The sequence below is a fragment of the Chanos chanos genome, chromosome 5 (assembly GCF_902362185.1).
Source record: "Chanos chanos chromosome 5, fChaCha1.1, whole genome shotgun sequence".
Lineage (NCBI taxonomy): Eukaryota > Metazoa > Chordata > Actinopteri > Gonorynchiformes > Chanidae > Chanos > Chanos chanos.
This window is the reverse complement of record NC_044499.1, coordinates 21975025-22117863: the sequence shown is the minus strand read 5'-3', so window position 1 is coordinate 22117863 and position 142839 is coordinate 21975025. Positions and strand designations below refer to the sequence as shown.

Here is a 142839-nt window from a genome sequence, read left to right as displayed (position 1 = left end):
GCTTGATGAGAGCCAATGACCATGCATGCTCTGGCTGGGGATTTGAGCTAGAGGTCCTTGTACTCCTCTTTTGTTTTGCGAGTGCCACCTTCTACAGAGTTGTCTTCCATGCTTTTGGCATCCCACAGACCTCTTTACATGACATCATTCACTGGATGTCTGGGAAAATCCTGAGGCTGAAGAAAAAAATAACTTCACTCCCTTAAGCTGCAGAGATGGAAACAGTAGGCAATGGATTCTCTCAGCTGGCAGGCTCACCAGCCTTCTCCAAAGTTGTGGGGGAGCATTGTCCACATAAAACCACCCTTACAAGATGCAGCCTGTTATTTAAAAAGGAAGCTGTTCTTTTTTTTCAGTTCAGCTCCAAGGTGTGTGTGACAACAAGGGGTGGTTCCTCGACATCTTTATTGGGCTCCCCAGATCTCTACATGATGCACAGTCGTTCAGGAATATGCAGGCTGTTATTTAAACAGGAAGCTGTTTTTTTTTTTTTCAGTTCAGCTCCAGGCTGGTTGTGACTACAAGGGGTGGCTCCTCAACATCCTTATTTGGCTCCCCAGACGTGATGCCTGGGTGTTTAGGCTGTGTTCAACAACTTTACTCGCCACAAGGATACATTCTCCTTGGTGACGGTGGGTACCCCTGCACTCCCGCCGTCATAACACCGTACCGGAAACCTGTGGTGAGGGCAGTGGAGAGAAGGTTCAACTACGACCATGCCAAAGCCTTTGGAATGATGAACACAAAGGGGAGGACAGAGATGGGGGCTCAAGTTTGTGACTTGGACCTGAGTTGCGCTTAAGTCACGCACACACAGTGACTTGACACTTGACTTGAGACTCGTTCTTGAGACTTGACTCCAACTCATCCCTAAAGACATGGGACTTATGAGCAATCTTTATTTTATCTTTTATTTTTTGACATTAAGAAAATATCTAACGAGCTGGATGTCATTCCCTCTCTTATTATCATGCATAATGTTACACATGCACGCAGCCACAGATGACTGTAAGCTGCAGCAACAACACCATGACCATGGCGAGCACACCTGTGGGTGCTGTGCCATTTGTGATAACCTTTGGCTATAATGCCTTCACACAAGGCCCAAACAAAAGAATGGTTAAATGCGAGGTATGCGGTATCAAAATAACTAATGCTGGATCGACCGCATCAAATTTTATCAGGCAGCTTAAAATGCACCCGGATAGGTCAGTCAGTCACTTGGTTATGTGCGAGATAAGTTAACATTAGCACCCATGGACAGTTAGCAAACATGTTAGCTCAGTGGCAGCTAGCCAATATTACCTTATTACTAGCTTTATAGCTAAGGGAGGTTAACTTGATCAGATTGGCATTCGCTGAATATTTTGAAAACTTGCGTGAGTGTTTGTTTGCTTGTCACACTCTTTCATGACTATAAAAATAGTTGGCTACTGGTGCAACTTCTTTAGTGCAAACACTATTGCCAAGAGTTCCTTTTCTATCTGGACATAGTTCTCAGCGGTGCAGTGAGTGTAGCTTCACGTGGGATGTATTGGGCTAAGAATCGTGTCATGCCCAACAGCCGCTCTAGGCCCTTTTAGTCTCCTGGAGGGGACATCAGTGTGATTGCAGTCACCTTGTAGTCATCTGCTCTGACTCAATCTGCGCTGATGATGTGCACTATGTATGTCACCTCACTCACCATGTACTGTATTTTGTCAGCATTGAACTTCACATTCAGCCTGGTTGCTCTGTCTATCACCTGCTGTAGAATGTGGTCATGTTCCTCCTTTGTGGCTTTTAGCTATAATACAACTGAAAATAAAGTGCGATGCAAACAATGTAGGTGCAAAATTGGTGGGAAAAATACCCCAAACTTCAACAGGCATTTGAAGAGGCACCATTAAGAAACTTTGTTAGCTCGAAGCAGATGGCTATGTTTTCTGGTCCACTTGACTTGGTAACGTTAATTGTGCAATCCGATAGCAAGTCCGAGAACACCTGGGTGCTGGATGAAATCATTGTTATGATTTAATTTTAAAAAATGCAAATTGACGAAAATGTGACAAATGCATTTGACTAAAATTTGACTAAAACTTGTCTAGTTTTCATTGACTAAAACTAGACTAAAACTAATAATGATCAAATGACTAAAATATAGCAAAAACGAATATGTATTTTAGTCAAAAGACTAAAACTAAGACTAAATCAAAATCACCTGCCAAAACTAAGACAGCCCAGCAACCAGAAAGAACCTCTCCTTCCTCAAGCGGTGCCAGATACACCGTGGCAGAAAATAGCTGCTGACATCTTCGAGTTCCAAGGACGCTCATTCCTGCTGATAGTGGATTACTTCTCCAAATATCCAGAGGTGCTGAGGCTGTCCAACAAGACATCAGGTACTGTCATAGCAAAGCTTAAGGCTGTCTTTGCGAGACATGGTATACCTACTGAGTTAACTGCAGATTACGTACCCTTTGCTGGAGCTGAAATGTCCCAGTTTGCAAAGGAGTGGGGCTTTAAGATAACATATTCCAGCCCAGCCTATCCCCAGTGAAATGGATTGGCTGAGAGAATCATTCAGTAAGTAAAGAACATGCTCAAGTGTACAGCACAGACAGGTGTTGACCCTCACATGGCTCTCCTGCACCTGAGAAAAACGCCAATCACAAGGCTGTGCACCTGCACAACTCACCTGTATAACTACTCATGGGACGTGTCCTACCCTTTGACCTACCTGCAAGTAAAGCGGTCCTTAAACCAGCAACACCATAGAATGTCCAGCAGGGTCTGAGACGAAGACAGCTTCAGCAAAAGAGGGGCTACGACAAGTCTGCGTCACCGCCTCCTTCATTTAGGGAGGGTGAGAGAGTGTGCATGGAAACAGCAGACGGAGGGCAGCCAGCAACAGTGGAAAGAGTCAGGGATGAGCTAAGATCACATGAAGTTATCACACCTGCAGGAGCTCAGTACAGGAGGAACAGGAAGCATCTCAGACCTGAGGAGGGGTTCGCCCAGGGCACCATACAACCTAGAATTGCCACTGCACAGTGGTGACACCGGTGGAACCCATGTTGACAGTGGACATATTACGGCATCTATAACTTGTTTTGCTCCATGGCTTGCTCCATCGTCTCTGTACTTTCCGCGCTGTTCGCAAGCTTAGATCTTAGTTTTAAAGGAAATGTTTGCTCCAAGCTGATACTAAGCCGGTATTAACACACCTAACACGTAGGTTCGGCTGTTTATTAAATTACACATTTTTATTCACCTGCACTGATTCACTGATTACATTCTCTCCGCAATTTTTTCTAAAATTATGCATGTGACCAAAAGGTCGCCGGTGCGGTTCCCAGGACCGGCAGGAAAACATCCACAGCTAAAGTGCCCTTGGGCAAGGCACTCAGCCCCCAACTGCCCCTGTGGGCGCAGGGTGTGCTTTCCACTGTTCCTGTGCTTGGTGGTTGTGTGTGCTCACTGCTGGTGTGTAAGGGTCAAATTCACTGCTCACGGTGTGTGTGTGTGATCACAGAGATTTAACCTTAATCTTAATCATAAATTAAGATTTATGATTAAGCCTAAGCTCACCTTCTAACACTGAGTATAGGAGGACTGTCACAATTCTTATGCTCATTTAAAATAAAGTGTATTCCAGAAAGCAGGTTAGGTAAAAACTCAGAGTTAGTTAATAAATTGTAAACCTCCTAATAGAAGAGCCCTATGGCTTCATTCTCCTAGCAAAACAAAGCCATAGGGCTCTTCTATTAGGAGGTTTACTACTTGGTCTGAGTTAACTAATGCAGAGTTTTAACTAAACCCGCTTCTGGAGTACCCCCCAGGCCAGCTGACTTGCAATCCCATCTTTATTTTAAATGAGCATAAGAATTGTAACAGTCCTCCTATACTCAGTGTTAGAAGGTGAGCAAGAGACAGGGGTAGTAGCATTTTTATGATTGTCCAAGGTTGTACTCTAAGTGTGATAAAATAAACTGTTCCACAGAGGCTTTATGTTTATGTTTGTATTTTAATGTGTTTAATACGAATTGCGCTTCAATGCATTATTAATAACAGTCCACAAGAGAGCAGCAAGGTACCAGGTAAGTCAATCCCTTTCCAAAGGGAACTGCTGAAGGATAGTGACAATGTCAAAATAAAGTTCTCTGTACATGTTCACTTATTTCTAAAATGAACTGTAGAGTTCTCATCAAAAATATTCAAAACCATGACAACAAACCTATACTATTAAACCATTCATGCCCAGAGTCTCAAATGTAAATGTGCTATAGACTTTTTTTTCTCTGTTTAATGTAGATTGCCAAATATATATCTACTACAGACAGTCCTTGGGTTCCTTTTAAGAATGGAAAACATTACAGATGACATTAAAGGAAACGTCATCCTCATATGTGTTAATAGGGTTGTGACTGTATTTACATGTACATAATAACCCTTTAGTAGTAGACTTTGTTAAAGATGCTGCACTTGTTAGATGATACTCCATGTATGCTGCTTCATCTTGAAAACTATCATAGCCATGGAGTGGTAAAGGTACAAAACAATTTAATTACAATAGTTTTACAGAGTCAAAGCATGACTTTTGCTCCCTCTATGGTTCGAGAATTCTTACATAAATAATGGAAACAACACCAAGAGACACTGTTTGGGTTAGTATTGTCATATTGCTTGAAGTATATAGATTTTGATTGTTCTTAGTATGAAATGCTTACATTCAAGGCTGTTACCTGTGATTTTAGAAGACATCCTCTGATTTTTTTTAATAAAGTATTGGCTTGACACGATGATCATTCAGTATTTTAAAACTCAGAGACCAAACATAAGAAACATATTAAATCACTTATGGTTTAACTCTCCTTCCCAAAAATACACGCTTCCGTCTGTTAAGGTAACTAAATACAGTGTGTAAACTGTGTCTGATGGTTTCATGTATGCTGCCTTTAAATTCCTGAGACAACTGTCTCTGATTCATTTCAGCATTGTCTAATGTGTGGCTCTTGTTCTTGTCTGGTGTTCCATTTGTTAAAGGCTTGTGGTATAACCAGGCTGCTTCAGAAAATAAAATTCTCAAAAGAATGCACTAAATTCTTGAATGTTTAAAGATGATGTTTATATGGACTATCCTATGCACTATTAAACTCCCTTATGACATAATGTTGCTGCTGATATAAGTTTTATTTGTGATTATTCCTGCAGCATAACACATTAGGCCTGCTACAATACTATGTGTAGACCATGGGATGGAGTTCTTTGAGATGTTTTAGAATTTTGATTCTGAATCAAGTGCCGCACCAGTGGGGCATGTAGCCATAAGCCAACTCTCCATTCCATCCTCGACAATCATGTGAGTGATTACACCTGTGTTTGACATCACCCGCATGAATAAATTAGGCTTAGTAGTAAGGCTATTTTTGATAATGAAATTTGTTTAATGATGTCAACGACTTTATAAAGATGCATATTCACTGTTAAAATGAACAATATTGAGCTTAGCCTTGTAGTAGGTCACAAGACATTGATCTATTAGTCTAGTTTACCTGTCCTTAATAAAAGTGCTAATGTGTTGCTATCATGAGTTTACTTATCTTCCATTCTACCTAATAGACTTATGTATGTATATATGTATTCACACACACACATATATATATATGTGTGTGTGTGTGTGTGTATCCCATATTTATATCTATATCTCGTGGTCATTATACACTTTTTCTGTCCTCAGGCGCTTTTCCACTGCATGGTACCGGCTCGACTCGACTCTACTCGCTTTCGTCGTTTTCCATTAGGCAAATCTAGTACCCGGTACCTGGTATCCGATACTACTTTTGTTATCACTTCCGTCACGGTTCTAAGCCAAACGTACCAAAACGTGACGTGAAACACTGCAGACTATTGACTGATCAGAGAGTCCTAAGATTTTGTTGTTGGCGTTTTTGTTATTTCAGTCGCTTGCAAGTCTAGCCTGTTAGCTACCGTTAACTCACAGTTAGTTATAAGTTATGGTAACAAAGGACGCTCCCAGCTGCTTTTTGGAACTGTGTTTTTTTTTAATACTAAAAAAACGCTTTAACCAGCGGTTTTCATCAGAAACGTGCGTTACGTGTGGACACAGCCTAAACAAACAACGGCCCTATCGTTTCTCACTCATCACTTCTAAAAAGTCTCTGGCAACATCGCTTACAGCAGCTTAACGCTGTCCATTGTTAACCCTCCATGGGAGTTCTTCATTTATAAATGACACTTAGGAAAACTGCTAAAAAAAAAACCCACAAACTCTTGACCAATGCAATTATCCCAAAAACGTGTCCCATGACATTCCCTCTAACCAATAAAATCAAAGTTTATTTAATATGTTTGTAACATTTGTTGCTACAAGGAAGTGAAGGAGACAAGAGCACATGTTGAGTCACATGCATAAGCAGCACGATGGTAAGTTCATTTTAAATAATAAAAGATCATTTACCAAAAAAATATTACTAGATAGCCCAAACACTTTTAGTCATTTCATATGAAGATTTCTAAAAATTAGCCGTTAAAAACTCCACGTCATATATAACTGACAAAGTCCTATTAAGGGATAGAAATTTCCAAAATGACTCCATCTATTCTTCTATTGTTATGATATAGAGGCTCGGATAATTTACACATACATCTCTCTTAGGTTGATGTTTGTAAGTTTTATGGCAAGGTGAAAGGCAAAGCTATGTCTATTCCTGAGGGCAGTGAGGACAGTGAAAGCAGTAGCGATGAGGACAAGGTAGTTGTAAGAGTGAAAGACAGGAATAATGAGCATCAGGTAGACAGTGCCAGTGAGAGTGATGGCAGTGAGGAAGGGAATGAGGAGAATGAGGAACCAGGCAGTGAGGAGAATCTTCAGCCAGGGACAGGTCGTAGGTTGTTGTGGAAGTCAGGACTCCGTGCCCACTACCCGATCCCTGTCTGGAAGATGCGTCTGGCTACAGCAGAAAGGGTGCATTCCCCAACCTTTAGGCAGATGTTCTCCTCTGAGTATCTCAAACACATCTTACATCAGACCAACATTTATTCTGTGCAAAAAGATGTTAATCTAACCCCTGAACTGTACAGAGAAGGAAATGGAGCAGTTCATTGTCTCTTCCTTCCATATGTCAATATATGGTGTACCAGCAACACGCTCACATATTGATAAAATAGCTGATGTGATGCCAATGAGAAGATAGGAGCAAATCAAAGCAAACCTGCATTTCAATGACAACACCTTGAACTGCAGTACTGCGGATTCAGGCCGTGACCCACTCTTTAAGCTCAGACCTTTTCTCAACTATATGGTTGAGAAAATGAGAAGCATCCCAATGAATGAGCACCTGAGCATTGATAAGCAAATCATCCCATATAAAGGGGAGAGTCACTTGAAAAAGTACAACCCTAGCAAGCCCCATAAATGGAGATACAAAGTGTATTTGCTTTGTGACTCAAAGGGCATTGCATACAATTTTGAGTTCCATGTCGGCTCGGCAAAATTGAGCCAGTCAGAGGGATGCCTGACCTGGGTGCAAGCAGTAGTCCTGCGTGTCGCATCCATAGTACCTCCATTCCAGAATTTCAAGTTATATCATGACAACTGGTGTATTAGCATAGGCCTTGAAATTGAAATGGAAAAGAGAGGCATCCACTGCCTTGGCTGAGTCAGAACCAACAGGTTAAAGGGATGTTCCTTGAAATCAGACATGGAAGTGAAAAAATTTGGAAGGGGCTCATTTGATGAGAAGATTGCTACAAGTGAAGGTGTGCAGATAATTGCCAGCAAATGGCAAGACAACCGCAGTGTCACACTTCTCAGCACTTACACTGATGCTTACCCAGTTTCCTTGGCTCAAAGATGGGACAAAAAGAAAAATGAAACAATCAATGTGACATGCCCCGCTTCTGTCTCAATCTACAATAAGTAAATGGGAGGTGTTCATCTGATGGACTCACTAATTGCACTCTATCGTACAATGATCAGGTCACGCAAGTGGTATATTCGGATCTTCTTCATGTTATGGACATGATTTGTGTAAATGCATGGCTACTGTACCGCAGAGATAGTGAGACATGTGGTAAATCACACAAAGAGGAACTCAGCCTCAGAGAGTTCAAGGCAGCCATTGCAGATGTTCTCTGCTCAGAAGGCATAGGCAAAGTCAAACGTGGGCGGCCAAGCCATGAAGAATCTCTCCTAAAGCAGCAAAAAAGGAAGAGAGAGCCACTCCCACATCCAGAGATCAGGAAGGACGGCATTGCCCACTGGCCTTACTACACTGTAAAGCAAGGCCGGTGTAAAAATGACAACTGCACTGGCCAAACACGAGTGAAGTGCAGGAAATGTGATGTACAACTGTGCTTCACACCAAAAAAGAACTCCCTGGTTCAGTTTCATGAGTGACAGATGGATGCATATCAGCAGGGGACATTTCTAACATATCCAGTGAGGAGATTCAGCCTATGTTTCGTTACATGAATTATTGTTGTATATACACAAAATTAATAATTCACAGACTTTTATCTTTATCATTTGTTTTGTCAGAAAGATCCTGAAATAAAATGAATGAATTGATTTCTTAATAAAATATGTTCATGGATAATTATGCCATTGCTCATTAATGAATTGCTTTTTACATTGGGAAAACATGAAAAAATATATACCCTAATGGGACGTAGTCATTTATAAATGACGGCACCCCCCAAAAAAAGTCAAAGGTCATTTTGAGAAAGTGAGCACAGGAAATGTATTTTATGCCTAAATACATTTAAAATTAAAGGTCTTTGATTTTTTTCAATTAATATCCTTTATAAGTCCCATAGAGGATTAAACTGGGTTACCCACAAAGCTAGCTAGTCTTGTTTATCAGTGGAAGACTAATGTTAATGCGCGTTAGCTAGCTAGTCTTGTTTATCAGTGGAGGACTAACGTTAATGCGCGGTCAAACTACGGTGTTTAACTTATTTTGCCCAAATGAAGTAATGGGAAATATATCTGCGACTCGCATGTCTGTAGTTACAGTTGGTGCACTGGTAATTGGAAACTGGAAATCGTTGCAGGCTGTCATGTAGTATGACACGCCACGACAGTTTCTTGGGGCGTCGCCAGCTACATCGACGGGGTACCAAGTACCAAAAGACGAGTAGAGTCGAGTCGGGCTGGTACCATGCAGTGGACAAACGCCTTTTGAACCTGCATTGATTGATTGCGTAGCACAACGTCATGGTGAATGGTAATGTGCCATTGTAGATTCCACAAAGATTCATTAGTTGTCGTTACTGACTCGTCATAGTCTTCACGAGGTCCCACTCAGTACTTTACTTTTCATTTGGAATGTGCATTTGTAAGAGCGGTCTAGTGTTTTGCGTACAGGTTTACGGATTTGAATTTAAAACTGTAATTAGCCCAAATTACATAGGTTAATACAACGAAGGGCATTCGAGCGGCGACGCATAACAATCTCACGAAATTAGAGACACAGGGACGTTTTATTTTAAGTTATTAAGTTAATTATCTCTACTGCGTAGCAAAGCTTCCATGCAATTGACTGATAATTGCTGTTGTGTTATAAAAACTAAATCAGAATGTTTAGATGTCATGCATCTAAACATTCTGATTTTGTTTTAATAAACTTCCTCGCAGTAAAATGTTCTGTATTAATGTGATATTTACTTTGTAAAATTCTAATAGTTATTTTACTGTTTTCTGGGAGCGTTTACCGACAATGGAAATGAGTAAACATCGTGCACTTCAAAGTCACACCACTTGATGGCGATAAAACAAAAGTAATTGCAAGGATGAGAAACGTAGGTCGTCGAACATTACTGTCTTTTGTCGTAATCTAACGCCTATTCTACGAGTGCATTGATGACATCTATAGTAGGAAAATGTGGTAGGAAAGAGTACAGTGCAAACTTCGTTGCAATGTTTCTGCGTCTATTGCCTTAGTACCCTAATACGTAGCACCTTAAGCAGCCGCTGAGACTGAAGCAGCAACATGTTTTGTATGGTTACAACCCAATAGAGATATTGGATGGCTCAATGAGCTGAGCCCATCAGTTAAAGCGCTGTTCTTAATTATTTTTGTTGTGTTTTGTCATAAAGTCATAACAATGTCACCAAGTCATAACAATGTCCGTTTGACTTGTGTGTCAGCGTGGGAGTCAGGTTCAGTTCTAGTGCAGACATGGAGCTTGAATTTGAGTTTAAAGCCAAAACGGACTAGAACTGGATTTGCAGGAATTGGGGGGAATAACATTAAAATTCATTGTAATTCCACCTTCTGAGGACTTAACCTAGATCCCACACTTCTGCTTTTCATCTGTGTAGCTCATATTTTGTGTTAGTGTGTGCATGTGTTCAGAAATGAAAACCAGAACATTGGTCACTTGTTTAAATGACTTTAACTAAAAAAAAGAGAGAAGTCAGACTTACAGTGTTTACCTCCATCCCAAATGCAAGGAGAGAGTGTTAACAAGCTGTCTTCAGCTGCCTTTAGTTGAGTTCTACAGTTCAGATGTGCCCAGTCCGCCTTTGATTTTCCCAGATCAAGTCATGGACAACACTGACATGCTGGAATCATTTACAGTGACCAAAAGTGCTTCAGCAGCTCATTTACAGATCCTACCTCAGCATTCAAAACCATTAAGTATCATTCAACTTACACATCTGGCTGAACTTGAACCAAATGGGTGGCTTATGGAATAGACTGAAATATTGCAATTATATCAATCTTAACTGTTTCATCGCCTTGTCTGAAACGCACCAGTGCAGTTCATAGATCTACTTTGAGTGAAATCCATCCATATGTATCTAAAAAAGGAAAGAAAATCTACAACCTCTTGTTGTGAGCTTCAAGAAATGTTACATCGTTGATAAAACCATAACTTAGAATGAAAAGATAAGAATGGAGATTATTCACATTAGGTTAGTACAACTTGTTGAATTTGTAATAATTTACATAATTTGACTGCTAGCATGTGAGAAAGAGATTATGTCCTAGACCTACTGTTAACTAAATAATCAGTTCATCATCACTGTCTTCCTGTGCTGGCAAAGAATTTTCTATGTCTCCGTCAGCCCTCTCCTTATCACTGGCCTGGATATAATTATCCTCTATGAAGCCATCATTATCATCATCATCCTCCTCCTCCTCGTCATCATCTTCATAACGTTGTTCCACTCTGTTTGGGAAGTCTGCCTCAAGGCATCTGGAGTCACACCGGCTTGCGTCATCCCTCTCTTCTAGTAAGACGTGTCTGTAGGTAGCCCTGAGGCGTCGGCAGAGCTGGAATTTCATCACCACCATGGTAAAGAGTGAGATGGATAACACAGTGACCAGAACTCCCACTAGGAATGGCCAATTGGACATTTCTCCACTGCTGTGACTGACCGCTGAGGAAGTAGACATCAGTCATGAAACAACATTGTCTAAACTCTTCAACTAAATGTTGAATTAATACATACCTTCTGTATTGAGCACTCAACATCGCTTAAATTAGCTAAGTCTTGTTCTAACTTTATATCTGTAGCTGTTTTAACCGCAGATGTTTTTAAGGTGGGCAAATGCAGAAAAGCTTTTGTATATCTTTGTCACCAGTTGATATCTCTTACTTGTGTTGCTCTCTGGTGTGGGAGATTCATCATTTTTGACCAGAAGTTTCCTCTGGAATCTTCTGAGGTGACTTTTGTCATGTGTAAGTCCTAGGAGGAGGAGGAGACATAAAAGCCATGTGTACATAACATGTTCATCCTGAATGGATCTTAAAACTGTGACTTTGGGTTTAAGAGTTAGACACAAAACACAAAAATTACGCTAAAAGGTTCAAACCACCAGCTCATCTGTCAGCATGACTTTTTAGGCTCTAGAAGAGTTTTACTGTGATACTGCCCTTGACTGTGAAGCTACTCCACACTCCTCACTCAGATCTCAATGACTATGCACCAAATAAGTTAATGAAATACACGATACACATTATTCCTTAAACTATTCCTCAACTTTATTACCATCTGAAGGCCACATTATAGCAGCCCCATCCCTTATTGTTTTGGCTGAAGTACCTGCCGAAGGCCCAAGGCCATCTGAAGAGAGTAAAGCTTCTGCTTCTGGAAGGACAGCTTCACATCCACCTTCCATGGTCACTAACCAGAGGCACAGAACAACAGTGGCCTCACGGCCCACATTTCCCATGATTCTCTGCATTCTGTTCAAAAGAGACATTTCAGAGGTGTTTCAGTTTCACTGTCTAGGGTACACGTCACAGTTCACACCCTGACCATGTGTGCATAACCAAAAAAAAAACCACCGTAAAAGCCGCAGCAAGAATTTTGTGTTTCTTTGAAAAGCAACTGATTTACACCTCTGAGCATGTTCTGAAAGAACTACACTTATCAATGAGCCCCATGCAAACGCAGCTTAATCAAACTTTTTGCCAGTCAGGCAGTGCAACATATCGCCTATTTTCTTCTGACGTCCTTAAGCTTTGCTGAACATGGCTAAAAACCCAGATGTAGTCATGGGACAGTTAGTCAATAAATGACTTGTATGTCACTTTATCCAATGCTTATGTGATAGCACTGTGAAGAGATATGACTGGTGAATCTCATAACTAATTCTCCTACCGTGTTTGTCTCCATCTCAGAAGTGTTTCTTCATCACTAGCAAATATGTCTATATTGGATCAGGATTTCAAAGTGATTCATGACACACAATCACACACTATCTTCACAGAGGATTTTGTTTACAACGAATTGTATTCACACAGGATTTGCAGTTATGTACTTCTTGCTTCTGTGCACTTCCTTCTTCAACTGTTTACACAACAGAGCACTTGAAAAACACAAAGGCATTGAAACTATTGAAAGTCGCATACAACATACATACAATTTGTCACATACACCAACTTGCTTTGCAAACTGTAAGTTGGTGTATGAGACAAATTGCAAGTTGTTGTATGTGAATTGCAAAGAAAGTAATCATGAAAAGCACAGTTATTTTGACACGAGTTATAATTTTATTGCAAAACATAAGTAGTTCTAGAAAGTTCCAGTTTTTTGCTTTGGTGTTACCCTGGGCTTTGTTTTGATATATATATTACTACATAACAAACTCTCAATGGACTTTCACTGAGAAACTAATAGTCACATTTACATATAACCTTATGAGAGTAACCTTCAGACATGACAGTCATGTGTCTACTATATGTGATCAGAGGCAAACGGAACTAAACACTCACACAAACTTTCAGACATACATTCAAACGTCAATAATTACAAGGCAATTATATACTAACCAAATAATCAGCGCTGATAATCTCCCAGTGTTGACCCAATGTAAGGAATAGATTATGCTGGTGATATTTGGTATCCGTTTAGCTTGTAAATCATTACTGTGGAAGCATCTTGAGCAAAGGTTGAAGAAGCAACAGCTCAGTCCATACACAGCAGAACTCAGTTAATTGATAACTTTTATTACAGAGCAACTCATGTCTTACTCCACAAACCACTAGCTTACATACCTTCCATTTGGCTTTGTGTGATAGTTGTAACCTAAACTGGATCAGACGACCATTGTAAGCAAAAAAAAAAAAAAAAAAAAAAAAAAAAACAGTTCACTGCTTTAAATCCAAAAACCAAGCTTCCCTGTCATCATTATCCTTAATATGTTTGAAACTATCTTGTTACCTGCTGTACCTTGAGTGTTTAGTTCATTAACTTTCTGACCTGATTCCCTTGGCCTATCAAGCAACGTGAATGGCCTACTGGGTTTTAAGAGCTGTCATAAAGAAATGTGTCATAAAGAAATGCTATTGGATCAACTGAGAGATTATTCTTATTGTACATGTCTTTGCTCTTGAGTTTCTTGTTGAGTATTTTGATTTTATAAACTCACTGATTAGTAGGCAGCCCCATGTTCTACTGAAGACTTGCCATCTTCAAGTTGAATGAATATTTTACACCATTGAAAACGAACTTTTAAACTTGTGCTGCTGTTACAACGACTTTTTAAAATGCGTTGATGAGAAGAAACAGCGTTTCCTGAGGAATTTCATTTGGATCAGTTCCAGGTGATCTACTGTCTTGATTCATGCTTCCCAAACCTTTTTTCCTTGCTTCCCAGAATATTTTACACTGCCTTCACCTGATCCAGTTTGACAGACATCAACAGTATTGAACCAGGCGTTCTGTAATTGTGTGCCAAAATAAAAATGTACAGTCAGGGGAGATTGTAATCCATGGTAGTGTAATTCATGGTATTTTCTTATAGGCTGTCACAGCCCTACTAGATTAATCTTATTTGAGGGTTAGGATCAGTTGCACTAATTGTTAAATCATTTTCGATATTTGGTATTTATCCATTCAGCATGAGGAAATTATCTTATATAGCCATCTCAAATTCCTGTGGCTGCACCCCCCAGAAAAGTTTATATCCTCAAAATATGCAGGTCATCCACAATTTTCAGCTGTTGATTATTGAGATGCGAATACAGTCCAGCACATTTTGACTGATACTCAGTATATATTAGTAGCTCTTTTAATGAAACTTCATTTTGTTAGGCAGTGTGTACAATTGCTGAATGTAGATTTCAGTGATTTCGCAGCCAAAGCAGTGGTAACAATCCAGTCTACTTTTATCACATTACATCACTTTCTCTTTTGCCTTGCGTTGCATTAATTACCCCTTTCTGGTCTAAGAGGAGGGTTTTCACATTCCATTAGTCTGCCTGGTGGGTAATATGTACATTCAGTCTAAGCTTCTTAGTGCTTTTTGGCCCACTTAATAAAAGGTGAAACAGGTGAAACATGTGATCTGTAAACTGATCATTCATATCTGCTGCCTAGAGAAGTCATTAAAAGGCCACAGATTGTATAGTAAAGATTTGACACATACAAAACTTTTAACGAGCCTTTTTTTTCTTTCACACCTCATTTAAATTTAAAATGGAATCTCTGCTTTAATCTGCATGACCTGAAATGGATGAGAATGAAAAGTAAAAGCCCCTGGTGTGTTTGGGCCCTAACAGAATGAGGGGTATGTTTGACTGCTTGCTGTGTCTTTGGTGAACCATTGTTTCTGTAGGCTTTGTGTCTCGACCAATAACAGGTGCCACAGACGATAACATAGAGCTCAGGGATGAAAAACAGAACTTCGAAGCTGATTTCAATGAATGAGTTGAAATAAAGGACTCCTACATTATAACCAGTGATATTTAAGGTGGACTGAGAGAGTGCTATCATGCATGTTTGGGAATTATTGAAACTTCTGGAGGTAAATGATCACAAACCTCTTAATTTGCTAGGTATGCATGATTAGTTGTATTTTACCACTCTTTCTGCTGGAGACCAGTGTTTTGTTTAATTCGTTTTATTCTGCCATTCATTTTCATTATAGCAAAGCCAGTTTGGTTTTAGCTTCTGGTCTTCTGCTGATTTTACCTTTGCTTGCTCTGTAACTTTATGGATGTATCAACCTTTTGTTTATGATCAGCCTGAAATGTGAGCAGTTGTGTGCAGTTTTGTGCAGTTTGGCACCCTTATCCTGGATAAGGATGTATGCTTTTCTTATGCAAGTCTGAGAAGAAAAATCCACCTTATAGTGAATACAGATGGTCCATGTTAAGGTACTTTCTGAAGAGAATAACCCAAGACAGGACAAAGAACTCAGATAGGAAGCACATTTGCTTTGTCCTTTAAACGTTCTATGTATTTTTACATTGTACCAAAGGCATAATTGACACTTTTCCACTTTTCTACTCTTTTAGAAAGCAATGATTACATGTGTTTCAAGGACTGTTGTTTGGATGTGAGACATCTGCCAAGAATAGATTCATGATTTGAATGTAAAGGTGAACATTTCAAAGAAGGCCATTATATTGATCCCAGATCCAGAGCCTTTAACAGAAATGTGAAGTGGTGCATATAGAATACTCTTCATTTCAAACCAAGGCTTTGACAAGATGCTGAAACAGGGTCATCTGAAGAGAAGTAAAACAGGGATTACATAAGAACGCCATAGAGGTGAAGGCGTATGATGCCGATGACTTTAGCTATTAATTAACAAACATTCCTTTGACTGCTTAATCTCAATGCAAATTCTGTCCACACTTGAAGCACTACCAACTATATTAAATGAGTGTGAAATGAAGAAGGTTGTTTAGTACAGTTTCATGGAGACGGATTGAAGAAAACTTGAACAGCATTAGACAGGCAATGTTCATTAGATGACATGTGCCCATATGTTGCAGCTGTATCTGGATTTATTTTACATTAGTCTATGTTGAAAGTCCCCATGAATTGAAGGTAATCAAATGACTGAGTGAACAAGGTTAATGTAAAGAAGTTTTCCTTGCATCCCTTCACTAACTTGAATACTGGATTTGTTTGCTTTTGGGTCGTAACTTTACCTCCACTGTTTTCACACAGTCTTAAGCAGCTCAACCTATCGTGTTAGCTACAGCTGTAGTTAGGCACAGCGGTTCTAGCTTTCCATTTAGCTGTCCTGAACAGACTATAATGAGTATTTTCACTTTTAGACTCAGTAGTAACTTTTATCTGACTTCCCTGAAACTTGTGCCTTGTACGAATTCAATCACACAAATTCAATCTTACATTTCACTTGCTTACATGACTTCAGTGGCCCAAAAAATGCTAACAGACCTTTATAATCATCAGTATAGCTCTTTAAAATATTTAAAGAGTTTGGGAACCTCTGAATCATATTTTAGAAGGATCATAAGTGTACCTGAATCTCTGAAGTGCATGGGGCATTATACACTACTAAACATGGTCAATGAAGTGTAAAGTTTATTCTGCAGTTTTGGTCACTGGTCATTTTGTGATTGGTCTTCCGTGCAATATTTATCACAACACAAGCATACATATTAGTAAGCCAATGGATTTCAGTGGCAGAGATTTCAATTTTCCATTAGTCTCCCAGACTGAATTACTAGCCACAAAACAAACATATCAGCTTGAAAAATAAGTACATATCTCCTTCTTTACCATCAAAAGACAGGCAAGTGCTGCTGATCATTGTTACAGGTGCCACAAGATATCATTCTCATGTTATAGTTTATCCTTGAATGTCTCTCCAAAAATTTCCTCACATATTTCTGTGGTCACCAGTACACTTGAGATCCAAGAGAAATGGCACTAGGTGAAGCACAAGTGCAATTATCTCACTTGTATTCATCCAGTTTAGTTCTTTCAACTGGTTTTGGTGGTCACGCAGTTCTGAAGAAGAACATAGTCCCTAATGCTACTGAGTGCAATGTGATTCACCCTCCTGCTTGCCAAATGACGTCATTGATCGTCCTATAGCCACTTGATCGTCATATTGCGTGATGCAAGTAAAGGATGTAAGACTCTGATGCTGAAAAATGTCCAAAGCGGTTTAAAAAAACACACACATTATAAAATTAAGCTTTACGGCCATCTATATTCAACTGTTGCTGAAGAGGGTGTTCAGGGTCCAGCTTGCTAGTTGGTACAATCCAGTTGGGAACTCTTTGTATGGTTGTGGGGGTCTTACGGTAGACTACCAGTCAGACTACTGGAGTAAACGGGTCCATCGCTGGACTGGTGTCCTGGACCTATGGATTCAAGAGGGTTTTTAGCCACTGTAAAGGAGAAAGAAACCTTTTATGAACTTCCAAAATATTTAGTCTATACACTTATAGAAAATGTATGTTTTTTATAACCTGATCATTGTGAATGTAAGTGAATAATTTGTGAATCATTCAAAGGTCTAAATGTTATTTAAAAGTTCTGTATTAGGAAGTCACTCCTACTGTGTGAACAGTAGAAACAGTTGCATAATTCCAATTCAGATTAGTTCAGTTAAATCCATTTGTTCCTGAGGGTTTCAGTCTAATCCAGTTTACCTCTGCTGCCCATTAAATCAGCAAATTCTTTTCAGCTGTTCAATAAAATGTACACAATTACATCTTGTGTGTGAAATTCAAAACACAGAAACAAAAATCGAAGGGAAATAGTCTTTCTCTGCACGTTGGACTGTCTTTTTAAGATACTTGTGGATAGGGACAGTGTGACTGCAATAAAAACTGGATCATAACACATACTGTGTGTCACACCCTAGAAACACTGTTCAACAAAAGCAATGTTTTTTTTTAAACTTGTCTTGCTGTTTTTAAAACTAACTGAGTGACTGTACTGTATTAAGGGGTGTGTGTGTGTGTAAACCAAATACAGTACAGTCCAAACACACATGTGGTCAGCAACAGATTGTGTGTCTGAAGTTTTAAAATTAACATCACATTAAAAACAAAGGGGGGAGGGGGGCTTAATAATAGCAAAATATGGAAAGTACTCATATTACATTTTTAAGGTTGAGGATGACAGGATTATAAAACACTTTAGCATCTGCAGTTTCTTTTTTTTCTTTTTTTTCCCCCATCATTCTTTACATTTGTTCAGAACGACCACTGGTACAGTATAACAGTGTAATACAGTACAATACAGTTACAATCCCATGTTTCACCTGATGCTCTCAGGGGAAGGCCATTGTCAAAGCGGCTGGGCTTAGTGGCAATGAAGAGGTAGCAGAGAACGCATACGGTGATAAGGAAGGCGAGTAGGACCACGGCAGCAATAGACAAGCCAATGAGAGCTCCAAAACTGTAAGAGACAAAGAGGTGTAGCGGTGATTACAGGAATTTTTTCTCTTACTGACGTGGGTTCTATTTTGCTTTTTACCAGCGTTGAAAAGAAACCACGAAACTCCCACTGAATGTGCTACTACGGTGCGCATAGGCTACCCTCTGCGCAAGACAAAACATAAAGCTCAAAACAATATAGAGCAAACGATGTGCGAAAGCCATATTTTAATATACAACAAACCATTGTTAACCATCTACCATTTACATCATGAGTAAATTAAGTATGCTACGAATTGTTGGAAAGAGTGTGTTGTGCAGCCTACAGTATATTGAATATACCTCACCTCAGCCACCACATGTATCCATACTCGTATGGGAAAAAACTGTTGGGGTCATCACAGCAGTATTTGATGTCGTTAAATCCACAACAAAAAACCGCACGGTCATCATTTTCCGGTTTGGGACACGAAAACCCATTCACAAAAACATTCTCTGCGTTGTAGTAACTTAAGCACTCCGTACTCATTTTGAATATACGCCAGCATTCCTCAGAGTTTCCGAGCTCTCATCCTGATAGTTTTGCAAAAAAGAAAAACATGTTTTGTTTCCGCCAATGATAATTTGCTATACTCTATATATTTAAATCCGATATAGAATTGCCAGTCTTTTTATGAACTCTAATGAAATTTGCGCCTGATTAATCTCCTCAAACTTCACAGCATGTATTTATCTTTTACCGGGATTTTCTCAGCTCTCTCCATGCCCATGCTTGGTCCAGCCACAACGATGTGATGCAGCGCGTAATAATAATGTGTGGAGACGGTACTCTCCGTCTTTCTTGGCACTTCAAATAAGTGTGTGCTCCGCAGGCGCAGAGATGCTTTACCAAATAATTCGAGCTATCTGCACAGCAAAAAGAACACCTGTCCAACGGTAATTTGTATTTGAGGACTGATTGATTGAATTGGTTCAGAAACACGAGCTGAAAACAGATTACTTTGCTCAATTTCTCTTTAGGTGAACACATACATTGAAAGGCTGGGGATGAGGAAAAACGTTTACTGTCTACTCCACAGTACGTGTGCTACAGCCTTTGGACACTTTTGATTTTTATGTCACTTCACTATTCTAACGAGTCAATATACTCCCTAATTAAGGAGGGGTGAATGAATTAGCGTGTTATATCAGTCATTTAAAATCATCGGTTTTTCGTTGTTCAGAAACACATCTTCTAATGAACTGTAATGCAGTCATGTTTTTCATTTGAAATCATTAGACACGAGCCTGTAAATGGTCTATGACTGAACTTAACGGTTGTACTTATGCAACAGGCAACTCTTAATGGTTATATATAAGGCTTCTTTTGTATCCTGCCTGTCTTGGAAGTCGCTTTTGGATATTTTGTTTTGTTTTGTTTTTGTTTTTATGAAGTGAGGGTGATTTGTGGTAGTTTGTAATAATGTGGGTAAAATCTCCATTAGCTACTGTGAAATATTCAGAAATCATTTGAAAGGACAATGTCCTGAAGAACCAGCAACAAGAGGCTATTACCTGATACACTGCCTTTGGTCTTGACCTACAGAATGTCACTGTAGTTTAAAAAAAAAAAGTCTATATACATATCTCCTGTTTGTGGACTTTAATATTTGTCCACAGCACATGGACAAGGACAGCAAAACACAAGCTTGGAGTTGGACAAGAGTTTGACTTGTGATAGAGTTTGACTTGTGATAGAAGATAAGTTGTGATAAGGATACAGTATGTTAATGGGACTCTGTTAATGGCTCTGCTCTGTATGATGCAGGACACAGAGTTTCAGAGTTGCAGCCATGCGTTACACACGGTCTTGTTTAAAATAAACAAATAACAAATGAACACAACAAACATGAAGTCATTCACATTTACTGTGCACTCTATTGTGCCGTCAAGTTAAAGTCCTCGCCATCATTCCGTGAAAAAATGACACTGAGTTTAAGGTTGACAGTATACAGCAATGAGCACAGCATTTGCAGAAGCTGCTGCTGCTGCTGCTGTGTGTGTGTGTGTGTGTGTGTATATGTGTGTTGAGGATGAGTGTTTTGTTAACAAAAAAAATTGCAGAAGCTGCTGTGTGTGTGTGTGTGTGTGTGGTGTGTGTGTGTTGAGGATGAGTGTTTTGTTAACAAAAAAAAAAAAAAAAATTGCAGAAGCTGCTGTGTGTGTGTGTGTGTGTGTGTGTGTGTGTGTGTGTGTGTGTGTGCTGAGGATGAGTGTTTTGTTTACAAGATAAAAATAATTAAGTATCATGTGTTTGTTAGCCAATGCTGCTCAGCCCCAATACAAGCTCTCTGTTTTCCTTGAGCTCGCTGAGACCGGGGCTGCATGTGGAGCGTGTGTGTCCTATTCAATACAAAGAGCCCCAGTGTGTGAATATACTTTGAGGCTGGAGGACATTCTTCATCCTTATCTATAATCCAGCATTTCTCTGGTTAAAACAGGACAGCAAACACAAAATAGAGATGAGTTCCTGACCTTGGCCGCTTTGATGGCACACAGTCATCTTCATCTTGTCACAGCTTTGGCAGTCTAGTCAAGATTGGAACTTGATAGGCACAGGAATTGGCATTAAGGCCAGGAGCTGGCACTACACGATGTCATCAGTTTCCGAGAGGATCACTGGAAGGAGAAGGGTTTTTTTTTTAATGATAATTTTGCCTTATGTGGAAGCACTGTCTCACATTTCTGCACAGGCAATATTCTTCATGCTGAGAAACTTAAAGATGAAAAAATGTTTAATCTAAACCTAATCCCTCTCTTTTCCATATCTAGGTGTGCTCATTAAACCAGCTGTGTAGACTCTATGTGTAGCGAGTCGTGTTTTTAGGTTAAAGTGATCAAATCTTATACTGGATCATCAGTAATGTTTTTCAAGGACCAGCTAAGGATCAACTGAATTAGTTAACTAATTTCCATTTATCTGGCTCATGTCACATATATACCAAAAATATCAGTTTTCATGCACACTGGACTAACTCTAAGTTGGTGGTGCTTGTGTGCAAAGGTGAAAGTTGTTTGACTGCACACAACTCCAAACAAGTAACAGCAAGTAAAATATCAGTGTTGAAACCAAGAAAACAAGGTGGATGTTTTAATGGCAATGTTAGCATTATAATATTGCTGTGCAATGATCTCTGGCTAATCCACACAGCTGAATGCACCTACCATGTAAAGAAACTCTATCATGGGAACTACTTTCTCAAACAATTAAGAAAAACAGAACAAAATAGAACTACAAAATAGAACCTGGTGTCACAATGGAAAATTGCACTATACTAGACTGTCATTGGAGTCAAGAGTCCAAATGTGAGTCATACAACTGGTTTGGTTAACTATGGTCAATTTTGTATGTATTTCCTTCAACTGTAGTTGTGTTACCATACCAGAGTTCTCAGGGGTGGCATCTGGTCTGCGCCCTTCATTTTAAATTTGAGAGAACCAAGGTCATGTTCCTGTCATTTATCCTGCTGCTAAATTCTCATCATTTGTTTTGTTTGACCTTGCTCTTGTATGACAGACTTTCAGAAAAGTTGATCAGGGGCAGTCTTTCAGTACTGCAAATTTTTTTTGAAATATTTATATAATTCCTAAGATCAAACCGTATCCCCTGTGATCTGACCTCCAAGACTTTGCTTCAGTGCAAATCATCCATAAATAAACCACCATACCAGCCAAACACAAGTCTTTGAACTCAATGTCCTGGAGGGGAGAGAGAAATGTTTAGAATAGGGTTAACCTTTCATCTCACAAAGTCTATTTTAACTTAGACATACCACTTGAAAAGGACTGTTATACTTTCATGTCTGTTATGTGAGTGAAAGTACTGATGTGCCAGGTTCTTGTCTCTCTGTGAAGGGAAATTACCTAAATACTACTTGTCATTATAGTGCCACTTCTTGCAGTGAGTTTGCAGTGGTGGCAAAGCCAAGTGCAGGGAGAGAAACACAGAGAGCACAGTGTGCTTTGAGGGACACTTAATTAGAATTAAACTGCGCACGAACACACAACACACACACACACACACACACACACGCACACACACTGTGAGCAGTAAGTAGTGCATTTAACCCATACACACTGGTAGTGAGCACAAACACACACCAGGAGCACTGGGCAGCACACCTGCACCCAGGGGGCAGTTTGTTGAGTTCCTTGCCTAAGGGCACTTCAGCCTTGGACCCTCCAGTCGCAAGCCCACTTCTCTAACCATTAGGCCATGGCTGCCCCATGGGGACTTAACATGGGGACTTCCTCTGTTGTCCATAATGTGAGGTGGAGTCATGGTCAGTGCACGAGTGTGGCATCAAAGTACACAAAACATCAAAGTCCTTACATATCAAAGTACATAATACATCAAAGTACATAAAAAAGGGTGATAATGCAGATAGTACATATCTCTTTTTTTTATCTGTTTTAATTGAGGCCTGTGAAAACCCAGAAGATAATGATTTAAGCAGTCATGTTTAAATGAATTAAAATAAAAATAATTTTCATTAAATTTTGCTTTCTCTGGTGGACTAGTACGCACAGATCTCACGTTTTTGCACACTTGCCTTGCTGTTTGTTGGAATGTTGGACTTATTTATTTTCGGTCCATTTCCAACATTGAAGCAAAACTCTTGTGAGATGTTAGCAGCACTACAAAGTAATGAAGTACTACCACGGTGTTTCCCAAGTGTTCCCAGAAGAGAGCGAGGGAGAGAGAGAGAGAGAAATAAAGAAAGAGAGAGAGAGAGAGAGAGAGAGAGAGAGAGAGAGAGAGAGAAAAGAAGTTGAGTGACTATATCTGAAAATTTCTGATTCTAGTCATGATTTCTGTCCTCATGACTGAGTCAAAGTGAATGTTTGTGACTTTTCAATAAAAAAATTTCTCGCTGAATTAATAACCATTCTCAAGAGTTTGTATTGAGCCGTGCATAGTTCAGCCTTGAACATAAGCCCATGTCATCATTCTGTGGTAGTAATCTTTTGTGAAGTGTCATTTTAATTGTAAATATTCTTCACACGAGATCCCTGAGAAATTGAAAGACGTTCAATAGTTTCAAGCTCCACAACCTTATGTGATTGTATAAATGCGTTAGGAAAAATGTTATTCAAATCTGTCAAATTAATCTTATGTAAATTTCATGTCAAGCAGTTAAAAGTTAAATATTATCTCACAAACTCATTAGTTTCAGAGGTTTATTATTAGAAGTTTGGCACCACATGGCAGTCCTAATTCAGTACAATCCATTTAATGTCTAGAGGAAGAGGACAATTTGTCTGTGAGGATTCTGAGGTTGGTGATGGATGAAATGAGTGTTTACAGAGCCACTATGTGTCATTCTCAGATGTGTTCTCAAAACTGGATTATGAAAAATGAGTCTCAAGATGGCATCCTAATAAATAGCATAGGATACTCATGCCAAGAGAGGATGTAAAATGACGCAATGTGTTAAATCAATGCAGACCGTAAAAAACAGTGTCTATGTGTACTCTGGAGACAAGACTAAAACTCTTCACTCCACTCTCTGCCTTTTTATTTGCTCTCCTGGCTACATCCACCCAAAGATCTAGCCTAATGGTCTTTTAAGTAAATTATGCTGCCATTGTATGTGTGTGTGTGTTTGTGTGTGTGTGTGCGTGTGTGACAAGACTAAAACTCTTCACTCCACTCTCTGCCCCTTTCCTTGTTCTCGTGGCTACATCCACCCAAAGATCTAGTCTAATGGTCCTTTAAGTGAATTATGCTGCCATTTTATGTGTGTGTGTGTGTGTGTGTGTGCAGTGTGTGGGCATTGCACCAAATTTCCCAATGAGGATATACATCATAAATATGTCAAAAGTAGGATGTTGATTTCATGTTGCTACTTTTGTTGGATCTCTGTTGGAAAAAAAATCTTTTTCAGAAAATTATTGCTGTTATTGTTAGAATGTGCCAAAACATTTCTTTTGTCATGGTTTTTGTCATTATTGTTAGGGTAAGAGTCAGGTTACTAATCCTTTGTTACAGTAAAATGTGAGATGACGGGAGGACCCATAAAGACAAGATATAAAAGCAAACGTTAGTGCATGCAGACGCACGTGTGTGTGTCTGTGTCTGTGTGCCTGTGTATGTATGTCAGTTCACATTTGCATTTTAAATACAGAACCTTTTCCTATAGGCACAGTTTCAAACACTCCCAAAAGCTTGCTTACAGGTTTTTGTTCGGCACATGTTTGGTGATGTGTATGAATCAAACTTCGTTGCACACTGACTGCTTATTCCTCCAGCTCAGGTTCAGTGAGATGAGGATTTGAAAGTATCTCAGCGTGTCACGGTTGGCTCTGCTTTGCACTAAGACTGCACAAATCACAAGTCTGTTTACAGGGTCATTGGACAGAGTTGTATTACATTTCTGACTGACTGCCCTGTTGTTGCCCAGCAGGTGCCCAAAAGGCCACGATATCCTGCTGATAAACTATCCGAGGACTCTTTTACACAACACATGCTTGGCTCTGGACTCAGCACACAGCACAGACGCCTGGCTTGGCTAAGACCGGAGAGGACAAGATTGACTGCAGCGTCACTGAATTTTGTTTTGACTATGTCTGTCCGTTTTTGTTGTCTGCAATTTTTTTTTCTTGCACAGTTTTGAACAATCCCCTTTCCAATTGTTCAGAGATCCTTAATCCAGCTTCGGATCCCCTTAATGCAGTGAAGCCCTAATAGGATCGGTGGTATTAACCCAAGGGACAATACCGCCAGCTGTCGAAGAGCCCCCTGTTGGCTGAACCGGAGTACTACTGGATGGAGACGCATATGTGGGTGTGGTGACGAGAGAGAGGAGGGTGGGGACAGAGAGAGAGAGGGTGGGGACAGAGAGAGAGAGGGAGAGAGAGAGAGAGAGAGAGAGAGAGAGAGAGAGTGCCTGGAAAGTGTAATGGGCTTTAGTCTTCTGTGGGATGACCGTGAGTGGAAAAGAGGCACAACGTGCTTTTACTCAGCAGAAGGAGACCTGATAAACCCCCTACCTTTTCTTGAACTTTCTCTCTTTCTCTGTTCTTTGCTTTCGTCTCTCTTTCTCTCTCTCCCTTTCTCCCTTAACCTCTATCTTTTTGTGTGCGTCCTCTTTTTCACCTTTGTCCCCACACGTTTTTGTGTTGGCTTGCTGGTTCGGGTCGCGTGTATGGCTGATTGATTGGGGTTAGGAGGACTTGGAAGTGTCGCCATGGCGATAGGTGAGGTGTGGACCCGGGTGAAGAACGTGTGCCAGCAGAATGGCCTCCTCATCCTGTCGGTACTGGCCGTGGTCATCGGCTGCCTGCTGGGCTTTTTCCTGCGCTCCAAGCACCTCTCCGAACAGGTCAGTCCCCCAGTCACCTGATCCAAAACCCCTGTCACTGTCTCTCCCTGACACCCTTAAAGAAAATGTCCCATCTTCCTTCCTCTTTATTCACCTTCTTTCTAGAATTCCCCCAAACGTGACCAGTTTGTATCACATTTTGACAATGACCTACGTTGATGAAAGTGCGTAAAAGTGGTCAGGTATTTGACATATCAGAATACCTGAAAACATATTGCACTTTTCCATGCAGTTCAATTGTTCTGTGAGTTACACTTAGAATACTATGTTGACTACTTTTAAAAACGGAGCATTCAGTGGACTGTGATACTCGATTTTGACACTGTCATCATCGCACCACTTCCACACTGTGTGGGTAAATAAGATTTCAGGGATCATCATAGGATCTAGAAATCCACTTTGATCAGTCTACTGATTCTCAGTTAAGAGATCTAATCTGTGAGTTTGACTGGTGTACTCATCCATTCATCCGAACAAAGCAAGAAACCTTTGGACAAGATTCCATTGCCTTCACAAGAGCCTTGATAACCTGTCAGGTTCCCCAGTCTGTGTTTTGATCCTGATAACCAATCGGAGAAGACGATAGACTCCATCATAGCTCAGTGTGATTATGAAATAGAGGGGTTGTGTCCGTCCAGCTGGCCAGGGAGGATTAGTCGTCAATCACGCAGATATGCCGAGACGCTTGCATTAAGGATCCGCATCTGAAAATCCTATTGACAGCATCTTCTGTTTAGTCCCGGGGGAAACTCAAAGAACTCCACATAGATGTCCCTCTGCTTCCTCTGTCGAAATGATAGTCTAACAAAATTATATTTTTTCCCTTTTAAATCGGAGGGCCTTGAACATGAACTGCAAACATACTGTCAATATTTGCTGTAAGATTAGCCAGATTACAGTGTTTGCTCAATGATCAAAACAGTATACAAGGATTATGTAGAACTGCTTCCCACACATGAAATGTAGAGTGAACTAGAGGATTTTGTTTCTTTTTTTATTAGTTTTACACATTGAAATTACTGGAATAGATCCAAAGACACCTTCAAGATCCATAGAAATCATTTGATTTCCAAAGCGCCAGAAAAATATACTCACCCCCTGAAGCATACAGCAGCCCCTCATATTCATATTCATATTGGACTCATATTCATCAAAGGTGAATCCCACTATCCAGTGCATGTGACAAACCTAGCAGTCACCAGCAAATTAATAAAAGCCATTATTGTCTCATTTTTAAACCCATTTTTGTCTTATGTTTTCCAGAAGAAATAGTGGAATGTTGATCCTGGTGCTGTTGCTTCAGTGATAGCAAAGCTTGCTACAAGAAAAACAATTCTAGATTTTTCTGTGAGCTGGCCTCATGCAGCAGTTGTCTTCCCAAATGGTTCTTGTATTTCAAGGACCTGAGAGATGAAACATAATGCACCAAATATCTGTGCCTTCTACATGGAGAAATAATTTCCACTTAAAATTTCATTTCCACCAATTAGCCTTCTGCAGAGCAAAATCCCAAATCCCATCATCTTGTATGCAATGCTGGTCTGTGGAGAGGTCTATCAATAGTAATGGAAACTTTCACATAGTGACCTCGCTCCCCATCTATTGACAGGAAGTATTCATTAGCTTCCATTCATGCAGAATTGGATTTTGCTTGGTGTCAAATTAGTTCAAATCTAATATGTGTGTGTATATGACTGGGCTCTTTATGAGTCTGGGTATTCTACTTGTCATTAACTATTCTGACTAGGTAACAAAAAAAACCTTACACATAAGAAATCAGTTTTTACTGGTCTTTTATGTTTTGGGGTTTTTTTGGTCTTTTATTATGTTCCCATTAATGACTGTGTACTTTAATTATTAACCTCCTTTTTACATTTTGACATCTAGACAGATACATAAAGTTGTATAACTTTTGTAAGTTTACAAATTTAGCCATTATGGAAGTGCTATGTAACATCTACACAAGAGTTACACCACACTTTTAGCAGTAAATATTACATAAACACACCATCCTAGAAACCTTTCACATTAAGTGAGTCTTCAGGATTCACACCAAGCTTAATGAACTTTTGGTGTGTCCTTATTAGGCCTAACCCAGTCATTTTGTTGTGTAAACCCAGAATTCTCCACTGAGTGTTTACCAGTCAGGCAGGGTCCCTGGCAGCCACCTGCTCTGTGACAGCATTCCACACTGCAGTCTAAAAATTGGCATCTGTGCCCAGGCAGATGCCAGGGCCACATGCCAGTTGTATTGGGGTCAGCCCTGTGAAATCTGTGCCACCAACACAGACTTGATTTCTTGCCATTTGTCTGCATTGATCCTGATCTAAGGCAGCAGCAGTAAGCCCTGTGTGTCCCTTCCTGCCCTTAATGCTGTCTTTAAAGCGCTTTAGCACTGGCATCATCTCCGCCCAATTACTCTTAAACACAATATGGCTCTGAAGCACTGTATGTGTGTGTGTGTGTGTGTGTAGATGTGTGTCTGACTCCCTCACCTCCACAGTGCCCTACTTGTTTCGTTACCTGGCGAAGGAAGTGTGTTTGTGTTTAACAAAGTGATATATCTGTTTCATTCTTCCTTTCTTTCTCTTCTCCATCTCTTTTCATTTGTTGAATGCAGGAGTTTCTGAACCTCAGAATGGGCCACAATACAGTACATTTTTATAAAAGTGATTGAACATTCACTAGAGGTTTTAAACAGTTCTATACAGAAATATATATTAATATATTTATTCTGTTATTAATCACTGAAGATTAAGTGACTGCCCACATTCCATTAACAATAGATAACAATAGATAACAATATTTTTGATAAATGTTAAGTCAAGTAAAATGGCGACAAGGACCCTGGAGCAACATCTATGATTATTTTATTGATATAAACCACGTTACAGAGACCAACATACTCTGCTCCCTGGATTTAACAAAGACACTTTCCTTACCTAGTCTTTGATTTTTACTCTGCTAATTTCCCTTCATTCACCTTGCCTTCTTTTTCTCTCCTCTTTCATTGAGTTTGCCTGATTCACATCCTCTATAAAGCAATATAAGAGACAACCTTACAAATCATACACATTCACCAATTTTATTATTCCAGACACAAAATACTCTGCACAGCTCTCAAATGTGTCACCACTGGTGGTAATTCTATGTCAGGGCAACATGGTTTTACTTGTGAAAAATAATTAATGGTCATTTTACAGCATAAATGAATGCTCTGTGCAGCACATGCAGTGCGCTACGTGAACTGACAACCTTGAAAAAGTGCAAATTTGTGATTCAAATGAGTAAGATGAAAAGCTGAAACATAATGGCATGCCATGATGGCATGTTCTTAATGGTGGCGTGGGTCATTAGGGGCTAATTACATATGTCATCAGAACAATTTCCTAAGAGCCATTTGCTAAAATCACCGCTGTGGAGATATTCACATACTTTGTAAACTAGTATAATATCGGAGAGAATAAATCATTTGACAATAATCACATAAAAAATGATTTATATAATGGTGTGAGTGGGTAGGACGGACTCTGGGTTTTTTTTGTTTTGTTTTGTTTTGTTTTTGACACCCCAGGATGCATGACAGTTTCATAACAGTTTTTCATGTTTATTGTAGTCTTTGGAAGCTGCATTATAACTCTCTGTCTATTCATTCAAGTCTCACCACATCCTCATCCCAGCGAAAATTCTCCACTGATCTCCACTGTACCATCACCTCCATGGTGTCTGGTACACCTTACTGTAGTTAAATGATGTTTCAGCGTAGGCCCCTTTCTTTCTTGTCATATTGCTTTTCAGCTCATCTGCCTGCAAGCAGAAGTCACAGTTTAAACCTCAGATGATGAAAGAAAAATAGAACTAAAAATAAAATGACACATTTTACAATAAAGATGAAAGAGATTTAGAAATACTAAAGTGTTTAAATTAGAGCAACACAGAAAAAAGAATGAAAAGAAAATGAAAAAAAAAACCATATCAAAATGTTCATCATATATAGGGGATTTGAAATGAAAAATCTCGATCTCAGATTTATACGCATGTGATCATTTTGTAACTCTCTGCTTTTCTTTACAAAGGAGGTGAAGTATTTCCAGTTCCCTGGAGAGTTACTGATGAGGATGCTGAAGATGCTCATCCTGCCTCTGGTTGTCTCCAGGTAAGAACACCCGTGCACCTGGACGACTCCCTCACTCCCTCAGCAGGAGATCATATTCACTGACAAGGATCTAATCACTCTTAATTCTTTATTCACCCACCGTGACAGCAAGAGCACGATAGAGTGAGAGAGAGAGAGAGAGAGAGAGAGAGAGAGAGAGAGTTATCAGTGTTCACCTGAATTGCTTTTGATAGCATTTTCACTCAAGTGATGGCTCGTGAAGAAATTATGAGAAATCAGAAAGTGCAATCGCCTTCAGTGATGGGTTCTAGTGAGTTGAGAGAATTGCACATATTTAGGCAAGTGTATGGTGGTTTCTTCTTATTTGTTAGAATACTGTGGTGTAGTCTGGTTTGATATAAACTTCTGGTTGGTTTCATAACAGTTACGGAAAGCCTGATTCTGGACTCTTGACCAAAGAGCTGATCTAGCCTCAGTTTGTGCCAGCAAAGCAGCCATGTCACATGATTACTAACCCAAAAATGGCATAAAATCATACATAACCCAGTGATTACATGCAGGATGCTTTGCTGAAATAAGCTACTTACTAAAACCAAGGTCTGGATGAGTGAGAGCACGATTCTACATCCCACACCAGCTGCACTGCTAAACACAAGGCCAAGTTCAGCGTTCCAGTCGGCTGGCCACAAATAAATATACGTAAACCACACGCACACACAGACACACAGACACACACACACATAGTGTAGGAGGAAGGTTCACACAGGTCAATGAACACCAGAACTGGTGTGTGTCTCACACACACACACGCACACACACACACACACACACACACACACACACACACACACATAGTGTAGGTGGAAGGTTTACACAGGTCGATGAACACCAGAGCTGTTAGCTAAAAAAGCCTTCTGCACGTGATGTGCAGCTCGATTAATTAGCGCTAATCTGAAAAACCCAGGACCAACTGCACAGCTTCCCTGGTAACTCCAGTTTGTTGGCCTGTGGAGTCGGCCCTGGTGCCAAGGGTACCATTTCAGGGACAGACACCTTGGCAAAATGCCAGTAAACTTTTCAACAGAAGATAGCGACACCTAGTCTAACTACACGCAAATGTGCAACTTTTCTCTTTCATTTGTGCTAGTTTATCACATGAACAGCAAAATCATGATATTAAAAAAAAGTAAAGACATTGAGCATTGTGTAGTGATATGACACCAGTATTTTTGTCCACAACAGTAAAAACAGCTGGTTCAAATAAACAAGAAAAAGACATCATACTATAGCCAGGGGTCTCTTCCCTAATCTAGCCCAGTCTCACCATGTACAGAATGACCATATTAATCAAGATGCACACGCTTAAACGGGGCCGGAGTGTATGCTGGAGCTTAGGGCCCTGGTGATGTAGGAACTGTACTCTGTCCTCATTTCTTCACCATCTGCCCACCGGCAAGAGCGGCAAACCAGATTATCAGATGAGTGAGCAGTGGTCGTGGCTTTTCTTATTCCTCCGTTTAGGAGTTTATCGATTTTTTTTTGTTTTTTCTATCTGCATTCTGTGATACTGCTGGAAGTAAGGTGTGAGTGGGCGGTAATTGGATGTCAGGATGAGTTTGTGAGGTTAGAGACTGCAATGTTAAATGAGACCAGAATATTAAATGCAGTTGCTATGATCATATTGCTTTGGGACTTCATTATCTTCCGTGTACTTTGTACTCTTGACCCGGAGCGGAGATGAGGGAATCCTGGTCATTTTTGTTCATCTGGTTTCACTGCATGTCTTGTGTCTGGTACACTAAGTACTGTCCAGTTGTAACAGTTAATATTGGGGTTGTTTTGAACATTTACATGAGCACCAGGTCATACTGCACAGTGATATCAAAGATCTATTTCATGTTCCAGGGATTTTAAACAGAATTTTTACTAATTTTTTATTGTTGGTCCTTTTTGGAGATAAGACATTTTAAGTGCCTCGGCGTTATGCTAAATTCTTAGCAAGCTACTAAATTTTTGCATTTTCTTTGTCTTTTTTAACAATCTGTGATAGTTTGTAGTTCTGGTGGGTAGGACAATAGACAGGTTTCATTGGCCAGTGAATCAACTTGATTATCTCCTGATAAAGAGTTTAGTTAGGCTCCACCCTCCTTACACTGGCCCTGATTTTGAATGATGGATCATTCACATTAGATATGACGATAAATACAAAAGTTAAAGAGTGTTTTATTTTTCTGAGGTTGTACGACAAAGGTTCTTACTATTCTATGAGTTCTAAACATAACAAGCTGTCACAGCCTGCACCTCGTTTTGTACTTTTAGTTTGACATGTCTTTGTGCTCCTGTTCTGTGTCTGTCTCCGCCCCTCACTTGTTCCTGTTTGTCTCATTTATTAACCTCGTTAGTTTGTACCAATCATGTTTTGCCCTGTTTAGTTCGCCCTCTGTATTTAAGCCCTTGTGTTTGCCTTGTCCTTTGTCTATCGTTGTTTGTGTTTTGAATGCACTGTGTCGCTGCACATTTTTGTTATCGGTTTGGTTCCTGTTTGTATGTGTATTTTGATCTTCAGTTTGTAAGTAAAGTCCTTCTTTTGTCACCTTCATCATCGTGTCTTGCACCTGCACCACTCCACCGGCGTGACACAAGCACAGCAAGTGACAGCTTTTTTTAGGGTCATTTTCAGAGCGTTTTTTTTTTTTTTTTTAGCAATAGTTAAGTACTACAAACCAAAGAAAAACATGTTCTTTGCTCTGTTCAAATTCATTTGAAATTTGATTAAAACAGCTTTGACATGAAAATATCCCAAAGTAAAAGGAAATATCAGGAAGAGGAAGGAGTGCTTCTTTGAAGAGCTTAATATGATTTGTGTCTGATTATCCAAAGGGATTTCAGTCTATTTTCCTGCCTAATGATGAAATAGTATGATAATTCACATAGTCCTTACATCATGTACACTCAACCATTTGTCCTGACCATCCATTGTACTGACAAAACACTAAAATGTTTCATCAGTGTAGTAACACTTTAATATTGCTCTCTCAGATTTGGGTTTGTCTAATATATGCTAGAGGGTTGATGAATGAGCCATCTGGCCTTCTTATTGATTAAAAGACTTTTCTGTCTCTCTCTGGTTAACGGAGTTTGACAGGGTTCTAGAACTAGTGACAAAGAAACTATGCAAATTTAACAGGTTTGGCTTTTGCCTTCAGCTGTGGCATGGGAAGCCTTGAGCTTCACTCTCTGCCAAAAAGATGTAAGAGTCAGGGCAAAGACATGGTACTCACTAGAATGTGTTCCTCGCTTTGTTACTGCTATAACAGTGGAGAGGATCAAACAGTATCACATCTGTCACTCTAGTGTCTGACAGCAAGAAAAAAAAAAGATTTTTTATTGTGACATCCTGGAATTGGGTGCAGAGCTGATACTGCTTGGCTTGGGATGTTCTTTTCTTTATTACATCTGTGCAGTCCACTTCAACACCTCTGCTTGGAGAACCATAACATGTGTGTCCAGCTTGAACACTATGTACAGACAAGTTTTAGACAAGAACCGCTGGATGACACATGTGCTCTAGCATTTAACTGTCCATGTCTGCTCCAATTCACTGTTTTTAATATGGGATGGAATTTTGGCCATCACATGATTGAAATTCTACTGTGATGTGTAATCCATGAGTCTAGTGGACTCTATAATCTATGGGTCCAGTGTAATCTGTAATCTATGGTTCCACTTGTAATTCAAGACTTCAGACTTTTTTAGATGAAAGCATATGTCGTTTGCCAAGATCATTGCTGAGGGGTGACAAAGCTTAGATGTCACATTTTAAGTGTGAATCTGAGGCTTGATGTTTAAAGTGAGATTCATAGCATAGTCTTAATATGTTTAAAACTCTAATCACGTGGACCTTGCTAATGCTAAGGTCATGCTTCCTGAGCTCACAGTTCAAATGTGAGGAAGACTTAACTAAGCTCTATAGTTCAGCAGTACAAAATGATTGGACCAGTAGGTACAATACTGAAGCTTTAAACTAAAAGACCTTTGGCTCTATGTGCAAATCCATACTTGGACTGATGACGTTCCAGAAATACATTTGGATTAATCACAGCAAAACTGGTTGACAACTGACATCCGTCTGGATTTGCAATTTTAATATAGAGGATTCATGTATAGCTGTTTTGAAGAAATCATCCAAAAAAGGGGAAACCACAAGGCCATGACAAAATTCATTCCTGTACAGTATGATCTTATGACACAATAACTCTCTTTCAATAGAAATACATCAAGGATTCCCCTTACAAATAATTTAGAACCTCAGCAAAGGTTTCAGTCCGTAGCTTGTCAGTGTTCTCTGAAGATTAAAAACAGCACATTTTTATTCTTACACATTTTCCCAGTGCATTATGGCACCTGTGCTTTTTAAAATTTTTCACAGAGTCAGGCTCTGGTTATAGTGGTCAAATTCGAGTACAGTTGCATCCAGGGCCAAGTTTAATTCTATTTCTAATTAGAATTGTAGTTCTAATTATAGTTATATAATTACTCACACGCAGATCATGGGTATGTAAATAAATCATTGGTACAGATATGGTACATCAAAGGTGTCATACAACTTACTGTCGACTTGCTGAGAAGAAGTAAACATACCATATACCAAAGCAAACCCATCATCTGTAGTCATGCACAGAACCACGTTGTTGTTTGGAAATACTTTTTTTGATTATTAAAGATTAAAAACTACAGTACATTGAATGAAAATCCCAGCATTTTATTGAGTTCAGCAATGTTGGACAAACACAGTGTGGCAGCCTGTCTGAACCAGTAGATTTTTCCCTCTCTGTTAATCTGGACTGTTTACTATTGGGCGACAGATTACACTGTCAGCTTTCACCGAAGGATAACTCTGTTTTTTTTTTTACAGATTGTGCTCTTCGAATAGTGATGTGATGTGAGGAATTTTTTTTTTTACTAGGTTTTTGGTAATATGCAATGAAGGTAGAATTGGGCAGGCCGTGGCCTAATGGTTAGCGAAGCAGGTTTGTGATCAAAAGGTCACTGGTTCAGTTCCTGGGACCAGCAGGCAACATCAACAGTTGAAGTGCACTTGGGCAAGGCACTTAACTCCCAACTGCCCCCTGGCACAGGTGTGCTGCCCACTGCTCCTGCGCCCAGTGGTTGTGTGTTCTCATCACTACTGGTGTGTATGGATGGGTTAAATGCAGAGGTCAAATTCTCTGTTTACAGTGTGTTTGTGTGCAATCATGGAGATTTAATCTTAATGCGAGAAGAAAAGTTTGGGAAGTGACGGTTCAAATAATTTTGGACATGGGCACAGTGAGTTACTAATTGATATGTTACTACAGTTTGACTTGGAATCTGACAAACCTCCAACATTGAAACTGATTTACATACTGTATTGGGGGTTATTTATGTGGTTTATCATCTGAGATTGTTCATACAAAAGCAACCATCCCAGAGAGCACAAGAGCTTACATCTTTCCAACCCTACACATGCTCACTTTGTTGAACTAATCATAGTTCCACAGAGCTTCCAAGTAGGTGAATCAGGTGTCCTAGATTAGGGTTGGATCCAAAGCTGCAGTACAGGATGTTTGGTGCCCGTCTGTCGTCTTCTTTAGGACGTTTAAAAGAAAGAATGTAACAAAGCTGAGCACTATTGAAGGTGACATTAAGAATGTCATTAAACTGAGGACTGTTGAAGTTGAGTGATTTTGAAGGTGACAAAACTCTCTCTCTTTTTCTGTCTTTCCCTCTCTCTCTTATGCTCACACTCTCACTGTCTCACAGTACAGATGTACCACATTAATTCCTCATTCATTTCCTCTTTTCAAGTCTCATTCATTCTTTCTTTTCAAGTTAAGGCAAAGCTCTATCAAGCAGTTTCAATCCAGTTTTGAGATATGACATACGGATTTGAATATTATGTTAATGTTCAGTGTAATTTTCACATTCACCAGTGATACAGGGTGATGTTGAGAACAAACAGTGGCCAGTCAGATTGTATAGAACTGACCTGGGATGAACATCCCACACCCTGGCATCTTTCCAGCAATCTCATCTGTGATACCTGAGAAATATTACACCTTGCTGACCCTTCCAGGGTCTCTGGCCAAGCCAAGATCTCTGAGCCGCACTGTCTCATCTCCTGAAGGATTACCTTAATGCTCATGTCAAACAGAGGTGCAGCACTAGTAAGCCCCAAACACAGATGGTCCCAAACCCATGATGTCACGCCAGGTCAGACAGCATGAGGCCTAATCCCACCTTTGACACGACTACAGCCTTTAGACATCAGATTAATGGGCCAAAGGCACACGTATGATACATGAAAAGGGTCTACCCAGCCTCCAGTAGCATCTGGGGGCTGCTATGTCCTATAGTCTGTCCTGCTACGCTCTTCCCCCTCCTCGCTTTGACACATAATGACCGTGTGATTGTGAAATATGATGGCAGAACTGTGATTGCTCAATCTGTAGTACAAGAGTGAATTTAGTGTTGAAAACCAACTATAGGTGGGATACCATGTTGATGTCAGCCTTGTCTATGGAAAATACCTACAGTTTAAAAAAAATACAGGGTTTCTTAGATTCAGTGCTTTTGTGAAAGTCACCAAAACCTTCATGTATTATAAATGTTGTAATTAACTGTTGAACTGTTAAAGTCTGATGGTGTAATTGTTATATTTAACTCTTCACGAGATTGGCACAGGTATAAACATTCGTCCCAAAAATTACGCAGAGGGAAACAGAATCTCAATCCCGGATCACAGAATCTGAGCATTCAATAACAATATGGCCCTTTGGGCAGATGTTCTTCAACTTGAATGCTTTCGTAGTATTAGAAACCAAAAATTTTATACCTGGTCCTTTAGGTTCTGAAATATAGCTTTGAGTTTCAGTGCATTTCCTCTGCACATCTGCCTGTTGCCATATGGAGGAGACTGAACAGTCATGTAGTTTTTATTTGACCAGGAGAGTCATTTAGACTAACCATGTGACACTCTGAAAAATGTCAGCATCTTAAAATAACGAGTCAGTCTATTCATATCTCAAAGTGCAAGTAGCAATTATAGTTTTGATCGAAAGAACATGACCCAAATAATGTGTTTGGATGAATCCAGTGAAGTGCTTTCGTGCTCTGTAGAAATCAAAAGTGATAACTGCATGAATGGTCCATTTAATGGTCCACTGAATTCGTCAATTTCCTGACACTGCTAAAAGCACAGGTAAAAAAAACAACCTGTAACTCACCTAACACTACAACAGGTATGCAGTATCTTTTGCCCACATCTAAAAAAAAACCCAAAACATAAATTTATTTTTAATTCACGTTAAACTGGCAGAATATGCTATACTGTTTACTATTTCATTCATCCTTTTATCTAGAGGATCTCTTTACAGGCACTCTTACAAATGAATGGGAATATGATGAAACTGCTTTTGACAAGCAGGGTAATTTTTACACTGTGAATCTTGACATGCATTGGGTAATACTGCTTGCATTTCAAAAAGGTCAGGGTGAATTTGATGCTTAAATCTCTCTGTGTGTTTTTCCTCAGTCACTCAAATTACAAATGAGTGGCAGTGAATGCATTTTATCCATCCTGTTATGAGGGCAGCTCACAGGATCCAGGGCATTTTAAAATATTGTTAGCGCTTATATTCATTATTCTGTTATCCATGAAACATTAGTGTTTTAGAAATGCCTTAATGGGCCTTGTGTGTATTTCTCACAATTCATAAATATCTGCTGACAATCACACATTCTTTCTATTGTGTGGTAATTGACATATGAGTAAAAAAAAAGAATCTTTGAGGTGAATACAATGGTTGGTTGGGTTGTAGTTCTGAAAAAATGCCCACTAAATGCAGTTCACTTATACATTACAGCCGTATTACCACCTGTCACTGTAACAATCATAATTTCAGCCCAAGCCTTAAAATAGACACATTTTGGGCTCTATCTTAAGAGAGGACGTGGGCAATGGAATTTTTTTTTTTAAGTAGGAGATTGATGTTGTTTTTTCCTTTGTTTGAAATTGCTCTTGAAACCAGAGTTTCTGTGCTTATTTCTATACATTATTTCATCCTATCCTCCCCTACCCTCATCTTCATTAAAAAAGCACTAATAATCACTGGATCTCTGTCCCCTGCCCCTGATCTGTAGGAAACAGTCAGGTTTTAGTGCCAGTATTCTCCACAAGGGAAAGTTGAAGCTTACACACTCCTGCCAGGAGATACTACTGCCTGCATGTGGTGCTCTGTTGTCTACTGCTTATTATTATTACTATTGATACATTATAATCCTCACTACACGTGCTCAATCTGAATAGTGGATGGTGGCCTACATATATTATGTTTTCTCTCTTCAGTTAATTTGTTGTGATTAATCATGATTGTAGTATGCAGAGCTCAAGTGCATCATTTGCAAGTAATATCTAAGGGTAACACTCTTGGCATATCTAGCAAGGAAATAAAAACTTCATAATAGGTTTAAGAGGGAAAATTCTAATCAAATGTGTACATATATATACATATATATGTGCATACACACACACACACACATATATATACTGTATATCATGTCTGAAAAGGGGGGAAAAAGGAAAGCAGCTGAGTTTTGATCTACTGAATTGTATTTCTTCAGACCTGTAATGATGTGTGTGCCAGTCATCTTCTGTGATGAGAAACTGGAGCTTAGTGTTCTTTCTCACTGATCAGGCCATCCTATTAAATATCTGGAGACATCCCAAACTGAGATGACTGGGTAAGAGATTAGCTTAAGGTGGTCAGCAGCATCAAGAGACTGTTGTTATTTCACAATGTACGGGTTCCACACGTTGCCATGGAGATTTTAGTTGTAAGACAAAAACCACATATTTGCTGGACACGTGCTCCCTTGTGTTTCTGGGAACAGTGTAAGGTAAAGATGATACTTATGTGTGCAAGGATTTCTACTAAAGCATGCCATATGCTGCTATCAATGTTGTAACTGAGTTGCACAGCTGACATGTTCTTGCGTGAAAAATGATTTGTGAAATGCCAAGCTGTTTACGGGAGAGGTATCATGACTATGGGTGTATAAATATTTCAGTTTTGCTTTCATAGAACTTTCATGAGAAAATGTAACATAGTCAGCATTAGAACTAACCTATGTTCATTTTCAGTCTGTCCTCCTCAACTCCTTATATCCTGACCCTCTAATCTTACCAAGTGTCGTTCATTCATCCTGTTCTATATTCTGTTTTGGACTGAAGAGTCTTGACAACCAAGAAACAGTCTAGAAACTCCTTCAGCAAACATCCACAACTACTATTTTGGAACTGCTCTGCATTTGGACACAGATGTAGTTAGAAAATGTACAATTTTCCATGAATACTAAACCCAAAACCATTAATTCAACAATAAAACAAAGCTAGCAAATAATGAGCGCTGACTAATATCAAGCGTATCTAACTTTGTTTTAAATTGCTTTGGTTTGCCTGTGTGTGCATGGATTTGCAGGTTGGATTGTGAATATGTAGTTTAAAGACAATCAATCAGCATTCAGCACCCCTTTTAGAAAATGTTCAATTGATTGAGTCACAGAATAACGATAAAGCTGCAGCTGGACTTTTGAGTATTAGTATTGTTAATGGTTTAAGAGGTCCAGAGCAAAATCATCCTATTACCCAGTGAGTTCCGTAGTCATTAAGGCTGAATGTATGGCTGTGGATTGTTATTTTGAACAGACAAAATGTCACTTGCCCATTAAGATTTTTGTCTCAGTCATTACATGGTTCCTTCTGAAAGACTTGACAGCAACAAGACTTCCATTAACATGCTTCAAGATCAAAGCTTTTTTTTAAAAAAAGAAAAACAATAGATAGGCAAATACAATTGATCTGAACTAAATTTTGTTCCTCTTCATGAGGGACATCTTTCTGTTTCAGCCTGATTTTTTTTAAATTAAATCTTTGGATATGTCAGGTCATTGACCAGCAAAGACATGCCAGAACTGGTTCATTAATACCATCTGAGTTACCACATACTATTATGTAAATGTTTAATCAAACATCAGCCAATCACAATACTCATCTGACATGGTTCCTTCTCTTAACTATGTAAACTCTTAATCGAGTGAAGCATTTCCGACCAGCATTGTTGCTGACCTTTGTTCTCTCTGCATTCACATTATGCACGGTATGGGAGATTAGAGCTAATCTTATTTTAGTAAAAGTAAAGACTGACGCACACGTGTTAGAGGGTTTTGTTACTGTCTTAAAGACGTTGTGTGCGTGACTAGTTCTTCACTGCATTCTGTTCCCTCATTCTCCTGCTTAGTGTATAAAACACTATCAGAATCAATGTTTGATAAAACAACTGATATTTCATTAAGATCCATTACTTAGGTTTAGGCAGTGAATCCAGCCACACTAATGCTCCTTCCTCTCATGGAGGATGTGTCAGAATTCTTTCAAGCAATATTACTGCAGGACTAAGTTTTACAAAAGTGATGCTTAAAAAAAAAAAACCCCACAAAAACAAAAAACATTGAGTGACGCGTAACACAGACAGACAGAGCTGCACCTGAAGGCACATTCATTCCTGAAAGCTCTGTGTCTTTCTACAATTGATCAGTGCTAATGCACATAAAACCCTGAATAAGAAACAGCTAATTACAGAGCTGTTAGCATACTCTGATGAAGCAATTAGCACATCCAGGCTCCAGAGTGCAAATTATACAATGACAACGGGGGGGGGGGCAACTTTTTCTCCAGGGCTATATAGCATAGGATATCTAAATGTTTCGAACCCCCCCCCCCCCCCCCCCCGAACTGTTGTTTTTATCTCTTTTGGGGGTGTCCAAGTCTTAATTAGGGGAGTCAGACCCCCCCCCCCCAGTTACCCCTAATGGCTTATTAAAGAACAGTTATAAGTAGCACAGTTTCAGATACTGATAACCTCATGAGCTGAATTTAGCTTTAGTTGTCAGAGGGTCAAAGAGATACTCCGAATCATGCCTATGCTAAGTTAATTTGCACTGAAAGTAAGTGGGACGGAGAGGAAGGGGGTCATGTACTTGAAATGGTTATGGCTTTGTGTGGTTATGTCATTGTTGTCTGGATTGTCATGTTTGTTGACCTCCGTTGCACCACACCTGCCTCTCTTAGAGCGTACTTAGCGGCATTAGCAGATGGGAATATTCTCCACTGTTTTAGCCAGTGTGAACTGTTTTACTTTGCAATGTCAACATGGCATACTAATGATGTGAGCAGCCTTTTAGAATTAGGCAAGTGTCTAAACCCAGAGGGAAAGTCTGTTGACTGATTATGGCTCATGCAAATTTTGTTTATCTGGCTCTTAGCACAATATGTTGCTGTTAGGCTTTCCTCCTGAAGACAAGGGGCTCAATTGAAACTCGCTGAATTTTTTTCCTCGGATAATTTGACATGTAAAATGTATTTGACATTGGAAAATGTTGGTACAGAGAGACAAGAAACACACTGCTGAGGTTTGAGACCTATCCTTGATGAGTCAGGATGAAAAACTGTGTGGAGAACTGAGAAAAAAATAACTCATCCAAAGCTTATTTAGATTCTTTGTTCAAAACAGACACACACACACACACAAACACACACACATACAGAGAGAGAGAGAGCGAGAGAGAACACAGCACATGACAGAAAATCCAATTATTTAGTAAAAAATGAACAGACTTTAGTTGACCATGAGGTCCAAGGTGAGGCTTAGTATGAAAGCAAACAAAAAAAACTGTGATATGACAACCTTTAATGGATAAACCAACAAACACAAACATAAATAAATATGAACCTATCACAGTTCCATGCTTTATGGTTTCTTGTTTGCAAGTCAACAATTTGAATGTAAATCTTTAAACACTGGAAAAGACATTACAGGATATTATCCAACTGACACTTAAGGGCAATTTAGTGTGTCCAATTCACCTAACCTGCATGTCTTTGGACTGTGGGAGGAAACTGGAGCTCCCAGAGGAAACCCACACAGACAACATGCAAGCTCCACACAGAAAGGACCCTGGCCACCCGACCGGAAACCGAACCCGAAACCTTCTTGCTGTGAGGCGACAGCGCTACCCACTGTGCCACCCTAGATGCTCACTGGTCAAATAAAAACCACAAAATGATCACACCACAAACAGTTTGTTCATGACTGGTGAATGATGGCCAGTCAGTGAGGCTGAATGAGTTTTACATTCATACATTTGTCCTGAGTGACTTGCAGTCATTACTTTACTGTGCCACATTACTTTACTGTGCTTCACTGAGGTCACACAGCTGTGGAGAAACTTTAGGGACGTGTCAACACTAACCCACCATGACCGGTATAAAAGACCACAGTATTCCAGTTACCAGTCAGCTTCCCTCATTACTATAGCATTAACATCTGAACTGACAGTCTAGGGTGCTGCTGTGAGGCCTGACACTGATACCTCACCTTTTGAAGTGAATACAGAATGATACACACAAACATAAATAAAGAAATCTCCTTTCAGTTTTCTTATCAATGCAGTGTGACAACAGTTTCTGAACTGATGAATTTACCTGATGAACATAGATTCCCTGCTATTGTTCCTCGCCACTTCCCTAAACCTGACTTTTCCTTTTCTTCTTCTTTCTTTCTTTAGTTATTTATTTTACCTCCTAACCGCAGTGTTTTTTATTGTTATTATTACAGTTTTTTTTACAGTTGCTAACATCCTTTTGTCCAATCCGTAGTCAAATTTTCAAAACTCTAAACACAATTAGCACAACATCTGTCTGTTGCGGTCCATACCATTAACACAATCCTGCTGTTTTAAGAGAATATGCAGTCAATTTACACTAAAATGCTTAAATTTTCTTTACATGCTTACCCAATACCAAAATTATGAATCTTTCTTGTCTTATTTACAAATGCTTGCACACAGCATGCCAGAAATGAAAACCTGATGTTCAAAACCTTAAATATAGTATAAAGCTTCTACTTCTACAACAACAGCAGCTCAAAAGCTATACTGAAACATCTGATGAGCATTTTTGAATGAACAGATCATTGAGAAATAGCTGATTTACTATAAGTTGTGTAAAACAGACCAACCACAGCTGATTCCAATCTCAATCGGAGACATAGCCAAGTGTTGAAGTTCTTTCAATTACATGTACATACACAGCAAAAAGGGGACTTTTTGGATTAAATTTCAATGTGGATACAGAACAACACAGAGGAGCAGAGGGAGAAAAAATAATGTCTGGACAAGGGAGAGGAACAGTTGAACGAGGGAGAGGAAGAGGACCAGGGAGAGGAGTAGCTGTGGCTTTTTTACTGTATTTGTGTATTTGATGTTTGCACGTTTGGAACCAAAGGCCATGTATGTTGGATATTTTGTTGATCACTGGCAGCAATTCCGTGTTGCTAATAAAGCTTTTACTGCAGCAATTCTGTCACTTACTATTTTTTTCCACTGTACATTCCATAAAATGAAGATGACTCATTCACTTTTAGATAGTATGTTGCCAAAAATACGCACATTTGACACTCAACCAAAAAATGTAGAGTGCTTTACAGTAAAAGGAGACTGAATTATAAAAATCAGTGGATTTCATATTGCCTATTGTATGCAGGTACTTGTGGATCTGAAACATGAAAAGTAATGCAGTTTCTGTAATGCCATCAACTGTATTTTGAAAGTCATTGTGCTATGATTGACTGTGTTCCTCTTGGCTAGAAAACATGTGCTAGTGTTTTGAAAGAATGATTTGATATTGAGTCAGGTTTGCCGTGTTTTGATAGAGTCAGTCTGTGCAGGGAAAGTTTTTTTGCATTTTGAAATGTAGAGTTGGTATTTAATGTAGAAAATGTGGTTTTGAGCAAAAAACTATTTGTCTGGTTGTATGATTTAGGTGTGTTGCTGTGTTAAGAGTTCGGAAAAAGTGTAGGTAAACGATAGTAATAAACTATTCTTATAATTTTGTCTCTTTCAGTCTGATGTCAGGTCTGGCAGCGCTGGATGCTAAGTGCTCCAGTCGTCTTGGAATCATGACCATCTCCTATTACCTGTGGACCACCTTCGTGGCGGTGGTGGTAGGAATCATTATGGTGATCATTATTCACCCGGGCGGAGCGGCGCAGAAGGAGGACTCCGAGGACAGTGGGAAGCCCATCATGAGCTCTGCCGATGCCCTGCTGGATCTCATCCGGTAAGGGAAGGCTTGCCTTTCTGGCAGTGGGGAAAAGCTGGAACTGGGGGGCAGTGTTTGGTACATGTGTGGTGCAAGAAGGGCAATGATGTGTGATGTGGCCTAAGTGCAGCTGTCTCGTTCCCGATTCTTGTCTCTCTGCTCCATGCACATAAACACGCACACATATACAAACACCATGCATACATGCGCGCACACGCACACACACACACACGCACACACACATGCATACACACACTGGACTGAATGCAGCACTTTTAAAGGTTTGCTGACACAATTGTCAGAGAAGCTACAATGTCAGTTTTGTAGCATTGTACTGTGAGTGGTTTAGTGTTATAGAGTTGTGCTGTCAGTGGTCTAGTGTTGTAGCATTGTACAGTGAGTGGTTTAGTGTTGTAGCGTTGTACTGTGACTGGTTAAGTGTTGTAGTATTGTACTTTTCGTGGGCTAGTGTTGTAGAGTTGTACTGTGAGTGGTTTAGTGTTGTAGCATTGTACTGTGAGTGGTTTAGTGTTGTAGTGTTGTACTGTGACTGGTTTAGTGTTGTAGCATTGTACTGGGACTGGTTTAGTGTTGTAGCGTTGTACTGTGAGTGGTTTAGTGTTGTAGCATTGAACTGTTAGTGGTTTAGTGTTGTAGCATTGTACTGGGACTGGTTTAGTGTTGTAGCATTGTACTGTGAGTGGTTTAGTGTTGTAGCATTGAACTGTTAGTGGTTTAGTGTTGTAGCATTGTACAGTGAGTGGTTTAGTGTTGTAGCATTGTACAGTGAGTGGTTTAGTGTTGTAGCGTTGTACTGTGAGTGGTTTAGTGTTGTAGCATTGTACAGTGAGTGGTTTAGTGTTGTAGCATTGTGCTGTTAGTGGTTTAGTGTTGTAGCATTATACTGTGAGTGGTCTAGTGTTGTAGCGTTGTAAAGTGACTTGTTTAGTGTTGTAGTGTTGTACTGTGACTGGTTTACTGTTGTAGCATTGTACTGTTAGTGGTTTAGTGTTGTAGCGTTGCACTGTTAGTGGTTTAGTGTTGTAGAGTTGCACTGTTAGTGGTTTAGTGTTGTAGTGTTGTACTGTGAGTGGTTTAGTGTTGTAGCATTGTGCTGTTAGTGGTTTAGTGTTGTAGCGTTGCACTGTTAGTGGTTTAGTGTTGTAGAGTTGCACTGTTAGTGGTTTAGTGTTGTAGTGTTGTACTGTGAGTGGTTTAGTGTTGTAGCATTGAACTGTTAGTGGTTTAGTGTTGTAGTGTTGTACTGTGAGTGGTTTAGTGTTGTAGAGTTGCACTGTTAGTGGTTTAGTGTTGTAGTGTTGTACAGTGAGTGGTTTAGTGTTGTAGCATTGTGCTGTTAGTGGTTTAGTGTTGTAGCGTTGCACTGTTAGTGGTTTAGTGTTGTAGAGTTGTACTGTGACTGGGTTAGTGTTGTAGCATTGTACTGTGAGTCGCTTAGTGGGCCTACAGTCTGAGTAAGTGCAGTTTCAAGGGCAATACGTGAAACTTTAGTATATATCATATATTTGACTGTGTATTTATCTAAATGTCATGTGTTCTGTCCTTCTGCCACTGTTTTTACATGTCTTTACAAATGTTCATACACTGTATGAGAGCTTAAAGCTTATCTGACTTTATTAAAAGCAAATACCAAAGCACACATGTTAGTGGGTTTTCCTACCATCTTAAAGACTGAGTGTGCGTGACGAGTTCACTGCACACACTTTCTATTCCCTCATCCTCCTGGTCAGTAAGAAAAAAAAAAAAAAAAATTTAAGATGTTGCATTGTTTTGTTTTTTTTAAATATCAGCTGATATTTCAGTAATGTGCGTTGCGTAAGTTTAGGCAGTGAATTTAGCAGCGTTAATGCTATTTCCCACCACGGAGGATGTTTCAGGAAACACTGACACTCTATTACTGCCATACTTGTTTGTGATGCTCAAAAACCATTTGTCACTTGCCCAAAAACCACTTACAGGTTGCACAGGCAGCCTCTGTACGGACAGACAACATCGTTTATTTGGTTTAATCATACCAATTTCATATTGATTTAAAGCTCCCAGGAGTCATTTTGCTCTGCAAGCACAGTTCTCACTGTGCACAGCCTGTCTGTGAAACACGCAGGTCTGGTTTGTTTGACCAAGTCAGCCATAAAAAATGGGCAGTAGCACAGGTTCTTGATACAGATTCTTCATGGCAGGATGTTTGTTCAGACTTACATTTATACAACAAACACCAAAGTCTTTCGGTACATACATAATCATACTGTTGGCTTTTCCGAGAGCGGTTAAGGTCTCAGAGACCGATCACCTCACAATCTGATTTCAGCGTTGGTTGTCAGAGAGCCAAAGTGGCGTTCTGGCAATAATGCCTATGCTAAGTTAATTAGCACGAGGATGTGGGGGAGGAGTGATGGTGGTGCTGAGTTGTCCTTGAACTGGTTCTGGCTTTATGTCTCTGTGTCAGTGTACCAGTCGGTCAGTGGGACACAGCCCTTCACATACATACATTTACCACACTGCTACTGGTGCTAAGAAGCACTGATATTATCAACAGGTTTTGTTTACCTAGTCAGGCTTTCCTAACTCTCCACACAACCAGTGCTGGTTTTAATTTAATTATTATCATTATCATTATTATTGTTGTTGTTGTTGTTGTTATTATTATTAAAAAAATCGACATTACAATATAGAAGAATACTTATACTTAACATGCACCTGAAAGCCTTAGATGTTTCTGTTGGCAGAGGGGAGGGCAGAGAACCAAAAGTAAAAACAGAGAGCACACAATGGACTGATCACAGATTCAGACAATACATGAATTTAAACATTTGTACTGTCACTCACAGCCAAATTCAGAGTCAAGTAAAGCAATGGTATGGTGTGTGGGATCACATTTTAATGCAATGTGTGTGTGTGTGTGTGTGTGTGTGTGTGTGTGTGTGTGTGTGTGTAGGTGCGTGTCTGTGTGTGTGTGTGCGTGTGTGTGTGTCTAAAGCACAGCTGTAGTTAGGATTTAAAGCAAATCTCCTTTGAAGCTAGTACTCAGCGTGCACACAGGTGTGTGTTTGTGTGTGTGTCTGTGTGTGTGTGTGCTTACCTGCAAGAGGGAGAGAGAGAGAGAGAGAGAGAGAGAGAGAATGTTAGATGTCCTCAGATGGGATGGGGCATTGAGATTTCAGAAGAGAGGTTTGTTGACCAAGAGAATAGTTATATATTCCAGCACCATCTTGCTTGTAGGATGTCTACCTTTTGTCTATTTTATTACGTTTTTTTCTAATCTGATGAAATCTGTTAATCTGATTTGTTTTCATTCATTTCTTTTTCTTTCTTTTCTTAAAAAATTGAAACATGAAAGTGAAAACAAGAAGAAAAGAAAAAACTCACAGTAGCACACACTCAAAATCATAAAGACGATGTCAGTCAGATGCAGAAATTACAATTTCACATTTAACACTTTTATAAAAATACACAATTTTTACCACGTTCCTTTTGGAACGTGCTAATCATCAACAGATATGAAGGAGGTTAGAAGAACATTGAGGTATTTTGAGGTTTTTGTCCTCACTGAAGTTCATGGATTTAAGTCAGGTCATTCCCAGGGGGTTTAGAGGTAAGCATTGAGAGCTCTAAGACTTCCATGTCATAGACCCCTTTAGATGCAGCAGCTTAAACCTGTCTTGACACGGGGGTAACCAAGGTAAAAGGTGGACGCCCAACCCCCCTCCCCCCATACACCCCCCCCATACCCCCCCCCCCCCCGCTTCACCTGTCAGTGGAGGTGCGTGGCAGATCCCCGCCCCATGTCAGCGTATGGGCTGTGGAGAGCCAGAACGGGGCCGATTATAGCTCCAGAGATCCGTAGATCCTGGGGATGCCATATGGCGACTGTGTACACATGCATGGTGCCTAAGAACTCAGCAGTAACACAGGATTTTACCTCATAGAATGGGTGAGAGGAAAAGGTTCTAAAGGGGGAAAAAATTTCCCTGCAAAATATTCAGAGGCTCCTGTATCAGGCAACTTCACCATTGCTTTAAATAATTTGTGTTCAAAAGTGTCCAAAATCTCAGAGAATGTTGAAGGAAGCAATAATAAACAGCAGTTTCTCAGTGGTTTGCAGCTCCCAGATCAATCAGGGTGGTGGAATTAATGAGTTGACTGAGGCTAGACTGAAAAAATGTGTAAGGTAAGACTGTAAAAGCGTAAAATATAAATGAATTTAGAAATAAAGCCAGAAATTTACACTTTTGTTGTTCACAAGATGGGTCATTAACCTCAGTACTCTGACACATAGCTCGTGAGGAAATCCATCCATACTGTGCTTTGTTTCCTTCTAATTTAAGGGAAACAAATAGACTCTCGATAAAGCTAAGAATAGTAATACCCAATGTTGTGACTATAATTTGTCTGCTCCGTTCAACTCTATGTCCAACTCACAACTAGAAATACTGCCACTAATACAGTAATGCAACAGTCCTTACACACTGTAAATTATTTCTAGAGAGTTATTCTGTTGGCCTTTCTTTACAACTCTACCACACAGCCCTTCATTCATTTCTCAGTCTATTATCCATCCATCCATCCATCCATCCATCCATCCTTTCATCCATCCATCCATCCATCAATCTATCCATCCTTCCATTCACACTGTTTCCCTTATTGAACTTGAAACACCTTTTCACCCGCTGTTTGCTCAGCGTACATCTGTTACTTGTTAACTCCATACTGTCTTGTTGGTAATCACTTCCTACCTCTATTCCTTCCCCAATTTCATCCACATGACTACCCCTTTTAAACCACTCCACACTGTCACAGAAACACACTTAGCTTTTAAAGCTCCTGTTACGCCATCCTTTCTACATGCTTTTTTAGTTAAAACGGAGCTATCCCTGTCCCTACCAGTCATCCATCCATTCATCCATCCAGAACTACTGTTTGTAACCTCAGTATTCATTCTGCTCCTTTTTCTTACAAAAACACAGAGATCTCACAAAAATGATCTTTATTACCATGAAAGCTTGAAAAATTGCTGTAGCTTTTAAAGGCCCTGTTTGTAAACAAAACTTTCTCTTCTGGTTGCCCTTTTAACTTCTCCAAAATGTTAATACATTTTGAGTTCTAATTCAGAGACAAAAATGAAAAAAAGAAAATAACCTCTTCACATTCCTTTCCCCCCAGCAACATGTTCCCAGCCAACTTGGTTCAAGCTACTTTTCAACAGGTGAGTCACGTCCAGCTGTCATGCATTGTGAAAATGCCGTTTCACTCCATTAGGCACATTTACTCTGCATGAGTTTCAATGAGGTGACAGAAATGCTCAGAACAAGCCATTTTACATTTAAATTGATGAGTTGTCACTGAACTCATGATTCAGAGACTAAAAAAAAAGTTCAGTTCTCACTAGTTGAAGAAACAGTCGAGTCTGTTAGAGTTCTGAGAACATTCCTCTTTTGTTTTGTTTTTTTGTTTGTTTGTTCTTTCTATTTCTTTTCTTTTTTTTTCTTTTTTTTTACATAGATCAAATAAAGTGATTCTCTGCTGTGTTTAAAGAGATACAGCAAACTTCCACAACCTAAGAGAAACAGTGTTTAGATTGTCAGTAACAACTTTATAAGTAGCCTTTGCTGTTTACCAAGTTTGACAGAGCTACCTGTGTGGCTTTTAGTATCGCACTAGGAGTGTTCCTATCATGAAGCCCAAGCCAACAGTCAGCCAGGACCTGATGGAGACCACCACAAGGCGGGTCTTCATCTATGGCATCCAGGATGACAATGGCACAGACATCCAGAACTTCTCATTGGACCTGACACCGCCACCTGACGTGGTTTTCAGAACACTCCCAGGCACCAGTGAGGGCATGAATGTCCTGGGTATTGTCATCTTCTCTGCAACAATGGGTGAGTTTAGAGCGCCTCTCTGAGATCTCAAAATCTGGCTCCAACAGAGGGCTTTGTTTCATCCATTCGTCAGCTGTGTATGCTACATCAGATTGTACCAGACTAGACATTTTACATTATTGTACAAATATGTCATGTCATTTGTTTGTCACTCATCAATCCATAAAATATTTTTTTTTCTTTTTAATAAATATATATTGATAAATTGTGCCATCTCATGTCTTTTCCTTCCCTCAGTCAATGTTTCACGTCTTAGCATTTTGTCAAAAATCACCTAGAGAAGTTGGAAAAGTTTTGATAAATGTTATGAATTGGAAATTTAATTTTTGTAAAACTAATGTGTATGTCCTCAGAGTTCATGAATTCCACAAAAAAATGGCCTGGTTTACCTGCCCTGTGAATGTCTTGGAAGGAGTAGATAACAGTGCTTAATCAAAGCTGCCCTTAACAGTTGTTGCTGTTGCTGTCCCTGTGATATGTGTTCCATCGCAAGCAATGAAACTAATGTCAGATTCATTGCATGCATTTAGAAACTGTATTCCATTGATGTGACATACACTGATCATCAACACAGTCATATGTCTGTTCTGATCTATTGGCTAGTGTCACTGTAACCACTGTGGTAATGTCTGGTGTCAATGCTGTTTAGGAATCATGCTGGGTAGAATGGGCCCAAATGGCAGTGCTCTGGTCAACTTCTGTCAGAGTCTCAATGAAGCTGTGCTGAAGATCGTCGCCATCGTGATCTGGTAAGGAACTGCGTTCAGAGACAACACATACTCATTGCCATAACATTCTGTTGTGCGCTAAGGATATGAATGTACAGCGCAGTGTAAAGTAATACACATAAAGTTTAGTAACAAAAAGATTCAATTCTGGGTTTAATTCTGTCATTTGAATTTTGAATTTTGAATCGAATTCTATAACTCACACACTGTAGTTTTATACAAAAAAATCCATGGTTGACAAGTACAGCTACATCTATAAAAGTACACGTAAAAACGGTTGATTTTTTTCTGGAACATGTTCTGTGTTACACAAATCGTCAAGACATATCTCGAAGAGACTGGACGGTGAACACAAATGGACTATTAGTTGTTATAAAGGCCTTTACCCCCATACGTTAATGGTATGCCCCATTTATCGTTTGGTACAAGCCATTTGCATACCCCTAATAGGTCATGGTGACGTCAGACGGTAATAGACTTGTTGTGTTAGGATGAGTTTGCAGTTTCCTAGTCGTCCTGTTCATACCAGTGTTCCCCTATGGTGTGCGTACATTTGAAGTAAGTCATCCAACGATGTAATAAGGTTACATATTATGTATGCTGTTCTGAAGTACCCCTTGTATTATTTGTTCGCTATGCAAACGTTTGAAGTTAAGTCTTTCGTTCTCTTGTGGTTGTTCTCGCTAATCACCCCATGCCCGAGCCGTATCGGCTAAATGATAAGAACGGCGATGTAAGCCGCTAGTGCATTCATTATGACTATCGTAACATGCTGGCGAACCTCATTCTCTTTCATACCACGAATTATCTACTTTTGGTTCTCGGGAAACCACACCTTTTATCGCTATATTTTTGCATTGGGGTAGATATTCCCCAATTTGAGTATTGTGTGGTAGTGAAACCCTCACAATAAAGGAATCAACCCTCACTTGGATGCAGTGATTCTGACCGATCACCTGTGGTGGGCTAGTTCTTGCGAACCCGGCACAAGTTTAATTGGAGTAGCTCCCGACAGCCATTCCTTCAGTTCATGGTCCTTCGAGCCGGATCGAGAGCTCACTACAGATTTGTATGTCCAAGTCATCAGAAGAGGTACCCAGTGTGCGTGTCAGGAGGCCAGCATTCCTCCCCTCACACTTAAAGGACTACGACCTTACTGGTTTTAGAAAAATGGACAGTTTGCCACTACCCACATCTCAACACGCTCCATCTCGCCCACGGAGTGAGGTGGAGGAGGAGGAAGACAGGACAGCTCGTGAGCGCTCAGTATCCCCAATCAGTCAGGAGGGCGACCACTCTACACAGTGGCTTGTAAGGGATTCAAGGTCACCCAGGGGGGACGATCTACATAGGGAGAATAGGAAACTAAAAGCGGATCAAGAGGCCTTGCTCATCGCTATGGAGGAGTTGAAACTACAGAACGAGTCACTTCGCCTGCAGAGTAGGCAAAATGAGGTCAAGTTAGCGCAGCTCAATCGCCAGAGCGTTAATCAGACAGAGCAGTTACGGAAGCAGGTGGAGCACCTGGGAGCTGTTGTACAGCAACTACAGCAACCTAGCTCACATCCCCCTCCTGGACTATCTAACCAAGCCCAACGACAGCGGCAGCGGGCAGTACTGGTGGGAGAGGACCAGCAGGTTGCTCCACCAGAACACGACTATCCTCAGAGCAGGGAACGCCATGACCTTCGCTCATCATTCCGCAGGTATGAATACACAACTGACAGAGACTATCCAGCAGAGCGCTACTCTGTGCCACCGCAGTCATTCCAGCAGCACCATTCCCGGGCACACGAGGCTGACTACGCATCAGAGAGGCGTCACTCTGCAGAGGAGGACCGTTCACCAGAAGGGCGTTACCCAGCAGAACGTGGCTATCCATTTGAGAGGCGTGATTTCGCCCCTGAGCACCGTCACTCCCAGCACCGAACGCCAAGCCCAGCAGGTGGGCAGGAGCGGACCTATAGGGGACCCACGCCTACCATTCCGGATATGATCCACCCTAACCCAAGAGAGTTCTCTCGCCTGCGAATTGCCCTGGAGAATCTCCTCCCCCATGATGCATCAGAGAGATTTAAATATCAGATTCTTGTCGATCACCTTAAGTCTGAAGAAGCCCTGCTGATTGCGGACTCGTACAGCCATTCCAGACATCCCTTCACTGACACAATGGCCGCACTCAATCAGCAATACGGACAGCCACACCAGTTGGCTTTACAGCGTATAGCCGAGCTGATGGATGGCCCCAGCATTGTTAGCGGTGATGGGAAAGCCTTCAGAATGTTTGCCCTGCGTGTTCGTTCCTTGGTGAGCATGTTGGAGCAACTGGGAAGGAAAGGCAGAGTCGAGCTAGAATGTGGCTCACATGTGTCCAGGCTGCTTAGCAAGCTACCTCATGATCTGCGCTCTAGCTTTCGAAGATTCATACACCCACACAGAGTGCCCATACCTACTCTCCTTGACTTGGCTGACTGGCTAGAATATGAGATCCAGGTCCAAGAGGACAACTCTCGGTTCGACACCAAGGCACGGAGAGAGCCTAAACCAAAGGAGCAGCGGAAGGGCTGGAAACCTCCAGCTAAGCCCTCCACAATCCTTCTAAATACAGAGACCTCATCCCCTAGTGACCAGGCTCATGCTCCAAGTTCCATACAGATTGTAAAGAAATACTGCCCCTACTGTGACAATAACAAACATTCACTGAACAACTGCTCTAACTTCAAACTGCTCAGTCCCACACAGAAACAGACCTGGATCAAGACGAACAACAGGTGCTGGCGCTGTGGGAGAGGTCACAGAGCGGCTGAATGCAACCTCAAAATGGGCTGTAAAACATGTAACAGTAGACACCTGCTTGCTCTACACGACATAAATGAGAGGACCCAAGAGAGAACAGAGAAGGGAGAGGTGCAACAACAGTCATTAAAGACAGAACCCTCAAAGGCCTTCTTACTCAATGCCACAGAGGAAGTCTTATATATTGACAGGCCTCCGGAAGGGCGCCATGTATTGCTGAAAGTGTGCAAAGTGATACTGAGGAACGGAGATAGAGCTATGGAGACATTCGCTATCCTAGATGATGGCTCCGAACGCACCATCCTTCTCCATCCTGCAGCCCAACAACTAGGCCTACAAGGTGAGCCTGAGCAACTGCCCATAAGAACCGTTAGACAAGAGCCTCAGGTTCTACATGGGGCTGTAGTCTCCTTCACCGTCTCCTCAGCAGCTGAACCACGGAGAGTATTCCACATTAGGAGAGCTTTTACGGCCAAGCACCTGGGCCTAGCTGATCACACCCACCCAGTGGAGGTCCTCCAACGGAGATACAGGCACCTGCGAGACCTGCCTCTGCTGCCCTTTAACGGGGCGCGCCCAGTCCTACTCATTGGCTCAGATCATCCCCACCTAATCACACCAGTGGAACCGGTGCGCCTAGGACCACCAGGGGGCCCTGCAGCCATTAGGACCCGCCTCGGCTGGACACTGCAAGGCCCAGCACATGGATTGAGGCAGTACCTTCGTGAACAGCAGTGCTACTTCATAGCCACTTTGCCCCCACCGGTGGATCTCTACAGTCAGGTAGAGAGGCTATGGCAAATGGATGTACTGCCCTGGCGCAGCGAGAAAGCCAGCACCCGTTCACAGCAGGATAAAGAGGCCATACATCTCCTTGAGACCCAGACCAAGAGAGTTGAAGTGGACGGAGTCCATCGCTACGCCACACCCCTCCTGCGGGCACAGAACATGCCACAGCTACAGGCCCCAAAGGAAGCCGTGCTCCCTCAGCTGCGCAGTACAGAGAAGAGGTTAGCCAAGGACCCCGAGCAAGCAGCAGCCTACAAGGCAGAAATTCAAAGACTGGAGAGAGCAGGCTATGTGGTTAAATTAGAGCCGGGCACTGAGGATACACCTATAAGCTGGTACATTCCCCACCACATGGTCCAGCATAATGGTAAAAATCGTGTAGTCTTTAACTGTTCCTTCCAATTTAAAGGTGAGAACCTGAACCAACGCCTGCTCCCTGGGCCAACACTGGGACCTCCCCTCCTTGCCGTGCTGCTGAGATTTAGAGAACATCCTGTGGCCATCAGCAGTGATATCCGCGGCATGTTTCACCAGGTGAGACTGCTCCCACAGGACAGGCCACTCCTCCGCTTCCTGTGGAGGGACTTGAAACGAGAGGAACCGCCCAGTGTATATGAATGGAGAGTACTTCCGTTTGGTACGACCAGCAGCCCCTGCTGTGCTACGTACGCTCTCCAAAGGCACATCATAGACCACAGCCAGCTGGGTGATGCCATCAGGGAGGCAGTGCTAAAAGGATTTTATGTAGACAACTGTCTACTTAGTCTGACCTCAGAGGATGATGCGAAGGTGTTCGTTGACCACTTGCGGAATATCTTAGCACAAGGGGGCTTCGAGCTGCGGCAGTGGGCGAGTAATCGGCCCACAGTCATCTCTCATCTACCATCAGAGGCTCGGTCGGACAGCGCAGAACTGTGGATTGTGCAGGGCCAGCCCAACACGCAAGAATCTGCCCTTGGTCTGCACTGGCATTGCCCGTCAGACATGCTGTCTTACAAGCATCGTGCCCTTGAACCTACAGAGACCACCATGCGCACAATATACAGAGTACTCGCCAGTCAGTACGATCCCCTTGGATTCTTGGTGCCCTACACTACCAGAGCCAAGGTAATAGTGCAACAATTGTGGGATAAAAGGAGAGACTGGGATGACCCATCCCTGCCAGAAGACCTGTTGCACTTGTGGCAGGCGTGGAGGAGCGAGCTCCCCGCCTTAAAGAAGATCACCCTACCCAGGTGCTACACCAGCCCTGAAATGGACATCCCAAGCAGTCAGAGGGAAGTCCATGTATTTTGCGACGCCTCAGAGCGTGCGTATGGCTCGGTGGCATACCTCAGAACTGAGAGTCCCAGTGGCAAAGTGGAGGTTTCATTTCTCACAGCCCGCTCTCGTGTAGCCCCAAAGAAACAGCAGTCCATCCCTCGCCTGGAGCTGTGCGCAGCACTGACAGGGGCACAGTTGGCCAGAGTGCTGAGGGAGGAGCTAACCCTTCCCGTTCGCCACTTCGCATTCTGGACAGACTCCACCACTGTGCTCAGTTGGCTACAGTCCGACTCCTGTAGATTCAAGGTGTTCGTGGGCACACGAGTTGCTGAGATACAGGACCTCACAGACAGAGAATCATGGCGCTATGTGGACTCAGCCCGTAACCCCGCCGATGATATCACACGTGGGAAGCCACTCTCAGAACTAACAGCACAGAGTCGCTGGTGTCAAGGTCCGCCTTTCCTCCATATGAGTCAAGACCGGTGGCCAGAATCACCACACATACAGCCTACCCCTACAGCCGGTGAAGAATTGAAAAGGGCAGCCCTTTGTGGTCTCACAACAGTTCTCTCAAGCCCACCAGTGCCCGATGTAAGTCAGTTTAAAGCCTACGGAGACCTGATGGAAGCCACTGCTAAGTCCCTACATGGGGCGGCAAGCACATCACCCACCGCAGACGATTACAGAGAGGCAGAGAGCGTCCTTCTACAGCGAGCGCAGCAGGACTGCTTTCCAGCCGACCTCCAACATCTAAGGGAGGGTAAGCCATTGCCAAGCAGTAGTCGTCTCCACACCCTGTCCCCAGTACTGGACAGCACGGCACAGCTGATACGTGTGGGTGGCCGCCTACGTCACAGCCCCTCCCTTGAAGCAGAAACCATTCACCCAGTTGTACTTGACCCCAAGCACAAAATCACCCAGCTAATCATTCAGGCGTTTGATGAGCAGCTACACCATCCAGGTGCAGAGCGCGTGTTTGCTGAAATACGGCGAAAATACTGGATTCTCCGGGGACGAGAGGCTGTCAGACGCCACCAACGACAGTGCCCTGACTGTAGGAAATGGCGGGCTAAACCTGGGGTCCCAGCAATGGCCGACCTGCCCCCTGCCAGACTACGCCTGCACAAGCCGGCCTTCTACTCCACAGGGGTAGATTGTTTTGGTCCTTACACGATCAAAGTAGGTCGGAGAAATGAGAAGAGATGGGGCATAATCTTTAAATGCCTGACGACAAGAGCGGTGCACCTCGACCTTCTCACCAGTATTGACACTGACTCTTTCCTTATGGCACTACGGAGATTTGTGGCACGCAGGGGTAAGCCATTTGAACTCCTCTCAGACCAAGGCACTAACTTTCGGGGAGGGGAACGAGAACTAAAAGAAGCCTTTGCGTCCCTCCAGCCAGAGCTCCAAACCCAGCTCGCCCCCCAACAAATCAGATTCTCCTTCAACCCACCAAACGCACCGCACTTTGGTGGCTGCTGGGAGAGAGAGGTCAGGTCCCTAAAACAAGCTCTCCAAGTCACACTCGGAGCCCAAACTGTCACCGAAGAGGTCCTGAGGACTGTATTGTCTGAAGTCGAGGAGATCCTCAACTCAAAGCCCTTAGGATATGTGTCGTCAGACGTTGCTGATCCTGACCCTGTTACACCAAACACCTTGCTTATGGGGCGGCCCGATGCTTCCCTGCCGCAAGTAGTGTATCCACAGTCGGAGCTTCTCAGCAGAAGAAGATGGAGACATAGTCAGCTGCTTGCAGACCACTTCTGGAAGCACTTCATAAGATCCTATCTTCCCAGTCTGCAAGCACGACAGAAGTGGTACTCAGACACACCAAACATCCAGGTTGGCACCATAGTGATGGTAGTCGATCCTCAACTACCACGGGCATTGTGGCCAGTGGGGAGAGTTACTCAGACACTCCTAGGAACTGATGGCAAAGTAAGAACTGTTCAAGTCAAGGTGGGGGATCGCTCCTTCACCCGCCCTGTGGCTCGCCTTGTCCGTCTTCCTGCCCTGCCGGACTAAACTGTACTGGACTGAACACAAGTTATATAACGTTGCCTTTATGATTGTTCAGATTTCCTTCAGAAATCTGGGGGCGGCTGTTATAAAGGCCTTTACCCCCATACGTTAATGGTATGCCCCATTTATCGTTTGGTACAAGCCATTTGCATACCCCTAATAGGTCATGGTGACGTCAGACGGTAATAGACTTGTTGTGTTAGGATGAGTTTGCAGTTTCCTAGTCGTCCTGTTCATACCAGTGTTCCCCTATGGTGTGCGTACATTTGAAGTAAGTCATCCAACGATGTAATAAGGTTACATATTATGTATGCTGTTCTGAAGTACCCCTTGTATTATTTGTTCGCTATGCAAACGTTTGAAGTTAAGTCTTTCGTTCTCTTGTGGTTGTTCTCGCTAATCACCCCATGCCCGAGCCGTATCGGCTAAATGATAAGAACGGCGATGTAAGCCGCTAGTGCATTCATTATGACTATCGTAACATGCTGGCGAACCTCATTCTCTTTCATACCACGAATTATCTACTTTTGGTTCTCGGGAAACCACACCTTTTATCGCTATATTTTTGCATTGGGGTAGATATTCCCCAATTTGAGTATTGTGTGGTAGTGAAACCCTCACAATAAAGGAATCAACCCTCACTTGGATGCAGTGATTCTGACCGATCACCTGTGGTGGGCTAGTTCTTGCGAACCCGGCACAAGTTTAATTGGAGTAGCTCCCGACAGCCATTCCTTCAGTTCAATTAGTAGTTGCTAATCTGTCATATCTTTCCTTATTAAATTCATAAATTCATCTTGTAAACATATTACGTAACTTTCAAAGATTAAAGCTAGTTTTTTTGGGGGGGGGGGGGGGGGGGGTTTGCTGCATTAACGGCCCGCCCTGACACCCTCACAGGTACTTTCCATTCGGAATTGTGTTCCTGGTTGCTGGGAAGATCTTGGAGATGGATGATCCCTCTGCCATGGGGAAGAAACTGGGCTTTTACGCCATCACTGTGGTGATGGGACTGGTGCTCCATGGCCTCTTCATCCTGCCTGCCATGTACTTCTTCATCACCAAGAAAAGCCCAATCGTCTACATCAGAGGCATTCTCCAGGCCCTGCTCATCTCCCTAGCCACCTCATCGAGGTACAGGGTTCCTAACCTATGACCCACAGACATTGTGACATTGTGAGGTTTTTAAGATGACTAAGGGGAAGGATGAGTGAGTAAATAAACAGAAACTGGGGAAAAGGTCCTCAGTGGAGTAATACAGATATAATGCAGCCAGATATAGGCTATATAGAGAATACAAAGCGTAACTCAGGGAAATGATTAAACAATCAAAATAAACCACATTGATCCACCATATACCCTTTAAGACACATATAGTCCTTTTTTTGATCAATTTTTGGACTTTGGACATTATTCTGTTTTCCTCCACAGTTCTGCCACGCTGCCTATCACCTTCAAGTGCCTCCTGGAAAACAACCATATCGACAGACGCATCATTCGCTTTGTGCTGCCTGTAGGCGCTACCATCAACATGGACGGCACGGCGCTCTACGAGGCTGTGGCAGCCATCTTCATCGCTCAGGTCAACAACTATGAGCTGGACTTTGGTCAGATAATCACCATCAGGTACGTGTCTGGACACGTATAGTCTAGAGGTCCAGAACAAATCAATGCACCCACAGAATTTCGCTCATGAATTCTGACTGTGAAGTGTTGAGTCATATCTGATTTTGCAACTCCTAAGAGAATTGATCTGGTTTGACAAGTCATGTTTTGTTTGTGTTGAATGGCCTGGTGCAGCTGATTAAATAGTTGTGTTAGACTCACTAATGTGATGTGCGTTTATTTCATTTATTAGCAAGTTTGTGATCAGCTCATAAGCTTTGGTTCTGCTTAGTTCAGAAAATATGTATGTACATAAGGGCCACATGAGAGAAGCTTCATACATTTCCCAAACATCTTTAATGTTTTACAACTTTTTACAACTTTCTTGGTTTTCAACAAGTACACACATTTCGGAGATCACTCTCACAGGACTGCGCACCCAATTATTTGTCTCCAAATTTTATGCCAGCATTTCAGTGTAGATGAGTTATTGGGAACAGTTTCTCTGTGGATAACATGCATAAGCAGAGAGAATTAGCATAGCAGAAGCCACAGGTGCAGCACATATTAGCAGAGCGACAGAATGACGTACAGTATGGCCTTTGTGCCAGATTAAATCTTATCCAGGACCAACAAAACCTCTACTCCTGGCTGGCTGGGCAGATCAGCGCAGCTCTGTTTTGATTTAATGACATATTACATGATAATAATGTTAAACAGACAGATGTGCACACACAGTCCTGTAATCCCTTCTCTTTAAAACCATATGACCTGCAGTGGTACCCTGTCCTCTCACAGTAGAATTACTGTGCTGCATTTAGCTATTTTTTCCTGTGCTGTCTGCAGAGAGTCTGATGAATGTTCACTTTGCCAGCCAGTCGCTTCTACATTATTTTCAGGCTGTCAGGGGCTTAAGCTCTGCTGCAAATGACATGTCCACCAAAGTGAATTACTACTGTAAAATAAAAACAGAAAAGGGGGGGTGGCATTTTTTTTCATTTGGGGACACTGTGTCAAATGTATAACTGTCACAAACCTTCATAAATATCACAGTTTAGTAGGAGGTTGAATGACCTTTGTGACCCTTAATAAGGAAGGACCTTGGCCATAGAAATGTACATGTACCATTTATCGTCATATTTTAACATGGGTGATAAGGACACAGGAATGTCACTGTTTCCCTTCCAGTATAACGGCTACGGCAGCAAGCATTGGTGCAGCTGGGATCCCCCAGGCTGGTCTGGTCACCATGGTGATTGTGCTAACCTCAGTGGGCCTGCCCACTGATGACATCACGCTCATCATTGCTGTGGATTGGGCATTGTAAGTCCATAAACACCAATATGTCCCTCATAACTCTATCATCTGTAATGTTCATCAGGACTAACTAAATACCTAGGTTTGTGGAGTCTCTTCAGCTTTTAATTCAGCTTTTAATTCCTGTGTGGGCAGTGGTCCAAAAATGTGCTATTTAACTAAATACCTAGGTTAGTGGAGTCTCTTCAGCTTTTAATTCTGTAGTCCAACATCCAGAACAAGTTTATATTCATGTTCTGCATTGGTATGTGTTTTTGTTATGAAATTATCATGTTATTATTATATGAAAACCACAGATGTTTAAAACTGTATCACACTCTTCAGTCATGCCCAGTGTAAAGCCTCTGAGGTGTGATATAGGGAAAAGGATACACTCAGGTCTTGAGCTTGGCAGAGAACTAATGTGTGTGTGTGTGTGTGGTGTGTGTGTGTGTGTGGTGTGTGTGTATGCGTGCGTGTCTGTGTGTGTGTGTGCGTGTCTGTGTGTGTGTGTGTGCGTGTCTGTGTGTGTGTGCGTCTGTTTGTGCTGCAGGGACAGGTTCAGGACCATGGTGAATGTGATGGGTGACGCCCTTGCCACAGGAATCATGGCACACATCTGCAGGAAAGATTTCGTTAAGGAGGGAGAGGAAGTAAGATTCACTCACAAGAGAAGCGCAGACAAACATAAGAAGACTTGGGAACTGGTTTTAAGGTTTCACTGAAAACATCCACTGTAGAGTCTCTGAAAGCTAGGGGGGTCAAAAAAAACATTAAACCGGTAAACAAATGGAATCACACTATTGCTATTTGAGCATCTCAGCACTCTGAACTAAAATGGTCTCTCATTCATCTTCTTTATCTATCGATATATGAGGTACTTACAGAAAGCCTACTCCCACTTTAACACCATTTTTTTTTAATTGTTTGTGTTCACTGCAGTATGACTGATATTACAAGGCAGGCAAATCCTAAATTTCACTCTGCTGGGTCTTGAAGGGAGTTATTCATCTGATACCGCAACAGTGATTGGATCCCAACACTTTTTTAGTTTTCTTTTCACTTTTTCACATAGCACAAATTTCAGTTTGAGGCTAAACTGACTACATCAGGCAACCTTGCTGAAAATACTCAAAAATTTGTTGACCCCCCCCCCCCCCCCCCCCCCCCCTCCAATAGGTCCCCCTGATCTGTGAGACGAGACCTATGATCAGCATCCAGCAAATGATGAACTATCAGAAGAACGGCTGTTTCCAGCCCCCGCCTGCTGGTCCAGTGAGGAAACAGGAGCACCTCTCCCCAGACGTGGCCCGCCTCATGCAGCTGGAAGAGGGTATACGGCCCCCCGAGAAAAAGAAGCCCTCGCACCTTTCGCCACACCACCACAAGAGAGACCCCAAGGACAAGGACCACTGCGCTATCGACATGAACGGACTGGAAACCAATGTATAGACTCCCCCCTCAGGTCAGGAAACAACCAGCAGTCACGGCCTGGGAAGAGACAGTCTGGCTCCACTCCTTTCTGAAAGAAAAAGAAAGGCAGGACAATTCAGGGGCTGACCGTCCTCTTTATTTGTTCTCGGCGTCTGTTTTCTAATCTCTTTGGATTGTGACCCGTTTGAACAAGTGAGAGTGTTTTTGTGAGTTTTTTTTTTTCTTGTGACTGAACATGTGTGAACTTTGTGTAGGTTTAAAGAGAGTCTTATAATGGACTATGAAAGGATTAAGGACTATAAAGCTATGGACCTTCCTATAGGAGACATTTGGTTCTGTCTGACACCATTACCCAGAATTCGCAGAACAATAATATTGGATTCAATTGAAAGAGTGCTGTGTATGTCTCCTGCGTGGGCAGTGGTCCAAAAATGTGCTATTTATCTTCTATTTGTTGCCTGCACTCATCAAATGACATAAAGTCATGGAGGCTTCAAATGCTCTTTTTTCAAATGATTTTGTTTTTGGCACTGTCCGCTCAATCTGAATCATACACAGCAAGAATATATTTTACGTCTGTGTTTACATTTTCTGATATGTAACATTAAATATTTCATATATTGAAGGGTATTTTTCATTTTTTAATTTTTATAAGTTTCATCATTTGTTTTTTTCAATGCCAGGAAGACCTATCCCAGAGTCCTTTTTGCAAATTTACGTGCCCTGCCAGAACTTGATTTTCTGATATATGGACAGAGTCTACAATGTCCATAAAAGCACTATTTTCTGTGTCATAAACCACTGATTCAGATCTCTGATCTCATTTTTCTTCTGTGGAATTGTGAGAATATATAATACATCCACTGGGCTTTTCATCACCAAAAAAACCCATACTAATTCAAATGTTCTTAGAACATGAGATTCGAGTCAATACACTTCTGCTATATGTGTTTAGAACATTAGTTGGAGTGTCTTTCTTTTTACATCATGGATTCATAACATGATGTTACACTGCATGACATAGGTTTGTGTCACCACATGACAGAAGCCTATGTCAATCCAGACTCCTCAGCCTTGCAAATGCATACAGAAAACAGCTTTGTCTTCTCACACTGAATGAAACTGCAAATCCACCTGTTTGTCATAAAGATTAACAAAACCCTTTTAAATATACTGCCTTGTAGGTTCAGAACTCTGTAATATACAGTTTAAATCTATTTAATCTATTCTGGTCTCTCATTATGACAGACTACCAGATTCATATTTAATGTGTAACTGAAAAGTATGGCAGCTCAAGGATTTCCTTCATTTCGGATACTTCTTAGAAAAGGTTGAGCTTAACATGAAATGTTGGATTCATTTTGACGGAGAGGATCATTTTCATTACATTATGTTACTTTCATCACAATCTCTCAATCAACCCCCGTGCCTCACTTTTCGACAATGAGTAAACAAAGCCGCTATGTACATCAACAGCTGCTCTGTCATCAAATGTGAAAAAAAAAACAAAGAAAGGCTTTGAAACACAGGGACATTGGTCGATTCTCCGTTGCTAGCAAATCCTGTTTGATAAAGGGAATTTCTGACATGCATTTCCCCTGTGGGCTTTGTTTCACTGACTAAGCATCCGTTAGAAAAGGCTTTTTAGAGAACAGAAGATCAAAGGCCTGTGTGTCTCTAGCCCATGGTGCAGTTCTCAGGGGTCTTGTGATTGTGACTGCTGTTAAGAGGCTTCTTGGATCTTAAGGGGATCGAACACAGGTCTGAATGAAGACATGTTTTTAAGTCCCACAGCACTGCCTCTCACCCGCACTGCATTTTATGAGCTTAAAATCTTTCGACATCAGTGACAGAAACTCCCCATCTTTGTGGACAGATCTGTGTCTCCTGTGTGAGATGTGTCTGAAATCCACCCAACAGAAAGACTTAATAAAACAGATGGCGACAGTGCTAAGACGCAATCCCTTTCAAACTATCAGACAGATAAAAGGGAGAGAGACACACACAGACACTCACTCATAAACAGATGCACACAAATAAGGAGGTACTACAACAACAGACAGAAACAAAAGCAAACCTGACATGCAGACCGAATCACTAGTACAAAGACAAACAAACGGAGATATGTAAACAAAACAAAAGGTAGACAGAAAGCACAGGCCGGAAGGACATTTCTTTCTTTCTTTCTTTCTTTAACTTACCCATGATTCCTCTGATATTTCTCCTCCCCTGTCTGAAAACACAAACAGGTCACGAGGGACTGGAAGGAAGCAAAGGATCTGTCAAATAAATAAATAAATAAAGCCGCTCAAAGGACAAGACATGATAATGATAATAATAATAAAGAAAAACAGAAACAGTGCCACAAAGTTTCAACAGCACTGGCCTTTCAAATAAGAATGTGTGGAGGAGCACTGGCAGCAGGACTGAGCAAAGACACAACCAACCAATGCACCATTTTTAAATTGTTAATATGAACTAAATTTCACTGATATTGAAGGATAAGCGTAATAAAGTCCATAAATCTTCTTACTGAAATTTATACATGGACCAGAATACCCTTCTCTGAGCCTTCTAGACTTCTGCTTTTGGTGGCAATGTTGAACTTAAAAAACAAACGACAATATAGTCTAACCAGTAAAAGTCACAATGAAGGAAAAGCTTTGTGCCTCTGGGTTGGTCACAGTTTATTTCTGATTCATGATTCATTCCATTAAGGGCTTTTAGTGTGGTTATTCTGGCTTCTGACTGTGCTGACACCCGGCCGCCCAGCTGCCCTGAAAATGCCACCAGTTGGCTGACGGAAGCTCAGGCAGGACTAGGAAATGGACTTTCTGAAATTAAAAACGCTGACTGCATCTGGCAGCAGAAGGTGCGGGGGTTGGGGGTTACAGGAGGTTAAAGGTCAACTTGGATCGCTGGTCACAAATATTGCTACAATACAGCTGGTCCAAAACAAATAAACATTCTCAAAACCAACAAAACAACAACTAATGACACTGGAGATGCTGCAAAGAGATTATATATACACATACACACACAAGGGAAATAAGATGTACAGGTGTGTATTTTGTGCATATTGTATCTTATACAAACGTGTTTCAACGTTACAGAGTCATTCTGGCTTTCCGCTGAAAAACAGTTAGCTGTTACTGCTGTACAAACATTGCACAAATATAGCAACAGAGGAGTTAAATTCGTATCAATTCCATTCAACGTCGTTCCAGAACCTTCTTACTATGGGAGAAAATCAAAGCCCAACAAGCGAGTATCCCATTTGTGGCAGTTGAAGTACGTGCAAAAACATTTAATGGGTTTCAAGAGCTCTCCATCAGACAGCATGATGTTCTTCTTTCTCAGATTTTCCATTGTCGTTTATCGTTTCAGCCGGTAAAGAGTGAATGTTTTTGGTGCTAGCGTGAGTGTACTCGAAGTAAAACGCTAATGTGCATGTCAGTTCTCAAGAGTTTAGAGTACAGAGACATAAATATAAAAGAAAAAAACATTCTGAAAGTAAAAAATAATCTCTAGTGATTCCGGGAGTGAAAATTTCCATCTGAAATTCTAGTCCTTCTAAGTACATGAATAAATAAATAATAAATAAATAAATATAGATGAATAAACAAGAGGATCAAGCTTTCGGTGTAAAATGATGAATCTGTCAATATTACTGCCGATGATCTCCGTTTTGTAGTTTGTGAGTTCATTTTAAATGTGCATACGTTTACCACTAGATCTTGGGATAATATAATTTATTAAGGCAGCACATCGGCGTTAAGAAATGCTCTGCCTGCTTATAAGTACCTGTCCAAGGCTAGATGTACCATTAGGTTCATGTAGACATTACAACTTACAATATAGCCTTCGGTGGTCGAGAATGACTATTTCTGTATAACATGAAATGCTTTTAGCCAGCAATTAAGGTGCCACTTCACACTGAGTATCCCCAATAACACAGTACAGTACGTACAAACCACAGTACTCAAGTTTGCACATACACCTCGTTACACGGGACATTAAATTATGTACTGTATCCATGCGTACACAGTGCGCGTCTCCCTGTACATACAAAATGAGATTTCATTTAAATATAGATATAGTTATGTAATTATTACAACATCAAACGTGGTTTATATCATGTGTGTACGAGTGGTAAGGTTTTGCAGAAGCTCTGGCTTTTAAATGCACAGTTTTTGTTGACTACCATATTTTTGTGTTAATAAAATTGATATTTTTTGAACGTCAGAGAGCAGGCCAGTCAACAAACGCCTGCACTGTTCCATGAGTTCGATAAGTATGGAAAGACAATACCGTGTAGTCTTTTCGTCAATATTAGGTAAGTTTATTAGAAATCATCTTTTCTCATAATTTGTGCAAACATTTCTGTGTCACAGTTGGCAAGGGCACACAATTCCCGACAGACACAATCGCCCCATATGTTGTATAACAACTATTAATTAACCCTTGAAATCAGCTGCTGCATAAAATGGACCGGAAGTCAGGCATAACCGTTTTGCAAGAATGTACAGGGCCGAAGGGGGGAGGGAAAAATATTCTCAGTATCAGATGTATGATGGTATTTCACTGAGGTATTACATTCTGAACTCTGAGTTTACATAAAAAAGCAGTTTCCAGACATTTTAATACACATACATATTTGTTTGTTTCTTTACAGTGCTTAACAGTTGTGAGATACAGATGACAGATTAGTCTCTCGTTTAGACGTCATAGGCACACAGTGTGATAGTAAAGACAGAGGGGATGAATCAGCTGTGCCTTCACATGAAGCCCAGACATTTGATCCCAGATGTGACTGGACATGAGAAGGCTTCAGCCTTATGAACCTTAACTTGTAGAAATGATCCACAGGGCACTTATGTTTCTGTTTTTTTAAACAAATATGTTTTTAAAGAATGACATTGTTATAAATGCCTCGGAATTTTGTGCGCTTTCAACTCGATAAAGATCATCGATGGGAGAATAATAATTTATTCTCAACTATTTCAAATTTCATTGGTTGTGTATTAAGATATAATCCCCCTTGCCCACATTAAAAAAAGTTCTTGAAAAGAGCTTAAATGTTGAGGAGGTAAAACTACGTTCTATGACAATCAGAATTTTTCTGAATCTCTGAGTTTGGCCATTCCCAGCCTAGCTCTGTCAACCTTCGTCAGACTTTTACTAGCAGGGCCAGCACTGGCTCACAGTCTCACAGTTTGGCTTTGCCTGGAGTCAGCTGAAGGTTCTGGAGCTTCATTGCCATTCCCATATTGCCAGTGATCTTAAGCTTTCCCTGGAAAAAAGCCTGTGGAGAGGATAGCAGAGGGAAAGAGAAAAGAGTCGAAAGAGAATGAAGGAATGCAGAGAGAGAGAGAGAGAAAGAAATCATTTCCGAGAAGGCAAAAAAAAACAACAAGCACTTTTCAACTTAAAAGTCTAATTAACATAGAAACAAAACCCATTTTGGCTTGTCATAACAAAAAATATCTCAAAAGCAAAATGATAAAATTTTGACAGTGGAACATCTCATCCAGTCTTGATATCTGACCTTGTGTGTGTATTCACAGAGACTTTGTCAGACTGACGCAATAGTCATACGCTGCCAATATTAAAACAAGCTGCACTCAAACCCCTAAAATTCACCATCTATAAACAATACAGTTCTTAAAATGTTAGAGCCATACTGCTGACATAACACATTCTCTTGGCAGTTACTCCACTTACTAACTCTACTGGTTCTGGGGGAAAAAAAAAAAAAATATATATATATATATATATATATATATATATATATATATTACACAATATATACATACACACACACACACACACAGTAGCTTTGAGGGGTATTGGCAGTTGTTCGAAATCAGCTGAAATGGATTGTTCTAAAAAGAGGGATTACCCAAAAAAAAAAATGACAATAACACTTCCGGATTAAGAGTCAGCCACGCAAAAAAACAAAAAAGAGGTAAAAAGACTAATGCTACCCCGGTGTGTTATGCATGAAGCCACTCATATGATGGAAATGCTAATTCACAATGAAATATGGTCAGAAAGATATTTTTTATTAATGAAAAAAAAAAAACATACACCACTTGAATCACTGACAATATAATCTTTATATTGGACAATGAGCCTGGGGAGAAAGGGGAATGTCTTTTTTTTTTTTCATTCCTTGTTAATCTCCCTTTTCTTTTCTGGACAAAACAGATGACTGTGGACCGCTGAGTTGAAGAGGGGAGGGTTACCTGGGTTGCCTGATTAAACAAAGCACTGAGGGGAACATCAGACATGCTGCCTGTAGTTTGTAAGCTTAATTGTTATCCGTCCCATAGATTCAGCTTTAGAGATTTACAATGTCCCCCAGCCCAAACGCACTGAAGAGTACAATTTAGCCCGCGAAGGATGAGGGCACTCTAGGACATGCATCATGGAAGACAATGTTATCTTCTTTAATCCTTAACCCAAACTGAACAGACGAGAAATGGTATTACCATCGAACCACTAGATGTCTGACAGATCTGTGTGTACCATGTGTCATGACTAAATGACAGTTATACGGACTTCATGTTGTCTATGTGAATCACATGGACACCACAGCCAGATAACATATACATGCAGATAAAAAGACTGTTAGACAGACAGACAGACAGACAGACAATGTGCGTGCGTGCGTGTGTGCGTATTAAATCACAGTAATGTGGGGGTTGGGATAATGGTTGGTAAGGTGCAACTTCATGTGTGGCTGTTTGTGTGTGTGTTTTTTTCTTGTGAGTATATGGGCATTTGACCATTAGCAGTGAGATGAAAAACGTGGGTGAGAAAACAGACTCACGGTCTGTGGGTTCATCGTGCCCGTCATTAAGGCCAACAGGTCAGCATCTGACATGGAGATGGTGCAGTCTGCTTTTTTACCTGTGCATGTAGAAAAAAAAATCACACACAAAAACAGGAGATATGTTATCTTCTGTACAACCATCAGATATTCCAGGACCTAAACCATTCATTTTTTATTAACTTGAAATACTTGAGTTTGCCACCTACTAATATGTCTAGACAATGAATTATTCTTCACGGGATATGTTTCCACTTCTCAGACAGTCATGCAGAGTCCACTCATTGATGTAATAAAATGACCTGCACTTTACTTTTCTGTAACAGACTATACTGTCTGGAGAAATGAGCTTCCCTTTATTCACAAAAAGCTGTCTGTGTATGTGTGTGCATGTGCGTATGCGTATCATATTTATGTGCATATTTGTATCATTATGTGCGTATGATATTTGAGCAAGATTAGTCACTTAGATTCCCAATATCTAAGTAAGCATTTCTGTAAACATATTTGTTTTGTCATCATGTCTTTGTCTGACTGGGAAAGACAGGGCAATTGTGTGTGTGTGTATGTGTGTGTGTGTGTGTGTGAGAGAGAGAGACATTCATTATATCATCTCATTTGAATTCTGCTGTTATCCCTGGCGACCTCACTCTTTAAGTCTGACTGCTGTGTGTGGGCTGACCTGGGTCGTTGTCAACAGAGCCTTTCCCATTTTTCACATCCACGTTCCACACCGCCTCCTTCCCCCCAGGACCATCCTTAACCTTAAAGGCAAAAACGCCACCAATCTTCTTCACAAACTGCTCCCCACCCTGCCCCAGACAACACACAGACAGTGATGAAATGCTTTCCATCCTTCTCAAAGGGTTAGCTGCAACACACGGGTAGTCTATTAAATATTCTAAGCGTTCGAAAATTAAGCACATGAAAAAAATAAAAACATAAATGGATGATGACACCCTTAAAAAAATTGCAGTTAATCTAAATGTTCCTTGTTTGGTAATTCACTTTAGTTTCGTTAACTGTTTTCCGTAAACCAATTACAGATCCATTCATCACAGTTTTTTTTTAATTGTCCATTGAATTATTTTATCTAACATCAAATACATGCAAATAACATAATAGCAAATGAGCCAGTGCAGTCATTTATATATAACCAACCAATCAGTCCTAGTGTTCCTATGATATATCAGTTAGTTGTCCCTCTGTGAAAACCTTACATATCCGATTGTTTTACTTAAGACAGGTACCTCCTTTAGCTGATTCTCAATCTCCTTGAAGACAGCATAGGATTTGAAACCTTCCAGCTCACTGGTTGCTGCGCTGGTAAGCACTGCTGAAATCTGAGACCTGAACAAAAAAAAGCCCAGAAAGGCCAAACTTCAGGTTTGTGTGTGTGTGTGTGTGTGTGTGTGTGTGTGTGTGTGTGTGATAATATAGTACTGTGTAAAAGGTAGAGTTTACTGTAAAAGTGCAAGGTCCCAGCAGTTACTCTGAGTGCTATGAACCAAACAGAACAGATAGCAAAATGCCCCCAATGAGATTCGAATACAATCAACTGGAAAACCATTAATATATAATTAGTTAACACAACACAGACAATCCAAAGTCAAAATGATATCTTAAGGGTCTTTTTGCTTCACCCTTGATGTATTTCTTCTCACTCTGCTGTATGTAAGAGTCTAATCATAGATAAAAATCTAGTCTTGACTTTTGTTCCTTTTGCAAACATGTGACAGATAATCACTTTGAGAATCTGTTTGGTGACACACTGTTGAGCTTCAGCAGATGAACGACAAATGATTTCTCTGAAGGTTACAAAAATCGTCACTGGAACATTATTTTGTGGCCTTGTCCAAGCAATAATAATAATAAAAAAAATAGAGAAAAATCCATTGTGAATAATAAAAAAGAGATATTTGTTCTAGATGTTTGCAACATATGAAGGGAAGTTTGCAGTTTGGAACATTAGATAAAAACAGCAATTCATTGTGAAAAAGCTTAAGGTCATCCACTTCAGTGGGTGAAAGACAAACTTGCAAAGCAAACATTGTGTTTCTATGCATCTCTGTATGGACTGGTACAATAGCGGAGCCTACAAACAATAGCGGAGCCTCAAATCAAGTTTACGGTCAACACTCACCGTCCAGATTCCTGTGGGAAACCCATTTTGTAGAGTGTCACCACCACTGCTCCTCCAAGACCAATGTTGTGTTGCAGGGCGACCTTTGCCCCTGCGACCTGCCTCTGTTCTGCCTCCCCACGCAGCTGCCAACAAAGCTCCGCGCACTGAGCCAGACCTGAGCAATCAAACACAGAACAAAGTTCAATGACCTCAGCCACGTTTGAGACAAAAAAAAAAAAACCCATGTGTCAGGCCTGAGTGAACACACACAGCAAAGGCAGGGGTCATGTCTCAAACTAGGCCCAACCCACTAACATATATACGAGCATATGCTTTTGGAATATACCACATACTAAAGTCTACACTGCACAGCATCTGGGCTTTTTCTTGTGTACTCCATTTAGCAAAAAATTTAAATGCTCTATAATAAAATCAACACTCAGACCTGATAACATTTCAAAGAAGTTCATCCCAGAGCAAAGTCACTGCAGTTGAGCAGGAGTATCACCAGTATCAGTATCACCAGTATCAGTCCTGACACACAAGGGGAAACTCTTTGAGACCTCTAAGCAAAACCATATTTCACGCTGCCATTAAAGACAACAATAGCATGCGAAGAAGCAAACAAATAACTAAAATCATAAATATGAATTACTCTTCAAATATTTCAGCAAGCAAACAAGATATGTTCACTGCAGTAAAATAATTGACAAACCAAACAAAAGGGCTTTGTTTAATGAACCAATCATGATGCTCTTAAACCAGGACAGTGAACATTCTAGAAGTACCATGTCTGATTCATTTTACCCCACACTACTCACAAGCACCCAGCAAACCTGACACTGTACTGCTGAATACACTTAACCTAACACCTGCTGGCATTCAGCGTTGCTCATTAGTTTCATTTCAATTTATCTCTTCCTCCAACTGTTATTCCATAGTAGGGAGAGCGACAATTTAGCGATATCTTAACACCCTGTCCTAATCTGAAGAGGGCTGGCTCCAGCGTTAGCTGGACTCTAAGCATTTCATCCCGTTGGGCTAATGTGCTTGCTGTTTTTGGCCATTATCTCAATAAGATCAGAGACTTAGAATAAGACTTTTTCCCCATGCTGCCAATTCCAACCGCTCACGATAGAGGCATTCCATATACAAGGCGCTGAGTGACAATCAATCAGAGCCAATGAACGACAGCATCAGGAAAAATAAAACAAAGATCATTGGTCATTTCTTTACCTAAAGCACTCTACCTGTAAAATCATACAGTTGACTCAATTGATCAAGCACTTGACAAACAAGTGGCGTTTGACAGTGTGGTATGTCAAGCGACTGCTAATTACTAACAGTGTGAAGTCAGTGGTACGGGCGTGGTATTATCAGTAGGACAGCAGCTGGACTGTGTGTGACAGTGACTGTGTTTGTGTGTCATCGACCGCAGGAAGTCACACGAACTGTTCCGGGATGGTTTTTCACACCACGAATGGGTCTTAGGTTTAAGTGTCACAGTGAGGATTAAGAGCAATACAGGGAATAAGCAGAGAGCCAGTGAAAAAGGGGGGGGGGGGGGGGGGGGTGAGGGCACTGAGAAAAAGAAAAAAAAAAGAGAGAGAACGAAAGTATGACCTAAAATGAGTTGATAGAGCGGACGAAGCGGAAAGAGAGGGAACTAAATGTACACTTGGAGAAGTTGTGAACTAAATAGAATTGTACACTTGGAGAACTTGTGAACTAAATAGAATTGTACACTTGGAGAAGTTGTGAACTAAATAGAATTGTACACTTGGAGAAGTTGTGAACTAAATAGAATTGTGCACTTGGAGAAGTTGTGAACTAAATAGAATTGTACACTTGGAGAAGTTGTGAATTGATTGATATCAGAAGAGGTAAGAGTTTAGTTCTATATGTTATCTCTCACAGTAAAAGACCCATCAGAGTGCAAACAGATGCAGAGAATTACGATACTGGCGTATGATTACAGATTAACAGGGTGCAGAGAAAGCCGCTCCTGAGAAAAACACAGCTTTAATGTAGAGGAGTGAACTTTCACCCCCTCGTTCAAGGCCTCCAGTCGCTCGTCTGCTCAAAGGCCCGAGGGGAGGGAACGAGGGAGCAGCTAAGCGGAGGAAAGGATGAGGAGAACAAGAGGAGGGGCATTGTTATTCCACAGATGGGAAGATTTCTCCCTAGCCCTTGGTGCATCCAATACTCTCCAGGGCACTGCCTGTGTGGAGTTGGGGTGGCGATCACTGAACAATGGCTCCACCTAGTGGTAGCACTGTTCAAATACAGATTTCTGTCTGTGCTACTGAAGGAATAACTCCTTCAGAAAAAAAAATGCCTGGAAGAGGTTAATTGAAAATCACAGTTAATTGTGACTCTGTGTGTCTGTGAGTCTATTAACTTTGATGGCTTTTGTCTTCATATGACCTCAATGTTTGTGCCTTTCCCTCTACTCCTCTATCAAGAGGTAACATACACAAAAATGCATGGCGCTATGCTATTGATAGTGAACGAAAACATATGTCAGGCATGTAATACTAAACATTTGACTAGAACAAGAGATAAAACAGTCACTGACTGATGGTGTATGTCTGCCCAAAGAGGAGTTCTCAGTCTGCACAGTGAGAGAGGTGATAGAGAACGAAATGTGTGTGTATGTGTGTGTGTGTGTTTTGAGTATAAACATCAAGGATCCTTACCTGTGGCACCCAGAGGGTGTCCTTTAGAGATAAGTCCTCCACTGGGGTTGACCACCCATTTGCCTCCATAAGTGTTATCTCCTCGGTCAATCAGCTCTCCTGCTTTACCTGACAAGACAAAGGCAAATGCTTATTCCAGTCACATGTGCTATTTTCACAGTAACATAATGATAGGTGATGATTGATGTTAGTGTGAGGACAATTCAAGTCCATTTTTGTCTGATGGTGTCACTTCAGTACATTATATTTAACCATTTATTTTCTTTATTTAGTCATGCAATTCAAGGTTGTCATAAAAAAGATATATAATAACTAAAGTTATAAAATAAAACATTTTTTTTCAATTCTATTCACTAAGTCAAGAACAATGGCATTTTATAGTTCCAAAAAAAGTAACAGTAAATATTCTAGACTTGTGAGACATGTTTTTTATGATAATTTCCTCATTTTAATTCCTATCTATTGCATATGTTTACTATCAAAATGTCACACATGAGTTCAGACAAACCTGCGGGACACAGGCCCAGGGCTTCATAGGTGATCAGCTCGTTGGCGGAGAAGCAGTCGTGTAGTTCGATGACATCAACGTCCTCCGGCGTCAAGCCGGCCACCTCGAAACACTTTTTGGCCGCCAGCCGGGTCATGTCATAACCCACCTACACAGAGCCACTCTCACTGAGTCTGCAAACTGCTCATTGGAATTCTACAGAACAGGCCCTGCCCACCAGATCTGTATCAATCAGTCCTGAGAAAGAACCTAACCCTCTTCTGTTCTGTTTTAGCCTAACACTGGCAAAACTGGAAGAAGTGATCATTAAGTGGTCCATTAACTAAACCAGTGCCCGTGCTGGGCTACAGCAAAGATGTTTATAGGCCACTAGACTCTGCAGGACTGAACTAAGAGAATCAATGGCCTTAAGAACCAATCAGATTCATACTAACAAAATCCCTAGGTCATTCTGTGTTCACTGAATCCAAACCTGTGGCTTATCAGATCTTGTCTCTCTGGGTTCCACTCTTACCATCTTAATGCAGCTGTTTTCCTCAAATGTAGTGGCCAGATCCGTGACCATCTCCTGAGCCACAATCTCCACCGCCTTCCCCTCTAGCCCATGACGTCTCACAAAGGCCTCACTGGCCAACACCGCGGCTCCAGCTCCATCAGATGTGGGGCTGTTGATTAGCCACGGACAGAGAGGGAGAGAAAGAGATATTGTTCTGTTATATTATACATAATCATTGATTTCAACATTCAACCCTCACGTGTCGACTCGAAAGCCTATGTATGGACACCAGAATGACTTCTTAAAATGGTTGCAAAAATCCTGATGTGATCATTTACAGAAGAGCAAGACAAAATACTAACAATTGCGGTATTATTCCTACAAATGTTTTTGAACTTTCAAAATAATTCACTGTGAAGTATAAAGGAATTAGGGGTATGATATCCCAGTGGTGAGAGAGACATGCAGAAAATGAAATGAGAGAAATGCTAGCGCGTGCATAAACATCTTACCAACACTGCAGCAGAGTGAGGAACTCAAAGACCTTTCTAGATTTCATGACTTGATCCAGACTGTATTCATCACGGAACTGAGAATATCTGAAAGAAACATCACACGCATACACACACACACACACACACACACACACAAACACACATGCACACACACACAGGGTCAGGCTTTTTATAATTAATTACATTTAGAATCGTTATGCAACAACACATCATCGATAGGTGTAAAATTTTGAATCAGTTGAAGTAAGTCAATCGTAACTAACATGTTCACACAGTTTAAATTCTCCTATAGGCAGCGGTAGGAGGTTTCACCCAAAATGATATGACTAATTTAGGAAGCTGCCTTCATTTTACTTACGGGTTGTTGATGGAATGCTTGTGGTTCTTCCAGGCGATTTTGGCAAAGTGCTCTGGTTTTGTGCCTAGAACAGACCACCACATATAATCAGCAATAAAAGGGCCACATTTCAGTCCATTATGAATTATAAACAAGGCCGTGTATCGTCGAAAAAGATCACAGCCATGGCCAAAACTCAGCATGCGTATGATGTAGTATTTTATACAGAAGTAAACCAATATATTTCTCCAAAATCTCACCGTATTTTTCCATGTGTTCTCTGCCGGCGTTTCCAAACATCTGCGGGGCGGCAGGAGCGGCTGCCATGCCATAGCGGTTGATCATCACCTCCATATGCTTGTCCATGGGGTTTATCCTGTCCATGTACTGTAAGACAGATGCTGTGTTTGAAATATCCACTTGTCCATTCACTCACTCACTCACTCACTGGGGGATAAGGGCAGACAGCTGTTGATACACTTTGGACACTATTTGGATGTTACGCTGCTACATAATGATGCATCAGATATTCGTAATTATTATGTCTGTCGCATAAACAAACGCCAGAACATCTGCATCTGATTGGTCTGTAAAGACTTGCCTGCTTTCACGAGACAGGCCACGATGCACGATAGTCTAAGTCGATCGATGTAGGGTACAGCTTCTGTACACTACATTTTGCCTCATAATGATTTTCTAGTGCACTATATAGTGTCGTAAATTTATAGTGGAGATTTCGAACAGCACTACAAAATGGCTGATTCACTACATAGTGTACTATATAATGGGTGAGTGGACATTTCAAACACAGCTCAAGTCTCTGTGAGCCCCTTTATCACACACATCAACCACAGCCATGACTGTTAGAAGTCTGTGAGAGCAGTCTGGTGTTTGTTACCTTGGATGAAAGAGAGCCTCTCTCCATCTTCTCAAAGCCCAGAGCAAGAACACAGTCAGCCAGACCTATAAGAGGACATAGACATATCATCTTAAGTGACTTCAATGGTTTTGAACTGTGCTATATTTTCTTATACGGGTCATTTTGAATCACTCTCTCTCCTTTTTTTTTTTTTACATTTAACATTTAACAATTTGCGGTTTGCGCTTTTTGTTTGGACTTCATTCTCTTCTATTTGTCCTGAAAATCACCTTGAGCTGATCGTATTGTATATTGAAAAAAACCCAAAAAAACAACTACAACAGACTGTAAAAATTATGACATCCTGTCTTAAATGTCCTTTAAATGCCCCATACTTATGGAGCCAGCCAAAACAACCGTTGAAATCTGGTCAGCTGAGATACCACCAGATGTGATGTCTGAAAGTAGTGTGTTTTCAAAAGAGTATTAGGGGTTTTAACGATATGCGCTAGGAGGTGACTCACCTCCCTGGACCAGCTGGCGGGCCATGAAGAGCGCCGTGGAGCCGGTGGAGCAGTTGTTGTTAACGTTGACAATGGGGATGCCAGACAGACCCAGGCTGTGGTAGATCGCTCTCTGTCCACACGTAGAGTCACCTGGGCAAAAGAGAAGCAAACAATACCTTTAAATACAGACATACCAAACCATATGCTCATGCAAATATACTTCATTATAAATTCTTAACACCTTCTATGTGCATTAACAACAATCTCTGCAACTAATCATAATGAGGTTGTTTTATAGAATGGTAAAAGCAGGTAATCATATTTACTGCACCAACTATAGAAGTTGCTTGTAGATGAGTTTGAATTTATCTATGATTAATTTCATGTGATATTGATTATTTTGTTACATCTTTGATCTGTGACTGAGGTAACGTTATGACTGGGATAGGCGTACCGTATACATAGCCCACACAGGCTTGTTCTACGGCAGAATATGGGATCCCAGCATCAGCCAGAGCCTTCTCACCTGCACAGACAGGAAAAGGTGAGACACAGAGAAACTACTACCTTTCAAACAAAATATGCCCAAATAAAAATTAAAAAAAGTTGAGATGATGATCACATAACCACAACACAGCAATAGTTCCATTTCTGTCAGTGCACTATTTTGATTACCTAAGCGTCATTTTCAAAGTAATGAAACTTAAGTAATGGTTGAAAAATATCTACTGTACCTGCTTCTTTGGCCATATCCGGGTAATCAATGTCTCTTGCACCTGGTTTTTCAAACTTCAAATCATACATTAGAAACAGAATGATTACTAAATAATACTAAATATTACTATTACCACCATACTGCTCAAATTAAACAGTATGGCGGTAACGGTAATAGTAATAATAAAAAGAATTTTAAAAAATAATAATAATAATAACTACTAATGACTAATAGTGCTCCAGATAAACAATATCAGGATTACCTACAGCCAGTTAAGCTTTGATAACAATGAGGACCCACAACATTGCGCTTAAAACTTGAGTGTAGTGATCGTATAAAACTATATTTAAGAAACACCCCACATAACAGCACATTAACCTTTTTTATTTTGCAGCACTAGGGGGCGCCATAACAAATGCAGTTTTTTAGTCTCGGTCAACCTGAACGTTCCATGAACTATGACCTACAATTCATGGACATTACCTTGTACTTCTAGCTGTGATGAAATATGCAAGAGTCCAATTTAATGCTTCAAATTCAGTCTGGTGCGTAGATTTTCTTAAAATATCCAGATAAAGTTGAGGCTATGACAATATAGTTACTGTCTCCACTGTTTGCGTTAGCTTGTTGTACACCAAACTGGTGCTACTGAACACGCAGCAATGTAAAATTCAAAATAATCTGTTGCATTTGTTAACTGGCGATATAATTTTCATCATCGCTAAGGTCAATTTTGTCTGACATGCTCAGACACCAAATTGTCACTCAGAAATTGCTCATGTAGCTAGCCGGCTAACTATGTACCTGACCATAGTCTCTTTCTGATATCCAGATCTGGTAGCATTTAGCTAATGTTTATTTTTTTTAACATTCGGTAGTGCTATAATTGTTCACGATGGCATATCATTTTGAAAACATAACTGAGAAGTAATCACCACAAGTAACAATTACTTGTAGTTGCTATCCCCCTAGCAGACTGAAAACATTACTAACTACAGATCTAACCTTGCACAATTGTTTTTAAAAAAATCTCTGAGGAAATGAAGAATCTATGTATACCTTCGTCATGCCCACTCCAACAACAAACACTCTGTTCTTCGCAGGACCCATCTTCGCACGTTCTCTTGCGATGCTTGTAGGAGAATGCACAGTAACGCAATGAAGACGGTAGATCTGCGACTCTTATCACGGCTATTGCGTAGTAACGACCTGTTACATAGTGGGCGCTGATTATCAGTTGGTCGTGGCTTAGACTGTCCTATGATTCATAAGGACTTTTCAATTCTCTTTTCTTTCATTCATTCGGCTGAGTAGCTAACCTATATTTCTGGACCAAGAACTTTCACCTTGGTCTGAACAACAGTGAAAAATGAGTCCCTAATAAAAATACTTCTCAGCGACGGCCTGTATACAGGCCTAATTTTGTGACCTGAAGAGTTTTATGGGAGAACAGTAACCTGCCGCCACCATAAAATAAATAAGAATTGAATACAACCATAGTTATTGATGAATTATTGATGAATTTTTTTAACGAAAAAACAAAGTCAAAACAGATGTGTGGTCACATTTTCTAGAAATGCAGTAATGACTTATTAATCATTTATAATTAAAGAATTACCGATACCTTAGAACTTTGCAGGGCGTCATTTTAATAAGATACAGTTCTAGCTCCCAATCCACTAACTCTTTTTCCACAATGAAACAGACAAGCTCAATTTTCTCTTCATTTTATTTCTGTTGCAAACCAGAATTATCAATCCACTCTGTCCGTCCGTCAAAAGATTGAGTTCTTAACCCAATCAACAAATGTCCCGTTTACCATTGAAACAGCACTTTACAGCCAGTTGTACTGATTTGAGGGTTGTTTTGTGAATCCTAAGTGTTCTGTTTTTGTGCCCTGTTATCCAGATGATGAATGTGATGTCAACACTTGATGAACTGGTGTGTGACTTCATAGATGCCCACAGACTCACTGACCTTCTCATCGTAGTCAGTCCAGTCCTAAAAAACATAAACAACATTTAACATCGTTATAGAAACAGTACTGTTAAGGATAGTAATCATCAGAATAATCACACATTAAAGGAGAAGTTGGAGGATTTATCATGCAGAATTATGCAAACTGAACTGAGGAGAAATAGTGTAATCTGAATTAGTTCCGTTAAAAATAGTTTACATTTTCCTGTAGATTGATCTCACTGAAAGGTGTTCCCGACTCCGCTCCCTGGGCAGCAAAGCCAGCCTGGAGAAGGAATAAAGAATGTTCATTTTTCCAGAAGATACAATTGGATTTAGTGTCCTGACTAGAAAAACTAAAACAATTAAATAGTACATTGCTTGGCTGGGTTGAGGCTAACAATTTAGACTTTTTTTTTTCTGGAACTTTTACAACTTGGTGTCTAGGTGACAGTACTCATTACACATGTGCTGGAGAAGACCTTGGTTGGGTGGACAATAGTATGTAATGTAACCTCCAAAAATTCCTGCAGAGTGCTCACCTGTGCCTGAAAGTCCACGGGTTCCAGTCCTCGACACTCAAACTGCACCATGGTCTTGAACCTTTCACTGTCCTCTGCCTTTAGCAACGGCAAAAGAAACACACACACACACAGAGTAAACTGCAAGGATGGACAGAGAATAGTTGCATATACACATATCTAGACACTTCTTCACAAGTTCAGTGAGTGAAAAACACATAAAAGGTTGGATTTTAATTGTTTATTTACATTGTATGGTGTGATGGTGTCCCTCAGGATATCTGCAAAGACATAAAATGTAAACATACCATTTAATTGCTTACAACTGAATTACAAATATTCATAAATTAAAATGCTGTCTGTTGAAATCATGTTGCCTTTACAAACAAAGTGAAATCCACAGGACAGATAGACACCACAACAGTTACCCCAGAACTAAACATTAAAATTCCTTCTGTTTACCTATTGAATTTTCCCGTGAGCACAGTTTGCACTTCTGAACCATACTGGCACTTCCCCTTCCACCCTTCAGTGGGGCACTGTCCTGGGGAGAGGTTACACTGAATGTTACCTGTAAGGTACTTTATACTGACAGAAAAAAAGGATGCAAAACAGAACCCCACCTGGAGGTCATCTCCTTTACTGAGTCTTTGTGCAAATACTTGTCTAATACTCCATTCTGTATGCATACACAATGAGCTCCCAGATATGGTAACTCAGTCAGTAGAATATTAAAGTGCAAGTTTTGATTCAGGTCTCTGTTTACTTACCAGGAGGGTGATATACTGCCATTTATCTGAAACCTCGCCACAGTTTCCACATTTGAGCTACAACAAATGAATAAAACATTGACATTAATATCACTGTGTAACTGTGCAGTTATGATAGCGTTCATTCATCATGTTTGTAAAGCAGTTGGTTAACCAGAGGTGTAGGCTATGTCAAACGCATGCTGAAAATGTAGAATGGACGCGCAATGAGTGCACACCCATACACTTTATAATTGAACGAAGTCTGCTGACTATGCTTTTAATACAACACCACTGCTTGGAAGACTCAAGGAGGACACAGTAGGTCTGTTTGCGTAAACTGTAACGGGGTGGTTGAACACATCATCTCAAAACGCTAACAGACCTCAACAATTCGCTTGCTAAGCTTAGCTGAACTTGCTATCAAACGCTTACCTTTAAATACCAGCGGAAATCATCTCCCTCTGGCCTCACGTTTGTAACATTTTCTAACGTGGCTTTAAATTGTAGTCCAAATTTCTAAAAAGCATACCATCACAAAAAAAATCAACGTTTTGCCGGTGCGTTCTTTTAATATAACATTAAAACTAGCAACGGTACATGCAAACTTACCCCCATTTTGGAGGAGCGTCCTACGTGTTCAGTTAATGTGCGTAAATTTGCTATTCTAGTAGGCAATTTACGTAAAAAGCCAACGTGGTTTGCTCATGAACTTTATATACACGTCGCCAACTGTAAATGGAACCTGCACAGGAACATAGACACTATGGGCAGTCGTCTTCTGATACAGTAAGTAAAAAGTAAGCTTTTGTAAACGAAAACCATCATTCTCTCTCAAGTTCTATATCATTAGACAATTCTTCGGTCGCTGCGCATCAGTTTTAAAATGATTTGTAGGGAAGAAGAGACATTCCATATTTCCGTTTTTATTTTCATTATATTTCAGAAATCAGCTTACAAAAAATACAATAAACAGTATTAACAATTTCACCTCATAAAATTGTGTATGCATAACGATTTCCAGAATTATCTGTTGTTATAACTAACAGCTATCTCTGTATAAACTAAATACATTTGATATTGCCATTCCCCTGGTCTGTAAATCATCATAATGCGAGTTCTGAATATCAGTTAATGGAAGCCTTTCAAAAGCACCCATTTTATATATGATGCTTGTTTTGTAATACTTATTTACATTTTCTACTTCTTCTCATGGTCCATGAATTCATTTCTTCTGCTGTTCAATTACCATTGAACCAAGCATGTAATGACACAAAATGGGGCCAGTGTAGAAACACAGAAGGAAAGCCATCAGCCATACAGAAAACAACTTCCTCCTCTTTGGCTAATTTCCAGCCAGGGAATCACAATCAGCTGGAATGCTATTGCAGCATTTTGAAAAGAAAAAAAAAATCAATGTGATTTATTTTTACATGCATTAACAGTAGATCTCGTTACCTAGGGATGGAAAAGTTAAATGTAGTGAAAAGGCAGTGACTTCTTATGTAAAATTTGACTTTTGTGTCCAAAAAAAATATTTCAGTCAAAAGCAGAAGTTTTGGTGTGCGAATGACATAGATCACGGCAACAACAATGAAGCGTTTGTAGGATGGACATGTAGTTGCCCAGTCCTTCACTCTCACCTCTGACACAGTTTATACAACACTATCCCTCACATTTATTAGAAACTGTCTGAGCTGAATCATGTAAATGTGTAATTATTTCCCAGTGTGAGAAAAAATGTTAAGTTTTCAAAGCGGCCACCAGATCAGCAACGTAAGTGAAGAGTTAACGTCTTTACAACTGTGTACACACCCACTGTACTTCTCTCTCTCTCTCACACACACAAACACAAACAGACACCTACCTCAACTCTGAGTTGTGGACAAACATAGGTCTTTGTTCTGTTCTTAGAAAAATAACCACCCTGTCTAACTAAGGTGGGCCAAACCTGTATTCCTTTTCAGTCCAGACTTTATGTGCCAATCACACACGTTCCTGTTGCATTTTCAAGCAAAAACAAACACTCTAAAGATGTCAGCCATTATAACTGCCAAGGGTGGCCGTGCCGGCAGCCTGAACTGAGAAATACCTGTCAGTGCTGTTTCATTTATTTCTCAATATTGTTTAGACAGCAGAAAATGACAACGACAAAAACCAGTCAAGCATTTCAACCAACCAACCACTGTAACCACATCAACAGAAGGGTTTTCAACCTCCGTTAAAAAAAAAAAAAAAAAAGTATGACAGTAAACTGCGATAATAATAACAATATAATTCAACAATAACAAAGGCCTTTCAGCTCTTTCATCTCCTCATTGTCGTGCATCCAATGAAAAGGCATCCACTGGCATTTAAATAGAGCGTAACCCTCTCCTCCTTAGGGGAAGGGATTCAGGGGGTCAGTGAGGCCGACTGGACTCAGAAGGTTTTCTCTGCCTGGGGGACATGTGACCATTCAGGCAACCGTTCTGTCGTTTGGTGAATCCCCCGTTCAAAATGTCCTGAATATGCTGCACAATCAGGTTTATTGCCACTGCAAAAAAGAAGAAAAGGAAGGGAGTTAAACTGTTAGTCTGCATAGAAAAGGCAAAATTCTTCAATATAAGAGAAAAAAATCACTGAAATCCTCAGTTAAACCTGCTCTGGAAACAGCCAAAGCATAAAAAAAAACATGAAAGATAAAGAAATCAGAACCTTTAAAAAGTTCATAGACATAGCTGTCAGACACAGACTATTTGACTGGTTCAAAGTTAAAAGTCCATGACATCACAACTTGATGTATATTGAATTCTTTATCGTCAATGGAACTAACCAAGGTTGTCAGCTCCACGAGGGATGATTACGTCAGCATATTTCTTTGTCTGAAATTAGAAACCAACCAGTTAAAAGGAAAATTGGCACAAAAAATCATATGGATGGAAGCAAAACATACAAATTAGCCTAATGAAAATGAAAAGATAAAAAAAAAACAAGGAAAAAAAGGAGAGAGACACTCACAGGAAGACAGAACTCTTCAAAGGCTGGTTTGACAAATGTGATGTATTGTGTCAAAATTTGCTCAAGCTCTCTTCCTCGTTCACTGATGTCCCTCAACACTACAGCATAAGAAAAGATGAAAAAAAGATCTTTTTAAAATAATTTCTCAAACACTTCTGATAAAAAATGATTACAATTATAGTGTAAAACCTGGAACATATAACAACACTGGTTGAAAAGTGACAGTTATGTTTGAAATTGAATTAAAAAACACACACACACACACATTCCAGATTGTTCCTACCTCTGCGAGACAGTCGTGTATCTGGGTCTGTGTCGACAAACAGTTTCATCTGGAATAGGTCTCGGACCTCCTGTGAGTAGAACATCAGAATGCCCTCAAAGAGAACCACATCCGCCTGGTACACGGTCACAAACTCTGCTTTCCTGTTCCAAACAGCCAATTCAGTGACTTCATAGACAAATGTGTCCACACTTGGCCAGATTCAATTCACATTTCATAAAGAGAAACGCTGACAGAGCCAACCTGGAATGGGTGACAAAGTCATAAACTGGGATCTGAACTGTTTTGCCCTGGATAATGTCTCTCAGAGTCTTCAGAATCAGCTCGTTGTCAAAAGCATCTGTCCACAGTGGAGAGATTGATAAAAAGACAGAGAGGGATGTGGAAAAAAAAATCAGGGTTATTTATACAGTCATAAAGAACTTGTAGACAAGTCATCTATACATAATGTTTGCACTGACACTGTAAACAATTTGATACTGCAGTCAGGAGACTGTGGCTTGTTGATGAGGCACTTGATTGTATTTAACTTGACTGTGTTTGTGTGTTTGTTTGTGTGTGTGTGCGTGTGTTATAAGCTGAAACAGCTGAATTCAAACTAACACACAAAAATTGAGATGTTCCACATCCGCTGGCTTCACAAAAAAAATCTACGCCATTCAAAACATATACCTCTCCAAATCCGAAAACCATGATGACCGGAGTGGCCAATGCATTACTACCTGGATGGTCAAAGTTGAACTGTCCTTTGAGAGCTTTTGCCTTCTGCTCTGGTGTGAGAACTTTGTAAAAGCTGTCCTGACTCAGGATGGCCACCTGTCGCTGATGGTGGTCTATCTTATTCTGGCCCAACAACTCCATAATCTTCTCACACACTGACGACTGCCACGGCAGAGGAAAAAAACACAAACAAGGTCAACAAAGCACATGTTCACAGGGCCAGGGCCAAAACACTGTGTAAATCACTGCTTTACAGGCTTTGAGCATCAGGAAGGAGTTGGTTTACAAACGGCATTGTGTTAGAATATGTCAAATATATCAGACAGTCTGTAAAGATACAGGCTAGTGGTTACATAGTGTGTGTCAATAGAATCTTAAGCCTTGAACTGTATTTTTTTGGAGGAGGAGGGGGTGGTCAACATGAATTAGAAAATAAAGAAGGTATCTGGGAACATGTGCCACTGGGGTCATCTGGTCAATCTATGGGGGAGGTTAATGCCTCCTCCATGTAAGGGAAGACAGGGGAGAGTGGCCCCAGGCCAAAAGTAAAGTGTGCTTTTAGTTATGAGAATCTAAGAGGAGGACCAACACGGAGGTGTTCTTTTATCGTGGTAGATTTAGTTTCTAAAACAGTACCGTCTACATACGTGCAGCAGTTTCTGATATTAGACAGGTCACCTCCTTGTGAATAACAGACCAGCAGATTACAGTGATTACGCACACTTCTAGAATACTTGGAATCCTAACACAAACCCGTTTAGATCCGGCTCATGAAGTGTCATAAGCACAAAGCCAGCAAAGCTGGTATAGGTGGAAGACGAATATCTTATCGGAAACTTTCTCTGCTCTGCTCTGGAATTGGTTCGGTAACCTTCTAAAATGCCAAAAATACTACGCATACAAGGATACCTCTATCTCACGGAACCCTGCGTCACCATGTAAACACGTTTTTTGACCATGCAGCTAACCGACGTCATTTTCCGGAGCGACTGTCAGCCCACATCGCAGTGGGACCGGAGCTGGCACGATTACGGCTAATCCGGAAACAAAAAGGGGTTCATATCTTCATTATACACGGTTGCAAAAACGAACAAAAGTAAGGCTACTGCAAAATCAGAAATGACAATTAGAGGCCACAAGTCTTGCTCAATAAAGACTGAAGAACTGCATATTTTGCAGTCAAATTCGTGCTGGATTTCAAACTACAGGTGTTTTTCTTTGCAATTCAAAACCATTGGTGTATCTCTTCGCAATTCAATCATATCTTGAAATGCCACGTGGACTCGGGAATGACGTCGAATAAAAGTACTTAACCACGAGAGCCACCTAGAGCAGCGCAAAAAACTAGATGCTAATATTGTTACGCAGTTTAATACTTTCTGAAGTTATAACAAGTGTTTGAAGTAATAAACGGTTGTGACGAGGTAGTAAAGACTTGTCGTAATATCTTGTCATTTAGGAGTAAACGAATCGTGGTTTCTTTAGCCTCCTTCACTTATGTGGCCAAACCACGCGGTCGCAATGCCACCTCACTCTACTAAACTACCTAATTAAATTTACATACAAAAATGTCATAGAAAACATAAAACGCCGAATATATATGGATTTTTCAGACCTTCCCACTTGCCGTTCCTCCAGACACACCGATGAGAAAAGGCTGTCGAATTATATGTTCTCTCTCGGCTTGGTCCCTGAGTCGTGCCTCACTGTCGCCAGCCATGGTTGCAGTGAGCATGAGCTGTTGCCGGTAGCCTACTTAGGGCTTGAGCGAATAGTCTTCCTCCTCCTCTATGGCGCTGCTATATCGGTCAAGTTTTGCTTTTCAAGTACAAATAGATGTTATTAAAGATAAATCAGGCACGGAACATAACTTTAAATCGTTAGATGAGAATGAGAAAACTGAGAATCTTGACTGCAAAACTTTTGCATGCCCTGTTTAATTTAACTTAAAAATAAGTAAATAAATAAATAATAAGACGTAAAGATATTCCTTTTTTTCAGTTCTGTTTATTCTATTTATATCCGCATAGGATATAAGAAGATATTTTTGATACATTCATTATGTGTCTCTGGAGCAAAAACTATGATATCTAAAAAAATCTGAGAGTTAAACACTATAAAAAATAAAGTATAATAAAGTTAGACTGTCAAAAATGACGTAATCGGCAAGAGAACCAATCAACGTCGTTCTGTCATATGATCGTCCAGATTTTAACAACATGGCTGGACTGCGCGGAGTTGTAGCTTTTGGAATCAGGTAAGTGTTACTTACTCGTGTTATGAGACATACACGCAGTGATGATTCACTATAAAACAGAGAAATTGTGTATGTATATTTTAATTTCCAAATTGTAACCTTTTCCTATTTCAGCTGCTTATGCCGTGCATAAAATTGTATGGCATTCCCCATGAAGTTTGTTCCAGTGACAAGTATACTATAAAATGCGTTGTTTTATTTACCATATCATGCTGCTTAAGACTAAGTACATACCGATGAATTTTAAGACTGTATAAAGTAATTCTGAATTGCTGACACATTTTAATGCGGCTGTTTTATGTCGTTTTAGGTATACAAAGTACTCTTTTTCGCTTCCACAAATGCCCTCACATAGATTGCTCAAGACGGTGCGTCTGGCAGTCCGTAATACTTCGTGCACTTTTGCTAGGAGTGCCTGCTCTGGAAGCAGAGAGATCAGAGATCCGCTCAACTTTTGGTGCGGTGGCCGCGTCCGCATCGAACATGTGAAAAATTCAGAGCCAGTCTACGAGCCAGCAACTGGTATTTGGTCGTTTGTTCTACTTTTGGATAATGTTTTATCGGCAAATTGACTTTTGGGAAATTTATTGAATGTGTTTAAGAAAAAGTGCTGCTTAGTGCTTCCTCAGCTGGACTTTGGACCGTTGTATCACATGCGTTGTGTGATTTTGTCATAGTTTGTAACTTAAATTAAACAACTTGATTATATGAGCTGGCAATATGGGTTGTTTACACTTGTATGTGTTTTGTCAGGGCATGTGCTGTGCCATCTGGAGCACTGTGGACCACCAGAGGTAGACCAAGCCATAAAGAGTGCCCAGGCCGCCTTTAGGCAGTGGAGTAAAATGGCTGGCATGGACAGAGCTAGAGTCATGCTGGAAGCAGCTCGGATCATTCAGGTGTCCCTGAGTGCCTCTCTCCAACCCTCAGCTTGTTTGCTGTTTTATCCATTAATGTTTAGACTGCACTGTTCAAAATCTTGGGTCCTGCCTCCAACTGTTGTCTCCTCAAGAAGCAGGCATATGCACTGTGCAGTCAACCAGTGACACATATTTACTGGTGAACAAAAACCTGCAGGGACTCCTTGGCCTTGTTCTGACTTTGCAAAACCAGAATTGTACCACCATACTTGACTCATATGTTTTGACTCATTGGACACCAATGCACCGATTTTAAATTACTGTCATTCATGTTGTGTTTATGACGATGATCCATCAACTACAGTACTTTAAATGGAGTCCCAGGGGGATGATGTGTTTAGTCACGAACAGTTTCTGCTGTGAAAGAAAATAAGTAAATAAGTCATAAATCTCCACGCAAAACAATCCAGAGTAGTATACTGGTAAGAGATATGGTGCTACTGCAGCATTTTCATCTGGTTTCACTGGCGGTAGATGTTCTCCAAAGCAAGTGTTCTCCTGAGACCTTCGTATGAAAGGCTGGCAAAAATTAGTAGTTTTTGGTCCATTGTTGTGGAGCAAAGGGGTCTAACAGATGGGTTTGTCACTGTTGTTGAGGGCAGGCGAGGAGAGAGGAGATCGCCGAGATAGAGGTGGTTAACAATGGGAAGTCCATCACAGAAGCTCGCCTGGACGTGGATTCTGCCAGACTGTGTATTGAGTATTTCGCTGGCTTGGCTTGTTCACTGGCAGGTTAGTTGGGCAAAAGCATTATTTGCAACTTGCTTTTGCTGGTAACTTTGTCCTGTGCACTACATAAATGCCCAAAACACATAAAATGTGATGGGTCATTTATGGGGAATATGTTCACAGCAACAGACTGCCGAAATGAGAGTGCATAAGGTACTGTATAAATCTCAGTAAATGTTACGTAACATGTTAGAGACACATCTCTATAGAAATAAAGGACTCTCAATCTAGAGGACTTAGCAAGGGTTTTTTTTTTTGCTCACTTGTCTGATAGGTTTGGTTGTCGGTTGTAACATTCACCTTTAACTGTAATATTTTTCCATAAAAGCATGTACTGAAATATGCTCTGGCAGTTGGCAGCATTTTTACCACGTCCCTCTCCTCACAGGTCAGCACGTCCAGTTACCAGGCGGTTCCTTTGCCTACACGCGGCGGGAGCCTCTAGGGGTGTGTGTGGGTATCGGCGCTTGGAATTATCCCTTCCAGATTGCAGCCTGGAAGTCTGCCCCTGCTCTTGCCTGCGGTACGTAACTTCTTTGGCCTGTGCAAAGGTTTGCACGAATGCCCATTCACTGCCTGTTGAGCAATTCATTCTAAACAACATCTGTTTAAGCCGGACTCCTGGGTAATTTCCTGTGCTGAGAGGCTGAATTGTTCCGTTCAATCCACCTTTCAGTGTATGGTAAACATTGCTATTGTGGATATGATAACAGCAGGCATGCTCTCAGTAGTGACCTGTGGAAATAGATGGGCAACAAATTTTTTTTGAATTTTGAGTCACCTTAGGGATGAGTGATGTGTGTGGGGGTTTTTTTTTGTTTGTTTTTTTTAGGTAACGCCATGGTCTTCAAACCCTCACCCGTGACTCCAGTGACTGCGGTTCTGTTGGCTGAGGTCTATGCCCAGGCCGGCGTACCCGAGGGTCTGTTCAATGTGGTACAGGGAGGTCAGGACACTGGCACACTGCTTTGCCAACATCCCGACGTGGCCAAAGTGTCTTTCACTGGGAGCGTCCCTACTGGCAAGAAGGTAACTGGGGAAAACAGGCTCTCACAGGGACAGAGAGCTTTGGAGTGGCTTCCAGAAGAGAGTGGTTCTGTATCAACGGGTCACGCTAATATATTCGTACTCATAAGCTTGATGCCTTGGCTGTTTTTGAGTTCTCTGAGTGTAGTCGTACACTTTGTAGTTGTCTTAAGGTTTGACCTCAGCTGCTGGATAGACATTAAGAACGTTGTCATTTTCATCAGCATTCACTTATAAACAATTAGGGAATCTGCCATTATTGTAGTCAGGGAACTTTACCTGCCTTTAAGGTGTAAGACTGGTTTAGGTGAGTAGGGCAGTTTGCACGCTTCGTAACTGACTACAGACAGCCTGGGAGCATGCTACCTTTATCAAAATCCAGTCAAAGTGATTTGCTCCTCAGTTTCAAATGTAGCATTGAAAATAGCCTGTTCTTAATCCCTTAGATGTTAACACATATGATTGGATTTGGAATTCTTCTGCCGATGGATTATATTGTTATTCTGCTCTTAGGCATAGTTTGGCTTGCATATTGTGCCGTAAAACATGAGCAAGGTTATCGAGGTTTATACATTTTAGTTTGTGTCCACACATCTAGGCATGTCCCTTCATGGTTTTGATCTCAATTCAAAGTGAAGCAGTACAGTGCCCACTCCAGTCTACTGTATTAGTGATGTAATGACACACTGACAACCTCACTATGCTCTTGACTGACTTCACTTCAGTAGTGATGTTTTACTTTGTGAATGATGAGGGACGTGAGCCGACAGAATCGCCGGTGGCTGAATGCTCTCGCCCTGTTCTGACTCTGCTGTGGATTCTCAGATCATGGAGATGGCAGCCAGCGGAGTGAAGCCAGTGACCCTGGAGCTGGGCGGGAAATCTCCGCTCATCATTTTTGAGGACAGTGACCTGGAGAACGCAGTCAGAGGGGCACTCATGGCCAACTTCCTGTCCCAGGGCCAAGTAAATATCATTGTGTTTCACAATCTAATCCAGGTTTTTACTGAAATAACCTTAATCTCTCCTCTCCTCTCACCCATATGACTATGTTATGACCGAGTGCAAAGGATAGAGTTAGGGAAAGCAATTTGGGGCACAGCAGATCCAGGTTGGGTCTTGGGCATAATAAATATTCACTGGTAGCCAGATATCATAAAGGAACAGAAAATATTTTCCTTTCGCCAGGCAATCATATAAACCTCTAGTGTCACAAAAGAGATTCATTTTATTTCCCTAATGTCTGACTGGTTGTTAGCAAGCAAATTGATGCAGGTCTTCAAACCACTGCTAACTTCTTGTTATTTTTCTGTGTGCGTGTGCATGTGCTTGTGCGCACGTGTGTCTGCATGTGTGTGTGCGCAGGTATGCAGTAATGGAACGAGGGTCTTTGTCCAGAGGGCGCTCTTGGCCCAGTTTTTGGAGGAGGTGGTGAGAAGAACCAAGGCCATCCAGATAGGAGACCCGCTGCTGGAGCAGACCCGCATGGGCCCACTGGTCAGCAGACCTCACCTGGACAAAGTTCTAGGATACGTGGCTCAAGCCAAGAAAGAGGTACCAAAGACAGAGAGTCAAGACTGCTTTATATGGGAGCAGAAAACCTGGGCATTGAGACACTGGACTTACGATGGTAGAGAATGTTGCTTGAGATTGTAGATTGAGAGTCTAGGCTCTCTCAGAGGGTATAGAAATCTGTTTGGAGTTTTTTTAAATCTTTTTTTTTAACTATTATGAGAGAAAAGTTCAAGAGGAGCAATTGTGACTGTGTGTTTGGCAGGGGGCCAGGGTGCTTTGTGGAGGGGAGCCCTTTGTCCCTGCAGATCCCAAACTGAGAGAAGGATATTACATGTCCCCCTGTGTGCTGGGTGAGTTGGATACACACACAGACACATATATATCTTTGTGTATGTGTGTATATGTGTATATGTATGTATATACACACATATATTTAGTCACAGTTACAGTTAGTCCTAATTCATATCACTGAAGTATAAACACTTCACAGACAATCAGGTTACCATTCAAACAGACAAAACACCCACATGTTTGCGTGTTGTGTGGGAAGGCTTTTATAGAACTGGTTCAACTATTCCATTTTTAAATTGCGACAGTTCCTCTTAAATATAAAATTCTTACATTGTCATTATTACTAGGAACAGTTTTGGTGACTCAGCAAAGACCCCCAGATGAAGCTGTGCATGTTACCACTAAGTATGAAGTTGCATAAGCGTTAAAAAAACTATTGATGTTATGTAAGATATGAACAAACAGACAGTAAAGATTTTTTTCAGCCTCCAGAAGCAAGCTTTACTGCTGTGTTTTTGAGGCTTCTGTGAAACGTCGTCATCTAGAGCAATGTTACCATGGTGATCACATATGCTTAGGGGCTCAGTTTAATTACAAAGTCGTTTCACAGTCATTAAGATTTGGATCTTTCCGGTGCTTGTAAAGCTTAGTGAAAGATTCAATTTTTCTCCTCCTGCTTCCCTGGCCCGGGCTCTCTGGTTTGTGTGTGTGCAGATGACTGCACAGACAATATGACGTGTGTGAGAGAAGAGATCTTTGGACCTGTGATGTCAGTGCTGGCCTTTGACACGGAGGCAGAGGTGCTACAGAGAGCTAACGACACCTCTATGGGTCTGGCCGCTGGGGTTTTCACAAAGTAAAGTCCTAACACAGTCACAACAGTGTCCCAATGTACTCATAGTCTCCAAGTTTTAGTGAAAACTGCATAGACCTCTGCTGTATTGTATTACAGACTTCATTAAAGACAGTATTAGTTTCTTCAGACACCTACACCTTTACACATGCTCTGATAAAGTCATATTTAAGCAGTTGTCAACTTCTGTCTGTCTCTCTCTTTCTCTCTGTCTGCAGAGATGTGAAACGAGCCCATCGTGTGATAGAGCAGCTACAGGCCGGATCCTGCTTCATCAACAACTACAACATCACGCCTGTGGAGGTGCCCTTTGGAGGGTACAAGGCTTCAGGTAAAACCAACACTAGTGTTGTACTAAAACAGGGCCTGTAAGCATAAAGGTACTTTTAAAGCAAACTCTTGTCGAAGTCACTTTTGTAATGTTAGAGCCCTTAACATGGTTCAGTTCAAGCAACAACCCAACATTCATATTCTTGCATACAACCTCCCTGTTTTTAACATTCATATTCTTGCATACAATCACCCTGGACATTGTTTTTTAAAGCAAACGACACACAACTGCAGTCATAAACTACTAGTCAAAAATGTCAAAATTGCTTTTTTGGCCTTTCGTGTAATGTGTGCGTTTGCTCTGGCAGGCATAGGACGAGAGAACGGCCAAGTGACGATGGAGTTCTACTCTCAGCTGAAGACAGTGGTGGTGGAGATGGGCGATGTGGACAGTCTTTTCTGAGAGTGACTTAGAAACAGAGAAGTGACTCAGCTCTGGCCTGTGTGAGGAAAGATGAGAACACCCCAAAACTTTTCCGTCTGAGGTAGAGCTGGTTTTCAGTCAGGCAGCTGTTGCATGCGTATACAGATAGTTTCAAGATCAAACCAAGTTCTCCAGGAGAGTTCTTTGACAGTTTTGTTCATGATTTTCCGCCGCTGAATATGCAAGAGCGGGTTATGCTGCCCAGTGTTTACGGCGATCTTGCCATTAACAGGGATTGTGCAACGTTATGCTGCTACGTTGAATTTGTTTCTCATGAAGGAGTGAAAGGGAGGGAGTGCCAAATGCCTTATGGAGTGATCTCCTCCTTTTATTTTTACATTTCATATAAATCAAGGTCTAATATCTCAGAAATGTCCAGTAACATCTGGGATGGTACATATGTAGTTTCTTTTTTTAAAAAAAAGACACACTGTGATTTCATGACATTTTCATACTACATTGTCTTAATGTATGTGTGCACTACTTCAGGCATAAATGAAAGGACTTTTTACGTATATATAAATTTAAAAAACACTAACTGTTCTTCAGAGGCAGGTGTGTAATGATACTGATTAATGATGTCATAAAAATGCATTTATAAATGAGTCAGAAGTTGGAGAAAGGAGACAAGTAGAGCCAGATGTGGCATGAGTTTACACACACACACACACACACACACACACATACACATATACAGTGTGAGTACTGTATGTAACACTTTAGTTATGATTTTAATATACTTACTAAGATAACGTGACAAGTTTAAAAGTTCACCAAAACCAGTTGACTTTTTGCCTTTATGAGAAGTGAACAAACTTGTGGAGAGAGTGACAGAAGAGCATTTACCCACAGACTATTCTCAGTCTTTCTGATGTAAACACTTCTTGCCCAATGCAGACTTACTGAAATATGCTGGGTAATGCACATTGAGGTTAAACCTGAGGTATGAGATTCGCTCTAAGATTGTTTTTATGTTACGTGGTCTGTACCGGACATATTATAAACATCACCTCTAGGCCTGAAAATAAATGAGATTTTAAAAACTCCACATATAATCATATCAGTGTTAAAGCATTGCCAATTCCATAATAACAATAAAATAGTCATTTACTGTGATAGCCAACGGAGGCTGATGTTTCAAGGAGAGACTTCCCGTCACTCCAAAGTTTGAGTGAATTTCACTTTGTGATTCTGGTTTAAGATTTTTTTAAGTGTTTATGTTTTGTTTTCCAGTTCTTACTCTTACATATTCATCCCTTTATTAAAAACATCATGTTTTGACACCATAAAGACAATTAAACATGGCAGGAACATTCTTACATATGTTTTAATGAATGTTTTCCTCACTAAACATCTGTTAATATGTTAGACATTTAAAGGGTCGTTTTTATTTATAAGTTATTATATTACTATTTTAAACCCATAACTAAAAATTCAGAAAGTCATTTTTACACATAAAGGACTACATGTGACACTTCTAAGACTCATCTCTTTAAACCTCATCCACAGGCTGACTGAGAGAACTGGGATAAAAGGCATACATATACCACATACAATGAACTAAATGCTTTAACGGTTACTGTGTCTAAGGTTTTGAGGAAATACTTCTGGCATCTAAAAGTAGATTTCAAACCATGGGGCTGTCATAAAATCACTCGTGTTGATGTTTATCAGAGAAAGACTTTAGAGTTCTTTCTTCTTTCTCCTTCTGGAGAGTTTGCTGCCCTTGCTTTTCCTCTGTATTAAAAGAAAAACAAAACAAAAAAACAAATAATACACATAGCATGACATAATAGGTCTCCCTCTGAGAAAGGATGAAGTTCTCTTCCATGACCACCATACAAAGTGGGGAAGGGGAATCATTTTGTCACACTAGTATATTTTTCATCTAAACAAATGTCCTGCTGATAAAGGAATGGCTGTGCATTTTACAAAGATGCTGTGATTTAGCTGTATGCCCACTCCAGCAATTAGTCTGTAACACTCTGCCAACAACACAGATTTGTTTTAAATGCCTTATTAAATGTGCTGAGATCAACTAAACGGCTCTTGAAATCACTCTTTCGAAGGACAAAAGATAAAAAAAAGTATATTTTATGTAAAGTAATTTAAAAAACGATCAAAGTATCACTCATTCTAAACCCTTACCTTAACGGCTTTTTTGGGTTGTTTGAATTGTGCAAGAGACTCTGCAAAACAAAGTCAGAACTCAGGATGAATTTTCAGGTTCAGTGGAATTATTCATGTGCTACTGTTCACTGAACTGAAGATGAAACACACTGACCATCGTCAGAAGGCAAGTTCTCTTCTGCATAACCACAAGGTTCCTGCAACAGAACACAGACCACAAATTAATGAAGCATAACAGAGGCCCCACACTAAAACCAAGACCCATTTCCTTCCATTTACATTCCCAGAATCCTCTGCACTCACACACAAAAATTCAAATATACACATGTATGCATGTATGAAAACTAACCCCTACAACAATAACAGGATACTCGCACTACATGTTGCAGTGAAACAATATGCTTTCTTTTTTTCTGGTTAATCAGAAGAGAACACACTTGTTTGAGGCCAAACTGTGTTTGAACTTGACAGTCACTCTCCCTGTCTTTCTCTCTCTCTCTCTCTCAGTCTCTCACTCACTGTTTCCTCTGGTGTGAACTTGTTGGGGGAATGCTCAACAGAGATGTGACTGGTCTCCCTGGTGTGGACGCCCATCTGGAGCTTGTTCGTGCGGCCCTGCTCCACCGACACACGCACCTTCATGCTGTGGAAGGGCGTCTGCAGTTCGTCCACTTTAAAATGCACGGCTGTGCCCTCAAACCACATGCTGTCACACACCCCTTCCTTGAAGCCAGGCGGCTCATATTCAGGAGGGGTGACTGTAATGATAACAGTGAACAGAGAGGGCAACAGGTCAGCACAGCAGTGTCTTACAACTGCTTCATGATACTGATTATCATTATACTACATATTCATTAAACTACATGTTTTAAATCTATATGATGGATGGATGGATGGACATATGGATGAATGGACAGATGGATAGGATTCTCTTCTTGTCCTTGAGGAGCCTGTGGAGCTTCTGTTCTTTTGCATGATTACAAATCCATTGTACTAAGGCTAAAGATAGACTACAATCCTTATTTCCTGCTATTGAACTTTTTTTATATTACCATCGTCGTAATAGTAGAGCCTCATTGTGAGAGAGATGTCATTTGGCAGAGGATCCAGATTCTGCAGGAGGAGGAAAAGCTTCCTGATCAGGAGCACAGAGGCCCTCTTAGTGTCCTCCATGCTCACTCTCATCGCCACACTCTCGTTTCTTACAAAGAACAAAAGAGAGTGGGACTTAACACACGTTAGTCCTCTGTTTGATAAGGACTGCAGCCAAAAACCATGACAGGGAAAATAGTTCTTCCTATCTTCTATCTAGCACATGTGCATTTTTGAAAACCATGTTCTCTTCAAAATTCATCTTTAATTTAATTCAAAGTAATTTCTTAAGAAATAAAATTAAAATGAAATATTCTTTTTGTCTAAATACCTACACCGTGGCATTGCCGCATTTATTACAGGGTTAAAGTCTTATATGTTATTGTATTCATTTCTCTGCCCGTGCTTGACGTATGCTCATCATCTTAGATTTGATTTAACGACAGGCAAGACTACATTTCTTATTCTTTCCTATCCATTCTTCTTTAACAACAATGTCTTCCCTGTTTCTCATGACAGAATACAATCATATACAATCATGTACCATCAATTTCAACAAAACCCAGTCCTGTTTCCTTTCATGAATAATGCTTGACCCATTAATTAAGTGTAGCACAGATTAACTAAGAAAACTCTCTCACCTGAGAATATCCATGTGTGGGCCTTGCTCAGTGTATCTGAATTTAAACTGGTATGTCTCAATGTAGTGCTAAGAAGAGAGAGAATCTCATGAGAGATGTATTCAGTTCAGGCTTAGTTTAGTTTCCAAGTCTCATCGCTATGGCAGCTGAGTTCTTTCTAACCCACATAACTGTACAGCAACATACACACTATTTCATGGTCCTGTTTGAGGACTGTGGACTTACAGCAGAGTCATGGGCATGTGTGTGGACCTATGGGAGAAAACAGTACCATGAAATTTAATGGAATTAAACAAAGGATTTAGCAAGTAGAACAACATGATAAAAACAGGACCTCCTCTCCAATTGGTCATTCATTTACTTTTAAAAACTGCTACATACTTACCCCGATAAGCACAATTTGCAGCTGTTTAAAATGGAGATGAAATTTAGGTTAAATATTGACCTTAAACTACAAATGAATTCACAATAATTTGTAAAAACCCGTTCAGGAAATGTGACTTACGTATCTCTTCTCCAATGCATCAAAACATCCCATTATCCTTTTGGGTAAAAATATTTGTTGACAGTAACATGAAACTGGTTTTGTACATGCCAAACTTTTTTGTTGTTGTTGTTGTTGTTTGTTTTGTCTTTTTTTAATAAGACTGTGTGATAATTCTAAGCACACTCTAAGTATGGGTTTTGGATTTAGTTCAACACTCATGGTCTACATTCGAAGAAACTCCATACGTACCATTTGACAATTTTGCATGCTCCCCGAGATGAACTGCTTTCTCTTAAAATTTTAACAGATACATCTAAGAGCATAATAAAATTTGCACGTCAGAGATAACAATATCAAGATTCAATCGTTTGACTAAAGGGTTGTGTTCGGTTAGATGGTCTGTCTACCTATCTGTCGATCTATTCACCTTCTAAGTAGCGGGATCTATATGCGTCTTCTGGGAAAATTCCACGAAGATAAGTGATGGAAGACACCGCGAGCACCATCATTCGCTTCACAAACACCAAAGACTCTTCCTCCGTTTTCAGCTCATTTTGGAATAGGTTAGTCCACTGCAGAAGTAGGATAAAAAGTTAACGAAAATTAACTTCTTACCCTTGTGGCAGTCGTCAAAGTGGTAACATTGATGGCTAGCATTGTTCCGGCGGGGGGGATTCAAACTCTATCGAGTCGAGATAGCAAACTACGTGGCGTCGCAACATTGTCTAGGCAATATTTGAGTACAAATGGCAAGAATAGTGCTCAATAATGTGTAGTAAACAAATCTATGGCATTTGAATAGAATTCCTTAACTGTGTAACTGTCTTACCACAGCGGTGTCCTGCTTGGCCTCATTCACACGCCCTTTAAATTCTGTAGCCATCATAACCCACTTGTCAAGTATGTTAGCAGTTAGGATAGATCTGCCAACTATCCCGATGATTTCAATACCTCAGTGAACTTGGTTTCACAAACTTAAGTTTTGGAGGGGTTGTGTTCGAATGTATTCTGAGAAACTTGCAATTATATAATTATATACATTATGAATAGGGGTCTCTCTGTCAAGGGAATATATGTAACGCTACCTGGATCCGGAGATGGATAAGTGTTAAAGACCTGAGGTAACTCTGGTTTGTCCTGGCACGAGTACTACCACGCGACGTCTGAAAATCGTTAGTTGATTAACATCTATATTGCGCGAAAGAGTAAACGCTCATCACTATAGGCCAACCGTACATGTGTAACATTATGATATCTCAGCAGTGACTGTGAAGTCAGCGTTTTAAATACTAACTGAAAGGCCATTATAAACAATATGTGAGTGTGAACCCCTTTAAAAGACTTTTTTGGTTTTAACTTGGATTAACAGAATGTAGAACTTCAATATGAAACTCTTGAAAAGTTCAACAAATCAAGGCCGTTTATGTTTTTGTAACAAACCTTTTTATTTCAACTGAGAATAAATACTCTTAGTACTGAACTGTCAATTGTTGGAGAACTGATAAAACAGTATGGAAGAGGTTGGGATGTGGGAAAGGTATCTTCAATGTGTTAGTCTGAAATTTTTTCAGTTTTCAAAACAGGACTACTTTTCAGTTTGCACTTGGTCAAAATCTTAATATCCCACTGACAGGTTCAACAGGATGATGAGTCTAATGTTTATCAATGTACATCAATGGCAGTAGGATGCGTTTGTTTAACCCAGTGATAGGCCTGTACTAAATAAAGATCACAGACAAAGGCCATTACATCACATGTTGGTCTAATATCCTTCCAATCCCATCCTAGCCCTCACACTAACATTATATTACACTTAGCTGTATACCTACATGGTTGTTCTAGCTTTACACAAAACAGCACTTCATTTAACCACTACCCTACAAACAGTGCCAGCATGGAGACTCCTACAGCTAGACTCTTACTCCTAACTCACAGTTTTGTTTGTTTAGTGTTGTTTGGAGAAGAAGTCTTTGCTCTTCTGAACGTCGGGCTTGATTGTGTCTTTTCCTGGCTTCCATCCAGCTGGGCAGACTGAGAAAAAAAGAGGGTGTAATGAATGTTTCATCTCAATTATGACCCACTTTTTTATCTTTACTGCAGTATTCACCTATTGTGCACAAACCATTCATATGTTTGACCCAGTAAAGTTATCTGTGTCATTATACTAGTAGAGGTAGTGCAAATAAAAGAGAAATACAAAGAAATGCCATAGGCCTATTTCGTTAGACTAGTTCAGCTGTCATTTGAGCTTCTCATTCTGTCTAAATTCTAACCTAATCTGACTGGTCACACTGCCCTTTCATAAGTAGATATGTGTGTATATATTTAAGTATTTATTTTGTACAGGGTTTAAGTATGTTCATTCTGCTTTATTCTCAAGTCAGACTGAAGTACTATATAAATTGTAATCTAATTAAACTGTAAATAATTTCTGTTCATTACAGCTGAATTTCACATAAATTCATGAAAATCTCTCCCTTTGGACCAATCACAGTTTTGTGTCATAACCAATAAGATTTTGATGTTGTTACAAGATAATTATACTCTCTAAGAAGTCTTGTTGTGGATGACAAGCACTGACAAGGAATATGAAAAACAGGTTCTTGTATAGCAACCATACCATTCTTTGTTTGTAAATGATATTGTTTTAAATAAACAAATGGCCCAGACACTTCATCGTTACCTAAATTTGATAACGTGAATAACGTCATCATTCTTTAACTGGTTTGAGATTTTTTTGTTTTGTTTTTAGAGCATATTAAGAGCCAGACCACTTAGACTTATTCTAGGTATAAAAAACATTTCAAAGGAATCTTAATTTTCAAAAACACTGATTAAATAATTAACTTGTAACTTGTTTTAACTTTTAATTAATGTGTTCACAAAGAAATTATTTTATTGCCAGCACTAGTTAATGTCTTTTAGAATAAAACACCTACACACAGATTACTGGATTATATAAACCTTTGGAAGAGGAGAGGAGTGAGGGAGAGATTTACAGGTCTCGTAAGATGGACGAGCGTACTGTACCTTCTCCGTGTTTGTCGGTGAACTGAAAGGCCTGCACCAGACGCAGGGTCTCGTCAATGGAGCGCCCGACCGGCAGGTCGTTTATGGTTATCTGCCTCAGTGTGCCTTTGTCATCAATGATGAAGAGACCTCTGTAGGAATACAAATTGAAGTGCAGTGGTTAGGAAACTTGTGAATACAAGAAGGTGCAAAGGCTCTTTCAGATGCCTCTTACTGCAATCTGACATCAAGGCTTGGAACTGGCCTCATGATCAAACTGTTCTACTTACATAGTTCGGATGACTCACAACAACAAGCCACCCATTCACTACAACATTCGCTGGGCTTGTATTGGTCACCATTCACTATTAGCTTTGTAAATAATATGCTTCAAAATAATACACAAATAATATTTTGAAGAATACATCTTTTGTAAAGAAAAGGAAGTACAATACTAAGTACAAAGAGACTGATTCCCCAAACCTTTAGCCTGAACATTTTAAGCATGTGCAAAACCAGTAACACAGTCTGTGTTTGGTCACAGTATTTGTAATGAACTGACAATATGTTATGTAATTGTTATCACATGCCACAGGACTTTTTTTTTTTTTAAGCTTCCAGGCAGTGATTCTCCTACCTGAACGCAATGCCCTCATCTTCCTTCAGCACTCCATAGTCTTTTGCAATAGAGCGAAGAGTGTCAGCCACCAGTGGGATCTTCATATGTCCCAGACCCCCCTGCTTCCGAGGGGTGTTTATCCTGAAACATAAACACACGTTTCCAAGTGCTCCACAAATGAGAATGAAAGACTAGAAGCTGTTATTAAGGACCTTGAAAGCGAGACGGGTCATTCAGATCGTAATCGCTCACCAGGCGAGATGGCAGAAATGGGAATCGACAGAGGCGCCGATGACCTCACAGTTGATCTTTCTGAACTCTTCTGCAGCATCACTGAAGGCAATAATCTCGGTGGGGCACACGAAAGTAAAGTCCAGTGGGTAAAAGAAGAACACGACATACTTCCCTATACGCAGTGCAAATACAGAAGAGCGAGGTCAATGCGAAAATACACAATAATTTGGCATCTCGTGTAAATTAAAGTCAACATTCATAATCAGCTAGAACATGTCAGATACGAGATAACTGCAGTTAGGGATTTCGTATGGAAAATGAAAACTTGTCATTACACAAATGGGAATTAAATTACATTAAATTAAAAATTGTACAAAAGTTTAAAACGCCAGAGGCAGATGAAATACAACAAAACGAACAATCTTACCTCTGTAGCTGGACAACTTGATGTCCTTGAACTGACCATCGGGCATCACAGCTTTGGCTGTGAAGTCAGGTGCAGGCTTCCCAATTTGTGCTTTCCCGGCAGACATCTTTAGCGTGACTGCGAAAGAATGACGGACTGTTTCATCGATTCGTCAAATATTAGAATGTTTAATGGAAAGTAAAATGTAACTACTTTAGACTATATTAACAGATTCTCATGGTTAACTACGTCAATAAGTCATTTCTATAAGGTACAGTAAAAATGAGAACACATTTAGAACAGTGACTTCAAAAAAGTAAATTAGAAAAAAAAATCCTCATAATCATGAAGATGACAGAACAGAATTGTACGAACTATGTTCGTTGTTAACTACACATCCGGGTGACTCAAAAGGCATAAATACACTAAGTGACAGGCCGTTGGTTTAAAAGTTGCAATATTCTAATATTCCTTGCAACTTAGGAAACACTCGTTGAGATAAAACAGGGCACCTGTTTCTCGGTCTTGCGTCTACGCCTGACTGATCAAAGGCGAAAACATAAATGAAGCATGAATGAAAACTGTCTGTTTTCTAAATTTGTCCTACTTCCTTAATTGCCTTTCTATGTTGGGTCTTTGTACATTTTTGTCCAATGTCACGCGTCCCCGCGGTTCTTTCTGCTCAGCAGGTGTCCCTCACTACGGGATACTGCAAGTGAAAACTTAATAGATGTGCAGGAGCAACTGGAACTAGCTGTGTTAGCAAAACACCAAATCTACTGATATCGCTCCGGTAGCCTATCATAAATTCTTTCCTTAGATTTGAGACGCAGCATATTTTGTAGACGCCGAAGTTGTAGGTTATCCAGCATACCACCTAGACGTTGTATTTCACGGAGCTAAGCGTTTCTTCTATAATTTACGAATCAAATACTCATTTGCTTAAAGTGTCTTTTTAATTTCTACCTTAATACAATTATTTCAGTTTTCCTGAACAATGAAAATGTGAAATTTTGTTTTCACAAAGAAAACACTGTAGCACTATCGAGGTCTCAAATAGTTATCAGGAGTTATCGGGTGTACTTGTTTTGAAAGAAAAAATACGCAGACATCATTCGAACGTTCAGAAAAGTGAAACGTATCTGCAACTAGTCTTCAGTAATGAAACAATCTATGTGCAAAAGCGGACATACCCGTAGTTGTCCCTCCGTGCCTGGCTCAAGTGGGAGTGAGTAAAGGCGCCCTTGGTTTGCTTGGGTTTATATAGAATCCTTCAATTCTCGCGATACTAAATAGACGGACAGCCCTAAACAGACTCAACTGCAGAGCTAACGACCACAGCTCGATGACAGCCCCCACTGTCTTATGAACTTTTCGGAGAGTGAAGTCCAATTGTAGGATGACTTTGCACATTTTTTCGTCATCTCCTTGTCTTTCGTGGAGAAATTTCCGAAGGACCAAAAGCCGGAAGTTTCGATGAGAATACTCACATGTGGTACCGTCACGGTATGATACATACAACACACAAGAAAAGCAAAACTTCAATTGTGCGTAAAAATATGGGATGTTTTATAATAAAATGCTTCGTACGGTATTCATGCCTTCTAAATGGTAATACACAATCCAGTTGTCACTACTTTGGTGGTACATACTCCGAACACACGAGTTGGTACATACACTGAGGACAATATCCAGAAATGCAATTGGAAGTAACATTCCCCAATATTGGGAGGTTTTTTTGCAGGATTAATTAAAACCAAGCCACATTTCTGCAATGTAACTGAACAAGTCACACTTAGATGTTGGCATGCAATGTTTTAAAATATCGTGAAAATGTAATAGTGAATGTGGGGGAAAAAATAAAAAGGAAAACAATTTTAGTTCGCCTTGCCTCTCATGCACTGTTCCACAATGCCCATTAAGTTATTCCTGAATGTGTGACATCAGTCATGAAGAAAAAGTGTATTTTCACTGATCAATCACATTCCTAAGTTTCAGTTAATAAACCATGGCAGGGGTCTTGGTGTCATGAGGTTCCCATCATGTGACTCAGCCCGCTGTGATTCGGGAGGCGAGACCTTTCGTCCAGCTCTCGTAATTCCAGCTGTTCGTCCGCTTCAAAATGTTTTCTCCGCTTGTACAAACATACAAGTAATCTCCAAACATGCCTTTGTTTCCTGTATTGTTTCGAGTAACAAAACTATACGGCTAAACATCATTATGTAACAGTGTTTCTGTTATAAATGAGAATTACCTAGAGTAGTATGAAGTTCATCTCATAGGATGTCAGTAAATGTCTGGAAAAACTTGTATTTACGCTAAGTTACTGCTATTCCGCAAAATGTCGATTTCAGACTGGAAACACTGGAAATTTTGCCTGACTGTGCTGTTCTGCTACATTAGATACAATAGACATTCAAGTTGTAAAAGTTTGTTTATTATCAGGGGTCATGAGTAATATCTATCTATCTATCTGTCTATCTATCTATCTATCTATCTATCTATCTATCTATCTATCTATCTATATGTTATGCACTATATCTATTGTGACAGTGGCGTAATAGTAGTGTCATGTCATCTAAAGAGTATAAAACAGACCATTGTGCTCAACTGTAAAAACTCATTTTCTGGCAATGTGACTTGCTTTATTTGCTGGAAATAGTACTTATTTCCTGGTGTGGATATCATTGCATACCAAGGGACATGAATCATTGTGGCAGCAATGTTGCCTAACTCAGAAATGAGCCTTTAGTTTTCTTATATTTCCCTCTAATCCTTCATCTGCTCTTTCTCTCTCACCTCCCTTGCCCCCCCTCTGTTCCTCTCTCTCCCTCTGATACACACCACACACACACACACTCACACACACACACACATCTTAGACAAACATTAAAGCGACATTCCCTGTCTTTCTCTCCAAATGCAGGGCCAGACCAGTCCCTCTGTCCTAGGACTCCAGAAGACAGAGGATGTCATTTGCACACCCCTTGTTCTCCCTTGCTCACCCCACCTTCCCTCCCCCCTCCCCCGTGTCCGCTGTCTCTCCATCTTGTTGCCATGGACACAACATGAAGGGTCTGATAAGAGGGGACATGGACACAAAGACCTCATATTAAAGCACAGCTGTAGATTTCAGATCAAATAACACAAGAGCTGCTTTCAACACATGACACAGGCATAATTAAAAACAGGCACTCCCTTTACCTCCCACTCTCTCTCTCTCTCTACAGCATCTCAGTAATCAGGGATTGAAAGAACACGGTCTAGGCCTTTATGCTGTGTCTCCAATGTTTGAATGGTCATTTCTCTCAGAGAAAAAAGCCTCTGTCACCATGTGAATATGTCTAAACGTGTGTAATACGTTTCTGAAACATAAAAGGAACTGTTTGTGGAGCTCTCAGCTTCAAATCATATCTTCAGTCCGCTGCAGTGATGCTACTTTGTTATATTACGTACGGAGGCATGTGTGTTTGTGTTTGTCATCAGAATAACATGACACCATCCAGTTTACTGAGAGACAGCTTTCCTCTCAAGGTTAAGTCTTGCCTTGTGTCTGATGGCTTTGACTGAGGTTTTGTGGCGGCTGTTGACAAATAAATGCATACATTGGAAAAAAAAGAACAGACAGATTTGGCTCAAAAATGCAGTGGTAGAACAGTGGTACCTGCCATGGGTGAGCTTTTTTTTTTTTTTAACAGTTTGCGTGTGTAATTTGTTTGGAGTTTGTGTGTCTCAGTGTCATGTGCTGAGGTTCAGAGCCATCTGTTAACACAATTATTGACAGTCCATCAGCTATCATTTATATTCTTCTTTTTACTCAGAACTGCTTCATGCATTTGTTGAAATATTTCTTAATTTACATCAAGACAATAGTTGGATCTTTGTCCTTAACCAGTAGTGCAAAACGTATTGAATTACCACACTGCTATAAAGGATTTTTAACAGTAAACTTCATCACTAGTTAATACATTATGTTTTCATGTGTACCGCGTATGTTTTCACCAGGAAGAAAAAAACCTAATCCACCTGATAAATTTATTGCACAAAGACGGAAAACTAGAGTTCAAGGTTGTTCATTAGAACAGTGGTTGAGACGTGCAACGCAGTCAGGAGATGGTGAGTCTCTATGTGACAAATGTGTTGTCATGTTCAGACTTGTCTACAGGGTGATCCACCTGTGTGAAAAGAGAGCTGTTAGAGACTGACGCTGACATGCAGATGAGAAAAGCACAAGTCCCCTCACAGCAGGTCTTGACAGCATGGTCTCTGCAGACAGGCACAAACAAGGACAACTAAACCTCTTCGCTTCGTTTCAGGAGGACCCCCCTCCGATCTGGCCGTTGATTGAGGCTGTTGTCTATTTTGTGCCAATTCTTGATGTGTCTCTCTGGACTCCGTATGAGTTAATGGTTCAGATGAGAGGACTTGATGAATGGGACCATCAGTGAGATCTTTAGGATTTTGCTGATTTCAGAGAATAGTTTATCAGATAAAGTGTCCTCTCCACATCTCCACAGAGTCCAATCACAACATTCAGACATTGTTTTTTAAGCAAATTAAACCATGTATCGATAATTGAGTGAACTGGAATTCTGTGATTAAAATCAACTCCAAACCCCGAAACACTCAGTCTTCCTTGAACCATTCCTCACCTCATTCCCATGGCAAACCATTAATGCTTTTTTTTTTTTTAAGCATTACTGACTTATGATCTATGGTCATTGTCACTGTATTTATTGCCAGAGAATTATTAAACATTGACACCTGCAAAAGAAAGAACATTGGACATGAAAGATGTTCACGCCCATATGTTACTTAAGCATATAACCCCTAAGGAAGGAGGAAGTGTTGCATTTTGTCATACAGAACTCAGGACTCTATTCAGTAAGCCCATTTGTGTCCTTTTGCGCTGCAAGTCTTAAGCAAACATGTATTTTATGGAGGAAAGCTTGAGTGATTACAGTTACCCCAGCTTGAGTAGTATGTTTCATTTAATGAGAGAGATGGGAACAGAAGGTGAGGTTGAGTCTAAGATTAACCCTGCTGGTGTAGCACTGGTTCCTATACCCTTTTATGCAGCAGACCACAAGATGGCAGGTATCCAGGTGTCCAGGAAGGAAGATGAATCGAAGGATGATGTTTGTGTTGAGTTTTACCCACTTTACTTAAACTAAAGTCAACCTCAAATATAAGACAAACAAGTTTTTACTTACTTTAATAAAGGATCAGTGCAGTATTGTTCACCAAACCGCTAACGTGGCTAATGTTTATGGCTTAAACCGCTTGATCAAACATCATAAATCAAACTTACACCCTGCTGAGTGGGAAGTTGTAAATCTATGAGTAAAAAAGATGAGTGTTGCACTAAAGCGTGTCCAGGAATCATTATGTGGTGTAAGCTACATGTAAAAGGGCCAGACATAGGGAAATGTCAGTGTTGGTTCATGTTGGAGTTGTCACTATTTTCCATTTATAGGAAGTGTCTGAAAACCTCAGAGCAGCAGCACCAAACCAACAGAAACTGCAACACTAACTGTCAAATAATGAGGAAGCATCATTTCAACAAGTCGATGGATAAAACTTGACAAGACATTGAACACATGTAGCCAAGCACCAAATGTTTCTAGACATCTGGTTGCCCCTTTGTTTGATCAGCGTAACCTCATTTTATGCACAAAGGGTAATAACAGTGAACTTTGGAGCTAAGTTGAAAGAGTTCGTCTGCCCACGGAGTGTGGTGTGTGAAGACTATTGTTGCTGCACTTTGTATTGGTAATGTTTTACTAATGTGTAAGGTTCCATAGTAAATCTTATTTGGCTACATGCTTATAAACAGGTGCTGAGGTGAGGATTCCTGATCTATATACAGAGGCATTGCCCAGGCAAGCCGCCTAGTGGAGAGTTTTTTTGAGGCCATGTCTACACACACACACACACACACACACACACACACACACACACACACAGGCTTCAGTGTTTCCCAACCCTGTTCAAATTTGGAAGCTAACAACACTTCATATTTTAGATCTCTCTCTGCTTTCACACACTGGACTCAGCTCACCACCTCATTATCAAACCCTTGATTAGCTGAGGCAGGTGTGTGAGTGCAGGGAGAGAGTGGGTCTCCAGTTATGGAGCTGTGGGTCTCCAAAAGCAGAACTGAGAAACACTGCGTTGCATAACCTTATCTCGACAGAGACCCATCTTATCCTACAGTCAATCTGAAGTATATACTTTTGGGCCTGTCATTAATGATGGTATAGTGTGATTGCCAGTTCAACAGATGATAATAGTAAAGTTCAGTTGACTGTTGCTTTCATAACTAACATTGAGATGCGAGGTCATTACAGGGTAATGAGTTTATGTGCACAGTCAGGTAGATAACAAAAAGCTGAAGGTCAAAGGAGATAGTAGCATTGCTTTGTTCTGGTTCTGGTTTTAGATTAATGTTATCCAGCTAGCCCACTACGTGGTATATCCCCCTTCATTGTTATTTTTGTTGTCTTTTTTCCTTTGTATTCAAGGCATGGCACTGATTTTAAACTTGTGCCCATAAGATCTAATTAAAACAGCGAAATGCCTATGAAATTTTGAATGATGAAATCTTGTCAGATGTTGATGACAAATTGGTGCTCTAAAACATGTAGTCGTAGCAACCGGAATCTCAGGACAGCGTCTAGTTCAAATTCATCACAGAGCTCTCTGGTTCCCTCTCCTGGTGAAAATGAGTAAAAACAGTGTTAAAACTCAGCTCATAAATTAAAAACACACCCCCGTCTGGTTTGTGTTTATGAACATCAAACTTTATGGAAAAAAATCTGACAGCTCAGTTAAATTTCTTTATAGCCACATAAAAATAAATGCTTAATCTGAACATGTCAAACAATATACTTCTGATTACACTCTACATATTCCAGAACAGCGCATAGAACTACCGAGTGATGAATGCTGTAAACTTCTCTAGGAGACAAGAACAACTTTGCAACCAAGACAAGGAATTTTCCAAAGACAATGAACATGGGATCCTGTAAAGTAGTGACAATAATATGCTTATGTTGTTGTCGGGATTATCATAATACGTGAGACAGCCTTTAAAGAATATTATAATAAAGTTACGGCACCTGTGTGAAAGTTAATATTGAAAATTGAGTATGAATATTGAAAACATCCTCCTCCGAAAGAATCACGTCTTGCTCATCTATGTTTACATGCTTCTTAGGTCCAATGAACAGTTAGAAATGGGATTAAGTCCCTTGCACAAAACCCCACCCCGATGAACTTTGTCGTAGTGTTGACTGTGTGAGAGTTGAGTCTCTCAGTTCTCTATGAATCCACAACTTTCAAGAAGTTTCTGGATCTGTAGAATTATTGTTGGCAGAGAAGTGATGACAACATAGACTGAACAAGAAGCAAAAATCTGAAAACAGAGACTTTTTAACGTACTTTTTTATTATTATTTTGCAGCGTATTTGGAAGACGCACGTTTCCTGATCATGTTGTTCAAAAGTTTATTGGACTGGCTGGACATGAAGTGGTTTCTGTTATTCCTCTGTGTGTTTTTGTTGATTTGGGACTATGTCAAGACCAAAACAACCCCCAACTTTCCACCGGGCCCAAGGGCATTTCCTTTCGTGGGGAACGTATTCTATTTAGATCCCCTTTCACCCCACAAATATCTGACTAAGGTAAGAAAACTATTTTGATCAGAAGTCAATAGCGTAAAGCTCTCACGTATCAAGTTTCCTTTTTTTTTGAAAGACAACAAAATGAGAGATAGTAATCATGTGTTAACAACGATATTGTTGAATATAGTTTGAAGTTAATGGGTGGAAGTTAAAATATGGGAAAATAAAAAAAGAAAGGGAAGAACAACATCTTGAATTATCCTTATAGCTCGGTGTATTCAGGGATAAGACTCCTGTGACTACGTTATCAGTTAACTGAGAATGAATTCTGTTACATAAAATACTAACTGCAGCTGTTATGTTCCTGTTCGACATGTTTTACGTGTTTCTTACACGCTGAAGATGGCTGAGGTGCATGGGGATGTGTACAGCGTGCGTCTTGGTCAACAGGTGTTTGTGATGGTGACAGGCTTCAAGATGGCGAGAGAAGCGCTGATGGGTCAAGCAGATAACTTTGTCAGCAGATCTCCAAGCGCAATAAGTGACCGCGTATACGCAGGAAAAGGAAAGTTTCTCTGTTTTAAGTGTGATTATTGTAGGTCGATCACAGTAGAGAGCGTGTTTCAAGCTATGGTGAAAAGTGTGTGTGTGTGTGTGTGTGAGAGAGAGAGAGAGAGAGAGAGAGAGAGAGCATTACAGTTTTAATCTGTTTCATGGTGGAATGTATCCAACATAAATATAGTGATTATGTGTGTGATTAGGGGAGGGGATGGGAAATTACAATGCATTTCTGTTGAGGAATGGAAGAGGCTTGGTCAGATTTTAAATCCTGTCTTATTGACGGCGTATTCAGTGTATTGGAGCTAATCTGATGACCATAGATCATTGCCCTCTGTCACCAGGCCCTTTACAACATTGCCAAAGTGGTAAAACTTCACCTTAACTGACTTTGACAGTGATTGTTCTGAAATGAATTTTAGGCTTGTTCTTGAGCAATGGCCTTCTATGGAAGAAACAGAGGCGCTTTGCTCTGGCTACCTTGCGGGGTCTGGGGGTTGGGAAGGGCTCTCTAGAACGGGCCATCCAAGAGGAAAGCAAAATCATTCAAGATGAAGTGAGCCATGAAAAAGGTAAAATCAACACCTTTAGACCAGTATCAAATTACAGAGCCTAAGCAGATTGATTGATTGATTGACTGATTGATTGATCTGACTTCTGCTGTGCCTTATTATTTGATAGAATCTGATGAAATCTAATATCTATATAAGACATATGTAATATGGATATTGTTTGTTTGTATATGCATTTTTTATTAGTGCATGTGATGTATACAATCTATAAACATGGATTACAGAGAACTAGATCCTATGTTAAAGAAACTTGCTCTTTAAGTGCAATCAGCACTAGAAAAACATTGCACATGCATATTTCAATTTTCAATAATCCATGATGGACAAACTCTCTGCTAATACTAATGTGTGTTTTTGGATGTGATACCAAAGAAATAGTATGACATCCAAACACATTTGAGGTGTGAGTTTGTGGGAAATTTGGTCTATCCCCCCTTTTCAGGTGAACCTTTCAACCCCAAACAAATGTTTCATAATGGGGTGGCAAACATCATATGTGCCATGGTGTTTGGACACCGGTTTGAATACACCGACCAGCGCTTCCAGAGGATACTACACGTGGTGTCAGAAACTATGTACCTGCAAAGCACAATATGGGCAATGGTTAGTTCTTGATTTTTCTGTCGAACTGACTAGCATTTTATTAAGTTTTAATATGTTTCATCTGACATATCATTAATGTAATCTGTACAAACATAGATCAGCAATCAGTTAGGAAAAGATTTCTTTTTAATTCATTAACAGTGAAGAAAAGTGAATTAGCGTTCATGCGGCATTATAGGTTTTCTCTCGCAACTGCCAAAATGTTAAGACTTTTACAAACAAAAAACGATGCACAAAACAATCCTTTGGTACTTGCAGTTTCACTAATGTTGCTTATTTACTTACTTGCGATCAATCCTTGGGAAAAGACGCTATTTGTCCACTCCGTGCTCATTTGCAGTGATTACTCAAGGTCCTGGAGCTAGACATTTACTAGATTCTAACAATCCAGTTTTCACACTATGGTTTGTGCACTGAAAATGTAAACATGTATACGCTCAAACTACCAACAAAATTACATTAAACCTGAAAAAAATGTATGGTGTAAAGACAGAACATACAAGTGGATTAAATGAATCTTGAAGGAAACAAAACTTGATCATGTTTTATTCTGTGCTCTGTTCTCACCTAGAGAGTACTTTTTTTGCCTCCTCCAGCGACTCAGCTGGTATATTGATTTGATTGTCTCTATACGCGATGGTAAAGAGCCATGATGATAAATAAAGACAGCCAATAAGATTGCTCCACCTAGATGCAATCTCCAGTCAAGGCTGACTTCCCCTTCACTTTTGTCTTTTGAACCTGTGATTGTGCCGTGGATTGCTGAGAGATGCCTTTTTTCTCTTTCTTTCTTTCTTTTTTTTTTTACTTTGAGGACTTTTGCCTAGTAAACATCTATGTGCTTCATATGTATTGTGCTCTTCCATATTTCAGCTGTATGAGATCTTTCCCAGCCTAATGAAGATTCTCCCAGGCAAACACAATGGCATTTTCCATGGTTTTGAAGAGGTGTCAGGCTACATCCGAGAAGAGCTAGAGAAACACAAAAAGGACAGAGATCCCGCCGCTCCACGAGACTACATCGATACTTTCCTCGACGAGATGGAAACCGTAAACAGCATTCGGTGTTTTTTTTCCCCATAGTTTCTGCTCCTCACAAAGCGATAGGAATCCCTGAATTGGATCCCATTCACATCACTGATATGAGGAAGCAAGAAGAACAGATAGTATCCCTGTTTTGTGTTAATGATATTCCATTTGTTCTAAACAAGTGACACACAATGTTCACTTAAAACAGTGTTAAGTCAGTCTGTTTTATTAATCAGAAAATGGTGACCAGTGAAAGAAAGTCATGAAAATTCAGGCTGCAAGGAGCATAGTGACTTTTTAATCAGACATCTGTTTTTATGACAAGTAAATCAGTGTCATGACAGACAGACTGTGTACAAGATCTGACCTAAGAAGTCTTATATGCTAGCTTTTATAATTCAGACACATAAAGATGTGTACATGTGGTAAAAAGGGAATTTGCATCACTGTAATTTAAAACAGTTGGTAGTACATTATTTGCTGAGGTAAAAGATGACCACTTTAATTCCTTCTGGAGGTAGCACTAAAGGAGGACTTATATTATTGGAATTGTTTATTATGTTTATATGATCCCATAATCTTAGTCACTAAAATTACAGTAAATAACAAACACACAGTTCAAACAAAAAAAGCATTTATTGTCATTCTGTTCCTACCAAAGGCCATTTTTGTTGTTGTCTTCTATGTCATGTCTTATGCATCCAGAACTCTGACAGAGGATAGCAGAGAGAGAGAGAGAGGAGAAAGAGACAAAACAAATGTATAAAGCATAAAAGTGCACTTCAAAGGATTATGATCTCACAACCAAGCTTCAATTCATTTTAACTGTGTTTTCTCAGACTACTGAACCACCCGAGGCTGGGTTCAGTGAAGCGAACTTGGTATTGTGTATTGTGGACCTGCTGATAGCTGGCACAGAAACCACGTACACCACCCTGCTGTGGGCAGTACTCTTTATGATCAAGTTCCCCGACGTTCAAAGTGAGTGAACAGTACAAAAACGTAAGATCAGAGACTTACTTTACCAAGCCCAGAGTGAGTTTAAAACCACTAAGATGGCAAATGATGGCTTTAAATTGTTTGAAATGCAAGAATCATTGGCCATGCTGAGAGTTTGTCCATGTCTCTATGGTGTGAATTTGTGGAAAAGAAGTTAGGAAGTTTCCAAATGGAATAAGAAACATAAGATCATTCTCAAGAAATCAGGCTTGAAATCATGAAGTGAAATCTTCACAGATGTGCCTAAAGAATGGTATTCAAGCCCCATGTCCCACCAAGTAACCATTAGGACAACCCAGTTTTATTTGACTTTGCAAAAAACAAACAGACAAAAACACAAGATCAATTCAATTTTATGTATTTGAGGGTTACAGTAATGTTACGTGGTGTGCGTACCAGCAAAACTTTATGTTATGATCTCTTCTTTACTTTGCGCTTGCAATTTTTAATGTTAATGAATATGTTATTATTGATTATTATACACTAATTAACAAAAACAACAACAGCTTGCTCCAGATTTTAGTCTTGTGTTTCTCTTAATCTAATTTTGGAACAGAGAAGTTATAGTTATAGAGAAGTCATATATTAATTCCAGCATCATGAATGGACTCATTTGTGTCTTTAACTTTTCCACATTTAGAGAGGGTTCAAGAGGAGATTGATGCAGTCGTGGGTAAGTCTCGTCTCCCATCGATGGCAGACAGATCCAGTTTGCCCTACACAGATGCAGTGATCCATGAAAGTCAAAGAATGGGCAACATCTTACCTCTGGGAGTACCTTACATGACAGTTAGAGACACCACATTAGGAGGGTATTTTATTCCAAAGGTACCATCAAAAATTCTTCAATAACATGTCTCTGCAGTAGGTCTTAATGCTCTTGGAAAACATTCTTGTTGTCTATAATAGTATTTGCATAATAACACCCACATGTGGAACTGATCCTAATTCAAACTTATTCATTCAGTTTAAGTAGTTGCACGAGCATAAACCATCTTTGCATTCCAACCATTCTAACTTGGTGAAAACAAACATACAAATCAAATTATTATAATGACTAAAACACTGGATTCATTAGATTAAAACATTGCTCTCATTTCATGTTGCAGATTTGTCTTATCTGCCTGTGTTTCTGGGTTGTTTTTTTTTTTTTTTTTTAGGGCTCAAATGTGCTTTTTAACTTGAACTCAGTGCTGCTTGACGAAAATGAATGGAAAACCCCAAACAGCTTTGATCCTGAAAACTTCCTGGATGCTGATGGCAAGTTTGTGAGGAAAGCTGCCTTCCTGGCATTTTCAGCAGGTATTATGGCTAAGATGGACTTGGCCATAGATTTAAAAAAGCCTGTTTAAAGGCAGCCAATCAGAAATGATGGAATCTTGTATATATCAGACTTCCAGATGGAAATTACAATATAATTTCTGGAGATACCTAAATACAAATACTCAGTCTTTTTTCTGTTTAAGGTATTATCTATTATTTTCTTATTTGTAACTGTATCGTATCCTGGACTACATGAGATTTCATGGGCAAAATGACCTGTAGGCCTAGCTCTTGCATATTATATTCTGGCTCATGACAATCCTAGCAGTTTTGAAATTTACGAGTGCATTCTTCGAAACATACAGAGAGGAAGATTAAGTGGGAGTGTTATCACTGTGTTTTTGTTTCTTTGAATGAAGGGAAAAGGGTCTGCTTGGGAGAACCATTAGCCCGGATGGAACTCTTCCTGTTTTTCACCTCCCTCCTCCAGAAATTTACTTTCTCTGTCCCAGAGGGCGAAGATCCAAGTTTGGAGCCTGCAGGCGGAGGAATAGTTGCACCGCAGCCCTATAAAATCTGCGCCCACACGCGCTGAATCTGCAGCTGACTATTTATACAGATATTCAGTTATTCAAATGTAATCAGTTTATCATTCAAACACTGTCTATTGGCAGTTGTTATTTTTAATAAACGAGAGTTAATACACATTTAAGGAAATATATTTTTTTTCTTTTTTGTTTTTCTTTTTTTCCCCCCAAGAATTCTTTGCAGTGCAGCGCTCGTCTTTTAGTCTTGTAAATGTATTATGTTAGTCTTGACATATCTAATGAAGGTCTCAAGAGGGCTCACACTAAATGTACTGGAGCAAAGAGCACCCCTTGAGGCGCTGTGGAGACGCTTTTCCACTTTTCTCGCATCACAGCTGATTTCGTCGCCATCTTGAAGTGAGACATAAACAGAAGGGAAATTTCGACTGCGTCTGTTTTGTTGTGACAGCAGAAATTAGAGCAAAGACTGTATTTGACAAGTAGTGTTTGTGCAGCTGTGACTTTGACATCGGAATAACTTAAATCTATATTTTCACTGCTCCTGTTTTACAATGTACCAGTGACTTTCTTGAAGAGCGCTGGGTAAGTTAAGAGGAAAAAAAATGGAATCAGTTAGCTGGTGGTCACTTGGTTGTTTTTACACGCCATGTAGGTTTAGAGGTAGATGTTGCTTGGTTTTGATGCAGTTTTCTCAGTGCTAGCAAGCTACCATGGCAACTGTGGTCAGCGTAGCAGGTTCAGTTAGCCTGTCAGCAAGTACACTTAACTGCTGTGATAATTCATTTGCATCCCATCAGTTTTCTTTACTTGAGTCTGAGGTTAAATTTGGTGAGCACAATGTGTTCTTGTCATCTGTCCAGCTTTACGGACCTAAATGATCACTGTCTGGCTAGTAAGCTAACTTGCTTGGTCCAGTCTAGCTAGTTAGCATTAACCCGTCAGCTATCTCTGCGTTGCCCCAGATGGTTGATGCTGGTTTGCCCCAAAAATGAGCGTAGTCTCTTTAAATGCACGGTGCATAGAACTGGTCTGTTTATGTTATTTCGCCTGTCAAGCCCTTTGATCATCATCAGGTTAGTTAGTAAATCACACATTCACAACTGTGTTATTAAACTGATCAAAATAATCGTGACTGCTAATTTATTCAACTACTATGAGGGACTTATCAAGAGGTCGAACGGTGGCGATTGACCGATGTCGGAACTGCAAAAAATGGACAGAGAAAATATGACATAGCAAAGGATTTCCCCTTTGTACTGTTCATTCAGACATGAGTTTGTCACCAGACAGATCTAAGTGACAGCGAAAGCTTATGTTTCTCGCAGCAACTCTTAAAAATGCTGTTTGCACCCAATGAAAAGGTAATGAACACTGCCTGCATAAAGTTATTTTACCATTTATTACACGAGACGATCATCAAATCGTATTTAACACTGAATACTATTAAGCTCAGACTTGGACCGCAGTGGATTGATACATTAGCGCTTACGCGTGCTTTGTGTGATTTGAGGAATTAATCAGATGTTGAGTCCGTTGTGTGGTATGGGCCCGGAGTATATGGTCTGAGAAGAACGTAGCAGCGGACAGTGATCTGAACTAAACTCAGCATTAGTTTGACTGAAGAATCACGCCATGATCGACCTTGTCAAGACCAGTCCACCTAAGGACTCAATGATATATGCAATATCTACAGCTTTTTATCAAGAATAATAAATGTATTAGCGACAATAAAGCGTTATTCTCCTGGAATAAAGACAGTGTCTAGTTGTTCATGAGGAAAAAATACTATATGTCTGATAAGGCTCAGACAACCTGATTCTTATTATTGTTTTTTTTTTTTTTTTTTGTCATTTAGGAAAGTAAGTGTGCTTGTTATTTGTCCTCATAATTCAATATGATACTCCCTCTTCAAAGAAAACATTGTCCTTTTGCAATATATAGATTGTATGTAGCTTAGCAAACTGGCACAATTGCTGAAATGGACAGCTTTGAAAAGGACCATGTCGTACTTAAGTCCAAGCCAGTTCCTTTCAGTAGCTAATTTCTCATTGGGTCAATATGTGTCTATCAAGCCAGTGTTTGCCATTGCTGATCTGCAGCTCTGTGCCGTGCAGGGATGGGAGGCCCGCGGGGAGCTGCATGCGCAGAGTGAGGGAGAAGAGAACGTATTGGACACAGCTGCCATGGATCAGGACTATGAAAGACGCCTCTTAAGGCAAATCAATCACCAGAACCTCCCCGAGGGTCAGCCAGCCAAGGTAAGTCATCCAGGAGACAGAGGATCCAAACATGTGAAGGATTCGACCATGTAGAGGATTTGTAAATCGACATTTTAAGTGCTTATGCAAAGACCCGTTGTTGTTAGTAAATATCTTGATGCAGAGGTGTTCAGTGTGAAAACAAAGAATCAGTAACTATGGTTAGATGTCTCCTGAAATCATAAAAAAAAAAAAATTCCTCAAACTGTGCCTAGACTAATGTCACTGCTGTCTGAAATAGAAGAGGAACACTTTGAGCAGGTAGTGTACTCTAGATTTGACTAGATATGTCTGTGTGTGCGTTTAACTGTTTAGTCAGGTTATGCTACTTGCAGTCCGCTCAGTGTGAAGCTAGGGGACAGATTCATTCCTACTCGTGCTGGGAGCAACTGGAGTATCAACTTTCATTATGCGAACGTAAGCTAAACACAAATATGCATGCATGCATCCAAAAAAAGGAACAAAAAAACAAAAAAGAAAACATGTTTTGGTGTCTTGATTTGATATATACCATGATCTCACTGCCATATGTCTCTCTCCTCTTTAGGAAAACTGTCGTTCTCCCAGCCAGAATCACAGGTCAAAGGATGCAGGAGCAGACACGGGGAAAGGTAGAGAAAGTGTCTCTGCTGCTTTGTTTTCATTATATTGTTAACATTGTTTAACATTTGGCTTCACAGTAGTTGCTGCACTTAAGATGGACAGTTAAACACTCCCTCCCTTTCTCTCCCTCTCTCTCTCTCTCTCTCTCTCTCTCCCTCCCTCTCTCTCTCCCTCCCTCTCTGTCAGATGCCGTGGCATACGCTGCTCTGCTGAGGAACGAACTGCTGGGAGCGGGTATCGAGACCGTGCCGGACCCGCACACGGATGACCGGCGACACGCAGTGCTCTCCCAGAACACACACAGCCTCTTTAAGGTGAGTCATCTCAGCAGACGCTCTCGTCCTCACCGTCTCTGCAGAGGTCTACTCAACTTGCAGGGCTTACCGGAGCTAAACCCACGGCTTTATGTGTTTCCGTGACGTCTTTTCATTTTGTCCAGTACTTTACAAAAGCAGTTGTCATGCCTAAACAAAAAAGGAAGAGCATCAGTGAGGAAAAAAACATATTGAAGCTGAAGCACAGGCAGGTTAGATTAGGGGTTGCATCAGAGTGTTTTAACTAGCTGATTGATGAATTTGTTGTCATAAAGGAAAGGAAACATGGCATTTATGATTAACATCAAGTGATGAAGTAAACAGTTAGTGCTTACAATCTGTTATTAATAGTTCTTAAAAGTTATTACCCCTTCAAACAACATCAAATTGGTTATTTTTTGTTTATGTCATTTCATCAGTTTGCAGTTTGAGTGGAAAAGTTTCATGGACCTTTTCAATGCGATAGTCCTTGTGTCTATAACCTACCCCACATGCCCGAACCAATAAACATATATTAATGGACTTATATGCTTTACACTGGTAACATTTTTATGCCCATAGGTTAGGCTGTAGTCACAGGAGAATGAATGAATAACATGTGTTTTTTCTTTCTTTGCCAGTACACTATCCACACTAAGAGAGTGCCTTTCGACAGTGGCAATGAAGTTTCACCTTACTCCCTTTCCCCTCTCAGTAACAAGAGGTAAAGAGCGAGCTTGCACTGCCTTGTATTTTTAACCCTAATTTACCTGTGTAGAGTCTGGGACTCCAGTCTTAACACAAGCACATGACTCTGGGTTCTGGAGCAGAGACCTGGGTGGCAGTGGAGCTGAAACGGTTGATTAACTGGGACCTGTCCCAGTATTCTTCCATGGCTTCCTTTACCCTGCATCCTCCTCTGCTGAAGTTACTCAAGTTCTAACAAGTCCGTCGGTGTGTTGACTCTTTACCAAACAAACAAAAAGAAATCCCATAAATAAACACAAGCTGTTGAGAACTGGCTTGTTGTTCAAACTGAAGTTAAAAAAAAGTGTTCTTTCTCTCAGGCAGTGTGTGAGCCCTGTGTAATAGCTTTGATTGAACTCTGAGCTGGTAGTTACACAGTTCATTTGCCGTCGGCACCTCTCCTCTCTGTTCCTTACTTCTCTTTTAAACTCTGTAATAAACAACAACAAACAACTTTTAAACACTTTTTAACTGAGCATGTTTTAAGCGTGTGTTTCTGTATGTGTGTGTGTGTGTATTCACAGTCACAAGCTCTTGCGCTCACCTCGTAAGCCAGCTCGTAAGATCTCCAAGATCCCATTCAAGGTGCTGGACGCCCCGGAGTTGCAGGACGACTTCTACCTCAACCTGGTACGGCCATGGGTCTGACTGTGCCCATCAGTCATTCAGTGCCTTCAGTCACTCACACTCAGTGAGGGACGACACGCCGGGGCTCACAGCCTGTCTACACAGGCCAGCTGTGTAGTTCAGTCTAATGATACTTCAAAAACTCCCACTTCAAAAAAACATTTGTAAATTAGCTATGTTTAGAGGTTTGTTTTAGAGGTTTATAACATAAACAGCACTCTCTTGAAGTTTACTTAAAAGTAATCGATATATACAAAAAATGTCATACCACACATGTGTTTACTATGGTTTGCATAGTAACATGCAGGTGTTACGTAGATGCTGTACAGTGGGTCGTCTGCTGGAGTACGAATGTCCTGTTTTTTTGGGGTTTTTTTTTTTTTTTAAATAGGTTGACTGGTCTGCTGGGAATCTACTAAGTGTTGGACTTGGAGCCTGTGTGTATCTGTGGAGTGCCTGTACGAGTCAGGTGAGAGAGAGTATAAATGTAACACCACATGGTTGGTCTGGTGATCTTATTTTTTAGATAATTACTGGTGTGGTGAACATTTGTAAAACATGCATATTTAACCATATCAGAGTGGGCGTAATGTGATTGATTGTGGGGGCGGATCTCTATAGCGTGTCACTGTGTGGCCTTCTGTGCAGGTGACGAGGTTGTGTGACTTATCGGTGGACGGGGACTCAGTGACGTCGGTGTGTTGGAATGAAAGGGTGAGTGATCAACTATGCTGGGAAAACCTTAGATTCCAATGCCTTATCCCACAAACAAACCATCCTCTTTACCTGGAATAGCACCGCATTGCTTTATCTCCAAAACATGTATGAAAAAATTTACAGAATGGTTTACTTAAGTTACTAATGAGAGGTTTAGAGCTGTTTTGTGAAGTTGTTATGTTCATGTTCATATTGTAGTGTCTGTGTCATAGCTGGTAAGTTTAGCGAGGTCGGAGGTCATGTTTAAGCTCTGTATTTTTTCTTGCTCCTTTCAGGGAAGCTTGGTTGCCGTGGGAACCCATAAGGGTTTGGTGCAGATCTGGGATGCAGCGGGAGGGAGGAAGCTGACCAGTTTGGAGGGGCATTCGGCACGAGTAGGTCAGTGCCACCGGCCATATGGGAAATCTGTTCCAATTCACTCCACAATCCCCCACCACTGTTTAGCCCCTGTCGCCATGGCAACAGCACAGCCATGGAGACTGCTTGTTTTATTTAACGTTTTAAATCCTACACACCATCATCAGACGTGAAGGACCCGAAGAACAGTGATTTTTTTCCATTAGAAATCAAGCAACTGTAATATTCTTGTAATATCATACAATGTTGGAAAACTCTAAACAGAGATTTCTTCTCTCTCTCTCTCTCTCTCCTCCCAGGAGCACTGGCGTGGAACGGAGAGCAGCTGTCTTCAGGCAGTCGGGACCGTGTCATCCTTCAGAGGGACGTGAGGACGCCTCCCATGGCTGAGAGGAGGCTACAGGGCCACAGACAGGAGGTCTGTGGTTTAAAATGGTCTCCTGATCACCAGCACCTGGCCTCCGGTGGCAATGACAACAAGGTACGTCATCTCTGGAATGCACAGGTGTGTCACAATGAACTCTCTTGAATTTTCATCCAAGTTTGATTTAAAAAAGTGTAAAGCTGAGGTTTAGGATGGAGTTGAAAATGATTTGTGAGTTCAGGTGCAGATGGGTACATGTGGCTGTGTTGGTTTTTAGCTGTTGGTGTGGAACAGCTCCAGTCTCTTGCCAGTGCAGCAGTACAGTGACCACCTGGCGGCCGTGAAAGCCATCGCCTGGTCTCCTCACCAACACGGGCTGCTGGCGTCGGGAGGGGGGACGGCCGATCGCTGCCTCCGCTTCTGGAACACGCTGACGGGTCAAGCCCTGCAGAGCACAGACACCGGCTCACAGGTCTGCAACCTGGCCTGGTCCAAACACGCCAATGAACTGGTGAGGAGTCGCACACACAGATACACATACACATACATATACACACACACAAACACCTTGTATGTTACATTCTGGGCTGAAACTAACCCTAAATAACAACCTAACCCCAACCGAAAACACTTTCACTTTAGTTATACCAATAACAACATTGAAGAAAACACAGATGCAGTGGGTTTTACTAGTAGGTATTATCATTTTGACTGAGTTTGTCAGTGATAGTGTGCTTTCAGTGAGATGTCCTCCCAACTTAGCAAAACAAACACACACACACACACACTTTCAACCTAACACTAGTTTCATGTCTTCACTCAGTGGGGAATGTAAATGTTTATGTGTGATGTGTCTTAGGTAAGCACGCATGGCTATTCTCAGAACCAGATCCTGGTGTGGAAGTACCCTTCACTGACACAGGTTGCCAAGCTAACAGGACACTCCTACCGCGTCCTCTACTTGGTGAGTGAAGAAGCCACTCATTGTTTTAGCAGCCTGATCACTGTGGCCACATTCATACTGCAAGTTCTGTATATAAATGAGGTTCCCAAAACTACCTTAGCTTTCTCCCAGTGTTAAACAAGGACCTTTCCTGCTAAGAACAGTCAAAGGTCTAAGCTCCACCTGTGTTCAGTCGCTTACTCCTGTGCTGCAACATGTACAGCAGCTCAGACCGTGTCTCTTTAACAGGCAGTATCTCCAGACGGTGAGGCCATAGTCACGGGAGCAGGAGATGAGACCCTGAGGTTCTGGAACGTCTTCAGTAAAACACGCTGCACAAAGGTCAGGCGTCCACATACATAGATTCATCGTTCACAGGTTTACTCACAGTGGATCTATACACCTCAGATAATGACTTCAGAAATGATTTCAGATATGTCAGAATACTTTTTAACATCTCCTGACTCCCTATTTTATCCTCGTTTCCTCTAGGAATCCAAATCGGTGTTGAACTTGTTCACCAGGATACGGTAGTGATGAACCAGTAGAAAAGGGATCTGCTATTGAGAAGATGGAGAGAAACCCAGAAACAGAAAAAGAAACACAAAGATGCAGACACACACAAGCATAAATATACACACTGCGTTCATGGTCTTCATCCTTCCCAGCATTAATCTGGAGAACAGACCAAGGAATTTCACACAGCACCCATGTTTTCTACTGAACAGGATCCCATCATGCCCCACTCTCTTTCTTAAGAAATGCAAAGTCATTCATTAAAACCCTAACCCCTCCCCAAAAGTGAGGGCTCTTTGTTTACGTCAACAAATCTGTCTTCTTTATACTGTACATTGTGGGTGTCCAAAAGATACTTTATTATATGAGTAGAAGTATTAATGGAAAACAGAAATTAATCTATAAGCACTCCTGTCATTGTTCTAGCTCCTCCAATCACGGGGCGCTAGACCAATGGCCCATTCTGGAAATTTTCTATATTTTATATGTGTACACAATCATGTTATGGGATAGATCTCCATGTGAAATAAACACTAATGCAGTAAACTTGTCAGTATTTACGTTCTGCTGACATGTTTCTTTGTGTTTAAATTATTTATGGTTTTTGTGTGCATCTTTTCCAAATTAGCATACACAGCATGGTTTACCAAGCACAGAGGACCAAGTCTTAAATTTACCATCAGTCATTTATAAGTAGCTTATGACATTTTCACTGCCTCTAGACATTCATTACTAGTGTTTAGTCTGAAATCTCAGTGTTGTCGGACAGTCCAAAAAATGTTTTTTTCACATAAATATTCTCGTCATCTGTCTACTGTTGGTCTGCGTCATCAAACCAGCTCATTCAGACAGAAGGCATCACAGCAGGTGACATCAGCTTTGGTCTGATGTGTATACAGTATGTCAAAATGGACATTCACTGCAGACTTTCAGCTTTTTTGGACCACTGTTGAGGGCCCCATTGTGGACCACTTGTGCGGCAGGTCTGAGAACATGCGTTTAGCAAACAAACATTAACTTTGTGTGATGTGCCCTCATCAAACAGTGGGTTGAATGCCTTTATGCTACACGGTGTGAACAAAGCAAACACTGCAAGCGCCAAAGAGCAAAACAAAATAAAACAAAACAAAAACAAAAACAACAACAAAAAAAAGCCAAATCACATCAAAAATCCACCTTACTACCAGACAAATAAGAATCCATCCGACAAACAAGTCATAACTATTTAATAAATATGTGACAAACTATATTTAATATATATAACATAAACTTTGAACACTTGAGTACTGAAAATAATTAGCTAACAGAATTGTCCAAGCAAATCAAAAACATGATGTTTTTGAAGTCAGACTTGGAAGACCTGCATTTCTTGGCCCTTTGATAGCAATTAGTGATGAGTTGCGTGGGAGCAGTGAATTGGGACTTGTGGTGTGTCGTGTCCATTTAGCAGTCAGTGGCGTACTCTGTTCCCTGTAGACCTCGGCACAGCAGGGAGAACTCCTTCACAATCTCTCTCATCCTTCTTTTATTCAACTGCTCCCTGAAAGAGTATGAGGGGAGTCACAAGCCTCAATGAGTAAGGGTTTCTTTGATATTGTTAGCACATGGGAGATGTGTTTTGCTAACCTGTTTTTTCACTGTGAAAGTTTCAGCAAACACTCGGACCAACTCCTGAGAGCTAGGTTAACATCTAGTTCTGACAAACTGGTCGTGTTTACCCGAGGGTGTGTTTGGTTACGTACACAATCATCCAGAAATTCTGTACTTTCAGATTGATAAATCTAACAGCTAACTGTTGTGTAGCTTGAAAAACCTATCAAATTTTTGACAATTTTTAAAGGAGTAACTGTTCGTTAGATCATCTGTATTGCCTGTGACTTTTACATACATCTACTGTGTATCTTCACATCTGAGGTTTGGCTTATTGTCCCTCCATATCAGAATAAATGTACCATCTGTCTGTACCTGAGGACCTGTTGGCAGAACTGGTCTTTCTGCTCCATGCTGACGTGTATGCTGGGGAAACCTGGGGGCAGTAGAGCTTCTCTCAGGCCCACGGTTAGCAGACTGCGACAGTGCCTACTGAGGGAGAACAGCAGCTCCGCAAAATGTTCTGTCAGGCTGCGTGGGGCCTGCCCTCCTATAGCCTGCAGGGTGGAGAAACATAACCATTGATGAATTCAAAGCGATGTGTGTGTGTGTGTGTGTGTGTGTACATGTTTAGTACCATCTAGGTACACTGTTCCAGAAACCTCTTATATGCTGAGTATTAAGTTGTGGAACATCCGCTAATCTACTGTTTGTTTCACCACTTCACTACAAAACAACTTCAGAGAAAAGTGACAGCTTAAGCTACTCTTTCTTTGCCACTCTTTCTTTTGGTTGGGCTGTGCGTTAACCATTGGTGCAAAATGAATGCATTAATGTATGAGAAGTATTAGTGCGTTAGTTTATGGAATAAGAGAAGCAACCTCCAGCAGGGTCTGAAGGAGAAGCTGTCCGTCCTCTTGGAGAACCTCACTCACGGCTGGAATGTCCTCGCAGTGAGAAATCAACTCTGTCTGAGCGGGAAGACACAGAGACACAGACAGAAAGGGACAGTGTGAGGTTACACCGCAGCTTTGTCTCCAGCATCAATCTTAATACCCAGCCACCCCCTTGTCACAGCATATGTTCATACTGCAAACTCTTGTGACACTACTGATTAAGGTCCAAACCAGATGGTCATATTATTGTAGTGCACACGGATGTAGACTTACAAAAAGGAGACATGTGGACTTCACAGTGGGAGTCTCTGGGAATTTAAATGACAAGATTCCTGCGGTTGAGGAAAGGCAGCGTTTACCAATGAGCAAACAACATATAAAAAATGTCACCTAAATCGTAAGAGTAGCAATGCATTTGTGCTATATTAACTCACCACAGTAGAACACCACTTTAATGTCAGGACTCCCTGACAGATACAAGTCTGGTTTTCTTTTCAGGACCTGTATAATTAGTACACACCAACGAGGAAAAACAAATTAAACCTAACAGCTCACTGGTTGTCCGATTTAAAATGCAGAAACGGTTTTAGCAAAATGGAAGATCGCTAAGAGAAATGAAAATAAAATTACTGAAGTGTCGATAACCGATCTTTAACTGAGCAGGTGCTTGTAAGCAGGCCTGAGGTCCTGGGCATTAGTGGGAAAGTGGGATAAATCTAAAGGTCAAGCACACACCTGAGCGTGGAGTTGCATAAATGAATCAACCACATCAGGATGGTCCCTGGAACCTGCAACAGCATTATCATACAGTCATAACCACAGTGGCATGCGCTTTGTGAAATCGCACTTGAATTTTGGGCAGTGTTTAACTTAAAATGGTCATTATTATAAAATAGCATAATCAACAGTATTCTCAGTCTGTAAATGATGCTGTTACTCCACTAATGCTGCTACTCATAAATACAAGGTAAGTGAGACCTATTCAATCAGCAATCTCCAGTGGCAACCACAGTCAGATTCTAATCATACAACAGTTAGTTTCACTCAAGCAATTTGATTGGATAAGAGACATATCATGAATGCTGATATATACGGTATAGCAGGACTGGGACATTTTACCATATATATTAGTCTGCTTCATAGCACTGTAAACATCCTGCTAACCACACAGAGTGTAAATGTAAATATAAATGCAAGTGAAGATATAAACAAATGTAAATATGTAAATGAAAATAAGCTGCCAAAAATTTCTGGCCCAGAAACTCGGCCTGGTTTTGAAATCTGGCCGATCTGAACACCCCCGAGACATACCGTGCCATAAAGTTAAAGACAAACATTTAGGATTGTTTCCGTTGTTTCCATGTTACTAAAAAACAATGGCGGGACAGCTGACACCTGCTCTCTTACCATGCTGAAAAATGGCCATGGTGATGCTTGTGATGAGCTCCAGTAGGGCTTTAATGGGCGGGAAGTACTCCCTCTCACAGGCAAATATGTGAACCAGCTGTTCAAGAGAGAGAGACAGAGAGAGAGAGAGAGAGAGAGAGAGACAAACAGAGAGAGAGAGAGAGAGAGATAGAGAGACAGACAGAGAGAGAGAGAGAGAGAGAGAGAGAGAGAGTGGTGATGTCCAGTACTGTTCACATATGCAGTTGTGATAAATTATTGTGAAACTCACAAATGCAGAAAAAATCAAATCATATGAAAGTTTCGTATGTTCATTTGTATTACATGCGCAAAACCAATAATCTAGCCATAACTGTCACTGCTGCAGCAAAAAGTATCTTAACATAATATTAAAAAAAATGTCACCAATCTTTGACCAGACCATGTTACCAGGTTTTCTGAGGGTATAATAAACAATTGAGCCTAGGGTTAAAATGCCCTGATATTACTTAATGTTCATACAAAGGACATATTTTTGTGTACACATGCCAAATGTCTTTCCGAGCATATTCAGCCATTGACATTGTTGCTGTTTCTCTGACCTGTCGTGTGAGGTCTAGAGCAGAGGCTTGTGGGTAGGCACTGTACATCTGGCCAATCAGCTCACAGAGCTGGGCGACCAGAGGCGCAAACTCATGGATGAGGGTTTTCAGCGATTTCTCAAAAACTGCACAAACAGCCTGAGTGTAATGAGAGATGACAAATTAGAATCAGGTTTACATGCACACACCCACATGTTCACACACATACACATAAACACACGCATATACACACAGGTACATACACATGCACTAACCTCCACAACTTCTGGGTCACTGAGCCACTTGCTGAGAACTTTCTGGATAAGAGGGAAAACCTGCTGTAGAACCCCCACCACCTAATAGACATGTTCAAAATAACAGTATGAAATAACAGCTATTTATTCTATTGTATTCATGATTGGATTGGTATAAAAATGTTCCCTTATAGGACAAGTCTCCTACAATAACTCTTGAAATGTACAGTACATGGCAACCTAAGGTCTGACTGAACAGTGAATAATGTAAACCAAGCCCATGCAGTAACTGTAGTATAAAACACTAAATTCACTGGGAAAACACCATGATTCCAGAATAACTTAATAAGAATAACTGACTGGATTGGTGTTTGGCTGTGACGGGGCTGTTCGGACAGCCTCTGGGCCCTGTGAACCTGGTCTACTGGTGTCCAGTGTAGCAAACAGACTGGACAAGAGGCCCAGGGTGTGGATGATGGCTGTTTTAGTGGAAGCATCAGGCTGCAGGGAAGAATGGAACAAGGATGGCACCAAGGCATAATGAGATAAAAGGAGGAGGTTGAGAGGAGGAGTGGAGGAAGAATATGGTTAAGAGAAGAGGAAGACAGAGGAACTAGTCTCTCCTCAGTTCTTTTGTTACTACTCCTCTATTTCAGTCCACAAACAGTATTATGCTGAATGTTTTAAGGTAAAATCCAGGCCTCTAAACAGAGGTCAACAAATCACTATCCACAGCTGAATCTAAGTATAGTAGCAAACATACAACACTATTAGCACAGTAGCAAATGTTACCATGTTGTGATGCAAGTACAGTCCTGTTTTCCCACTATTGTTATCATAATTTTAGCTTTAATTTTTTGCCAAAAAAGAAATAAAATTAATAAAATTAATATTTTTAAAATGAATAAAACCCATAATTGTTTAGCTCTGATCTTACGCTCTGGTCTGCTAACCCCTCAAGTCTTTGGATGTGGGGGGAGACCAGAGACAGTAGTCTCCTCAGGAGTGCTTCACCAGGCTGGGCAGAGAGCAGGAAACCCAGCGCCTGCATCAACCACATGCACTGAGTGCTCTGAACAAAAAAACAACGCAGAATTTATATTACACATAACCTCACGCCATTATATATTATTATAATTCTATTATAGTAATAGAAGAATGTATCATTATATACACAAACCATCTTACATTCAACACTTTTGCTTCAAATCAGAGGGTAATTTGGCGAGTTTTAGTTACTCGAGGGAAAAATTCAAAAGACTACTTCGTTAAACATTCACTTTGACCGTTGAGAGCATTTCTCAGTCAGAAGCTGTTTTATGGAAATAAAAATGAGGAATTTGTTCACTGACAATATGAAATAAAAAACTAACAGAATTATATCTTCTCAAACTATTTTGGAATAACAGAAAAAATGGCCGCATAAACAGAATCCATACAACGTAGCGTCAACTGACCTTATGGAGCCGTTTGACAAGGACGTCCTAGGAGAGAAAACAAGAGGGGTTGAGAAAACTTTCCTTTATCTCATTCTTCTGGCGGGAAAAAAAGGGCTCACGGTTTCTCGTTTCATTACTTGCGATGCGGTGATGATGTCATCGGCGTGCGAGTGGAGGTCGTGACGACATTCGCGGCAAATCCTTTTTAAGGCGGAGACGCAGGACACAGACAGCTCAGGGTTCGACAGGCCCCGTAAAACCACCGGGACAACACTTCCCAACATGATGGGGTGATCTGCCAACCACTCCGCCAGCGAACCTGCAAAACGACATGGATGGTCGGTCAACAGAGCCACTTCAACGATACCCACAGACTGAGAAAGCACTTAACTAGGGAAAGCAAATGTTTGCAGAAGAGTGACATTTATTACTGTTTAATATATTACCTTTTTTAGCCAAATGCTAGTTATCCTGTTCTAAAACAAATAAAGCCACATTATATGAGAACAATATGACAACAAAAGAGCTTAAAATGATTTGGAGCAATTGCTGCTGTCGGTAGTGTCATTTCTGGAATAGGTTCTGAATGAATTTTTTCCTGTGTGGATGATTTCTGAATGACATTATAATTGAAACATAAGTTTTTATTTTGTTTTGTTTAGTTTTGTTTGTTTGCTTCTTTAATTTGGTGTGAAGTACCTATAGTAAACATGATGGTCTCGGCCAGCTGGATGTTGCCGGGGGTGATCAGCGGGATCAGTCCGATGAGGCCGGGGATGACATCAGAGTAACTGACATCCACAGTCTCAGCTATAGACTGGAAGCCAAACAGCAGTGTCTCTATATCCTCCATGAGAGCATGAGAGAGAGAAGGGGAGAAGAGAGAGAGAGAGAGAGGGGGAGAGGGAGAGAGTGACAGAGAGAGTACGGAGAGAGCGGATTGGGGGGGTGATAGAGAATATGGAGAGAGGGAGGGGGCGGAGTGAGAGAGAAATAGATTATAGTCATCATTATTTTTTATTGCTACAGTTCTCTTTTCCAGATCCACCCATCTTTCACAAAGCACAAAAAACAGTTACTGTGCTTTCACTGGCCTTTCTGACAGCTGCCAGTGTGCTGCCTCGTAACGGTGCACAGAGACAGCTGATACGTCGCAACCTGCTCTGTTTGTTGGTAATGTGGTACTGACCTGCCATGATGGTGTGAGTGCTGTGTCTGTCAGGAGTCTGCCCAGTTTCTCATACAGGCTCCTAAGCAGCTCTGGGCCCAGTAACTCATACACATACATCAACGTATCCGAGATATCCACCCTACAAAACACATACACATACATCAACATATACGAGATATCCACCCTACAAAACACATACACATACATCAACGTATCCAAAATATCCACCCTACAAAACACATACACATACATCAACGTATCCGAGATATCCACCCTACAAAACACATACACATACATCAACATATACGAGATATCCACCCTACAAAACACATACATATACATCAACGTATCCAAAATATCCACCCTACAAAACACATACACATACATCAACGTATACAAAATATCCACCCTACAAAACACATACACATACATCAGCATATACGAGATATCCACCCTACAAAACACATACACATACATCAACGTATCCAAAATATCCACCCTACAAAACACATACACATACATCAACGTATACAAAATGTCCACCCTACAAAACACATACACATACATCAACATATACGAGATATCCACCCTACAAAACACATAAACGTACATCAGCGAATCTGAAATATCCACCCTATAAAACACATACACGTACATCAACGAATCCGAAATATCCACCCTACAAAACACATCATTACCAATGCTGTTTACAAACAGGACCAGAATGTAAACAAGGCCATGTCAGTGCTAAAATGTGTCTTGAGATCATTTTCTTCTCTCAAGTTTTTAAAAAAAGATTCATATTATTTTCTGAGAAAGACACAACTTTTGGGCTTTAAAATTCTTAGCTGAAAATTCACTGGCCCCTTGTACGGGATGTTTGCCTGCTTTACAAAGGATGTATGAATGCTTTAAAGATTTAAATCCTTTATTTACTCGGAGTAGTTGTGGACTATCTTTCAATAGCAAAGCAGATTGTTCAAAAAAGTCTCTCAGGTAACAAGAAAAGTTTGCTCAGGAGGTTTCACCTGTAAGTCCTAAACTGCTCTTTGTCATCTGCAGACCATGTGGCGTAGTCTTGTTCAGTAGGGAAACGGGCTTTCTGCAGGAGGATCTCCACGAGTTGAAAATACACAGGCCTGTACACCTGCAGGTAAAGTGTCTGTTTCTCCATGTCTAATGACATGATGTCATCCTAAAAAAAAAAAAACATAAAACCCCACAAATCTTAAACACTTGTTTTCCCTGAAAAACACATCAGTCTCCTACATCGGTTTTAGTTATTTGTCCACTTAAATATCTTCCATTTCTTCTTAACTTCTTTCAAAACACCACAATCAAGAAAAAATAAGAAAAATCCTTTGAGAAAAGTTTTTTTTTCTGTGAACCCTCTCTTTCACCATACACTCAGAACTGAGAACTCTCACCTGTAAGGTGTACCAGAAGGTAAGGGTGAGTGAACTGCTGGTCTCGTCCACAGGATAGTGCCCTGGGATACCAGTGCAGGACAGGATCATATTCACCAGGGCCTGGAAGGCCTGCCAGTGGTCTACCTGCTCCAGCAGGGTTCTGAGAACAGAGGACAGAGAAAGAGAGATAGGCAAGGGAGAGAGAGAGAGAGAAACGAAAGTACAGACAGAGAAAAAGAAGGCTATGACTGTTGACAAAGTCCAGAAGCATGAAAATCAACAGAAACATGGAGACAGGTCTACGACGTCAATCCATAAAATTGAGGCAGATACAAGATGAATATCTTGCTGTTGCGGGTAAACAATGTGAAGGTGTCAGATTTACAGTGTGGGAGATGACGGCATACTGAGAGAGACGAGGAAAAATGAACTCAGTATAAACACATGTGAATAGGATGTCTTTGTTTGTAGACAAAGTATTGTGTTAGCAAGTCATACAACTGTCTTCTTGTGTCACGGAAAATTTCCTTTCCATTTTGGTAGAGCGCTGACATTACTGCACTATCATCAATCTTTAAAGCATTAGCAAGGTCCATTCTCAGTATGGACAAGTTGGCCTTCTATTAATTATGAGCCTCCATTGATTTTTGAATATGCTCTTCTGGGTTGCAGCTAAATTTCCGTTTTGACCATGGCAATGTTCTATAAAAATCATGCACTTCAATCCACGCTTTGTTATACGTAGCATTACTTTGTAAATACAGCCATCACGCTGCTGTTGCAATGTAAACATAACAGAATCACACAGAAGCTTTACATTTTGATCTTAATATTTAATTATGTTATATTTTAATGCATAGTTTAACTATGCTGTAATACCTAAAATCACAGGGACACCCAGTTAACAACTGTCCAAAAATCAATGTAGAAGCCAACAAAAAGGAGCTGAGTTTGTGATACTCATGTTGTATTATGATACAAGTTAGAGAAGACAAGCTAACAAGACAAGCTAACGACAAGATGAATATTAAAGTAATACAATTTCTATTGTTTAAAGTCTGAAACAAACATGAAACCAACCCCTAAGAAAAGGATAAAAGTCAAAACATCTTTGAATGCCTCTGACCAAAACCTGTCTGATGTGCTTATTAGGTTTAAATTTTAATTTAGGTAGCAAGACACAGTTTCAGTCTCACTCACCTGCAGTGAGTTTCTCCCAGTGCGACTGCGATGCGGCAGATCCCGTGAGAAGTCTCCATGTCTCCGGCCTCCACTGCTTTTCTCAGCTGGTCCTGGAGGCCCAGAATCTGAGGCACCATCTTCAGCAGACTGCCCGTGAACCTGGACAGACAATCACACCCACCAGTCTTCATTCACTTCACTGAAATCTAACACCGCTCGCCTCTGTACCTTTCATTTTAATGTTAATGTTCAATAATTTCATAATAATTCCCCTGAAGGTAGTGTTTATAATGCTCATATACTAACTGACTCTGATGACTGAACAGACTTCATCATAAGCTGATAACACAGAGTTATAAAGACTTGCAACTGCTTTTATAGAAGACTTGACTTCGTAATGTATTATATACATATGGGCTGTAAGTGCAGATGTCTGTAAATGGTTTTGTAACTGTTTATATGTAATGTTTATATATAATTAGGGCAGTCTCACAGCAGCTGTGGAGTTCATTCATATCTGCTGCTGTTAGGTCCAACTCATACTGAACTCTAAGGGTACAGCATGATACACTACCGTATGCAGCTGGAAGTGTTCCTCTAGCCTCTGAAAACCAGTCAGTGACTACTTGAGATATTTGTTTCACCCATATCATAAACCAGTAACCCAGTCAGTCACTGCTTGATATAACGCCCAAACTCTCCAAGTTCATGTTGCGGATTTTACTCGTGAAAATAGTGCTAATGTGCCAGTGATGTGATGATATGTGGAGGTTGCTGGATGTTTGGATAGAGTTACCAGAGCTAGTCCTCACTTACCTCTGACAGTCCGGCTGGGAGATAGCACTGACGATGGTTTCCACAGCCGTGTCAAAGAGCTCCGGTTCCGTCAGTGTGGCAAAACTGTCCTCCAGCAACCCCTCGCTCTCGCCCAGTGCCACATCAAGCAGTAACCAGGATGCCAGGCACCTCAGTACCCTCTCCTTCACCTGGCACGGCGAATCCGTCTGCCGGAGCAGCTGCCTGAGCAAGGGGCACACCGAGGACCACTGCCCAGCCAGAGTGCTTCGCAGTTGGGCACGACGACCTGCTGGGATCCTGCTGCTCTGAAGCTCCTCCGGTAACACGGCAAATAGCTCCAACAGGGCCACGCAGCGGGCCTGGCCGTTGGCACCCGTAATGCCTTCACCCGTCTGGAAGGTCCGCAGGAGGTCGGAGAGGGCGTTGGGCCAAGTGTCTGGTATGGTTTGGAGGACAAGGGAGGCCAGAGCCACACAGAGGCGAGTCAGTACCATCTTGGGTCCGGAGGAAAAGTGGCCGACCTTGGCGATGAGCTGAGAACGGAGGGATTCGTGCTGCTCGGCTGGGAGGTCGGCCCAGTGACGAGAGATCTTCGTGTGAAGTGTGCTGGCTCCGAAAAACTGGATCTCAGGAACCTGGGGGGGCAGGAACATAGGTAACCATAGAGAACCACATGTCTGCTGTTGTCTCTTCAATGACTTTAGGTTAGTGCTGTAAGAGTCACAGTACACATCTCTCTCAGACAGTGGAAAACATCCATACTGTGATGGAGGCACCTGTCTTGAGTTTGTCCTTGTAAAATGTTGAATTTTATGTCTTCTAAGATTCAACAGCTCCAAAATCTCACTGATACAGCTTATGCTGAGACATTTCAATACTTCTCTCTTTTTATTCAATCGTCCTATGATTCCAAATGGTGATAGGTTTTACTCAGCATTGCTGGCTGTAGTTCCATTCACCCACCCGCCACCGCCCCCCGCCCCAAAGACACACACACAAACACACACAGCAAACACTGAAATGCTCACCTTGTCTGGGCCGAGCAGTGCCCAACAGAAGTGCCATGCCTGTGGGGAGGCTTGAGCCTGTGTTAGCCACTTCTGTGCCATGTTCTTCTGGGCCATGTCTGGGTCATAGTACAGCTGATGAAGGGCCTGCATAAAAGAATGTTTCCACATAGGGCCTTGTTAATATCAGCTCACAGAATCCAAACTCAACCATGTCCATGTCCCAGTCTTATTCTAATGTAGGAAAGATGCTAATTGAACATATTTCATATTTTACATAACTAATATGACTCTGTGTAAAACAAGTGTTCCAGGCTTAAATAAAACTGCAAAATACATATATTAGAAAAAATAAACAACAAGTAGTTAAGGGTTACCAGTGGCAAGCAAAGCTAACATATGTTACCAGTTAGTTATTATTAGAATGGCCCAGCTTACTGTGGAGATCAAGTTACTGCATGATGACCTTAGTGTGAACAATACTGCACGGAAAAACAGGATCATCTGAGTCGTAAAATGCCACTACATGGATATACAACTATACTCGTAACCAGCGTTATTTATTTGTACCTACGCTAAAGCAAGTACTCCACATAAGTGTGGGATTTTTCATTGTGCTGCTGAAGAATGGGCCATAAAAGTGAGATAAAGTTGTTGGGGTTTTTTTTTTTCAGTTCAAGAATGAAAGTTATTCAAATAGAAAAGGAAAATCTCAGTTTCATGCATCCTTAATTTACATTACATTTGATAATGTAATTACAGATTTACAACGGCTGTGAAAGGATCATAATTCAGACGGAAGGAGTCTGGATTCGCTGACTGCAGAACGGGGCAGATGAGGACTCGTGAGCCTGCTTCAGAAAGAAGTGCTGACACGAAATGAACAAATAGCCGTTAGTATTTATTATTAAACATGTGTGCATAGGTTATTCGGGCTTTGTGATTTAGTAACATCGATGTTACTACAGTATAAACTGAAACTTAAAAGGCTAAGAGAAAGTCGTTTTGTGCTGTTCGGAACTGTGACACTTTACTTACCCTTTCAACAGCTTCCACAGTTATGTCCGAAGCGTCTGATAGCTGCTCCGTGCGTGCTGACTCCATGTTTGGGTTGGTTTGCATTAGGATTTTTGGGGCAGCACTCCTGACGTTTAGGTACCCGAGGAAACGATCCGGACAGATTATCAGCAAATGTCTTAGTCAGTCTAAAACTATCGACTGAGGGTCCAAATTAGCCTACTCCTCCAAATACATTGTCTGATAATTTTATCTGAAAAATTTTAGCAACAGTGTATCGTTCAATAACTTCACAAATCACTTCACAGGCGCGTGTGTGTCTGCGTGAATTCACACTAGGGGGCATAAAGATAGACCCACCCCCTTTCGTCGGCGAAAGTACACACGTTGTTGGCTGAGCGAGGTGACAGATGACAGATCGCGCTCCGAGAGCGCAGGGGGAGCAACGCGCGATCTCCCTGATGACACACATATGAGGCGAGCCAAGTAATCACCTAATCGATATCCCTCACTCTCATTTACTCTTAGCAGGACTGGGGATGTCTGTGGACTATGGTTCTGCGAGAGTTAACAGATATGTGTTGTATTCATTCAATTATCATTTCTCATTTTACATTTTAGATGTAGCTAGACAACCACACCCTCCCTTTGGTTGGACCCATATGTGGATATTTTTAGCGATGATGTGCTAACTAACGTAACGGAAAAAACATCTCCAGCAAGAGTCCATCGAGGGAGCTAAGGCCGTTTAATGTCTGTCCGTTTTCGCACAAAGAAAATTACCCAGGCTTCCAAAATGGGAACAGCAATACATTTTATTATGTGTGCAATGGCGCTCCTCAGCACAGCATCATTTGTAACAGGTAAGGTTCTTTTAATATTCTGAATGCTTTTTATTGTCTCATGATATTTTTCTCTTTAAAGAAAACATTAGAATATGACAAAATATTGTGTTCTCTTGAAACAAAATTGAAATGCATTTATTTACTTGTTTTTCACAGTGACATAGCATACCGAAGCTCCTGTAATTGATACAGTTTACATTATATGCATTAGTAAGTGACATCAGTAGGAGTGGAAATCTACTCGGGATCTTCCAAAGCGCTCAAGTACAAGTAGTAGGAGTTTTAAGTAATAGTAACAAAAACAGCAATAATAACTGCAATAACAGCAATTAAAATTGTTCTGTACATTGAAGAAATAGCAATTTTGCTGCAAGGGTGCTCTACATCATATCTGACATTCAACTGGAACAATACAGCTCTACGGTAAATTTTATCGAAGATAAAATTGTCTTACTGAATATTGTAGAAGAAATGAACAAGGTCTACTTTTAAACAAGGTCTAGCTTGCTTTTTAAACTCATTCCATGTTTAGCTGAGACAAAGAAATACCACGCAGCGAATTTCTGTCTTTAATTTTCCTCTCCCTCTCCCATTTTCTTTTTGAAGATTTCTCTCTCTGAATCTGATAATTAGTTTTCTGTTGTGAGACTTCGGGGGCCTGATTTGAATTTATTTAAATGCGCTTCAGAAGTGCTAATGAACATGGCACAAAGGAGCATGAAGATTGTCATGTGCCAGCCACATTTTCTCATCTATTTTTTTTCTCTCTCATCACATCATACCCCTCAACGTTTTTTTCCGAGTTTTTTTCCCCCCTCATTTCTTTGTTCTGCGGTTGGCCTTTTTGAAGTAGGCTACATAAAGGTCACTGGCTCAGTGTCCCATTTGTTTGAACAGTCATAACTGAACAACTACATTTCATCCCTAGTGCTTGAGTTTTCAACCTTTCACAACCCTTTGACTTTGAATTCTGTGATCAAGGTTTTAAATATACATAATTTGCATATGTTATATGTATATATATTTCATGTCATTTTGCATTCCCAGATAAAAAATGATGTAAAGAATATTTTTTTAATTAACAAAATAATGTTTTGAAAAGGCGTGTGAAAAGAGGATGGAAAATTACTCAGTTTTGTTGGGTTTTTGCTCTCTTTTTTATGAACCATTTGATTTTTTTATAAACTGAATTCAAAACATTTTAAGTGGTAATATCACAAAAAATAATTCAGTTGTTCTTCCACAAACTATTTAAAAGATTCTCCAGGGCTAGCTAATGCTATTTCTCTACTGGAGAGCCCAGTGTGACCTTTTCATACGTTCTCTCTCTCTCTCCCCATAGGCCAGAGCACTGACTCACCCAGCGCCCTGACCTCTGTCGCCCTCCTGGATGAGGTCACTTCAGTGGTCCTGCCTAATACTCCTGACAGTGAACTCCTCAGTGTTGAGTCCTCTACTGTCAGCCTAAGCGATGCTCCTCCAAACAGTGAGATCTCCGGTACTGAGCCCATTCAGGCAATGACAGTAACCCAAGAAACGGTCACAGATGTCCCTGAGAGGAATGGCACCGCTCCACCGGTCACAATGCAGTCACCTGTGCAAGGACAAACTGTCGCCACTCCCAGTGTGGAAACAGTCACACCATCAGGTACTGTACGTGAAAACTGAATATTTCATATAATTGCCTTATACTGACGTTTTATTAAACCGTTCAGATATTTTCAGAGGCCAACGATTTTAACTCATGACACTGTTCTCTCGTTGAGTTCCTCTTCCTTAACTCTTGAGAGGCTTTTGATGTGATTTCTCATTTTGCTTTGCCTTTATGTCTGCGGGGTGCTGTCAAAGACACTTACTCCTGGATCTTATGGCCCAGCTTACAAATTGTTTGTATCCTCAATATAATATCAGTTATTATTGCTAGGTGTTAACTTAAGCATTTAAACCTAACTGTTCAGTTTATGGACACAATAGGAAATATCCGAAGGTGGTGATTCAACAAGCTGTTTACTGATTATTGGTTGCCAACTCTGAAGTACTGCTTATTAGAGATGGTGTCCAATAGTGTGTAGAGTCTGTTGGATGCTCCTCTATTACACAACCAGCATGGAAACACATCTATAATTAGCTCAGCTTAATTTCTGTCTATATTGGTCTACTCTGGGTTGTGGAGACCAACGTGATCCTCAACACAAACATGATAGTGAACGAATGATTCATTTTTTTTTTTTCCTGAGCATCCACATGTTTTGTTTTATAGCTCCAGTCAGTCGTATTTCTTCTCCAGACTGTATGTTTATCAAAGCTCACTTGGTTTTTTATGACCCTATGTTCTGTATCTTTGTCTCCTCTACCTATTTTATCCTCTCTCTACTTAGCCTTTTTTCCATCTTAGTTTTCTGCTCTTTGTCTCTCTTTCTTGTTCTCTTAGTCTTGCACTGACTATCTGTTCCAAAACTACATTTCCCTTTTCCTTATTCCTCTCCTCTAGCCCTCCCAGACAACTACACCTCATTCCTCCCAGATAGAAGCGTCGGATCCAGAGGACCTACGCCAACACCATGGATAACAGTTAGTCCAAATGAAGACCAGACAGTCCTCAGTTTTCACACTATACCTACTACCCAGGAATCTTCAGCTTCTCCACTTCCCAGTTCCACCACCAACAACATCCTTCTGACAGAAACATCAGCACAGACGTTTGGTCCTGTAGAGCCCTCAAACACAGATGATGTTCCCTCTGAGCTGGATGTGGGAGATGAAGGTGCGTGTGGATGGCACTCAAGAGGAAACACATAATACAGTTCACATGTTGCAGAATTCAAATGCTCCCTGAGTCGCTCAGAAAGCGCTAGCTGATTAAGATATTTTACAGCAGGTAGAGCAATCAGAGCAGTTAGTTTGTGTTCCACAGTCCCGTAATCTGTGATCTGTATCCTCTGCCATCTTTTGCTTTATTGTTTCAGATTCTGACAAGGTGCCTCATCACCCCAGCTCTCCATTGGATCCGATCCTTGCGGCTTTGGTGTCTATTTTCATCATTTGCACCGCTATGGCCTCCGTGCTCCTCTTCCTCAGGTTCCGTCAAAGAACCGAGCACCCGGAGTTCCACCGACTCCAAGACCTGCCCATGGTAAGCTGAAACGGCACCTCTGCCAAAAACCTAGCTCCACCACAAAAGTTTCTTCTCAAAAACATAGTGTATAGATTATGTTGCTATATGTCCACACATGAGTTTGGTTAAGTGCCAAGCTGTGCAGATATTTCATAGTAACTTAAGGTCTTAAGGGTACATTGATTGAATTTAGATGACATTTTGGGCCCAGGTTTTTCTATCTGGGTGTTTTTCTTTGCCTGTCTAATGGCTCTTACCCCTAATCTGTGTTACCAGATGCCCAGAAGTTGCCCTGGAGCAATTGCAAAAGAATCCCTCAACAGACTTCTGACTCCGTACATTCTAACGTTGTTAAAACTCTGTGTTTTTCTTGTTTGTAGGATGATCTAATGGAGGACACACCACTCTCAAGGCACACATACTAATCCAGGACACATTCTCAGGATCATTATCGTTAACGTCAGGCCAGAACATCGCAGACAGTAGCCAGAAACACTGCCGCTGATGGGAAGCTCTCATGACTCCAGCTCTCACAACAGCCGCAAACTGCATTATCCAGGACCTTCTTTCTGGTTGGCTGTCCCTGAACTTAAGAGCCATTAGCAATCACATCCAGAGACCTCAGAGACTCTACAGTATGGGAGCCAATGGCCGATCTAGCCAAAATGTATCGTCTCTCTCTAAGAGGACAATTCTTTGAGGAGATAATAGCCAATCTAGCCAAAATGTATCGTCTTTTTTTTAAGAGCAGAGTTCTTTGAGGGCTCCTGTGAAGATAGCACTTTAAGATGAACTGCGCTGTCTCGTCGCGTCACCTGGAGTGAGTGTCTGAAACGGGCAGTAGGTTTAATTCACGATTCTTCCTAAGAAGATAGAATTGCTTCAAAAGAAGATCACAATAGCTATTAAGTTCCGGAAGATTGAGGTAGTTTCCCTATTTCGCTGGTCCTTTGTGTGATTATCTCCCAGTAGGTGAATTCCTTTGAATTACACCACAATTTTGCCTGAATTTAAATATGAATGAATAGAGAGAGAATAATGTATTCTTATTATGCTTGTGTTAATCCTGGGCATTTCTATATTCCCCGCAGAGTGACCTGAATTTTTATTACAATGAGAAGCATTTGTTGTTGAAAGGTTAGCAGGATGCATTATGCTGTCATTGGTTTGCTATCCACAGTCTGGTCTGCTTCTGTTATATAAGTACGATTAAAATGGGATGAGTTCATCTAAGAGGCCATCCAAGCCATCCGTAGAGGTGAAAAGAGGTACTAGATTGAATTTGATACCGTTGGAGTGTACCATATAGAGCTGTATATGGCTTAGCTTTCCATAGCTGTGCCCTGTTAGTTACTAGACTATCTAACTATGGCTATGATGCATTTTCTGTTACACACAATTAAGAGTGTCAAAGCACTGGCATTTCACTACAGTTTAATTAACCAAATTATTACAGTTTGTTTCTTTCATTTACTGCTCCCGCTTAAACAGATTTCCTGAAGAATATAACGATATTTAATTAATACCTCTGAGAACTGAAGGAAAACATTTCCAGTACTTTTGTGCCTGACGTTGACGTAAAGGCAAGATGCTTGAAGAAAAGAGAAAATATTGTTCTTAAATCTTCTCATATAGTTTTTGAATGTTTTGCAGACATCTACACCACAGTCTTGAAGGTTAACCGTCCAAACAAACATCATGTTCAACAAAAACACCACTAAAGCTCAGCTAAGGATCTCTGCAGGATGTGTACAGTAAATGATCTATGAAATTTCAGATATTGCCAGAATATTGCCAGAAGTTTTTTTTAATGTATACATGCATACTTGAGACATATTGTAACATTTTTTTGTGTCTTAAATGCTGTTACCCAGTGCCTATAGTTACCATCTTAGTGCCAAAGTGGTTTACTGTCTTATGGACTATATTTTGGTGAAATGCGTATAGTTGTGTGAGAGTGAGTGCTGTAACGCTGTAACGGTTTAAAGAAATTAATTTCTAACAAAAATACATTTAAAAAAATGAGTATCAAATTTAACTGGTTGTATTTATTTTGTAATTGATGCATGTTGCAATCTTGGTTTATAGTAATGTATATGTCATTTTAGTGGTACAGTTGTCATCCACAAAGTCACTGACGGTCACCTGCATCATATCATCCTGAATGAAGTTATTATAGGAACTAGAACTAAAGTCTATGGCACAGCCCTTATGACTGCAGTGTGAGAAAAGGCCATTACACATTCTAACACACACACACACACACACACACACACACAGATAAATATATAAATATATTATTTATTGGGTTAATATTGATAACAACAAGTAAAAAAACTGACTATTAAAGAGTAAAATCATTTGGTAAAAGCCTTACAGACAACATGGGGAACAAGTAGAACATTAAAGAGGGAACAGAAAACAGATAGGAAATCATTATTAACTCATTCATCTACTGCACTGCTAGAAAAATTGCAATAAATGATAACTTCATAAAAAATAATCCTTAACACACTTCTCACTTAAAATAACAGATTCGAAGTAATCCACAACAGCCAAAATGTGCATAACAAATATTCATTTAGATGTAGTTCCAAACTTCAATTTATTTATAATAAACTAACAAATTGACTAGAAGACATTCACACTTATGTAGTATAAAAATGAATGTTCTAGTGCATAAATTATATAATGACAAAAAATTATAATCATAAAAATGGACATACTACAATTTTAAAAAATTACATCACAGCTATAAATGAAACTGCAGCATAGCACTGAATGATGTGTGTTTTCAGTCATTTTTCTTTTAATTTAATAACATTCATACTAAACATACCTCTATGAGTTCTTTGGCTGCACTTGAAAACGCCTGTTTGAATCATGGTGACCGATCTGACGGGTGCTGAAAAAGACAGGAGAATTTGATTTCTTATCTGTCACTCTATCTGTCAGCGCCGCTGTGTTTTTGAGATGATAATATCAGCATAGGGTGCTTCCTGACGCACGCTGACTTCTTTAGCTTCAATTCTCTCTGTCAACGAAAACAAAAACACGAACAAACTTTGGACCTGTCACCTGTCAGAACGCTGCTGGAGTGTGAGCAAATCAAGCCATGATGTTTGATGTAACAGAAATGTCACAGAGCTGAGAGGGAAGCTTGTGAGTGATATGATAATATACGGTTTGGTAAGTTACATATTTACTCAGGTTAATATATGGTTTTCATAACCTTTCTCTCTCACCTAATAGCCCCCAGAAGGCAAGAGCAACCATTCTGCGGGTGACCACTTGAGGCAGCAGAGAGTAAAATGTCACCTCTTCCTCATCTGTAACATCAGCCAAGTGCCTGTTACAGCAAAAAGCTTCATGTTAAACAGGCCACAACACATTGAGATAGAAGCCTGCATCAGGAGATAGTCAAAACTATACATTACACTGCATTTTCACAAACCAAATTACCACCCTATGCAAAGCCAAAGACGATGTGTAGTCTAGATGTCGCACTCTCACTAGCTTGTAAAGTTAGACTGTATCTAATGAGAAGAGAATGGCTATGCCGCTGAACCTCAGAAGATCCTCAACATCCATGACAATGTCCTCCATCACTG

The 142839-nt window shown here is 40.6% G+C and overlaps 10 protein-coding genes across 12 annotated transcripts; 4 read left to right on the top strand and 6 right to left on the bottom strand.

Moving 5' to 3' along the window:
- The first annotated feature begins 25828 nt into the window (after positions 1-25828).
- On the top strand, positions 25829-62197 carry slc1a7a (solute carrier family 1 member 7a). 2 transcript variants are annotated; one of them, XM_030775800.1, is made up of 11 exons: positions 25829-25976; positions 30053-30132; positions 44093-44308; positions 49472-49514; positions 49959-50190; positions 50840-50939; positions 58695-58928; positions 59226-59420; positions 60588-60722; positions 61249-61348; positions 61875-62197. In XM_030775800.1, exons 1-11 carry the CDS (start codon positions 25842-25844, stop codon positions 62145-62147), a joined length of 1743 nt encoding a protein of 580 aa, XP_030631660.1. In that variant the 5' UTR covers positions 25829-25841; the 3' UTR covers positions 62148-62197. The 2 variants fall into 2 exon arrangements, with proteins under 2 accessions (XP_030631660.1, XP_030631661.1); XM_030775801.1 differs by having other exon boundaries at positions 61249-61353; positions 61874-62197.
- Positions 62198-66449: 4252 nt separating this feature from the next.
- On the bottom strand, positions 66450-78897 carry scp2a (sterol carrier protein 2a). The gene is made up of 16 exons (XM_030775802.1): positions 78784-78897; positions 77744-77798; positions 77464-77535; positions 77028-77159; positions 76543-76607; positions 75905-76031; positions 75666-75729; positions 75305-75391; positions 74811-74961; positions 74297-74444; positions 73789-73896; positions 71108-71264; positions 70215-70314; positions 69647-69776; positions 68965-69044; positions 66450-67434 (listed from the first exon to the last, which is right to left on the bottom strand). Exons 1-16 carry the CDS (start codon positions 78832-78834, stop codon positions 67339-67341), a joined length of 1623 nt encoding a protein of 540 aa, XP_030631662.1. The 5' UTR covers positions 78835-78897; the 3' UTR covers positions 66450-67338.
- A 538-nt stretch (positions 78898-79435) lies between these two features.
- Positions 79436-81594, bottom strand: czib (CXXC motif containing zinc binding protein). The gene is made up of 8 exons (XM_030775428.1): positions 81563-81594; positions 81386-81469; positions 80972-81028; positions 80664-80745; positions 80451-80482; positions 80223-80300; positions 79901-79966; positions 79436-79725 (listed from the first exon to the last, which is right to left on the bottom strand). The coding sequence occupies exons 1-8, from the start codon at positions 81566-81568 to the stop codon at positions 79648-79650; spliced, it is 483 nt and encodes a 160-aa protein (XP_030631288.1). The 5' UTR covers positions 81569-81594; the 3' UTR covers positions 79436-79647.
- Positions 81595-81868: 274 nt separating this feature from the next.
- On the bottom strand, positions 81869-86688 carry uck2b (uridine-cytidine kinase 2b). Its single transcript, XM_030773690.1, has 7 exons — positions 86569-86688; positions 84956-85115; positions 84477-84573; positions 84234-84376; positions 83951-84048; positions 83766-83814; positions 81869-83486 (listed from the first exon to the last, which is right to left on the bottom strand). The coding sequence occupies exons 1-7, from the start codon at positions 86686-86688 to the stop codon at positions 83353-83355; spliced, it is 801 nt and encodes a 266-aa protein (XP_030629550.1). The 3' UTR covers positions 81869-83352.
- Positions 86689-87137: 449 nt separating this feature from the next.
- On the top strand, positions 87138-95329 carry aldh9a1b (aldehyde dehydrogenase 9 family, member A1b). Of its 2 annotated transcripts, none has more exons than XM_030774314.1 (12): positions 87138-87210; positions 87521-87732; positions 87964-88109; positions 88733-88862; positions 89248-89382; positions 89692-89888; positions 90711-90851; positions 91251-91439; positions 91663-91750; positions 92406-92547; positions 92763-92875; positions 93183-95329. In XM_030774314.1, exons 1-12 carry the CDS (start codon positions 87173-87175, stop codon positions 93275-93277), a joined length of 1626 nt encoding a protein of 541 aa, XP_030630174.1. In that variant the 5' UTR covers positions 87138-87172; the 3' UTR covers positions 93278-95329. The 2 variants fall into 2 exon arrangements, with proteins under 2 accessions (XP_030630174.1, XP_030630175.1); XM_030774315.1 differs by having other exon boundaries at positions 87172-87210; positions 87620-87732.
- zte38 (zebrafish testis-expressed 38) lies at positions 94982-98531 on the bottom strand. Its single transcript, XM_030774773.1, has 12 exons — positions 98478-98531; positions 98076-98220; positions 97898-97961; positions 97667-97703; positions 97547-97567; positions 97387-97413; positions 97162-97229; positions 96481-96629; positions 95982-96186; positions 95583-95629; positions 95447-95487; positions 94982-95035 (listed from the first exon to the last, which is right to left on the bottom strand). The coding sequence occupies exons 1-12, from the start codon at positions 98529-98531 to the stop codon at positions 94982-94984; spliced, it is 912 nt and encodes a 303-aa protein (XP_030630633.1).
- Positions 98532-99074: 543 nt separating this feature from the next.
- On the bottom strand, positions 99075-103217 carry prdx1 (peroxiredoxin 1). Its single transcript, XM_030773326.1, has 6 exons — positions 103110-103217; positions 101938-102054; positions 101529-101682; positions 101295-101417; positions 100679-100809; positions 99075-99679 (listed from the first exon to the last, which is right to left on the bottom strand). Exons 2-6 carry the CDS (start codon positions 102041-102043, stop codon positions 99594-99596), a joined length of 600 nt encoding a protein of 199 aa, XP_030629186.1. The 5' UTR covers positions 102044-102054; positions 103110-103217; the 3' UTR covers positions 99075-99593.
- Positions 103218-109238: 6021 nt separating this feature from the next.
- LOC115811059 (cytochrome P450 2J6) lies at positions 109239-115266 on the top strand. The gene is made up of 9 exons (XM_030773083.1): positions 109239-109601; positions 109944-110106; positions 110522-110671; positions 111114-111274; positions 112148-112324; positions 113143-113284; positions 113943-114130; positions 114463-114604; positions 114985-115266. The coding sequence occupies exons 1-9, from the start codon at positions 109410-109412 to the stop codon at positions 115158-115160; spliced, it is 1491 nt and encodes a 496-aa protein (XP_030628943.1). The 5' UTR covers positions 109239-109409; the 3' UTR covers positions 115161-115266.
- Positions 115267-115529: 263 nt separating this feature from the next.
- Positions 115530-122954, top strand: fzr1b (fizzy/cell division cycle 20 related 1b). Its single transcript, XM_030773983.1, has 15 exons — positions 115530-115695; positions 117228-117371; positions 117687-117788; positions 117919-117982; positions 118161-118288; positions 118909-118991; positions 119539-119644; positions 120033-120110; positions 120290-120355; positions 120634-120736; positions 121015-121196; positions 121357-121590; positions 121939-122043; positions 122272-122364; positions 122515-122954. Exons 2-15 carry the CDS (start codon positions 117297-117299, stop codon positions 122554-122556), a joined length of 1461 nt encoding a protein of 486 aa, XP_030629843.1. The 5' UTR covers positions 115530-115695; positions 117228-117296; the 3' UTR covers positions 122557-122954.
- A 1027-nt stretch (positions 122955-123981) lies between these two features.
- Positions 123982-135355, bottom strand: ipo13a (importin 13a). Its single transcript, XM_030774772.1, has 21 exons — positions 135290-135355; positions 134273-134398; positions 133263-133879; positions 132465-132605; positions 131283-131424; positions 130884-131050; positions 129874-129994; positions 129384-129531; positions 128822-129003; positions 128703-128729; positions 128183-128317; positions 127606-127746; positions 127267-127347; positions 127013-127150; positions 126432-126528; positions 125760-125812; positions 125459-125525; positions 125298-125356; positions 125010-125099; positions 124504-124685; positions 123982-124078 (listed from the first exon to the last, which is right to left on the bottom strand). Exons 1-21 carry the CDS (start codon positions 135353-135355, stop codon positions 123982-123984), a joined length of 2877 nt encoding a protein of 958 aa, XP_030630632.1.
- Between the last annotated feature and the right edge of the window lie 7484 nt (positions 135356-142839).

Coding starts and splice junctions, on each gene's coding strand:
- czib (XM_030775428.1), bottom strand. Junction 79,967..80,222: donor CCGTGGACTTTCAGGCACAG/GTGAGCACTCTG, acceptor TTCCTTCTCCAG/GCTGGCTTTGCTGCCCAGGG. Junction 79,726..79,900: donor AGATCAATCTACAGGAAAAT/GTAAACTATTTT, acceptor TATGTTTTTTAG/GACTGGACTGACTACGATGA.
- ipo13a (XM_030774772.1), bottom strand. CDS start 135,355: ATGGAGTCAGCACGCACGGAGCAGCTATCAGACGCTTCGGACATAACT. Junction 133,880..134,272: donor CACTGCTCGGCCCAGACAAG/GTGAGCATTTCA, acceptor CTGCCCCCCCAG/GTTCCTGAGATCCAGTTTTT. Junction 125,813..126,431: donor CATGGCCATTTTTCAGCATG/GTAAGAGAGCAG, acceptor ATGCTGTTGCAG/GTTCCAGGGACCATCCTGAT.
- scp2a (XM_030775802.1), bottom strand. CDS start 78,834: ATGGGTCCTGCGAAGAACAGAGTGTTTGTTGTTGGAGTGGGCATGACG. Junction 77,160..77,463: donor CTGTGTGGGCTATGTATACG/GTACGCCTATCC, acceptor TCTTTTGCCCAG/GTGACTCTACGTGTGGACAG. Junction 74,962..75,304: donor CTCACTCTGCTGCAGTGTTG/GTAAGATGTTTA, acceptor GCTAATCAACAG/CCCCACATCTGATGGAGCTG.
- aldh9a1b (XM_030774314.1), top strand. CDS start 87,173: ATGGCTGGACTGCGCGGAGTTGTAGCTTTTGGAATCAG. Junction 89,383..89,691: donor TGCCCCTGCTCTTGCCTGCG/GTACGTAACTTC, acceptor TGTTTTTTTTAG/GTAACGCCATGGTCTTCAAA. Junction 92,548..92,762: donor GCCGCTGGGGTTTTCACAAA/GTAAAGTCCTAA, acceptor CTCTGTCTGCAG/AGATGTGAAACGAGCCCATC.
- prdx1 (XM_030773326.1), bottom strand. CDS start 102,043: ATGTCTGCCGGGAAAGCACAAATTGGGAAGCCTGCACCTGACTTCACA. Junction 101,683..101,937: donor CAAGTTGTCCAGCTACAGAG/GTAAGATTGTTC, acceptor CACTGCGTATAG/GGAAGTATGTCGTGTTCTTC. Junction 99,680..100,678: donor CACCGACAAACACGGAGAAG/GTACAGTACGCT, acceptor TTTTTTTCTCAG/TCTGCCCAGCTGGATGGAAG.
- slc1a7a (XM_030775801.1), top strand. CDS start 25,842: ATGGCGATAGGTGAGGTGTGGACCCGGGTGAAGAACGTGTGCCAGCAG. Junction 30,133..44,092: donor CTGCCTCTGGTTGTCTCCAG/GTAAGAACACCC, acceptor TGTCTCTTTCAG/TCTGATGTCAGGTCTGGCAG. Junction 60,723..61,248: donor ATTGCTGTGGATTGGGCATT/GTAAGTCCATAA, acceptor TTTGTGCTGCAG/GGACAGGTTCAGGACCATGG.
- fzr1b (XM_030773983.1), top strand. CDS start 117,297: ATGGATCAGGACTATGAAAGACGCCTCTTAAGGCAAATCAATCACCAG. Junction 117,789..117,918: donor TCAACTTTCATTATGCGAAC/GTAAGCTAAACA, acceptor TCTCCTCTTTAG/GAAAACTGTCGTTCTCCCAG. Junction 120,737..121,014: donor GGGGCATTCGGCACGAGTAG/GTCAGTGCCACC, acceptor CTCTCCTCCCAG/GAGCACTGGCGTGGAACGGA.
- zte38 (XM_030774773.1), bottom strand. CDS start 98,531: ATGGCTACAGAATTTAAAGGGCGTGTGAATGAGGCCAAGCAGGACACC. Junction 97,568..97,666: donor ATGCATTGGAGAAGAGATAC/GTAAGTCACATT, acceptor CATTTTAAACAG/CTGCAAATTGTGCTTATCGG. Junction 95,488..95,582: donor GAACTTGCCTTCTGACGATG/GTCAGTGTGTTT, acceptor TTTGTTTTGCAG/AGTCTCTTGCACAATTCAAA.
- LOC115811059 (XM_030773083.1), top strand. CDS start 109,410: ATGTTGTTCAAAAGTTTATTGGACTGGCTGGACATGAAGTGGTTTCTG. Junction 112,325..113,142: donor TCCTCGACGAGATGGAAACC/GTAAACAGCATT, acceptor GTGTTTTCTCAG/ACTACTGAACCACCCGAGGC. Junction 113,285..113,942: donor CAAGTTCCCCGACGTTCAAA/GTGAGTGAACAG, acceptor TTCCACATTTAG/AGAGGGTTCAAGAGGAGATT.
- uck2b (XM_030773690.1), bottom strand. CDS start 86,688: ATGCTCACTGCAACCATGGCTGGCGACAGTGAGGCACGACTCAGGGAC. Junction 85,116..86,568: donor GAGGAACGGCAAGTGGGAAG/GTCTGAAAAATC, acceptor CTGCCGTGGCAG/TCGTCAGTGTGTGAGAAGAT. Junction 83,815..83,950: donor TTGAAGAGTTCTGTCTTCCT/GTGAGTGTCTCT, acceptor TTCTAATTTCAG/ACAAAGAAATATGCTGACGT.